We start from the raw sequence: 102,864 nt of genomic DNA, 5'->3' as shown, positions 1-102,864 counted from the left end.
TTAAAATATCGGAAGTTACTGTTTACAAAAATGTCATTTCTCAACGCATAACTTCCATTTGAATTGGATGTGCACATCTCAAATTTCGCCCACGTTTGCACAGAACTGTCAATTAAATTATTAAGGACCAACCAGTGACAGAATTTGAAAAGGAGTAGCTAATTTCCCTTAAATGCATTGAGGATCCTGCACTAGATTTGTGGTTTACTCTGAAATTTTCTTCGGGAAAGGCATTGAAAGCAAGGATCAAAGAAGAAGTTGTGTACACCAGCATGTACACAAATGAAAATTATTATCCTAGGTTATGATGTAAATAACAACCATTTCATATAAAATTATTATCCTACGTTATGACGTTAATAACAACCATTTCATATAAAATTATTATCCTACGCTATGATGTTAATAACAACCATTTCATATAAAATTATTATCCTACGTTATGATGTTAATAACAACCATTTCATATAAAATTATTATCCTACGTTATGATGTAAATAACAACAATTTCATATAAAATTATTATCCTACGTTATGATGTTAATAACAACCATTTCATATAAAATTATTATCCTACGTTATGATGTTAATAACAACAATTTCATATAAAATTATTATCCTACGTTATGATGTTAATAACAACCATTTCATATAAAATTATTATCCTACGTTATGACGTTAATAACAACCATTTCATATAAAATTATTACCCTACGTTATGATGTTAATAACAACCATTTCATATAAAATTATTACCCTACGTTATGATGTTAATAACAACCATTTCATATAAAATTATTATCCTACGTTATGATGTTAATAACAACAATTTCATATAAAATTATTATCCTACGTTATGATGTTAATAACAACCATTTCATATAAAATTATTATCCTACGTTATGACGTTAATAACAACCATTTCATATAAAATTATTACCCTACGTTATGATGTTAATAACAACCATTTCATATAAAATTATTACCCTACGTTATGATGTTAATAACAACCATTTCATATAAAACTTTTATCCTACGCTATGACGTTAATAAAAACCATTTCATATAAAATTATTATCCTACGTTATGACGTTAATAACAACCATTTCATATAAAATTATTACCCTACGTTATGATGTTAATAACAACCATTTCATATAAAATTATTATCCTAAGTTATTATGTTAATAACAACCATTTCATATAAAATTATTACCCTACGTTATGACGTTAATAACAACCATCTCATATAAAATTATTATCCTACGTTATGACGTTAATAACAACCTTTTTTATATAAAATTATTATGCTACGTTATGATGTTAATAACAACCATTTCATATAAAATTATTACCCTACGTTATGACGTTAATAACAACCATTTCATATAAAATTATTATCCTACGTTATGACGTTAATAACAACCATTTCATATAAAATTATTATCCTACGTTATGATGTTAATAACAACCATTTCATATAAAATTATTACCCTACGTTATGACGTTAATAACAACCATTTCATATAAAATTATTATCCTACGTTATGATGTTAATAACAACAATTTCATATAAAATTATTATCCTACGTTATGATGTTAATAACAACAATTTCATATAAAATTATTACCCTACGTTATGATGTTAATAACAACCATTTCATATAAAATTATTACCCTACGTTATGATGTTAATAACAACCATTTCATATAAAATTATTATCCTACGTTATGATGTTAATAACAACCATTTCATATAAAATTATTATCCTACGTTATGATGTTAATAACAACCATTTCATATAAAATTATTACCCTACGTTATGACGTTAATAACAACCATTTCATATAAAATTATTATCCTACGTTATGACGTTAATAACAACCATTTCATATAAAATTATTATCCTACGTTATGATGTTAATAACAACCATTTCATATAAAATTATTACCTACGTTATGACGTTAATAACAACCATTTCATATAAAATTATTATCCTACGTTATGATGTTAATAACAACCATTTCATATAAAATTATTATCCTACGTTATGATGTTAATAACAACCATTTCATATAAAATTATTATCCTACGTTATGATGTTAATAACAACCATTTCATATAAAATTATTATCCTACGTTATGATGTTAATAACAACCATTTCATATAAAATTATTATCCTACGTTATGATGTTAATAACAACCATTTCATATAAAATTATTATCCTACGTTATGATGTTAATAACAACCATTTCATATAAAATTATTATCCTACGTTATGATGTTAATAACAACCATTTCATATAAAATTATTATCCTACGTTATGACGTTAATAACAACCATTTCATATAAAATTATTATCCTACGTTATGATGTTAATAACAACCATTTCATATAAAATTATTATCCTACGTTATGATGTTAATAACAACCATTTCATATAAAATTATTATCCTACGTTATGACGTTAATAACAACCATTTCATATAAAATTATTATCCTACGTTATGACGTTAATAACAACCATTTCATATAAAATTATTATCCTACGTTATGACGTTAATAACAACCATTTCATATAAAATTATTATCCTACGTTATGACGTTAATAACAACCATTTCATATAAAATTATTATCCTACGTTATGATGTTAATAACAACCATTTCATATAAAATTATTATCCTACGTTATTATGTTAATAACAACCATTTCATATAAAATTATTATCCTACGTTATGACGTTAATAACAACCATTTCATATAAAATTATTATCCTACGTTATGATGTTAATAACAACCATTTCATATAAAATTATTATCCTACGTTATGATGTTAATAACAACCATTTCATATAAAATTATTATCCTACGTTATGATGTTAATAACAACCATTTCATATAAAATTATTACCCTACGTTATGATGTTAATAACAACCATTTCATATAAAATTATTATCCTACGTTATGACGTTAATAACAACCATTTCATATAAAATTATTATCCTACGTTATGACGTTAATAACAACCATTTCATATAAAATTATTATCCTACGTTATGATGTTAATAACAACCATTTCATATAAAATTATTATCCTACGTTATGATGTTAATAACAACCATTTCATATAAAATTATTATCCTACGTTATGATGTTAATAACAACCATTTCATATAAAATTATTACCCTACGTTATGACGTTAATAACAACCATTTCATATAAAATTATTATCCTACGTTATGACGTTAATAACAACCATTTCATATAAAATTATTATCCTACGTTATGATGTTAATAACAACCATTTCATATAAAATTATTACCTACGTTATGACGTTAATAACAACCATTTCATATAAAATTATTATCCTACGTTATGACGTTAATAACAACCATTTCATATAAAATTATTATCCTACGTTATGATGTTAATAACAACCATTTCATATAAAATTATTACCTACGTTATGACGTTAATAACAACCATTTCATATAAAATTATTATCCTACGTTATGATGTTAATAACAACCATTTCATATAAAATTATTATCCTACGTTATGATGTTAATAACAACCATTTCATATAAAATTATTATCCTACGTTATGATGTTAATAACAACCATTTCATATAAAATTATTATCCTACGTTATGATGTTAATAACAACCATTTCATATAAAATTATTATCCTACGTTATGATGTTAATAACAACCATTTCATATAAAATTATTATCCTACGTTATGACGTTAATAACAACCATTTCATATAAAATTATTATCCTACGTTATGACGTTAATAACAACCATTTCATATAAAATTATTATCCTACGTTATGACGTTAATAACAACCATTTCATATAAAATTATTATCCTACGTTATGATGTTAATAACAACCATTTCATATAAAATTATTATCCTACGTTATGATGTTAATAACAACCATTTCATATAAAATTATTATCCTACGTTATGATGTTAATAACAACCATTTCATATAAAATTATTACCCTACGTTATGACGTTAATAACAACCATTTCATATAAAATTATTATCCTACGTTATGACGTTAATAACAACCATTTCATATAAAATTATTATCCTACGTTATGATGTTAATAACAACCATTTCATATAAAATTATTACCCTACGTTATGACGTTAATAACAACCATTTCATATAAAATTATTATCCTACGTTATGATGTTAATAACAACCATTTCATATAAAATTATTATCCTACGTTATGATGTTAATAACAACCATTTCATATAAAATTATTATCCTACGTTATGATGTTAATAACAACCATTTCATATAAAATTATTATCCTACGTTATGATGTTAATAACAACCATTTCATATAAAATTATTATCCTACGTTATGATGTTAATAACAACCATTTCATATAAAATTATTATCCTACGTTATGACGTTAATAACAACCATTTCATATAAAATTATTATCCTACGTTATGACGTTAATAACAACCATTTCATATAAAATTATTATCCTACGTTATGACGTTAATAACAACCATTTCATATAAAATTATTACCCTACGTTATGATGTTAATAACAACCATTTCATATAAAATTATTATCCTACGTTATGATGTTAATAACAACCATTTCATATAAAATTATTATCCTACGTTATGATGTTAATAACAACCATTTCATATAAAATTATTACCCTACGTTATGACGTTAATAACAACCATTTCATATAAAATTATTATCCTACGTTATGACGTTAATAACAACCATTTCATATAAAATTATTATCCTACGTTATGATGTTAATAACAACCATTTCATATAAAATTATTATCCTACGTTATGACGTTAATAACAACCATTTCATATAAAATTATTATCCTACGTTATGACGTTAATAACAACCATTTCATATAAAATTATTATCCTACGTTATGACGTTAATAACAACCATTTCATATAAAATTATTATCCTACGTTATGATGTTAATAACAACCATTTCATATAAAATTATTATCCTACGTTATGACGTTAATAACAACCATTTCATATAAAATTATTATCCTACGTTATGACGTTAATAACAACCATTTCATATAAAATTATTATCCTACGTTATGATGTTAATAACAACCATTTCATATAAAATTATTATCCTACGTTATGATGTTAATAACAACCATTTCATATAAAATTATTATCCTACGTTATGATGTTAATAACAACCATTTCATATAAAATTATTATCCTACGTTATTATGTTAATAACAACCATTTCATATAAAATTATTATCCTACGTTATGATGTTAATAACAACCATTTCATATAAAATTATTATCCTACGTTATGACGTTAATAACAACCATTTCATATAAAATTATTATCCTACGTTATGACGTTAATAACAACAATTTCATATAAAATTATTACCCTACGTTATGATGTTAACAACAACCATTTCATATAAAATTATAATTATAAAATTATTATCCTACGTTATGACGTTAATAAAAACCATTTCATATAAAATTATTACCCTACGTTATGATGTTAATAACAACCATTTCATATAAAATTATTACCCTACGTTATGATGTTAATAACAACCATTTCATATAAAATTATTATCCTACGTTATGACGTTAATAACAACCATTTCATATAAAATTATTATCCTACGTTATGATGTTAATAACAACCATTTCATATAAAATTATTATCCTACGTTATGATGTTAATAACAACCATTTCATATAAAATTATTATCCTACGTTATGACGTTAATAACAACCATTTCATATAAAATTATTATCCTACGTTATGACGTTAATAACAACCATTTCATATAAAATTATTATCCTACGTTATGATGTTAATAACAACCATTTCATATAAAATTATTATCCTACGTTATGATGTTAATAACAACCATTTCATATAAAATTATTATCCTACGTTATGATGTTAATAACAACCATTTCATATAAAATTATTATCCTACGTTATGACGTTAATAACAACCATTTCATATAAAATTATTATCCTACGTTATGATGTTAATAACAACCATTTCATATAAAATTATTATCCTACGTTATGATGTTAATAACAACCATTTCATATAAAATTATTATCCTACGTTATGATGTTAATAACAACCATTTCATATAAAATTATTATCCTACGTTATGACGTTAATAACAACCATTTCATATAAAATTATTATCCTACGTTATGATGTTAATAACAACCATTTCATATAAAATTATTATCCTACGTTATGATGTTAATAACAACCATTTCATATAAAATTATTATCCTACGTTATGACGTTAATAACAACCATTTCATATAAAATTATTATCCTACGTTATGACGTTAATAACAACCATTTCATATAAAATTATTATCCTACGTTATGATGTTAATAACAACCATTTCATATAAAATTATTATCCTACGTTATGATGTTAATAACAACCATTTCATATAAAATTATTATCCTACGTTATGATGTTAATAACAACCATTTCATATAAAATTATTATCCTACGTTATGACGTTAATAACAACCATTTCATATAAAATTATTATCCTACGTTATGATGTTAATAACAACCATTTCATATAAAATTATTATCCTACGTTATGATGTTAATAACAACCATTTCATATAAAATTATTATCCTACGTTATGACGTTAATAACAACCATTTCATATAAAATTATTATCCTACGTTATGATGTTAATAACAACCATTTCATATAAAATTATTATCCTACGTTATGACGTTAATAACAACCATTTCATATAAAATTATTATCCTACGTTATGATGTTAATAACAACCATTTCATATAAAATTATTATCCTACGTTATGATGTTAATAACAACCATTTCATATAAAATTATTATCCTACGTTATGATGTTAATAACAACCATTTCATATAAAATTATTATCCTACGTTATGATGTTAATAACAACCATTTCATATAAAATTATTATCCTACGTTATGATGTTAATAACAACCATTTCATATAAAATTATTATCCTACGTTATGACGTTAATAACAACCATTTCATATAAAATTATTATCCTACGTTATGACGTTAATAACAACCATTTCATATAAAATTATTATCCTACGTTATGATGTTAATAACAACCATTTCATATAAAATTATTATCCTACGTTATGATGTTAATAACAACCATTTCATATAAAATTATTATCCTACGTTATGATGTTAATAACAACCATTTCATATAAAATTATTATCCTACGTTATGACGTTAATAACAACCATTTCATATAAAATTATTATCCTACGTTATGACGTTAATAACAACCATTTCATATAAAATTATTATCCTACGTTATGATGTTAATAACAACCATTTCATATAAAATTATTATCCCTACGTTATGACGTTAATAACAACCATTTCATATAAAATTATTATCCTACGTTATGACGTTAATAACAACCATTTCATATAAAATTATTATCCTACGTTATGATGTTAATAACAACCATTTCATATAAAATTATTATCCTACGTTATGATGTTAATAACAACCATTTCATATAAAATTATTATCCTACGTTATGACGTTAATAACAACCATTTCATATAAAATTATTATCCTACGTTATGACGTTAATAACAACCATTTCATATAAAATTATTATCCTACGTTATGATGTTAATAACAACCATTTCATATAAAATTATTATCTACGTTATGACGTTAATAACAACCATTTCATATAAAATTATTATCCTACGTTATGATGTTAATAACAACCATTTCATATAAAATTATTATCCTACGTTATGATGTTAATAACAACCATTTCATATAAAATTATTATCCTACGTTATGATGTTAATAACAACCATTTCATATAAAATTATTATCCTACGTTATGATGTTAATAACAACCATTTCATATAAAATTATTATCCTACGTTATGATGTTAATAACAACCATTTCATATAAAATTATTATCCTACGTTATGACGTTAATAACAACCATTTCATATAAAATTATTATCCTACGTTATGACGTTAATAACAACCATTTCATATAAAATTATTATCCTACGTTATGATGTTAATAACAACCATTTCATATAAAATTATTATCCTACGTTATGACGTTAATAACAACCATTTCATATAAAATTATTATCCTACGTTATGACGTTAATAACAACCATTTCATATAAAATTATTATCCTACGTTATGATGTTAATAACAACCATTTCATATAAAATTATTATCCTACGTTATGACGTTAATAACAACCATTTCATATAAAATTATTATCCTACGTTATGATGTTAATAACAACCATTTCATATAAAATTATTATCCTACGTTATGATGTTAATAACAACCATTTCATATAAAATTATTATCCTACGTTATGATGTTAATAACAACCATTTCATATAAAATTATTATCCTACGTTATGATGTTAATAACAACCATTTCATATAAAATTATTATCCTACGTTATGATGTTAATAACAACCATTTCATATAAAATTATTATCCTACGTTATGACGTTAATAACAACCATTTCATATAAAATTATTATCCTACGTTATGACGTTAATAACAACCATTTCATATAAAATTATTATCCTACGTTATGACGTTAATAACAACCATTTCATATAAAATTATTACCCTACGTTATGATGTTAACAACAACCATTTCATATAAAATTATTACCCTACGTTATGATGTTAATAACAACCATTTCATATAAAATTATTATCCTAAGTTATGATGTTAATAACAACCATTTCATATAAAATTATTACCCTACGTTATGACGTTAATAACAACCATTTCATATAAAATTATTATCCTACGTTATGACGTTAATAACAACCTTTTTTATATAAAATTATTATCCTACGTTATGATGTTAATAACAACCATTTCATATAAAATTATTATCCTACGTTATGACGTTAATAACAACCATTTCATATAAAATTATTATCCTACGTTATGACGTTAATAACAACCATTTCATATAAAATTATTATCCTACGTTATGATGTTAATAACAACCATTTCATATAAAATTATTATCCTACGTTATGACGTTAATAACAACCATTTCATATAAAATTATTATCCTACGTTATGATGTTAATAACAACAATTTCATATAAAATTATTATCCTACGTTATGATGTTAATAACAACCATTTCATATAAAATTATTATCCTACGTTATGATGTTAATAACAACCATTTCATATAAAATTATTATCCTACGTTATGATGTTAATAACAACCATTTCATATAAAATTATTATCCTACGTTATGATGTTAATAACAACCATTTCATATAAAATTATTATCCTACGTTATGATGTTAATAACAACCATTTCATATAAAATTATTATCCTACGTTATGACGTTAATAACAACCTTTTTTATATAAAATTATCATCCTACGTTATGACGTTAATAACAACCATTTCATATAAAATTATTATCCTACGTTATGATGTTAAGAACAACCATTTCATATAAAATTATTATCCTATGTTATGATGTTAATAACAACCATTTCATATAAAATTATTATCCTACGTTATGATGTTAATAACAACCATTTCATATAAAATTATTATCCTACGTTATGACGTTAAAAACAACCATTTCATATAAAATTATTATCCTACGTTATGATGTTAATAACAACAATTTCATATAAAATTATTATCCTACGTTATGATGTTAATAACAACCATTTCATATAAAATTATTATCCTACGTTATGATGTTAATAACAACCATTTCATATAAAATTATTATCCTACGTTATGATGTTAATAACAACCATTTCATATAAAATTATTATCCTATGTTATGATGTTAATAACAACCATTTCATATAAAATTATTATCCTACGTTATGACGTTAATAACAACCATTTCATATAAAATTATTATCCTACGTTATGACGTTAATAACAACCATTTCATATAAAATTATTATCCTACGTTATGACGTTAAGAACAACCATTTCATATAAAATTATTACCCTACGTTATGATGTTAACAACAACCATTTCATATAAAATTATTACCCTACGTTATGACGTTAATAACAACCATTTCATATAAAATTATTATCCTATGTTATGACGTTAATAACAACCATTTCATATAAAATTATTATCCTACGTTATGATGTTAATAACAACCATTTCATATAAAATTATTATCCTACGTTATGATGTTAATAACAACCATTTCATATAAAATTATTATCCTAAGTTATGATGTTAATAACAACCATTTCATATAAAATTATTATCCGTTAATAACAACCATTATTATGATTATAATAACATTATGATGTTAATAACAACCATTTCATATAAAATTATTATCCTACGTTATGATGTTAATAACAACCATTTCATATAAAATTATTATCCTACGTTATGATGTTAATAACAACCATTTCATATAAAATTATTATCCTACGTTATGACGTTAATAACAACCTTTTTATATAAAATTATTATCCTACGTTATGACGTTAATAACAACCATTTCATATAAAATTATTATCCTACGTTATGATGTTAATAACAACCATTTCATATAAAATTATTATCCTACGTTATGATGTTAATAACAACCATTTCATATAAAATTATTATCCTACGTTATGATGTTAATAACAACCATTTCATATAAAATTATTACCTACGTTATGACGTTAAAACAACCATTTCATATAAAATTATTATCCTACGTTATGATGTTAATAACAACCATTTCATATAAAATTATTATCCTACGTTATGATGTTAATAACAACCATTTCATATAAAATTATTATCCTACGTTATGATGTTAATAACAACCATTTCATATAAAATTATTATCCTACGTTATGATGTTAATAACAACCATTTCATATAAAATTATTACCCTACGTTATGACGTTAAAAACAACCATTTCATATAAAATTATTATCCTACGTTATGATGTTAATAACAACAATTTCATATAAAATTATTATCCTATGTTATGATGTTAATAACAACCATTTCATAAATAAATTATTATCCTACGTTATGATGTTAATAACAACCATTTCATATAAAATTATTATCCTACGTTATGATGTTAATAACAACCATTTCATATAAAATTATTATCCTATGTTATGATGTTAATAACAACCATTTCATATAAAATTATTATCCTACGTTATAACGTTAATAACAACCATTTCATATAAAATTATTATCCTACGTTATGACGTTAATAACAACCATTTCATATAAAATTATTATCCTACGTTATGACGTTAATAACAACCATTTCATATAAAATTATTATCCTACGTTATGATGTTAACAACAACCATTTCATATAAAATTATTATCCTACGTTATGATGTTAATAACAACCATTTCATATAAAATTATTATCCTAAGTTATTATGTTAATAACAACCATTTCATATAAAATTATTACCCTACGTTATGACGTTAATAACAACCATCTCATATAAAATTATTATCGTACGTTATGACGTTAATAACAACCTTTTTTATATAAAATTATTATCCTACGTTATGATGTTAATAACAATCATTTCATATAAAATTATTACCCTACGTTATGACGTTAATAACAACCATTTCATATAAAATTATTATCCTACGTTATGACGTTAATAACAACCATTTCATATAAAATTATTATCCTACGTTATGATGTTAATAACAACCATTTCATATAAAATTATTACCCTACGTTATGACGTTAATAACAACCATTTCATATAAAATTATTATCCTACGTTATGATGTTAATAACAACCATTTCATATAAAATTATTATCCTACGTTATGACGTTAATAACAACCATTTCATATAAAATTATTACCCTACGTTATGATGTTAATAACAACCATTTCATATAAAATTATTATCCTACGTTATGATGTTAATAACAACCATTTCATATAAAATTATTATCCTAAGTTATTATGTTAATAACAACCATTTCATATAAAATTATTACCCTACGGTTATGACGTTAATAACAACCATCTCATATAAAATTATTATCCTACGTTATGACGTTAATAACAACCTTTTTATATAAAATTATTATCCTACGTTATGATGTTAATAACAACCATTTCATATAAAATTATTACCCTACGTTATGACGTTAATAACAACCATTTCATATAAAATTATTATCCTACGTTATGACGTTAATAACAACCATTTCATATAAAATTATTATCCTACGTTATGATGTTAATAACAACCATTTCATATAAAATTATTACCCTACGTTATGACGTTAAAAACAACCATTTCATATAAAATTATTATCCTACGTTATGATGTTAATAACAACAATTTCATATAAAATTATTATCCTACGTTATGATGTTAATAACAACAATTTCATATAAAATTATTATCCTACGTTATGATGTTAATAACAACCATTTCATAAATAAATTATTATCCTACGTTATGATATTAATAACAACCATTTCATATAAAATTATTATCCTTATGATATGTGTTAATAACAACCATTTCATATAAAATTATTATCCTATGTTATGATGTTAATAACAACCATTTCATATAAAATTATTATCCTACGTTATAACGTTAATAACAACCATTTCATATAAAATTATTATCCACGTTATGACGTTAATAACAACCATTTCATATAAAATTATTATCCTACGTTATGACGTTAAGAACAACCATTTCATATAAAATTATTACCCTACGTTATGATGTTAACAACAACCATTTCATATAAAATTATTACCCTACGTTATGATGTTAATAACAACCATTTCATATAAAATTATTATCCTAAGTTATTATGTTAATAACAACCATTTCATATAAATTATTACCCTACGTTATGACGTTAATAACAACCATCTCATATAAAATTATTATCCTACGTTATGACGTTAATAACAACCTTTTTTATATAAAATTATTATCCTACGTTATGATGTTAATAACAACCATTTCATATAAAATTATTACCCTACGTTATGACGTTAATAACAACCATTTCATATAAAATTATTATCCTACGTTATGACGTTAATAACAACCATTTCATATAAAATTATTATCCTTCGTTATGACCTTAATAACAACCATTTCATATAAAATTATTATCCTACGTTATGACGTTAATAACAACCATTTCATATAAAATTATTATCCTACGTTATGATGTTAATAACAACAATTTCATATAAAATTATTATCCTACGTTATGATGTTAATAACAACCATTTCATATAAAATTATTATCCTACGTTATGATGTTAATAATAACAACCATTTCATATAAAATTATTATCCTACGTTATGATGTTAATAACAACCATTTCATATAAAATTATTATCCTACGTTATGATGTTAATAACAACCATTTCATATAAAATTATTATCCTACGTTATGACGTTAATAACAACCATTTCATATAAAATTATTATCCTACGTTATGATGTTAATAACAACAATTTCATATAAAATTATTATCCTACGTTATGACGTCAATAACAACCATTTCATATAAAATTATTATCCTACGTTATGACGTTAATAACAACCATTTCATATAAAATTATTATCCTATGTTATGACGTTAATAACAACAATTTCATATAAAATTATTACCCTACGTTATGATGTTAACAACAACCATTTCATATAAAATTATAATTATAGAATTATTATCCTACGTTATGACGTTAATAAAAACCATTTCATATAAAATTATTACCCTACGTTATGATGTTAATAACAACAATTTCATATAAAATTATTATCCTACGTTATGATGTTAATAACAACCATTTCATATAAAATTATTATCCTACGTTATGATGTTAATAACAACCATTTCATATAAAATTATTATCCTACGCTATGACGTTAATAAAAACCATTTCATATAAAATTATTATCCTACGTTATGACGTTAATAACAACCATTTCATATAAAATTATTACCCTACGTTATGATGTTAATAACAACCATTTGATATAAAATTATTACCCTACGTTATGATGTTAATAACAACCATTTCATATAAAATTATTATCCTAAGTTATTATGTTAATAACAACCATTTCATATAAAATTATTACCCTACGTTATGATGTTAACAACAACCATTTCATATAAAATTATTATCCTAAGTTATTATGTTAATAACAACCATTTCATATAAAATTATTATCCTACGTTATGACGTTAATAACAACCATTTCATATAAAATTATTATCCTACGTTATGACGTTAATAACAACCATTTCATATAAAATTATTATCCTACGTTATGATGTTAATAACAACCATTTCATATAAAATTATTATCCTACGTTATGATGTTAATAACAACCATTTCATATAAAATTATTATCCTACGTTATGATGTTAAAAACAAACATTTCATATAAAATTATTATCCTCATGATGTTAATAACAACCATTTCATATAAAATTATTATCCTACGTTATGACGTTAATAACAACATTTTTTATATAAAATTATCATCCTACGTTATGACGTTAATAACAACCATTTCATATAAAATTATTATCCTACGTTATGATGTTAAGAACAACCATTTCATATAAAATTATTATCCTAGGTTATGATGTTAATAACAACCATTTCATATAAAATTATTATCCTACGTTATGACGTTAATAACAACCATTTCATATAAAATTATTATCCTACGTTATGACGTTAATAACAACCATTTCATATAAAATTATTATCCTAAGTTATTATGTTAATAACAACCATTTCATATAAAATTATTACCCTACGTTATGACGTTAATAACAACCATTTCATATAAAATTATTATCCTACGTTATGATGTTAATAACAACAATTTCATATAAAATTATTATCCTACGTTATGACGTCAATAACAACCATTTCATATAAAATTATTATCCTATGTTATGATGTTAATAACAACCATTTCATATAAAATTATTATCCTACGTTATGACGTTAATAACAACCATTTCATATAAAATTATTATCCAACGTTATGATGTTAATAACAACAATTTCATATAAAATTATTATCCTACGTTATGACGTCAATAACAACCATTTCATATAAAATTATTATCTTACGTTATGACGTTAATAACAACCATTTCATATAAAATTATTATCCTAAGTTATTATGTTAATAACAACCATTTCATATAAAATTATTATCCTATGTTATGATGTTAATAACAACCATTTCATATAAAATTATTATCCTACGTTATGACGAGCGAACTTCTTAGCAACGTAAGATGTCCCTCGTGATGCTGAGGAAAATGACGATAGAGATAATCCGTTACCAGGCATTGGACGATAGAGTCGCCTAGCAGCTCCATTCGTTGATTGTCACCACTAAAACAGAACTCTGTCATCTTGAACTATTTCAAACTGGATAGTTAAAACATAATTAAAATATCGATAAATAAAAAATTTGAAAACCGAGAAATGCAACAGATAAAAAAGAAGAGTTTACGGCAGTTGCGAATTCTATTGTAATCTCATCATTACAAAGAAACCCGTCTATTGTAATTCTCCCTATAATGACTGATGATGATTTTGCTTTTGTACCTGCATTATTAACAAGTTACTGACGAGTTGCCAACGTGTTGCCCCAACCTATACGTGCTTTTGAATCTATTTTGCGCCTTTTTCATTTACTTTAGGTGTAATTCGTGTCTATTTTCGTTTCTTTTAATTCAAATAATGAACTAACTATGTAATAAAAACTAAATAAAAAATAACAACAAAAATGAAAAACCAAATAAGTAAAAATGGAAATAAACAAAGAGTAAAACCTACAGGTGTAAAACACCTGGTGTAAACTTAAAGGAACTACAGGTATAAACTGAAGAATGGAATGGATGGAACGGAATGGAACGGAAGGAACGGAAGGATGGAGAACCAAAACCCGTGAACTTCAGGAAACGGAAGGGAAAACCTAAGGTGTAAAACTGAAGGAAAACGAAGGAACCACGAGGAAACTTCAGGAACGGAGGTGTAAAACCTACAAAAACGTACAGGAAAACCCAAGGTGTAAAACCTAGTGTAAAACCGGCAAGAGTAAAATCTACAAGTGCAGTAAAAACAAGTATAAAATCTTACAGCGTTAAATTATTGAAGCCAACTTGAGCGTGAGTAAATGCCCTCGCCAGAAGACGAATGTGATTAAAACGTACTCCAATTGACTCTTCAAGACTGACAAGACCCTGTATCGAGAATAAGAAAAAATCATTACACATTCTAGGTAATCAAAGTGCAAAACAAATACTCTTCAAGGGGGATGGTGAAACTGGGAAACGCACAATGAACAAGATAAAAATGTTTCTCTATTGAAAGCAATGTCATTGACATTCCCCATGATGATGTCATTATCACTCCTATGATGATGTCATTGACACTCGTCATGATGATGTCACTATCACTCCCCATGATGATGTCATTGACACTACTCATGATTATGTCATTGTCACTCTCCATGATGATGTCATTAGCACTTCTCGCGATGACATCATTAGCAATCCCCAAGTAAGTGTGAAAGAAAAGTCGTGCCTAATATGTTTTTTCTGGACGACCAACAAACATTAGGCAAAATACCAATATGAATGCTTAGTGAAATCTCAACTCCTACGTTCGCTTTCAAACTTTCAGTGCGGTAGTAAAGGCAACCTTAACTTTACTTTTATTTTTCAACAAAAAAATCATCGTTCTTTTCTTTAGAAAGTTAACTTCATTCATTATTTACGCAGAAAAACATTTTCATTGTTGGAGTAAAAAACGAGCTGACTTTGATACACAGGTCTTGCGTGTTTCAACCACCAGGAAACACCGCTATCTCTTACCTTGAGAACTTCTGAAGATGGAATGATATGACGATCTCCTCCTGGTTCTTGTTCCTAAATTGATGATGAACGCATATAGAACTGCTCACGTGACAGGAACATTCACAAATTAGCAAATATACGAAACCTGAAGCGGATGCTTCGGTAGAGCACACCATAATTTACGAAGTTCCTGCAACATAAAAAGACGAATGAATCGCGTAAACTCAGCTTAAACAATCATCAAAAACGTGATTTCGAGTGAATTTCAAAGTTTCGGCCTTCACAAACTCACCGTTTCCTCAAAGACGAGTTCACAAAACACCTTTTGTACGCTTCCTATACCTGAATCTAAATAAACAGCGCCTGTAGAAAAGATCGAAAATAAGTTTAGTGAGCATTTCCTAACGATGACATTCAATTATTAAGAAGTAACTGTAACAGTACAGTGAAAGAAAAAAAAATGAAATACGAAGGAATAGTCAATAAAGGTTCCTATACAGTAGTTTGTAACAAACACGAAAGAGTAGTCCTGGGGCCGATAGCAGGAAGTCTGAATAGAGTTATTCATTGGATACTACATTTTCTGACTTTAAAAACGCCGAGTGAATATATTTTCCTTACGACAACGAGCTGTTGTAATCATAGAAGCGATATTTTATTTCGGTGTTTGCTCAGTTCAAATCGCATATTTTACCCTTTGACTTCAAAAAAATTTGCTATTCAGTGCGTAGCGCTAGGTCTTAAGGATTTAAGAATATTACAGATTCATTTCTTTACAAATCTTCAAAAATTCTTTGTACAGTGAGTTAGCATCATTGAACTAAAACACACGAAACGCTAACTGAAGCAAATTAATGAAGCCAAATCTTAAACACAGACTGGCGAGATTACACCCAGACACGCGTGTTTAGTGTTTCAAGATTATCTCGCGGAGTGAAAGTCGATTGAGTACACACGCGTGTCTGGGTATAATCTCGCATGACGAGGTGTAAGATTTGGCTTCAAAAAATTATTAGACTTTTCTATTACAGGTAGCGTTCCATGTATTATTTTTTTATAGTTCAGTGAGTTAGCACAGACTGAACACTACATTAAGGAGTACCTAACAAAGCTTCAAGACAATTCGCCATCGCATGATTCATATCATCTTTATGGCAAAGATCCGGTCTAGAACAAAGTCGGAATGTCAGTCCAATGCAAATGACAGAAACATAGGATAACACAGAAAAATTACCCGTGAGAAAATAACATGTAATTGTCCAACTGGAGTTTCTGAAACGACAAAAATGACATATCAGCACATTAAATTTCCGGACTCACATTAACCAAAGGAGGTCTGAGTCCTAGTATGAAGATGGTCCACATGAGCAGATGGTATAATGTCAGGTACTTTATGACATTGCACAGGGTGACTGTAATATTAACTGGAACGCTAACTGCGCCGCCATCTTTGAAGCAAATACTGATGATAGTATTTTAACAAATTAACAACGATATACATAAATACAGTAGCACAAATGACCATGATAAATTTTGCTTCAATTTTCTCTCACAAGATCATGTAATAAGCCTAAAAACGCAGATAAAAAGGCATCATAGCTGGCTTAAAAATGGCCTCTAGCCTCTTGTATTGGATTCTAAATTTTCTCTCACAAGATCATGTAATAAGGCTAAAAACGCAGATAAAAAGGCATCATAGCTGGCTTAAAAATGGCCTCTAGCCTCTTGTATTGGAGTTATAGCGTTCCAGTTGATATTATAGTTCAATGTATTGGAGTTAGCGCTCCAGTCACTATTATAGTTCAGTGTATTGGAGTTAGCGCTCCAGTTGATATTAAAGTAAATGGTTTGAACCCGGGAGTATCATTACATGTTTGTAAATATAGGTCGTCCAGGTTGGTATAGTCCTGAGAAGGACTGTTTTTGTTGTTGTTGACTGACGTTTCGACAACCTTAGCGGTAGTCATTTTCAGAGTCAAATGAGGAGTAAACGTCAGGTGAGCCGTATTTGTTATCTGGTTCTTACGTCATTGTATTGTGTGTACAGGAAATGTGTATTGTCATTGTGAATAATAGTTGATTCGTCTGTGACAGTCGTTAATCCGTGCTCGTATCAGTCGTCTGCTGGTGGATTTGACAATCTGAATAGCCTCTTGTGTGTTCAACAGGGACTTAATTCTAAGTCCTACCGGAACGAGACCAAAATCCTTGCAGCGGTGGTTGAACCAGAGTTGTTGGAGTATGCGTCTGACGTTGCATGCAAAACGTATGTAGTCTTTAGCAAGTTGTTCGCTCTGTCGTCCAAATGATCGTAATAAAGTAAATGGTTTGAACCCGGGAGTATCGTTACAATGTTGATATTATAGTTGATATTATAGTTCAATGTATTGGAGTTAGTGCTTCAGTTGATATTATAGTTCAATGTATGGGAATAAGCGCTCCAGTTAATATTATAGTTCAATGTATTGGCGTTGGTGTTCCAGTTGATATTTCTGTTCGATGATATTGCATCACGACGTTGGGAAAACAGCAGTCATCGCATTTGGGTCGTTATATTTAGTATAACCAATGAATATTAGCCATACTATACTCTATAGAACGCATGCGTAAACCCAAGAATTTGAAATCAGCGAAACGAAGAACGAACGATTTCTTTCAAACGATGTTTGTAACCTTCGATTCGTATAGAAACAAAAGGCTTGTTGCCTTCTATACGACATAGTATGAGCCAGCCAGTCCTCCGAAGTTGTTAGAAAGGTACCTTAGCAATGTGAGCCAAATGTTTATTTTGCACCAACGAAGATCTGTGGGCTACCAGTCCCCCCTCGGCCATGTCGGGAAACAAGAAATACAAATGAGAAGTGCAGATGAATTCCAATATGGCGTCTCCAAGAAATTCCAGACGCTCGTTGTGATGAATGCTGGACATAAGGGAGACAATAGCGTAAAAAAGTCGAGTATTAAACAACTACATGATAATTGAACCGAGTAGGTAGAATGGGAAAGACAGTTTGGTTTTCAAAACGAGTACAGTACCTCAAAGACACAACAAAAAGTTTGAAAGACTTACAATGAATGGCTACCGTCGAGATCTTCCAGTTTCGACATAGTGTTGATGAGCTGTACAATCCCTAAACACAATATCATGCTTTTTTAGTTGTAATTTCGATTGCATGTTTTGAAAAATCGTAGGTTACATAGCAAAAGAAGAAAGAAAGAGGAGGGCTGATGGGAGATGGTGAGAAAAGAAAGTCGACACCCTATCGCAGGTAGATTGCTTATTGATTTCCATACCTTTCTTCCTACGCTGTGACAAACGTTGCGTCTTATCAGCATACCTGGGTTCTTTAACCCCGCAGTTTGATAGGCTGTTGCGGGCATGATCAGCATTCGTACCGTAGTTCATGACGTATGATGGATGCGTAAGAGCGAGCTGAAAGATAAACGTGTAAAGGTACATATCTATCCGACTACAATAAATTGTACAATAAGTTCATTGACCAGACTTAATATCAACTTGAATGGCTATAGACTCAACAAAACCCACACATTATTTTAGGTGGTGTTCCCTTAAAAAAGCAAAAGAAAAAATTGCTTGAACTTATGCATTCTATAACATGGGGAACAGTTCTACGGACATTTGTTGAAAGAGAATCATATTTGTCACCATTCCCATACTCTGAGTAAATGTGCGCATGACACAAGAGCAGTAACTGACCTGTAAAAGAGATCTATCTTTAAATGTGTAAGCCAAGCGTTTATCCAAACTGAACAAGCTTAAATGAAAGCGGACATGATGAACCAGAACAGGAAGAACCATTGCATGCTGAAAACAGAAAGTCGACATACACAATTCACGATGACGGCCTTACGGAATTATGTTTATGACGGGGAAGGGGGGGGAGGGGTAAGGAAAAAAGTCTCTTGTTCTAAGGGCAGTTTAGGGAAGGGCAGCTTAAAAAACAATGATAAAGAAATCATAGAGATATTTTATCACAACTCATTAAGTAGAGCAACGAGTTATGTTGGAAAGAAACTGGGCCCTAAAAACCTTCATTATTACCGCTATTTGAGTGAAAACAATTAAGAAATAAAAATTTTTTACTGTGTTTGCACGAGCTTATGCAAACCGAGGAGACCTTTGGGAGAACTCGAGAGCAGATCAGTACAAGCCCGAGACCGAAGGTCGAGGGTTGCACATGCTCGAGAGTTCTCACAAACTTCTCTGAGGTTTGCATAAGCCATCTGGTGCAAACACGAAAAACATCCTTTATTTCTTTTATAGAATAACAATAATGCGAAACAAATAAAACGTTTTAACATTCTTCTAATGTGTATTCATGATTGATTTCAAACTCTCTTCGATTGATTGAATGATATGATTGGTTGTGCTCTGATCGTTTTGCACAGGCTAATGCAAACACAGCTCTAGACCAATCAGCGCACGCGTTTCATCGTGTTTATTTTATAATCTATGTTAAAACAAAGCCTGTTATATAAACTATGCACGCAAAAACTCGTATCCCACTGAGCGATTGCTGTAACCTACCGGTGGATAATGCAGGGTAGAAGAGGATTGTGGTGTTAAAATGTATCAGCATATACACCGTGGACTAACAAACCTGAGTGACATCCGAGTTTAATCCGGTTTTCATCATGTCACGTGCGCTAACACGAACACAACAACTTCGTCGAAGTGAACTGAAAAGGAAATTTCGCTGCGCAATGCATTATCTGCTACTGCAAGCTTGTAGGTCAGCGTAAAATGTGAAGCAACAGTATCATGTTTGAAAAAATATTAAGGCAGAAATTATATTATTTTGAGTTTCTTCTTTGAGGATTTCCGATAAAACTTACTCTTTCATTTTCATGTTGTCCAAAGTCAACTGGAAAGAAATGATAGTTTGTTGATCAGTAAAAGACAGCAAAAACATTTCAAGGATTTTCAATTTTGTTATTCACACAAGGAAAGGGTTGTACAGTTGTACTCGGGGATTCGTTCATATTTTAAATATGATAAAAACAACGACAGGCTTCGGGTTTATGATCTCAATATTCAGGAAATTCTTATGGTCGATACTCGAATGTGAGATATCTTAGAAAATGTTACATCACGTATCAAACTTCAAAAGAATGACAAAAAAAATACAACAACGCCTTTATGGTTTCTCTCCTGGTCCAAGACGAAACACTACGTACTCAGTAAGCTTTACCTTCAACTTGATTAGGCGTAATCGTTCATTCTTAGATACTCCACGGCTGAAAACAATACATTCGTACATATAAATTCGAACTACCATTTCATTAAACATTTGCTTCAATTAACAAAATTTCACGCCTCTAAATCGCAAACTTTTGCCATAGAATATTAACATAATTAACCTAGAGTAAGTCATCTCCGATGGTTTTGGAGCAAGCGTCAAACCCCCCCTCCTCCCCGAGGTATTTTCAACGTTGCAGGGGGAGGCAATGGCCTCTTTTTTGTAAGATTACATCATGCATCGGCAATCACAATGGCAAAAAGTGCTTTAACGAACTTACTTGTTTTGAACCACAGATCTCAACTTTAAATACTTATTTTTGATTCTTCGACATCTAAACACACGAGTAAAGAGACACAGTCAAAGAGCAAAAGCTTACTTTTCCCAATTTATCAAAGAGTAGGATCTTTATTAATGTATTTCACCGAACTGACGACGTAAGTAAAGCTGCCTTACTTTGGATGTCCAGAGAAACTGAGCTGAACTGGTCTTATGCCCTTGTGAACAATCATGGCTTCACCCTGAGAAATTAAAGACAAAAATTTTTTTAGGGAAATATGGCATCAAGCGTATCCTTATGACAAAATTTGCATTTGAATCAACTGCTGAAATAGACGAAAAAAAACTGGAGAAATCTTTATGAACATTATGCTAATATATGATTTCGCTTAACCGGTCAATGAAAAAATACGGCAAACATGTATGCATATTTCAGATACAAAAAATGTAAAGATATTTCTTTCACATTATGAAGAAATCGTCTATAATAAAAAACAAGTGCCCATATTGCTACGAAAAGCTGCCGTTTTTCTTATTGAGATTTTCGAACACAACAACATCCTTAACGCTTTTGGTGATGCCGAACACAACAACATCCTTAACGCTTTTTGGTGATGCCGAACACAACAACATCCTTAACGCTTTTTGGTGAGGCCGAACACAACAACATCCTTAATGCTTTTGGTGATGCCGAACACAACAACATCCTTAACGCTTTTTGGTGAGGCCGAACACAACAACATCCTTAACGCTTTTTGGTGAGGCCGAACACAACAACATCCTTAATGCTTTTGGTGAGGCCGAACACAACAACATCCTTAATGCTTTTTGGTGATGCCGAACACAACAACATCCTTAACGCTTTTGGTGATGCCGAACACAACAACATCCTTAACGCTTTTGGTGATGCCGAACACAACAACATCCTTAACGCTTTTCGGTGAGGCCGAACACAACAACATCCTTAACGCTTTTGGTGATGTCGAACACAACAACATCCTTAACGCTTTTTGGTGAGGCCGAATACAACAACTTCCTTAACGCTTTTTGGTGATGCAAATGTTAAAAATATACTGCCGTCAATGGTTCATGGTAAGGCTACCTTGTTGGTTCTTTCAATGTCATCCACCCTGATCGAGCTGGGTTTCTATGTATAGTAAAATGAACAATAAAATGAATAAACAAAGACATGGGACAATATCAAAAAAAAAGCAAAAAAAGAAATGGCTGTAAATGAACACATAATTTTTTTAAGTTTTAACATAGTTAACACAGGCAGAATCGAAGCGCCGAGTCCTTGCAAGTTTCATTCCTGCTACGTAAATATCATGGCATTATCATAAGCAAAGAAAAAATTACATAGCACGACGAAATTTGCGGGGTTGATTGCGTCACTGAACACAGATGTTGGTCAATCTTACCCAGCCAGGTTTCATGACAATGCTATTCACACAAGAATAAACGTATTCTTTCCACAATCCTTTCTCCAGACTCAATATTTCCTTAAGAATAACATAGTGAGCAATTAAACAAGAGTAAGTCATATTTCATGACTTTTCCCAAGTTTGACATTTGGTGCACGAGTTATCGGTTTCTGATCATACTTTGCATCATGGACAGATTTTCTGGGCGGTGCAGGAGGATGCCAACCCCCCCAAAAAAATATCAGATTCCACCCCTAAATAATTTGTTCGTCTCTGCCAGAACCATTTTAATCCTCGAATTTTTATAAAAACAAGTCAGTAGGACATTTGAACTTAGTTTATTCTGGGCATTTTTACTATTTTCTATATAACCTTTGGTGACTGCTCTACCCGACCGACCATAACATAGTCAGTCCCTAACTTTCTCTTACGTCACTTCCTTAACTGGTAAATCCCCAAAAATTTTAGCTATACTATCTTTGGTGACTGCTCTACCCGACCGACCATAACATAGTCACTTCCTAACTTTCTCTTACGTCACTTTCTTACCGCCTCACCCCCTAAAATTTTTAGCTATACTATCTTTGGTGACTGTTCTACCCGACCGACCATAACATAGTCACTTCCTAACTTTCTCTTACGTCACTTTCTTACCGCCTCACCCCCGAAAATTTTTACTTATACTATCTTTGGTGACTGCTCTACCCGACCTACCTAAACACAGTCACTCCCTTTCTTTCTCTTAGGTCACTTTCTTACCGCCTCACCCCTTAAAATTTTTAGCCCTCCCACCATAAAAGTATGAAAGTCCTTTCATGCTTTGCATTTAGCAAATAAATTCTTAATTTTACATCGATATCACAAGAAAATAAAGCATATTATGAAATAACCTCACCTCACTTATTAATGGCTTATGACTTTCCAAAAGATATTTCCAGACACTTGTCATTGACAAGAGTTCGTATTTCTCTCGTCCATCATCATTCTCTATAGAAAATACACCGTCAAGTTGCGGTCATGCAATGCATGATGGGTAAATCGATAATTTCAATAATTACTAATTATTTTGACATCACATTCGGTATGGCGATTACTATCATGGATTGACTGTCGTCACCTTCCTTTACTGGTAATATTATAAGCTAGTAAAATCAATACATGATCTTAATCTTGTAAACTAACAAAAACGAAATGTTGTGACTACGACGGTTGGCATAATTTGTGGAATGACAGGCCTTTCGTAAAAAAGATACGCTTTATCCGGTAGCTTATGAAGCCATTGGAATCTAGGTGTTTGGGCAACCAAAGTTTTTTAAGTGAGGGTGCCCTTATTGGAAAGACACTCACAAATTCAGCTTCTTCCTTGAATGTTTTTTTTCAGTTGTACTAACTTTTCAAATCGATGTAAAGAGCTTTCCCTCAGACATGATGCAGTCAGAAGAAAACTGTATAAAGATAACTAATATCAAGCACTTTCATAACTTCAATTGTGTGTGATCACATAGAGGGCACATTGAACACTCACAACATCTAAAAGCTTTCAACCCCCTTATTTCCAAGACCTGCAACGTACCACTTATTCTGCGCGTAAATCTTGGTAAGAAGTAGAATAGATCACAAAAATCGCTGTCGTGATCTAAACAGAACAAATGCATCATGCAGAAAATCATTGATCTAATGTTATAGAAAAAAATGCAGCAAAATACATGACAGACAACTCGACCAAATGAATGTATACTCGTTCTCAGTCCGTAGACAAATGAGTGTATACTCGTTCTCAGTCCTTAGACAAATGAATATATACTCGTTTTCAGTCCTTAGACAAATGAATATATACTCGTTCTCAGTCCTTAAACAAATGAATATAAACTCATTCTCAGTCCTTAGTCAAATGAATATATACTCGTTCTCAGTCCTTAAACAAATGAATATAAACTCATTCTCAGTCCTTAGTCAAATGAATATATACTCGCTCAGACAAATGAATATAAACTCGTTCTCAGTCCTTAGACAAATGAACATACACTCGTTCTCAGTCCTTAGACAAATAAATATATATACTCGTTCTCAGACAAATGAATATATGCTCGTTCTCAATCCTTAGACAAATGAATATACACTCGTTCTCAGACAAATGAATATATACTCGTTCCCAATCCTTAGACAAATGAATACACTCGTTCTCAGTTCTTCGACGAATGAATATATACTCGTTCTCAGTCCTAAGACACATGAGCCTATACTCGTTCTCAACCTTTAGACAAGGGAATAAACTTGTTGTCAACATTGGCATTGACAGCCATTAATTAAGTCCAGTTATGTAAATCTTTCTGGACTCATCGTGTAAACAAATGATGTATAAAGAAATGAACAATGATGTTCTAAAATTTATATAGCAGGACCTGCAAGTTTGCAAGTTTACGACACTGGTTCTCAGTCCTTAGACAAACGAGCAAACTCTGTTTTCGGGACTCGGAATAACTAGCCACCAGCCACAGTGTTGAAATTTCAACAAACTTCTCTGTAGGCAAGGCTGCAGCCAGGGCATGTATTTAGTCGTGCTATGCAAAGTTTCAAGTGTCATCTCACTGTAAAAACAATACATTTCTAAATAAATAATGATAATATTCTTCAATAGACAACTTGCATTATTACATCACTTAGTAGTCACGCATATTGAAAACATTGCAATATAGCCACCCAGCGAAAGAGAGTTTACTGCTGTTCTTAGTCACGTTTCTGAGTCAAGAAGTACGACTGAAGGCCGTAGTTCTTTTGAGAACTCTTGCCTGGGTCAGCAGGAAACTTCTAGTTCAAAGTCGCGGCAAATTTACGTTGGACGATTTGATATTCGATATTTAAATCGATTGCCAACTATTGTTCGAAAGCCACAAAACCTTCTCAAATTAAAACTCGTCCAACTGAAAAGAATTAGGACAACTTTTGTTGGAATTAGCAAACGCTTGAAACCAAGCAGATTATTTCTCAAGTAAACTCTTCATGCAATATTGCAATGTTGTCATTTGCGTGACTGCTAAGTGACGTAATAATGCAAGTTGTTATTGTCAAAGGGACTAAAACTTGCAGGCTGGCCTTGCTACTAATAACCTTTCATTTGTCCAATAGTCCAGTCGTATAACCCAGGACATCGTGAAAAGAAATCTTGAAAACAGGCGAAGATCACGAACATCGAAATTCTGTAAATGTATGATGAAGAACACAAAAATTAATGCATGACGTCACGAACACGCGAGCCATGCGAATCTGACGTCACGAACACGCGAGTCATGCGAAACTGACGTCACGAACACGCGAGTCATGCGAAACTGACGTCACGAACACGCGAGCCATACGAAACTGAGATTCTTAGTGGTAAAACCTTGAATAATACTCACGTTGGGAACTGGTTCTTCGATAAAGAGTATTTCATATTCAAAGTTGAATCTCGTAAAAAAGCATTTGGGAATTGCATCAAGAGAGGAGGGAGAGGAGGGAAACCTTCAAAGATATACGTGTTTCCATTACATTGAATTTTTGTTGGATTTTCAGTCTAAGAAAAGAAAAATATGTTAATACGTATATACGTGTTTCCACCATTGAATTTTCGTTGTATTTTCAGTCTAAGAAAAGAAAATGTATGTTAATACATGCTGCTATATGTATCGTTTCTAGGTTTATGTGTAAGCTGCTAAGGAACATACTTTTATTAATATCACAACAAGAAAACGCATGCGTCGATTTGTCTATATCCGAGTTTGCATTAACATGTGCAAATCGATCTGAGCTCAATCAATTATTAAGTCAATCAAAGAGAATTTGCCAATTAATCATCAATACGTGTTACGGAAGAATTAAAACATTTGTTTTGAATTTATCTGTTTCGCATTACGATTTTACTGATTTTATAAAAGAAATAAAAGATGTTTTTCGTGTTTGCACAGGCTTATGCAAACTTCGGAGACGTTTGTGAAAACTCTCGAGCCTGTAGAAACCTTCGGTCAGCGGTCCTGCTCTGCTCTCAAGTTCTTCCAAAGTCTCCTCGGTTCGCTTGAGGCTGTGCAAACACAGAGTAAAGATCTTCTCGTAGCTTATCAGCAAGATCGATGCTTACGAATCAAATACAAAATACATACCAGAACGTGATCAAAACTAATATTCTTTAAACAGTACTTAAAAGTACATCACCAAACGAAGTAATTTTATTTTCACTTGGAATTGGCTTTGAAAAGCCTCTTTGCGGTGAATTCAATAAATATTGTATTGCACTGTATGTCTGATGCCACGCAACTCACTTATACAAAGGATTCATAAATGTTTGTAGGATCTTACCATGAAATTGGAATGAGGGTAGACTGTGATCCAGTAGTGATGTAGATGTTTTAATTCGTCTTCTTCCATTGCTTTACATGGCTCCGGCAACTGAAGAATCACAAATGCTGGTAACGCATAAAAATAAAGGGAAAAGACAAAACCGAACACCTTTCATCGAGATAAATGTCGTGAACGATCCATTTCTTTTGATCTTGCACACTGCACAAACATTTCTTACCCTGGTTAACCTAGAAAACAGACGAGAAAATGTACGATTGGATGTTACCATATTTCACACCATGTTGATCTCAAAAGGACAAGGAAAGGTTATTCGGCAAGAGTAAATAGTTGCATGCAATGTCATGCTCATTATCCATCAACTTCTGAAAGATGACATGCAAGCCATGAAAACGGTAAACACATTTTTCTCAACTGCTAGCACAGAGAACGCACGCGCTCTGCAATCAGGATCAATTTTCACTCAGGTAAAATCCAAAGTCAATTTGAAATTTCTATAACATGAAAGCCACCCTAATGTCACCATATTCTGTAAGAAAGCCATCCTACAGTCACCATATGCTGTAAAAGCCACCCTACAGTCACCATATGCTGTAAGAAGAAAGCCACCCTACAGTAACCATGCTGTAAGAAGGAAGCCAGCCTGAAAGTTTTGGTCATGCTATGTAAATTTTCTAGCATTATCACAATTCGCTATAACAGACAATATTTTAATATATAACGAAGGATACAGCTAATATACAGACTATAACGCGCGCTGCTACTGATATTTATAAAACATTAAATTATTAACACTTGATTATTAAAGAATATTTCTACCACGCGCTGGGTTTTAAGACCATCAAAAGCCACTAGTTGTCGCAGAATTCACTGAGTTCGTCCAGAAAATTGATCTGCACTCTGATTCGGTTTGTTTTATGGAGTTTATTAGCAATGAACAATCTACACAATCTCTCCGACTATTACAAATTTGAGTCTATTTATATGTTTACATTTCGTGACTTACGTGCACTATTACAACATGAATTAATTAAGAGAGAAAATACTTAGGAAGTGTTAAGTATATACACCCTAATTTTAATTATAATTTTGGCACACATAAAACTCTGCATGAGAACTTATAAAATCTGGCATGCAATAAAAATATAAATGAAATATCCTAAATTATACAACACTTCCCCTTGACTCACTCAGGAGTCAAGCATCGCCCTAACCTTCCACCTGGCGTCCAAAGCCGCCTTTCTCTTAGTCTTCCTTACATCCGCTAACTATATCCTCCTTAACAACCCTTCAACCTTACTCTCGTCTTTAACCTCAACTGGATATAAATGCTGAATCGCTCTATTCAACACCTGGCGACGACCGTTTGTCATCACGCAAACCCTTGCACCACGAACGACCTTATCCTTGCCACAAATCAATTCCTGAATCACACCTGTCTTCCACTCCCCCCTTTTCTTACCCTGCTCAAACACAATGACCACATCCCCTGGCTTAATTATCGCCGACTGTTTGTCTGCCATCCCAACCTTATGAAATTCCCGAAGATTCGTGAGATACTCCCGTTTCCACCTGCTCCAAAAATGCTCCAGTATGGTACTTAAATGTTTGAATCGTGTCCTAGTGTTTGTTCTAGTCGAATCTTGTCCTAAATCATTAATTTTTGAGTCCTTGCTATCGGGTAATGTCACGATGCGCCTACCATAGACTAAATGTGCAGGAGTAAGTACTTCACTATTCACTTCCTCGTACTCATACGTTAAGGGTCTAGAATTCAAATTAGCTTCAACTTCAGCTAGAACAGTTGTCAGTTCGTCGAAAGTAAGTTTTGCATTGCCCAAAACTTTCCTTAAACAGACTTTCACTAGCCCTATCATCCTTTCGAAAAACCCTCCCCACCATGGGGCCCTCTCTAGGTTAAATCGCCACTCAATGTTCTTAGCGCTAAGGCAATTATCTACTTCTTCGCATTGAAATAAGTCGCGCAACGTCTTTTTTGCGGCTTTAAATGTTTTGGCGTTGTCAGAAACAATAAGTTTCGGTGTTCCAAACCTTGCAAAAAATCTTCTTAAACAGCGCAGAAATGTCGCTGCACTCAAATCGTGCACTAACTCTAAGTGAACCGCGCGTGTCACACAGCAGGTGAACAGCGCAATGTACACCTTGCTCATACTTGCCTTTGTTTTACGTACAAAGGTCCTGCAAAATCTACGCCTGAATTTTCAAATGGTGCGGCTCTCCTAACCCTAAACTCTGGTAACGCTGCTTGCTTTATTTGTGTACACGGCTTACTGTTCCATCGTTTACAAGCTACACATCCACCGCTCACTCTCTTAACTTCCTGTCTGCCCTTGGGTACCCAATACTTCGACCTCAGTTGCGCCAACGTGCTCCGAACTCCCCCATGCATAACAGATTCATGACACTGCCTAATCACTAGCTCTGTGAAATACTGTCTCCTAGGCAAAACAATCGGCTCTCTAGCTTCTGCCTCCAAATCTGATTCACCCAATCTTCCCGTACAATGCAGTATCCCGTTCATTTCTATCAGTCCGTACTGTCTTTCTAACTGCTTAAACTCGGGTTGCTCTCGTAACTCTAGCTGGGCTGACTTTATCCACTCGCATTCTCCATCATTCATTTCGCTCGCTTTTATTGGTCCGGTAAAAATTTCTAATCCTAGTCTTTTTTGTTTCAAATTATAGACGAATCTCTTCACCCACGCAGTAACTCTTAACAGCCGTGTAAGTGTGCTGTATTTACTTATGCTAATGACATTGCCAATTCCAAACAATGACCTTGCACTTATGATTAGGTTAACAACAAATGACCTTTTCTTCAACCTTGCTGTCTACTGTGGGAACTATCTCCTTCACCATAGGATAATGCCTTGGACTACCCCGCAACCAAGACGGTCCTGACCACCAAACCTCCGCGTTCTTTAACTCAGTCATCAAGACCCTCGCGACCCTAAATCTGCGGGTTTTCCTTACCTGGACAATGACTCCACTCTGTTTTGAACTAAGCCTTAATATTTCGTCAACTCTATGCTGAACAAATTGCTTCCAATTGCCTGAGTTGACTATCCAATACAAAACAGTCATACTATCAGTCCAATACTTAACGCCCTCAAAATTATACTCTGACTCTAACGCTTTCCTGACTGCAGACATTAAATGAGCCAATATTCTAGCTGCCATTAATTCTAACCGCGGAATACTAAGTTCTTTCATCGGGGCTACTCTTGTTTTGCTGGCAATCAACTTAACACGAACATCGTTACCGTTCAAAACTACTAGATACACAACCGCACAATAAGCTCGCTTTGACGCATCCCCAAATCCGCCGCTCGAGTACCTGCTATTGAAACACTCTTTACCTCCTTTAGATCTCTCAACCACTTCTCCCACTTCTTCACACTTTTAGGCAATGTATCGTCCCAATCCACGCCACTGTAACAAATATCTTGAAAGAGAATTTTAGCTTTAACAATCGTAGGACTCAAGAGCCCTAATGGATCGAAGATACAAGCTAACAGACTCAACACATTTCTCTTCGTCGGTTCCGTGTTTTCCGCTTTCGCACTCAAATTTTCGAAATCGAATATTATTACGTCCCCGACGCTATCCCATTCCAACCCTAATACTTTACCAAATTGACCCTGTACTTGAGCAAGCGTGGTTTTCGCATACGTTTGCTCATCAACGCAACTACTTTCCACGTCACGCACATCTTCTTCAATTTGCGATCTTAACGCACTATCATTAGTCCGCCATTTGCGTAACTTAAATCCGCCTTCATTCATGCGTTCGTTGGCCTTACGATATAGCTGATACGCTCGCTCTGTACTAGATTCACCGCTGGCAAGATCGTCCACGTAAAAGCTTTTTTAGCAGTTTTTCTGAAAATTCCCTATCGCACTGTAAATATTTGCTAATATGATGCCTTAACGTCGAATTAAGCAAAAATGGTGACGAATTCACCCCAAATACGACTCTACAAAAACGGTAAACTACAAGATTCAAATTGTTGCGCAGTACATCATCTACCCACAAAAACCTTAGGCTATCTCGATCCCTTTCGTGCACTTCAATGTTTAGGAAGGCCTTCTCTATGTCCGCTATTAGCGCTATTCTTTGCTCACGGAACCTAAGCAGAATATCAAACAAAAGTGGATTAAGTGAAGGTCCGATATGCAAACAATCATTCAAAGAGACACTTGACTTGAGTACTTTAGCGCTTGCGTCATAAACCACTCTAACCTTTGTCGTCTTGGCATCCTTTCGCACGACAGCTTGATGAGGCATGTAATGTATTTTGGCATGAGAATTAATCACACTATCTTTTCCTACCCTCTCTATGATGCCTAACTCTTCTTGGGCCTTAATGATAGTGTCATATTCCTTCAGTAATTCTGGGTTCTTACCTAGTCGTCTGATTTGTCCCTTCATTCTCTTAAGACTTAAGTCATAGTTAGTAGGTAAAGGATCGTGACCCTCCCTCCAGGGCAACCCCACTGAATAACGCGTACCGTCAAAACCAAGATCGTTTATGACCGATTCATGCACATCACTTACTTTGTCCTTAATTCCTAGGCTTTCTAAATCCCAAAAGTTTTCTACGTTGATACAAGTTTTATTAGCGGAGCAAAAATTTACCTGAGCAGTGGCGGGTTGATTCTTATCCGTGTTTCCAACCGGCCCTGAAACTACCCATCCAAGCACCGTCTCGATAGCCACAGGCTCCCCCTGCTTCCCTCGCATAATACGACCTTTCTGCAACGACCACAAGTAATCCGCACCCACGAGTACGTTTACCTCCAATTCCTCATTCACCTTACAAACATCAGACAACCACAACCCCTTCAAATGTTCAAAGTTATTTCGAACCACCTCCAAATGTTGATTACTAATTACTGATATTTCTGGTACAACATATGCCTCGATAGATACGACTTCACCACCCGACAACGAACTCAAATCCAATCGCACAACCCTTCTCAACTCGTTCTCTAAAGCCCTTTTCCCAAACGTTCCTATTCTCAGATTTTCTTCACGAACGACTTTACATCCCAACGCTTTAGCCGTCCTTTCAGTAACAAATGATCTCTGACTCCCAGAATCCAACAAAACCCTTACTCGTCCCGACTTACTACCAACCAGTTTTGCTTGTGCAGTTTGCAAGGCAACATTGCATCCTGCTTTTTCACAACTATTCTTAGGACTTACAAATAGAGTATTACTACTATTGGCATCTACATTCTCAACCTCCCTTTGTCCAACAGTTCCCTGGGGCTTACTTTCCTTTCCCGAATCACACAGAGCCTTGTGGTGATTCTTCTTACATATACTACATTTAATATTGTTGTCACAGTCACGAGCCTTGTGGCCCTTTTCCAAACAAATATAACAACGACCGTATTTCTTAATAATATTCTTACGTTCCTCAATTGACTTGATCTTCTCACATTCTTCATGCCGATGACATCCCAGGCAGAATGCGCAACGAACCGGTCCCGATTTTGTCAGGAGGGCGCTTGCTGTTTTCGTATCGTTCCGCCTGGCTCCATTTGACGACTTCTCAGGATCACCATGCCGTTCTCGTTGCTCTCTCTGAACTCGATGCTCTTCTCGCAGCTCAACTTCGCACTTTAACGCTCTTAACATATCGTCCATATCCCACTGATGGAAGTTTTCGCTTCTCGTGATCAACAATCGAATCGATTCCGGTATCAAGTTCAAAACTTAAGGTACCACGATTGATGAATACGTAGCGCTGTCCACTCCCAATGCATCCAAGCCTCGATGATGTGCTTCGACACTGTAAGAAAGATCAGAGTAGTAATTATAAATGCATAATAGAAGAAAAACATGTCAATCAAAATGTCAGTAAAATATACATATCGATGGCGAACAATCTTGTTTCTATTTCGTACAAAGATTTATATTCCGAATGATCATTAAATGGCGCCCAACGTGGGGCCGGTAAGTAAGTATACGACGGTATTCTAGAACAGCTTCATTCGAAAACCAAGAAATGTCGAAGAATAATATTGAACGACTTCGCGCCAAACGAGGCGGTTATCGTGGCGTTTGTACAAGGCTTGTAAAAGAAGCACTCGAGCTTCTGGATGCCACTGAAGTAGACATCGAACGATGTAATGTCATCGCTGAACAACTTGAGTGTAAGATGAAGATCTTAGACGAAATAAACGACGAAATCATTGGGATATGCGATGTAACGGATATTGAACACGAAATTGAAGAAGCAGCCGCCGTCTCGGATAGAATTCTAAGCACCAGACGTAAAATCGAAGGAGCAAGAAAACCGGAGATTTGTCAAGAAACTATAAAAGAAGGCAAAGTCCTACACCACAAGTCGAACAGATTCCTTTAGTGGTAGCAACAGCAAGCACGAGTAACACAACGATAAGCAACGATGAGAATAATACGTACGCGGATGCTGTTAATACGAACACGAATGCGGTGAACACGAATACGAATGCAGTTAACACGAATACGAATGCGGTTAATACGAACACGAATACGGTCTATACGAACACGAATGCTATTGATACGATTACGAATGAAGTGATAAATGCGAATTCTACGATTTTGAATGCCCCTGTCAGAACAACACCAGCGATAATGATGCCAAAGCTTCCCAAACTTCAATTGCCAAAATTCAGTGGAAAGATCACAGAATGGAACGCCTTTTGGGACTTATACAATGCTACGATTCACAGCAACGAGAGTATGTCTAAGGTAAACAAATTCAATTATCTATTCTCATTGCTTGAGGGTAGTGCAGCACGTTCGATAAGGGACTTACCTTAACATCCGCAAATTATGACGCAGCAATTGCGATTCTGCAAGATAGATTTGGTCGAACCCAACAGGTCATTGCCGCACATATGGATCAAATCCTACAAATATCTGCATGTTCTGAAAATCGTACTGGGCAATTGAGATATGTTTTCGATCAAATAAGTGTTCAAGTGTGAGGACTTGATTCGCTTGGGGTATCTGCAAACCAGTACGGCAGTCTGCTCATACCAATTATTATGTCCAAACTACCGAGTGAAATAAGATTGCAGGTAGCACGAAAAGCTACTGGTGATGTTTGGCAAATTGAAGAGTTACTCAAAACCATAAAGTTTGAAGTTGAGGCACGTGAAATGAGCGAGTCATCGCGTTCAATTGAGAAACCCCAGAACAAAGATAAGCCCAACAAGCCATCGACAGCTGGAACATTTGTAGTGACGAAAAATGATAAAGACGGTGCCCATAGCTTCAAGGTTAAATGCGTATACTGTCAAGGATCACATTATTCGGCATCTTGTGAAGAGGTAAAGGAAGGAAGCCCGAGTTAAAATTCTAAGGGACTCCAACCGTTGCTTTATTTGTCTAAAAAGGGACACCAAGCAAACAAGTGTATAGTCACAAGAAAATGTCGACATTGTTCCGGAGGCATCACCAATCTATTTGCAGCTATCCTGCTACCAACAGTCAGGGTGTCCAAAATGAAAAGCAATTGATAACACCTATCCACAGAAGGTATCAGAAGGTGTAAACTCTCCAACCACAACAGCTGTCACACGAACTGTCAAGGGAAGTGTTCTTTGCAGACAGCCAGAGCTCTCGTATCAAACGGATCAAAATCGGTTCCAGCACGAATTCTCTTTGACACTGGAAGCCAAAGGTCTTACATTCGAAGGTCACTTCAAGGCCGGTTAAGGTTAAATTCAATTGGTAAGGAGACACTTCAATTAAATACCTTTGGCCAAAGCAAGAGTAAACGAGAAAGCTGCGAAGTGTTCAAGGTGAGCAAGGTCCGAATTAGCGCTTTGCAAATCGCAAATTGCGAAGTGATTTCGATTTTGGCGAAATATTGCGAAGCAAATTTCGTAAAATTGCGAAGCTCATTTCGCATTTCTTGTTATTTAATGTAAATTTGCTTACTGAAAGCACTCTTTTTATATTGCTGTGATGGATGTGTTTTTATTATGCTTTGCGACCACTCCCTAAGTTTTAAAATACGTCAAAAGAAATATCAAATGATCAACTTTCTTGCACTATTTGCATAATTTCAAAGCGTTGCTATTACATCATGCCTCAGGAATGTGACTAACAGGAATTTATCCTAAAATAGTCGCAATTTTTTAAAAAACGTCGCTATCAATTGTAATATGAAACGTAACATTTTCAATATTATCTGAAAACGCGAAGTGACAAAGTCACAAACTAATACACACTGCATACGTTAACGATGGCGAAGCAAAGACTGTAGAAAATTTGGAGCGAGATTTAAACGTTAAATTGATCAAAAGTCTTAGTACAGATAAGAAAAAAGTAGAAGCGTTAAAATGTTCTGTCTGTGTGGAATTCTCCTCAACAATTTTTTCAATAGCTGGTTTTTCGCAAGCATGGATAGATGGGACAACATCTGTCAAATTAGATAGCTTGAAAAAACATGTCCAAGGTAAAGCACATCAACATGCAAAACGTCTTTTTGATCAGAAGTCCTTGGGCGAAACTTTTGGCGCACAAGTTGTTGAACGATCTCCAATTGGAAGAGGTTTGATGAAAATGGCAGAGATTGACATTAAAGTAACGATTACTCGTTTCAACACTGCCTACTATTTAGACACTTTAGAAAGATCCTATAGCGATAGTGAGGGCATCATTACGTTAAACGAAATGAACGGAATGATTCGCAGTTCCAAATTCCGAAACGAGCGTGCTATGGCAAACATCACTGATTCAATTGATGACAAACTCAAGCAGAAGCTGATGTCTGAATTGAAGAAAACACGCTATTTTTCTTTGTTGACCGACGGCAGCACTGACAAAGGCGTTTCTGAACAGGAAGTTTTGTATCTCCTTTTTATAAGCAGTGAAGGTAAATGCAATACACCGAACTGAATTATTTCGATTCTTGTCTTTAGATGCGTTATTTCTATTTTTTCAATGGACAGGTATCCCTCAAATAAGGTTTTTAGCAATTGAATCACCTACATCAACAAGTGCAGATGGCCTTAAGAAGATGATACAGGATTGCTTTTCCCGGTTTCACATGAACAATTTCCCAAGACAACTGGCAGCGCTAAACGTGGATGGAGCTTCGGTAAATTTGGGTAGCATAAACGGACTTGCAGCCAAACTTCGCAAAGACTCACCATGGCTGCTTACTATTCATTGCTTCAACCATCGCCTTGAACTGGCTGTTAAAGACGCATTTAAAGGAACAGGTATGGTGTCACAACAGTTAGACACTTCTTTTAAGATGTTGAATTTCAGAATAATGTGTTCATAATATATGCATTACTCATTTAATCAGAATTTGACGAAGTGGATGAGCTCCTGACTAAATTGTATTACTTGTACCAAAAGTCGGCAAAGCGCTATCGCGAATTGAAGGGATTCAGCGAGATTTTCGAAAAGAGCATAGCAAAGCCAGCCAAAGCCTTTGGAACGAGATGGATCACCCACAAGTTGAAAGCCATGGAGACCTTTGTTGCCAATTATGGCGCATACATGCTACACATTGAGTCATTGTCCCAAACAGATTCGGTGCCAGCAAAAAGAGAAGAATTGAAGGGTTTTTTGTCAAAATGGACGTATGCAAAGTATCCTATGCTGATGACAGTATACATTGACATTTTGACGCCTTTGAAGGTAATTAGTATAACGCTTCAATGTTCAGATTTGCTGTCTCATCACAACATATATAATCTGGTGCAAAATTAAGAGTTGTGACTTCTATTTTTAGGTTCTTAGCCTGGGATTCCAAAAGGAAGTTCACGACCCTGTTAAAGCGGTGAAGCGCATTAATGAATTTGAGTGGACTATGGTCAAACTAAAAGAATTGATCAATAAATGCGTTCAGGACGACTCCGAAAAACTTTTCCACGGTTTTTGAAGGAGTGCGAAGCCACAACGTCCGACGACGGTAAGTAATTGATGAATGAGTCCCTGACTTTACGTACGCTTGAAATGTTTTTTTACACAGTAGAACCTCACCAACTTTTGACAAAACGTCAAAAATTTAACAGGATTCAAGTGGAAGAACTTGAAGACGATGAAGATGAAGCAGGTACTTTTAAATGTTATAATTAGTGTTTCGTAAATGTAATACTTTATGTCGTAACATTGCCTTTTCTGTTTCTGAAGATGTTTCTTACCAAAAAATAAAGCTAAAAGGGTTTAATGCGTCCCGGAGGAAAGTAACGAAAACTTATGAAAAATGATTAATGCAGTGTCTAGGAGTGTGCAAGGAAGATTTGAAGAGTTCCAAGAAAGTGTGGTGTTTAAAAATCTGCCAGTCATATTGGACTTTGCAATGTGGCCCAAGGACGACGAAGCACTTAAGCGGTATGGCGACAAGGCAATTTTAGAACTGAAAGAGTTTTATCAGGCTTTACTTGTTCAGAATGGATGCAAAATTGACAAAGTCGTCTCAGAATGGAATCGTTTGAAGGTTTGAATAGTAAATGCATAGTTTTCCTTTCGTATTATACAGTTGGATAACTGAATATTTCTTCTGCTAGGCCACGTCAAAAGCTACATAGTTGGAGCAGAAAAAAGGAAAAATATGTAAATGTATGGCAAAGCATCTGGGAAAATGTTATATTGCAAAAGAGTGCAAAATGTACTGCATATAATTGAATTGTTGCTCATAACACCATTCACGAATGCCAAGGTGGAGCGTTTATTTAGCCGAATGAACAGAATTAAGATAACTCTGCGAAATCGTTTGAGTACACAACGACTCGACGCTCAGCTAAGAATTGGTAAGAAGGATGCCCGCTAGCTCAATTCAATGCGGAGGAAGCTCTCAATATTGGCTAGAGCAAAAGAGACGCCCAAATGGTGCAAAACCACAAAAGTATCCAGCAGAAAGGCAATCAAAGTCAGCGTCATCTACAAACGCTGTTGATATTGCAGCAGCTACGCTTTCCGATTTGGAAGAGAACGAATGCGAGGATTTTAGTTTATAGTTTTTAAAATTAATAAAAAATATTGACGTAATCATGTGCATTGTAAAAATTGCGAGAGGAAAGTAAATCGGGGGGGGGGTCGATCGGAACCGGGGGGGTCAGTAGGAACTTCTTCGAAGAAAGTTGCGAAGCAATTTTTTTGCGATAATTCGGACCTTGGTGAGCATTGCAAACAAGAGTGGAGGTGAGGTAGTAGAGATTAAAGCAATCGCATTTCCAACAATATGTGCACCACTTCCTACAAGGATAAATATAGACGATTATCCACATCTCCATGGTTTAGAACTTGCAGACTTTGATTCTTCCGATAACAATGGTAGCTGTGATTCAATCGACATCTTGATAGGAGCTGATCATTATTGGGACGTAGTCACAGGTGATGTCGTACGAGGAGAAAATGGTCCAACAGCGATGAGCAGCAAATTGGGATGGCTTTTGTCTGGATGGTCATCACAAAAATCAGACGAACATACTCTGAACAGCCTCATTTTAGCAGCCGACTGCCTTGATAATTCTACTGTCGTAACCGATAGGGATGAGCTAACAATATCATTGAAGCGTTTTGGGGAAACTGAGAACGTTGGCATTGACTCCTTTGACTCAGAGAACTCAACCGAGGAACAAGATTTTGTGCGAAATATTCAATTCACTGGAACACGCTACGAAGTTGGTCTGCCGTGGAAAAATGATCATGTGCAAATTGATGACGATTACGAACTCTGTCATAATAGATTGAGATCATTGCATCGAAAACTGCTAAAGGATCCACAAAATCTTGAAGAATACAATAATGGTATTACTGAACAATTGGCAGCAGGAATAGTCGAAAGGGTTCCGGCATCTGATAAGGATTGTGGTAAAATTCACTATCTTCCCCATCATTGTGTCATACGAAAGGATAAGGTTACTACGAAGCTACGCGTTGTATATGATGGATCTGCTACGACGAACTTGCGCAAATTTTCACTAAACGATTGCTTACTGACCGGGCCGAACCTCATTCCACAAATCTTTGATTTGCTCGTCAAATTTCGACAAAACAAGATTGGGCTAGTTGCTGACATTGAGAAGGCATTCTTAATGATTGGAATTGACAAGGAAGATAGAGACATGCTTCGTTTTTTGTGGCTAAGGGATGCTAGGGATCCTCATTCAGAAGTATTAAAGCTAAGGTTTTGTCGATTGGTTTTTGGTCTACGACCTTCGCCAGCAATTCTAGGAGCTACTATCAACCATCATTTGAAGACACACGAGAAGCAGGAGCCAGAAACTGTTGAACACTTGAAAAATTCTCTGTATGTCGATGATTTTGTGTCCGGTGCTGAAACCGATGAAACCGCTTTGCAAATATACAAAGGAACAAAGCAGTTGATGGCCAAGGGTGGATTCAACTTGCGAAAATGGAACTCGAATTCCAGTAACGTAGTGAAGTCTATCGAAGCGTTAGAAGGTAAAAAGAATTTGAGCTTGATTAGTGACAAATCAAGCGTTACTCAAGATGATCAGTCCTTTACAAAGTCGACAATTGCAAAGAGTCACTGCTCACGGAACCCACTCAAGTCAAAGTACTAGGAATGGTGTGGGATACGGTGGAGGACACATTTCTATTCAATTTGACTGAAATAATCGAGTACGCCAATTCTTTACCTGTCACAAAGCGATCGTTGTTGAAATGGTCATCTAAAATCTTCGATCCCCTTGGATTCTTGTCTCCTTTACGATAAGGCTCAAGATTCTGTTTCAAATCATGTGCTTGGATAGATTGGGATGGGACTGTGAACTGCATGGCAATCTACGTGAACAGTGGAACGTTTTATTGTCAGAGTTAAAGTTTCTAAATGATGTTCGTGTACCGAGGTGCTATTATCTACTCCAACCGAAATACCTTACTACACAAGTTCATGGATTCAGTGATGCATCTGAAAGTGCAATTGGTGCTGTTGTCTATGTAAGAACAGTCTATGAGAATGGTACCATCGACGTGAAATTAATCGCTTCAAAGACAAAGGTCGCACCAGTGAAAAAGCAAACGATTCCCCGTTTAGAGCTGGTGGCAGCGACTGTACTAGCGAAGTTAGTAGAGTCTTTGTTAAAGGCACTCAAGTGGAGTCTGGAAGTTTTTTATTGGGTTGATTCGATGACAGCACTCCACTGGATACGAAACGATCGAGCATGGAAACCATTCGTGCAGCATCGAGTGAACAAGATTCGAAGTATTTCGTTGACGGAATCTTGGAACTTTGTCCTGGATCACTTAATCCTGCAGATTTACCCTCACGAGGTATTTCTGGGCAACTACTTTCGAATTCTTCCTTATGGTTCAATGGACCCAAATTCTTGGCAAGGGCGAAGAAGAGTGGCCAAAACGTCCAGTTGGCAACCTCTCACAAAGTGACGAAGTTCTGAGGGAAATTGTGAAAGAGCATCCGAATGTCGTAAGATCACTAGTTTCGAATGAAATCGAACAACGAGCCATGCCAGATCTTAACAAAGCAATCGACATTACTCGTTATAGCTCCATGAAGAAACTTCTTCGAACAACTGCTTATGTAATGAGATTCATCAACATATTAAAGAAGATGCCACGGTGCGAGCGAACAACAAACAAACTCACAACCTCAGAAGAACTAAGCTCAGACGAAATAAGGAAGCGCAGCTGCTGTGGATAAGGTCTATTCAACAACTATCCTTTGAAAAGGAAATACTATTCCTTTGTCAAAGAATATGAATTCTTCAATACCCATTTACGTTAAACAATTTGGGCTATTTCTCGACGGTGATCACGTGCTGCGGTGCCGTGGGAGACTGAAGAATTCATTGCTGAATCTGGAGAGCAAAAATCCTGTATTGCTTCCAAAGGAATCAAGATTTGTGGAGTTATTAATATGCGAGGTTCACCACAATGTGAAGCACAGCGGGATTCGTGATACACTAACAACCATTAGAGAGCATTTTTGGATAATCCGTGGTCGAGAAGCAGTAAAGAAAATAGTCAGGAAATGTGTCGTTTGTCGTAAAGCCGAAGGTCTTCCTTATGGGGGAACGCCTCCTCCAGATCTTCCTGTTAGCAGAGTGTCGGATGATCCCCCTTTCACAAACGTAGGTTTGGACTTTGCCGGACCTTTGTTCGTACGAGAGTTGTGAAAGGAATAATTTGTCGGATAATCCAACAAAGGTGTATATTCTATTGTTTACGTGTGCGTCTACTAGAGCCATTCATCTGGAGCTCACTCCTTCCTTAAGCGTTCCAGCCTTTCTCCGCGCGTTCCGCAGATACGCTAGTCGACGAGCACTGCCAGCTCTTCTTATATCCGATAATGCTAAGACTTTCCGAGCTGCATGCTTAGAAATTCGCAAGTTATGTCGTTCTGAGGAAGTGTTACGCTATCTTGCAAACCATCAGATTACATGGCAATTTATCGTCGAAAAGGCCCCTTGGTGGGGAGGCTTCTGGGAACGTTTGATTCGAAGCGTGAAACGTCCGTTGCGAAAGGTAGTTGGTAGAACCAATCTAACCTACGACGAGTTGCATACTATTGTGGTTGAAATCGAGGGCGTAATAAATGCACGACCCCTAACCTACGTGTACGACGATGAAGAAGCTGTATCTCTTCCGCTAAGCCCGTCGCACTTGGTGTATGGAAGACGAATAACGACCATGCCAAACAGTGAGCACTTTGAAATTCAGAGCACTTATCAATCTTTGACGAGAAAGGCGAAACATCACAAAAATTTACTGCAACGTTTTACTCTTCAATGGAGAAACGAGTATCTTTTAGCCTTACGAGAGCAATACACTTCAAAATCAAGAGGTAATCAAAATCCCGAAATAGCAGTTGGAGATATCGTCATTATTCGCAACGATCAAACAAAACGTATCTTTGGAAGGTGGCGAAGGTTGAACAATTGTTACAAGGTGGCGATGGAATTACACGAGCTGCACAAGTCAGAGTCCTTCGTGGAGACTCTAGTCATTCACACTTGTTGCGGCGTTCTATCAGGCAACTTATTCCAATTGAGGTTCATCAGGAAGAAGACATTAACGAAAGAGTAGAAAACGATAAGAAAGGCGAAAAGGAACAAGTCCTTCGTCCAACTGATCGACCACAACGCAGCGCGGGAATAACAGGACAATTGCGAAGATTGCAGAATACAAACAAGTTCTAAATAACTGTACATTCTTAGCAAAAATAGTTTTGTTTTTTGTTTTGTTTGTTGACAACATTTTATTATGTCAACCCTGGGAGTGTAAGAAAGATCAGAGTAGTAATTATAAATGCATAATAGAAGAAAACATGTCAATCAAAATGTCAGTAAAATATACATATCGATGGCGAACAATCTTGTTTCTATTTCGTACAAAGATTTATATTCCGAATGATCATTAAAGACACTATCACACAAGTGACGAAGAGACGTAATATCTCTCGGATCTTTCACTCTATCTAAGTTCAAAAGTTTTGCATGTGCGCTCGTTGGACCGATTCTGGCTTCCCATAGCGTTCCTTCAACGCGTCTATTGCAGCGTTGTAGTTCGCCGAAGTCAAAGAATATCCCGCGATACATGACTTCGCTGGTTCGCCTAAGAGTCCCCGAAGATAATTGAATTTGTCAACGTCGGACAAACTTCCATTTCCGTGAATGGCGCTTTCGAAGGAATCCCAAAACTCCTGCCATTCGCAAACATTTCCATTGAACCGTTTAACGTGCAGCTTTGGCAATTTTGCGCAAACTGTTCTATTGGTCACCGACGCTCCTCCGTCAGACCTTAACGAACTGTTCATTCTATTTTCCGAAGCGCAATTGCCGTCAATCTTTTGGCGAAGCTTCCTCGCCATCGACTTTGCTTCAGAACTTATTCTTCCAGCTTCCTCGACTTCGCTGACAATGTCAAGTTCTGACGCTTCTTCGTCCCCAGCAATCGTTAAGGATGTCTTCATCCAGTTTTGAAGCATAGCGACTGTCTCCAAGATTTTGTCGCGTTGCTGTTCCGCGTCATTCTTTCGTTCATCGAATGCGTCGACTAAGCTTCTGCTGCCGACGCCACAACTTTCGTCAGGTAACCACGATGACCTGCTCGTACTTTTCTTTCTGCTAACTCCTCCATACTATCCGGCTCGAAGGACCACTTGTCGCAGAATTCACTGAGTTCGTCCAGAAAATTGATCTGCACTCTGATTCGGTTTGTTTTATGGAGTTTATTAGCAATGAACAATCTACACAATCTCTCCGACTATTACAAATTTGAGTCTATTTATATGTCTACATTTCGTGACTTACGTGCACTATTACAACATGAATTAATTAAGAGAGAAAATACTTAGGAAGTGTTAAGTATACACCCTAATTTTTAATTATAATTTTGCACACATAAAACTCTGCATGGGAACTTATAAAATCTGGCATGCAATAAAAAATATAAATGAAATATCCTAAATTATACAACAACTTCTTTGTACACAGTCCTGAACGTCTTTTCACAACTCTGTGTCCAAGTTTAATCTGTCTGGGTTGCTACAAAAAATAATGATTATATAACAAGCACTAAAGAGCAGCTGGCTCAAATATGTTAAAAATCTCAAAAAACTTTATCCAAAAACTCAAAAAGTCAAAAACATAGAAATAAACTTACAACTAAGCCAAAATGCCCTCAAAATAAGCATTCTGTTTATACTTTGTGGAAATATGTTTGAATGGATTTGAGATACATGACCTTTATCAAATAATTCATCAAGACCTGGCACATCATTATAGTTTAATCCAGCTTTCTCTAAGCAATTTTGCAAACCGTGTTTAATTGTTTGACTGTTCCTCGACAAGTTCAGTGGAATCTTCTACACACATTTTGTGTGAGCAGATTGATTTCTTTTGTTTTCAGAAGAAATTGAGCATTTTTGTTCCATTGCTTGAACAGAGTTATCATGTTTATTTTCCTGTTAAATTCATCAATTAAGAGTTCAAGGCCATCCTCATCAGGACAAAATTGTTGAGTGCTACTGCTGATTCAACGCAACATAGATCACGTGAGTTTAAGTCAACATTGGCGTGCTTTCTTCTAAGATGACTTTTGTAAGAGTTAACCTAAACAACAATCCGTGAGCGCACTGAATAAGTAAATATTTTTAACAAATAACAAACAAATCAGTGTCGTATCAAGAATCAAAAGTTTACCTTAGGGAAGGTTGAATTACATCCGGCACTTCGCAGAAATATGCAATCTGGCATCGTGTTCATGAACAGCGACCAAATGATGCAACATTCCAGCGACAGACGTTGAAAAACGTTGCACATACCTGACAACACAATCGTGGCATAATTAATTGAATTTTACGAATATTCTTGCGTCACTAGTCAAGTGACAACTCCGTTATCGTTTGTTAGAGCAATGAATGAGTAAAATCAGATCAATATTAAGTGTCATTAAGTGCATTTCTTGTCCAATTAGATGCGAACTTGCGGCGATTGGTCGATTTGGCCACTTGACATCCCATTACGCAAAGCGGCACGTGTCTGACTGCCTGTTGCCGATGTATGTAGTCGCGTGGCGTGTTTCTAAACTTCTTGTGCTTTGTTGAAGTGCATTTTAAGCGTTTAAACTCTTCTATTGTGGGCAAAATGGAAATCAACAAACAATCATCTGTCGCTGACATTATTCTTTTTTTGTAAAAGAACAAATTGGATGAAATTGTCGAAGATTTTGAAGGTATTGTCTCATCCTGAAATGTCTTGTGCATAAATCTAGTGTAGAAAATAATTCAAAATTACATTTATAGATGACTTGCCTTGTTTACGTTTTACTAGCAGGCAGATTTGGTCGAGCGCTTTTAGAGAATACCAACAGCAATAACGTAATTTCATTGACGTTTTTCTTCTCATATTTTTAAAGCTAATCAAGTCGGCGACGAGGATTTTTTCAATTTAGAACCACATGATATTTATCAGATGATTCCTCGAATACTACTTCGCAAGAAATTTACGTGTATTTGGAATGACGTTACTCAAAAGGTAAATTGAAGCCTTACAGGTTTTCTACATAAAATGGTTCAAAATACTTGGTTTGTTATTGGTTTGTTGATTATATTTTTTACTTCCATGTGCTTTGATTGTGTCGTTATAAAATCACCAGAAGTAAAATTTCAGGCTTCATCTATTAACAGGGGGTCATCAGCTTCAACAACACACTCTTGTGTCACTTCGAACAACATCAGAACCATCAACAAGGATGTGAATCCAGACATTCCGAGTAATTCAGCTGATCATCAAGAAAATCATGATGAGGTATCAAGCAACCCAGCTTGACTTGTTTGTGTTGTAATTGTGTGGATCCAGATGAACCATTGCTCCTATTTTGCCTGAATCCTCTATTAACAGGGCTTGTCAGAATCAGCTTCAACAGTGCACTCGTACATCTATTCAAGCCACATAAGAACCATCAACTTGGATGTAAATGAAGACATTGTTCTTAGTACTTCAGCTGATCATCAAAATGATGAGATATGAAGGCTGAAGCCATTATTTGTATACAATATTTGTTCTAATGCTAGTTCATAAATATACAATGTTTCATGTTTGGCTCAGTTACATAGGAAATTTTCCTGAACTCAATCATTTTGTTATATAAAATCTTTTGTTATATAAAGAAATTAACATTCTCTTTCCATGAATGGATGTAATTCCACTTTTCATTTTTGTTTCTCATTGTGGAATTACATAAATTCCACAGTAAATACAGTGTTGGAGTTTTGAAAATTTTGTTGCGTTATTTCTTTACTTCTTTATGTTGTATGTTAAGGTTGAATTTTACTATTTTTTAAGAACATTGGACCAGAGAGACATCTCAAGGACCAGCCTAGTTCCAAGGAGTCCCTTGACAGCTAATGTGAACAATTCCAATTGGTTGTCCAAGTTTTGTTTGCCAACAAGAGTAAGTAGCATTAAAACTTAGTTTTTTACACACTACAAGTTTAAAATATGTTAATAAAGATTGCCATATCATATTAAACCATGCTGTTTGAGTGTAGTGGGAACCAGCAGTGGAGGAGGCATTAAAAAGGCAGGAACTAAATCCAAATGAAAAAAATGCATTAAACAGGCAATTAACTTCTTCAATTTTGGCACATACTGAATCGCCAACTGTTCATGAAAGAAAACACATTGCTCTTATGTTAATTCAAAAGTATCCATTCTTAAAGGGATCATTTGGTTCTGGTCATGTAGGTTAAAAAAATCAATTATATTGCTGCATAATTCAGTTTCATAAAGTACTGTCATTGTTTTGTTTTTCCAGCAACTATGGGCAAACAAAATAGCAGACCGAGTCCTTAATCTGCGAAGAAGAGCATCCCAAGCTCAAAAGCGAAAGCGGCTTGAAGAAGGGGTCCTAATTCCAAAGGGAAAACCTGGTAGGAAAAGTAAGAAATCAGCTTGCAATTCTCTCCCATCTCTTCCAGAAGGTGAAACAGAAGCAGCTATTGTAATTCAACAAAAGCAGTTGGTTGAAATGTTTAATATTGGCTCGCAAGACTTGAGCAAGATCAATGTGTTGATGAACAATACCTTTGCTCATCGGCGTAGAGACATTTTGGTGAACAATACAAAGGTTTGGAAGCTTCTGCATGACTACCCTTTTTTCAAACACACCAAGGGAGTTGAAGTAAGGTTTCATTTCTTTTTCTGATTTTTTGAGTTTGTTTGAAGTATCAGGCATGTTAGCCTGATGAGAGGGTAATATTCATATGTGCATGGTATACTTTACTAGATTCTAGTACTACAAACAATTTTAATTCAACAGATTATATGTAGCATATGAATTTATGAATATGAGTTTTTTGCCAATTATTAATCTGCCGCTGTCCATTAGTATGTATGCTGTAGCAAAACTGTCAGTTGTATCACAATTACTTAGAGAAAGATAATTAGTTTTTTGGTTTAATTTTTTCCAGCTGAAAGCAGAGTTAGGACATATTTTGGAGAAGAGTGATGTTGTGCAAGACATGAAGGAACAATGGAATTTACACAAATATAAAATGCTGTCTGCTATTAAAAATACAAAGCAAAAGAATGAGCTGGAGGATTGTCCAGTTGAAGATGAGGAAGGTTGGTGTAAAAATCAATAAGTTAAAATCCCTATTTATACTGAAGTGTTAATGCTTTAGAGAGTGATAATGGTAATATATTCATTCTATACTATGTTGATTATTTTAGAGGTCAAGAACCGGTGTATAATGGCATGTTTGCCTTTTGTGCTAGATGACCAACGCACCCATCGAGATATGAACAAAAAGCTATTTTGGGACATTGTTGATGTAAGAGTTGGTATTGTCACAAATAATATTTTCTGCATAAATGTGTGAAAAAATTGATGAATAATTTTATCTCTGTTGAAGGGTTAAAGATTGCGGGAAGTTCAAGAGATCATTAACAAAAGCTCGTCTCCTAGACTCCTATCAACAGGAACATTAAGAAACATTCATTCAATAATGTTGGTGGCTGAGGGGATGATTGTGGCAAAGTTGAAAACAGAAAATATTGTCAACGCATTTATTATTTTACTTAGTTCTTTTTATACTTTTAATGCTGAGTATCCTAAAGGTGTTAATGGACATGGCAAAAATGTATTTATTCTTTTAGAACATTTGTGACTATCAAATGTTCTATTTGTGATTATCAAATGTTCTATTTGTGATAATCACATGGTTGTGATTATCACAAACCAAAATATTGCCTTCGTCGTCCACAGCAACACCTTCTGGGCCGTCAAACTGAGAATCCCTGGTACCTGAACATTTTTGCTATTAGTAAATTTTACAAGCGTGTAAAGCGTGAATAGTACAATAATTTTCGTAGAATATTGCAAGAAGCTTAAAAATTTACTAGTTCAAAATTCAAAATCAGACTGGCTATTAGGCTTAAACAAAACAAACGCAAAGGAGTGTGTTATTTGCCAGTTTTCATTATTCAGAATCACCTACAATATTTTGTATCTCCGTACCTTCCTCGCCAAAGGACGTCTGAAACTCAAAGTCCTTGTTAAAAACTTGAATTCTATCGTTGACACAATCCGACACAAAACAAACACCTTTGTTATTAAAAACTAGGTGATGCGGATAAAGGAATTCTCCTTTTCCACTGCCTTGAGCTCCGAAGATGTGCAGTAACTGGCCATGAAGCGAAAAAAATTGAATGCGATGATCATTCTGCTCCGTAACGCCTATCATTTCTATCGCATTTGAATATGCTACCCGCATGGACAGGATAGTTGTCCTAAATATACCAGTAAATACTTTGTTAAAATACGCAAAAATATAAAATTATTTCACAAATGATTTTGCAACAAACTTTGACTTATAACACCTTTATCACTTCCATCAACTTATGAATAACTTATTACTAACAATTACAACTAATAATATTACAATTACAACTAATAATAAGTTACAAGTTAATAATCTTATAAGTTAATAATCTTACATCAGCTTGAGAATATCACGGCGACTTTTCTCAAAAGAAGCTGTTACAACATGAATATCTCGCAAGTTGGTCTGAAAACAAATTTTCTTATCCACAGTTGTTAAAGTGACATCCAAATTGTTCTAGTCAACAAAATTACAAAATTTAACGTTATATGATGGAAAAAATTGATACGAAGTAAAATAAACGAAATATTTTTGTGCACCTTCACAATAAGAGTGTTGGTATTAGCCAATTTCGCATCAGCCAAGAAATAGATCTCTGGTTTTTTAACATGTAACTTTACTTCAAGCGATGAGCTATTATTAACGACATTTGGTGTCCCTGTTGACGGGATAGCAAGCTCTGTCGATAGGATTTTTGCCTCGGCAATAGCTTTACTCTCTACGTCTTTATGAGCATTTTCATCAAACGAGTCAGTAAACACACGTGAAAGAAGCAATAAAAATTCGACGTTCACAATAAGCGAAATGCTGTTCACAAGAATGTTGACTAGAAAAAAAAATCCTAATCAATATTGCACAGCATAATGATTTGAAAAATTCAAAGCCGTACCTTCCTTTTCTAATTCTTTCGTCTGTGTAAACTTTACATCGATCATATTTAATTCATTAGACTGCTCGTCCTTTTCATCATATCGTTTTTCTATCATCCTACGTACGTACAAAGAAAGAAATAGAAATATAAAATCAAGTATGAATCGTACATACACTACGAATCTTTTGTAATCTAACGTTGTGACTCCTTTCTCATGAGTGGGTCTTTTATCCTTCAATGTTATCATCCTTATAACAACTGACGTTTCCATTGCTCCATTAGCAAGCAACGAGCCAATCGCATTCAGATAATCTAATGACGAAGAACCAATAATATCGCTCTTTGCATGATCCAATGTTGAAACGTTGCCTAAGACCTAATAAAAGAAAGAAATAATATGTAATAACTTAGAGGGAATTTCTATAGAGTTGCAGTTGAACAGTTACGATTGGTACGATAGTAAAACTATATTCCAGAGTTTATATAACAAACCAGAGGCTGAATATTTTGATAATATCTTGTTGTAATTTTTTCAATGTTGAACTGAAATTTCACAGAAACCCATGTTTTGTAATCTTCATTCAAAACTGCAACTACATCTATATGTATACAAAAAAATACACAACGACTGATATGAAAAATAAATTACGAAAATTTTCTAATGTTGATGACGTCACCTGAATCATTAAAAACTGACAAAGATGATACGAAACTTGAATCCGTGTCGTCTACAAAATCTAAAATGACAAATAAAATTTTTAAAAGTTTCGAAAGATTGTAACCACGTATCTACAATAATCCTAAAGTTATCCCAAACCACAACTATCCCAAGCTATACTTAGTTGTACTTATGTAACCCTTTTCTCGCTCCTCAACATACCAATCAGATCAGATCCTTCCGTCAAGTTTTGTGATGTAATATCCAGTACAGTCTTTACATCATCTGTTCCGATATCAATCTAAAATCATTTTGAAACTGCCAAAATCCAATAAACCCAAACACTTATTCAAACATTTAAAATCAACTTACTTTAAAAGCATGAAGTTTGGCTGTGACGTCAATATCCGGGATATCGTTACACCATGGAGAAAGACTACGGAGAAGTATCACAACCATAGATATAGGTTGAACGATTGTTCTTTGAGCGGATACTGTTCCATTTTCAGATATAATGGCACTACAAAACAACATAAACTAACTTAAACAACTTACAAGCGCTGTACGGCTTGTAAATAATTTAGAACATACACAGAGAGTTGAAGAGAAGTAAATGAAACATTCATTTTATCAACGACAACGATGTCCTTATTCATATCTCCTTTAACGATCTCGAAATTATTATGTACTTCCAGATTACCAAAATTAACAACGAGTGCGCGATCTGAACAACTGCTTACTGGGATGATTACAAATGGAGCTTGGATAGAGATGTCCAGTTTAATTCGTGGAGAATTCTTGTTATATTCTTGTGACTAAATTTATACAAATAAAACAAGACTAAATGACAATACAATTTTAGAGTACTATCCGAATGTTTTTCAAGCATATTTTTGCCGATTGTGTTGCAGTTTGAGCTGCAGCACTGCCAGCATTTTGAATTGCTTCCTGTGCTTGATTGAAGTTACTTAATTAAGAAATTCTGGAAAACGATTTATCAAAGAATTATGCACAAGAAGATGACACTAAAAGAGTGATAGATTTCTACAATTAGACAGCAAAATGTAAAGCTTCATATGTGAAATGACAGGAGACAAAATAAAGTGAAAATTTTCTTATTTGAAGGGTGCAGTATACACAGACAGTTTTAAAACAGTCAGAATGCATCAAATGACTAAGTACTAGTAAAAATGGGACAATCAATTACAAGAAAATTTAGAGAAAACCTGTTGCCATGGACTACGCAACGCAACAACTGCAGAATGAGAACGACAATACTCTACATTTTTAACAACAAACCTCCCATCAGTATTTCAAATGCTTTCCAAAATGTCAAAACCGGATCACCTCCGTGCTTCTGCAAACCTTGCAAACACACGTTTTGTAGGTGCCTGTAAAATCTTGCTCGACAATAATAGTTGATACCGCCCTGTTGCCAAGTAAAATATTGCACTTGCTTGAGTCAAAATATAATTTATATTTCTGCAACTCGTGTTAGAATTATCTATAAGATGAAACATACCAGTATTAGAGTATCTGTAGATGCCATAGTTATTCGTACGAATTAATAGTACAAGCTAGATTTTTGTGTTATCGTTTTCTGCCATTTGCTGACATCTCTTTATCACTCTGAATTGTTGACTCTCGGCCCAGGCTACTTCTATGTGCGCGTGGTCAAAGAAACTTCATTAGAGCAAGAAGCATTGAAACGGCGAGAAAAGTTAAAAGCATCGAGGGAGAAGAGTGCTGCTGCTGCTGAGGTATACTATTGTCTTAATTGTTTATTTCAACCGTCAGGTTCATCGTATCATTTGTTTGTCAAAGCCAGTTACTGCACTCTCAAAATGAAAATCATCAATGTATCTACTCAGCCTATATTCTCAGTATTCTGAAAAGTATGCCTTTTTTTGACGAGATCTTCAGTTTTGTATAATGGCATTATAGTAAACTGCTTTATACTGCGCGGATACACACAATGCAATCAATAGTACTGATCCATCAGTAATCATGAAATTCAATATAAAATTATAAATGTTGGTTTGGTTACACAATAAAAACAAAACATGTGTTTCTTGCGTGTAATGGTGTTTTGTTTTAAAATCTCCATTCTATTTTGTGCACAGCAATTAAGAATGCTTTGCACATTGTTCCATTATCAGTCAAAATTTTGCATGACTTGTATTTTCCATACAAACACTAGAAACAGAATGTGTTTGATCTTTAGGAAGGTCGGGTTTAAAAGAGAGGAGTCAGTGACAGTTCAACAGAAAGCGAGTAATGCATTCATTGTGTTTGTATGTTTTGATTGTCAATCTAGGCATGATATTGAAAGAAAAGTAATGCCTGACATTTAAATTTTTTGGCTAGCCAACTAGAATTTGCCTTAATTTGGCGACAAATTAAGTAAGAGGCATCTCTATGAAGCTTGTACTTCTGACCTGAGAATGAAAAAAATGTGCATTTACGTAATGAACATGACAAGTTCATTAAATGGGCATAATCAGTTGTGCCTCTACGCAGTTTTGGAAAAAACATAATTTGATTTTCTTTCATTTCGTTTCAAATAATATTTTCCTTTACATTTTCATATTCTATACAATTTTAATTTTTTTCATTACGAAGGTTAATGCTGTACAACTTATGTACGAGTTCCAGCTCCAGTTTCGCTTAAAACAAAGTTTTAGCTCAGATAAAAAGTCACAATCTCCGAAAATTTATGAAATTTCTTAGTAACAATAATGTTCTTTTTCAGAAAAAATAAATCGCTCAGAAAAACACAAAAAAACACAATGTTATGTAACTGTGCAAGTTTTAACTTTTTTGTGGAACTTAACGCATTTCTTTTTTCGTGGACATTTATTTGATGAGGCATTTACTAAAACTGCTCACATAATCACTGCTGGATTTTCTGTCCAGACCTCAACAACTTAGATCTTAACTTCGGCTCTAAAGCTCAGACTCAAGTGAACAGCATATATGAAGGTTGAAGACAAACACAATAATAAAAATATTTTCTTGAGTGAAACTGCCTTGAAGCAGCTACTACATAATCGAATAGCTAGCTAACAACAAAACCTAAGTTGCTAACCTTTATAAGACTTAACTAACTCGGCAAGTGCACCAACACAGCATAGCATTAGGATGAATAAGAACAATGTAACTTTGAACATCCCTGCACTGGATGCCACGAGTAGAATAAACACACTCTAAACAGGGTATGCAAAGATTGTGATGATTTTTGTATATGATGATGTCCAAAAAAACACAACAATGATAGAATAACAAAGGACAACAGACCATACCTATAAAAATTTTAATATGAAATACCAGAATGAAATTGAATATAAGTAGACAAATACTTTAACAGGAACAATATGGTGTATGTACTAGTGCATGCTCAAGCAGAAAAAATGATCAACTATAATTTTAGCACAAGACAAAATGAAATATCCATTTTTCACTTTTTGATGAATTTTGTGTGGTTGCTTTTGCCTACGACTCGCTCTTCTTATTTTTTAAGATTGTTTTTACGATATTCACTTTATGCATGAATATATAAATTCAGATGAGCATGGAAAAAGTTTTTAAACTTTATTCAGTCACACAAAGAATTGGAAAATCAAAAATGTATATGAATAGCGTAATATAGCTTTACTTTTTCACCCGAATTTGCTTCATTTCCAAATTCAAAAAAAAACACACACACACAAGGCCAAACAATATGCTGGTACAATTTCAAAAGAAAATCCCATGGTTCTAATGTCAAAATTGACAAAATCATTTTATAGTTTTAGAATCTTTTCATCGAGAGCGCAATGTTATCTGTACTAAAACGCAACTTAAATTTAATAAGGGACCAGGCATAAACATTAAACATATAAGACACATCGTAAAATCTTCCATTTGTACACAGTAAAATCTTCCATTTGTATACAGTAAGCAACGTTATGCTTATAATCACGATAATCACAGCACTAAAACATATATATATCCACGTCCCCACTTTTGCTTTTCATTTGAGACTGAGTAATGATCTATCACAAATTAAATATAACTATAAGAATTCAAAAAATTTTATTGGTCGAGAGCTATGATCTATAAGAGGACATACGCAAGGAATTGACGTCAAAGAAATGACTTGTATTTAAATGACGAACGAACGGCGAAATTGCTGGAATATTTACCTGAATTTATCGTAGAATGGGCAAATGAAGACATTAAAAATACCGAGTTGAAGCAATCGACGTATTTGAGCAAAAAGAAAAGAAAAAACCTCGTTTGAAAACGATGATTTGTAAAACTGCTGAAAACTGTCGATAACAAAATCTTAACAAAATTGATTAGCCAATGTTTGTTCATCTGTTAGCTAATCGTATTTAATCACGTGACTAATCTACTTAATACCAGTCAATACCATTTCTTCAATCCTATTAGATCATGTACGCGTGATATTTGCAAACTCAAGACTTTTCATTTTTCCAAGTGTTGGGGAACAAAGAAAACAAATTTTTGGACAGCTTAATTTGGTAATTTTTTCGTTTTTATTAGATAAAACGGCGGCTCATGAACACTTTTTTAGTTCTGATTACAAATGACGTTATACCTGTGTATCTACTACTGTATTGACAACGGCTAATGTTATCCATTTGTTAATTTAAAACTTTTTTATTGTGCAAATTGGTAACGTTACAACACGATACCAAAGTCCTTTTAAGAACTAATAAGAGGTAAAATAACAGTTAAATATGTGGGAGCCTACAGAAGTTGTCTGAGCCTTTGCAGTATACTTGGATGTTCTAACTTCTTTTATGAGAAGAACTCTTGTAAACAAAAAGATAAGATTCGAAAGCATAAAATCCCACTTTCGGTCCATGCTTCCCGATACCCTCTTAAGCGTAAGGCACTAGAACACCGCATGTTAACGTTTTGGTAACCATTAATCAGTCAAAGATAATTTGCAGATCGATCTTAAATACATTTTAGAGGAAAAATTAAAACATTTTTATTAAATTTGTCTGTTTTGCATTATTGTTATTTTATAAAAGAAATAAAAGATTTTTTTCTCGGAGACATTTGTAAGAACTCTCGAGCAGTTGCAACCCTCAACCTTCGTTCAAGGGCTTGCACTGATCTGCTCTCGAGTTCTCTCTAAAATCGATTTGCATAAGCCTGTGCAAACACAGTAAACATCTTTTATTTACCACAGACTGGTATTCCAAAAAATTTAAATAAATATTATTTTTACCTATTTATATAGTCGTGTAATAAAGCGTTAAATTGTTAGGAAAAAATCGTGAGGGAGCAGTATTTTTAAGAACTGTGTTCCACAATACATTGATTATTTTCACCTAGGGGCAAGGACATTGCTGATTGCTCTCAAAATCTAGTAGTATGAGTAAGTTTAAAGCATGTATGATTTTAACACATGCTACTGTGGTTTAACACACCCTGAAATAAAAATATATTTCATTCTGTAAAAATTGAAAGATTGTAGAACGAAAAGTAATTATCATACGCATTGTTCTTATAATTTCGTAGAAAAATCTAGTTAACAGTAAGATATCGACGAAATTAACTTCACGGCCATTTCAGACTTTTCATTTTGATCCTTTGGTTACCAAGGTCTGTGAGGTTGTTTAGCTGAAATTAAAAAAATTTATTTTTGCCCAAAGTCGAGTAACTTTTTGTATATGCTGATGACAACCACATTTCTTCATTTTTTCGCTGTTATCCAGTCAGAAATTGAAACTTAACGCTTGTCTTGGTGCGTAAATTGATTACATACATGCATGGTATGTAACTATACTAACTGACGCGTAATACCGTCACTATTTGTTTGTTATCATGATATAATATAGTAAAATTCATCACTGTAAACTTCAGAACAATGTCGTCATTTATTTCCTTAAAAATCTATTGTTTTCACAGTAAGTAAACATCATGTGGCAATTAGGCGGCCAAATTTGCCAGATGGCTGCCCGGCTATGCCCCAGATAATATGACCTTTGACCTGAAACCCTTGACCAAAAAGACATACGTTTAATGACCTTTGACCTGTCAGTCCAGAGAGGTTTAGACATATACTTATTTATTATAAAAACGGCCTTTAATAGGCTCTTCTTTCAAAATCTCCTGTCCAAATTTCCCAGTTTCAATAGAAACATTCAATAGCTTACTTTAACTGTTTATACTTACCGAAATGAAACCCATGTCACAACAACTCCAGTAATTGCAAGAATAGCCAAAAAGCTGATGACTATTATTAAGATTGCTTTTTGTCCAAACTCTAAAATAATGTGTATAAAAATCACTCCATTAACAGTTTAGCACTTAACTTTCAGGTAAATGAGTCATTAAATCAATATCATAAAGTTAACTTAAGGCCTTCGACTTAAAATTTAATTCAGACAAATTTCATTGGATGTTCGGTTCATGACAGTTCGTCGATAGATCTTTTGACGGTTGTTTATTTCAAAAAAGGCAACCTCACAACTTCAACTGTCATTTTATCCTCGTTTTTGCAAACTAGCGGTTTGGATAAAATTACCATAAAAAGGACTATTAAAGCAGACATAATTTATTTTAATATAATATATCAACATATCATCGTTTAAGTGAACAGATGGATTAATTTGATTTGTTGTAACCATAACTTTAGAATGATTTCTATTTAGAGAAGGTATAGTCATCGAGATTTTGTTGTAACTGGAAGCTGGGAAACAGACAAAGAAAAGATGGACATAAATAGCAATCCTACTATACAATTAGAAAGCTAAAGGTACTGTGTAGAGATGGGGGGGTGGGTAAACAAATTCTTAAACATTTTCGATTAAACAGAGGATGTAGACGTACCTAGTGATGCATATTTCTTATTGAGATTCTTGATTTAATTATCGCTTGTTTTATGATTAAAGCAAGTATTCAGGAAATTATCTCAAGTTTTGTTAGTATTTTCTCACTCCTTACATAAGAAAGGACAATTAATAAATGCATACATAATTTTTCTCATAATATAATATACTAGCATACCATCGTTTAATTGAACAGTTCGTTGTATTGGAGCAACGACAGCAGTGGAAATTGTATTTATAGGTTTTGTTTTTTCCGTTGTGATGTTGATATAATCGAAATCTAGTATAAGAAAAAGTCATTTAAGAGAGGCTTATAAATGTGTGGCAAAGCCCATATACAACCCACACCCACTTCAATATTCCTCAGGGTGTGTTTTAAGTTGTCGCCCGAGGCCCCGCGTTTTGAAGGGCCCCGATATAGCGAAGTCCTTTTTTTCATTTCTACACCGCCTTATAATGTCGCTAAAGGAAGACAGACATCCCAGCACAAAAAATTACATTGTAATTATTACATTATATTTATTGTATTTAGTACATTATACACATTACGGGGAAAGGTTGAGTGCTTTCGTCAGGTGTTAAATTGGCGTTTTGTTTTCAATGCCTGGTGATCGAGGTGGCCTCAATATTTGGTTCGGAGGGACCCCATGCAAGTTTGATCCACCGCTGGCCCTCCTGTTATGAAAACTTAAAGCAACTACCGGGGGAGGATGGGTAAAAATCCATTTTCAAACAGACGTACATGTGACAAAGTATCCTCACCAAAAAATTGATTTAAAATTGCTTAAATTAAAATTTACTAGGAATGTTTCGATTCCTAATGTTTTGCAAGCATTTTCTCAGGGCCTAGTTGAATTTCGAAATAAAGAAAATGCGAAATTCTTTGTATTTCGCTGTTAACAAAATGTCCTACCTTTTGTAAATGAGGACAACGTTGGTGATGGTGACGATGCGCACCTGCTTTTAGAGGACGCTAAAATTCCATCAAGATATTGATGTTAGAAGTTAAATATACAATACAATAATTCACAACAAATACATAATTATTTTGTATCCATATGATAAACATAGTTACAACTGCATTGAGCACAGTATGTTAGCTTGGGATAGAAACAAGGTAGCTACGTTTACATAAGTTCATCAGCAGAAGTGAATTCTTATGGTTTTTTATTTATACTACCTCTACCATGCATTACAAGCTACCTATCTAAATAAATATAACTACTGATTGTTTAATGTGCCATTACAATAAGACATCGTATTGACATAATTCTTGAAATGAGCAAGAACAGAATAGGATTAATAGTATTTAGCTAAAATAGCAAACTTTGTAATCGAGTTTCCCTGAGGTAAAAGTTTGTCTTCATACAACGAGAATGAAATGTAAAACAGTCATTTGCATGCACCCATAATTATAACCCCAAATGATAAATAATATGCACGAATAAACTGTTGATTAGTTGACAACCATATATGTGTATAGATGTGTATATGTGTGTATAGGCGTAGGAAGCGGAGGGGCTATGGGAGCTTTAGCCCCCTATATTAGCCACCGCTCTCCTGTTATAAAAATTTAAAGCAACTACCGGGTAAGGATGGGTAAAAATTCATTTTTAAACAGACGTACATGTGACAAAGTATCTTCGCCCAAAAAATGATTTAAAATTGCTTAGATTAAAATTTACCAGGAATGTTTCGATTCCTAAAGTTTTGCAAGCATTTTCTCAGGGCCTACTTGAATTTCGAAATAAAGAAAATGCAAAATTCTTTGTATTTCGCTGTTAACAAAATGTCCTACCTTTTGTAAATGAGGACATCGTTGGTGATGGTGACAACATACACTTGCTCTTAGCGGACGCTAAAATTCCATCAAGATATTGATGTTAGAATTTAAATATACAACACAATAATTCACAACAAATACATAATTATTTTGTTTCCATATGATAAAAATAGCTACAACTGCATTGAGCACAGTATGTTAGCTTAGAATAGAAATAAAGTAACTGCGTGTACATAAGTTCATCAGCAGGAATGAATTCTTATGGTTTTATATTTATCTTACCTCTACCATGGTCTACAAGCTCCCTATCTAAGCAAATATAACTACCAATTTCTTATTGTACCATTTACCCATCTAAACAAATATAACTACCGATTGTTTAGTGTGCCATTACAATAAGACATCGTATTGACACAGCTCTTGAAATGAGCAAGAACAGAATAGGTACAATAATATTTAGCTAAAATAGCAAACTTTTTAATCGAGTTTCTCTTAGGTAAAAGTTTGTCTTCATACAACGAGAATGAAATGTAAAACAGTCATTTGCATGCACACATAATTATAACCCCATATGATAAATAATACGCACGAAATAAACTGTTTCTTAAGGCTGCTTTCCACTGTTGCGTTTTTTTTCCGTGCGTACATCCATAGATAAAAACGCACGGATTTTTAATCTCCAGTGCTGCGTTTTGCGTTGTGCATAAATTTAATGCGTGCTGCAATTCAAAATGGCGTCGAAAGAGGAGCGAAAATTAGCAATTCTACTTTTGCTTCGCCAAAGACGAAAACGAAGGAATAAATACAAAAAAAGGTTTTGGATTAAAGATATTTTAAAACGGCGAAAAGAACTGGGGGAATACCATCGGCTCATTCAAGAAATGCGGTTAAATGATCCTGAATCATTTTATCAATACTTTCGGATGACCCCTTCGCGGTTTGATTTACTTCTTGGTCTGGTTGGGCCATACTTGAAAAAGAATTCCTTATACCGCGAGCCTGTGAGTCCTGAAGAACGCCTCGCTGTTACTCTTCGCTTTTTAGCAACAGGCGATTCTCAACAAAGCATAGCATTCAGTTTTCGACTTGGCCATGCTACTGTGACCAAAATCGTAGAGGAGTCTTCCGAAGCTTTGTGGTCTGCGTTGCAACCGTTTCTCAAGCCTCCAACGACAACAAGCGAATGGAAAAATATCGCAACAGATTTTTGGCAGTTGTGGAACTTCCCAATGTGTTGCGGAGCCATTGATGGCAAACATGTAGTCATGCAATGTCCCCCTCGTGCTGGTTCGTCATTTTTTTAACTATAAAGGTAAATAAGAGTTCTTAGATAACGATATACATTGTAAATTTACTGCTTACATGTTGGACAAGTCAAGTGAAACTGCATGTTTGTGAATATTGTGATTAAGCGAGTATGATTTTTTAACAATTTTTTATTTCCATGTAGGAACACATAGCATTGTTCTGTTGGCAGTTTGTGATGCTAGGTACTTGTTTACTCTAGTGGAAATTGGCAGCTCAGGCAGAAATAGTGATGGAGTGGTGAGTCTAAATTTGGAAGAGCCATTGAAGATGGCAGTTTAAAGTTACCATTTGCAGATCCCCTTCCAAATAAACCAACAGAAGTTTGCCCATATTTATTCACTGCTGATGATGCATTCCCCCTTAAACCATGGATGATGAAACCCTACCCAGGAAAATTTCTTGATAAAAAGCTCAAAATATTCAATTACCGTCTGTCACGAGCAAGGAGAGTTGTTGAGAATGCATTTGGAATCACTGCAGCTAGGTGGAGAGTGCTAAGAAGACCTATAATGGCTTCAGCTAAAAAGGTGGCAAGTATAACTAAAGCAGTCTGTGCACTTCACAATTACCTGATGTTAGAAGAATTCGGTATTCCTAATTCATCAAAAAGGTATTGCCCAGCTGGATTTGTTGACACAGAAGACAGGTATAATTGCTATTTTCTCCGGTTAAAATAACTTAAATCTTGAGCTTATAAAATGATGTTTTTTCTCTTAGTATATTTTATCTTATAGTTACTATAGTATATGCAAGTTTTGAATGCCTGTATCTAATTTTAAGTCAGTTGGTTATGGTCTTATCATCTTAAGCATCTACCACTAGTCACTATATGAAATGTGCATGATAATACAACTAAATGAAATTGCCACAGTATTCGATAACCTAAAATGTTATAACTAAAGAAATTTTTATAGGTATGGACAGAACCTGCCAGGAGGATGGCGATCTTTGACAGAAGGAGACACGGGTCTGCAACAAATTTCACGACAAGGAAGCAATAACTATTCACGAAATGCCAAATCTGTGCAAAATTTACTGACAAATTATTTCTGCTCACCAGAAGGGGAAGTACCTTGGCAATATGCGTATGTGCAAAATAATGGTAGACAAGAAAAATAAACCTGTTTCTGTAAAACAATTTTACATTTATAATATCATCTTATTAATAAGTTGTATTTATTTAATTAGCAAATGTATGTTTCAACTGAACAAAGAATAATCTGTTTCTTACAAACATCAACGACTTTTCTAAGTAACTTGAAAGTTAGTTCAATAACTTAAGTTTTCCACTTCATTTTACTTTACATCCTTCTCATGCTAACTGTTTGTTGACATTGAAGAGATTGCTTCACTTAAAACAATTTGAATTTTACTCATTGCCTTACTTTTTGCTTCTTTATCCAACAAATGTAGCTGAGCAGCAACACTTTTACCAAATGCATCTTCTATAGTTACCATAGCTGATTGATTTTGCAAGGATTTCTCACCACCAGATATATATTCCATGATTTTTACATCCAAGGCCCGATCAAGTTGCTTTTGTGACATTGCTGCATAAGACCTTTTCTTACTTGGTTGTTTTGAAGCAACATTTTGAACGTTTTCAATAATCTCAAACGAAGGAAAGATTCTTGAGAAAATGCCTCAATACCAACCGTTAAATCATCAGTAGAAGGTTCAGATGTGATGGTAAGTGGATCTTGGCATGGACTTGAAAGAACAACTGGTTGGAAATTGCTGTCCGAATTCTTTGTTCGAATATTAACATAAGGTTTCAGAAATGACATTGCCAAAAGGTATGGATAATGTGGAATTTCATCCACACCTGCTCCACTTTTTCCCATTTCCACTTAACACACGGACATATGAATCGCGTAGGTTTTCCAAATTCTGTCTCTGTAGTCGTTTACTGGGTCAAAAAATATTTAAGAATACACTTCGTTTATTACAACACAACACAACATATGCATTTATATTACCTGAATACGTTGATTGACAAGCTGCATTCACAGCATCAGTCACTATTTGCCACGCATTTTCCTTAATATTTTTGTTCTTATAGTTAGTGTCTTTTGTATTCCAAAGCGCTGGGTATTTTTCAATTTCTTCAATAAGTTTCTCCTCAACTTTTGTATATTTTCCCATCTTTTTTCAACTTGTAAATCAATTGGCAAAAGCATGCTTCATTGTAAAGCACGTGATCTGTAAATTCATTTTCATTGGATAATTGCTCGCGTTTTTCAATTTTGCTGCGTAAAAGTTAAGTTGTGCTCAACTTGTGCGTTTACGCGCTTGGGGGATACGTACGGAAACGTAAGGGTACGCGCGTTGAAAAACGCAACAGTGGAAAGCAGCCTTTAGTTGATAACCATTATCTGTGTATAGATGTGTATATGTGTGTATAGGCGTAGGAAGCGGAGGGGCTAAGGGAGCTTTAGCTCCCTAAAATATATATAGGGGCTTAGCCCCCCGAAAAAGTGTAGGTTAACATTGATAAAATATAATGCACCTCCTTCCCTATATTCTTTCCATAACTTGAATCATGGACAAACATACAGCGGAGCGCATTTATGGCTCATCATGTCAATGCAGTTGCAGTTGAAATTCAAAAAGATGTCTAATTGTCGGTATACAACCTATCTTTTTCGTTAAAACTTTGTCGCCAAGAATAATGAAAAAATCACCCAAGGCCTTGCCCATTGGGGTTGACTTGTGGCTAAAGTGGCTTTCAAAAATCATACCTTCTAATTAACCGTTGCGTGAGACAAGGGGTTCTTTCAGAACTGTAGTGTTTGATGCCTTTTTAGAAAGAAGTGTCGTACCCAAAAAGCAATGATTTGAATTGATAGACCTTGATGAGAATGAACTAGAGCTCTGATTTGACCAAAAAAATTTATAGCTGTTATGAAAAGTTAAAGAACTTGTTTTAGATCCTATACTGCATGCAAATTGTTATGAAATTTACCAATCAGACAAAATTTAGGAACTCCCAGAATTAAGTAGAAATTGCCCAAAAGAATAACTATATATCAATGCTGTCAGAGAACCGCTAACAAGAACAAATCATGCACAATTTAAACATTATGAACACGTCCATAATGCTTGAATTAGCATGTTTTTCAACAACATGAACACCTCCGTCTTTGTCGATGTTTTACGGCAAAGCTCATGAACCTCTTTACACAGATTTAAGAGTACTGCTGACATCGGCCCATTTTTAACTCTTCAGAGAGTGAAAATTTGCAAGCTGCATCAAATCACATTCTTAGTAACAGATTTAAATTGGAGGGAGTTGGGGCTGGCTAAATTGTTGAAGAGTATTTCGACCCTTTTTATAACCAGAACGTTTTGTGATACTCATTGCAAGCTACGTATTCTAGAACAATATTAGTAAGATTAAAATAATCTGTCTGAGTTTTGTGCCTAGGTATAATGTACGTTTTTATTCTTGAAGAGTCAATCATCGGATAAGGCCAGTGGCTTTCTGAAAGTGGTGTAAAGAAGTTACTGCTTGGCCAGATTTATGCTAAAGACTGATTATCTATTTGGACAAATTTGAGCAAGCAAAACATAGTTCGTCTTCAAGTTCGTCTGTGTGTATATACGGGCAAACTGACAGATCGTCCATCAAGATGCGTAGGAATTATTTGAATAGTTTGTTTACTTAGACGAATTTACATGGGTATTTTGACTTGACGCATCATCCTTCTGTGAATATAAATGTGGAATGAGGACAAACTACGGAAAAAATAATACTTCGTAGTTCATAACTCGCTCCAAAATCTTCCAAAGGCAGAATTGGACTTTGTGTGGTTTATTAATAGAAAGTTCGTCTTGTGTTTATACTTAGACGTATGATCTGTTAGACGGATCATTAGTCCACGGATGGGATTATTTGCCGTTTAATCACGTAAGGCTTTAGGTGATTATTCTGACATTATTTGCGACAAAATATGCCAAATAAGATAGAAAGTATATACAATATTTATAAATTGCGACAGAAACTGCAATAAAATGTTACAAGAAATTAAGATGCGTTTTATTATGTCAATGTTAACCTAAATTTTGGGGGGGCTATAGGCCTCTCAGTTACACCACCACCCCACCACCCCACCATCTTGTTTTATACGCCTTTAGAATCATCTTGCGTTAACACAAAGCAGTTATGCATCTGCCGATTCGTTTTTGGGACAGTATGCTATCCGATTTGTATGCACAGTCGACACACAATTTTCAATTTTGCTTATAACTCTTCCGATAAAACTATTCTACATCACAGATAAACATTTCAAGCTTTTACATTCAAAGCCAGTGACAAAAGATGCCTGACTTTTAACATGTGACAACTAATAAAATTTTTTTATAAGTTCCTATTTCCGTTCTTTCATAAGTTTACAGTCTCGAATTACAATTACCTATTATTTTCTTATGTAAGTTGCGACACTTGCTTGTTGCATTAATTATAGTATGAGTTGTAATGAAATACAACTAAACAATAAAGATCACCTCTTAACTTGCTACAAGTGCTGCGTTTGTACAGAGTTCAAGAATATTTGAAGACGAAAGAGGCCATCTTATACGTCAGCAATCCTTTGTTGCGTTTGTACAGAGTTCAAGAATATTTGAAGACGAAAGAGGCCATCTTATACGTCAGCAATCCTTTGTTGTTCATGATTATAATGCAAACAAAAGAACAATTATGGTGATGTCAAATTTTATTTCCATAATTTCAATGTTGGGTATATAACCCAACTAAATGATACTACTCAATACTCTTTTTTTGGTGCTATAATCTGCATGTATTTTTTCTTCAGCACCTATTGCTTGATGGCTACAGTTGGATATTGTGCTGCTCATGTGATGCAAATAGAAAGCAATTTGTTGAAGCCCTACCTAATAATATACAATTAGATCCTCAAAAAGGTATGTAAAATAGATGTTACTGAAATGAAATTATTAAAACAGGCCAAACAACATTTTTGTACTTGTCAGATATACCATATCCCAGTTGCTTACACATATTAGCAATGGAAAAATATCTGGTTGTGTATGATAGAAAGTTTGGTATTGAAGCCAATGATTTTATTGAAAAAAGTAAATGTTGTGTGTTACTCTTTCAGGATATAAGGTGTCTGAACAGCTTCACCAAATTTTGACTTACACTTACATACTATTTGTTTGAAGACCCTTGTCAAAGATGGGAGAACTTGTTACATATTAATCTGACATTGCATGAAGTGAATGTCTCAAATTTGTATTTGGCTTATTTTTTCAATGTAAAGTTCTTCATGTTGTATGGGAGGAAATGTCTTCATCCTTAAATATCAGTTTATTGTACATTTCAAACTTTTGTGAAGTCATCCTTCTGTGTTTTTACAAGACCCTTGTTCGACATTGTTCTTATTACATGTGGATGTTAACCAGCACAGCTTTACAAACAAAAATATTGTTAAAACTTGTGAATGATTATTTACACAATATATTTATCTCATCCAATTTCTTTTATGAATGCAGAATCCACATCCATGATGCAGTCTGTTTTCAGTGATCATTCCTACCATGAGATGCAACCTGAAGAAGTATATTTTGTTATGTGAAAATAACTTTTTTGTACAAATACACGTATAGTTTCTCAACCTTCTAATACCCCACAATTTGTTACCATACATCCTGTGCCTAAGTTCAGGAGCTTCTATAAAGCTATTAGGGTGATAGCCAACAGGGCAAATTGAATTTATTTATGACTATTGAGGTATACACATTCATACTCACATACATACATAGCCACATACTTACAGTACATACATTAAGTAGTATAAACTAAATGTATGATAAAAATAGTAAAGTTATATTCACCATTTGCTTTACGTGCCTGATATATATATTAAGCACTTTCTAAGGATTTTGTGAAGTCATAATTAATCATAATTATTAATCTGCATACACATACACACACATACATACACACACATAATACAACCTTAAGATAAATGATTTTACATATTTTAGGATTTGTTTAGTGCAGTGTGCAGGGAGGTTCAGTGGATTGCTGTAAAACCAGTGAATAGTCCATGGGGGGTTTGTACTTTTGTGTATTCAAAAATAACGCCGCCCCAGCCCAAGTTAAAATGTTGCAGCTGTTCGTCATATCATTGCATTCATGTGACAACCCTTGTAAAAGCCATGCAAATCGTTGACGAGGATGAAATGGATTCTCCATTGGCACTTTTTAAGTTTTCCTTTGGAATTACACCAGAGATGCGAGACAATTTTGAATTGGCTACACTTAGCAAAGAAAAGCAAACAAGTAGACAACGCGTACGACACCCCTTGCTCACCTCCTCCACCTTTCTATCCGATCGACACTGTTGGGGCAGAATGTGTGGACCCTGCGTCCGTTTTCCCCCATCTCATACACACTCAGGATTTCCCAAATGGTGAATCGTCTTCAGGTATTAAATTTTCGACAAGACCGTCGAATAATTCTGCCCCGAATAGTATAGTCAAACGAAAATGCCCCGAACCTTGTAGCAATAGCAATGAAAACAAAAACACAGTTAAAGCTCTTCGGAACAACATTCAACCGATCGCCAAACGTCCGAGAATGAATCTTAAACGACAACAACAAGCGAACAAAGAAAACAAAGTGGAAAGCGCACAGAAAAGACCTGACTTATCTATTCGGCTTAATGTAAAGGACAAGAGCACAGATGACCCGGAATGCAAGCGAAATGTTCACAACGTCCTCGAACGCAAGCGAAGAAACGATTTGAAGTACAGTTTTCAACTTCTACGCGACAGCATGCCTGAACTTAAAGGTTTAGAACGAACCCCCAAAGTGGCAATACTAAGAAAAGCAACGGACTGTATATCAAAGCTAACTTCCGAACAGGAACGATTACTTGAAGACAAGACGATGCTCGAGAAACGAAAGCAGTCACTACATGAAATGTTACAACGACTAAAGCAATTATCGTAGTTAAAACACGAACACGAAGGTATAAACCCCGAACAGTTGCTGTCTATACGTCAAAGTTTTATAATATGACAGTTGTCTGGAATTAATACCAACATTTCCGTTTATATTGGTCTGGTTTTTCTGCTTTTTGCGTTCGTAAAACACAAAATATTATATTTACAGTCAGAATATAGGGATGCACTGCACAAAATGAGTGAAATACGTCGATTTTTTGGATGTATTTTGATGTTGGTCCAACGACAGTGAGCGAGATCCTAACAGATTTGCATACTTGTTAAAAAAGCGCGCGAAAGATGTCATAATCCGAAACACGTGTTTGCTAAAGAGAAAAACTCGGACAAACATGGCGGAGTAATTTTATAACAATGGTTACGACGAAGAGGTGCGTTTGGGGAACCTGCAAAAGCGATTCGCGGTATCCTGATCGTTTAAAACGAGACGCAAGTAGAAGTAAAGTATTTTTTTTTACATTTTCTTGGGGAGGAATACCATAGCGACAAGCGAGAGCGCTGGATTCGTGGATTCGACTGGTGCAGCTTAAAAAAGAAATTTCAGGGCTTCCATTTACTACATGTTTCGAAGTTCATGTATGAGAACAATATTTCTTCGTGTATTCATATTTTTTAGGAGTTTGCAACATCAAAAGTTCGAAGCAAGGCAATCGATCAACAGGGCTCACTCACTCAGTACTATGCTTAGTACTTTTTTAAATATCTATCGGAGAAGTCTGGCTGGGAGAATGGTACTTGACTAATTCTAGGCTAACTTTGTCAATCCAAGAACACGTGCAGTACTGGTTTTTATAAATCGGGGTATTATTTTTTGGGTACACTTGCAAAATGTATCAATTCAGGAAGAAATTCAGACGCCCAAATGACTTCTTTTACAATAACGTGGAGAGGAAAGGAAACACACAAAAAGATGATGCGGTAGGAATTTTTAAAGTGTTCTTTTTATTGTTTCTGGTTGCACAAGTTCATATTAATTTATATTTATTACAACAGTTATATTAACAAAAGTATGTGTACAAATTTATTTATGCCCACAATGTTGTGTAAGGAAAAACGATTATTCTGAGCACATTTTCCAATTTCAAGTCTGGATTCTCTACATCCTTTAATCACAATGTCATATATGTTAATAGAAAAGCAGTGTGTCATATGAATCTCAATTTTTTGAACAAGAAAATGAATTTGGGGATTTAGTAAGTTTACATATATTGTAAAACTATGTAGATATAAAAGTACGCTATGTTTATGGTTTTTTTTTCATTTATATGTAGAATGAACAAAGTGGAGATATTGCTGAAAATTATGACAAGCACCAAGAGTTAACCACCAAAACACAGGTTTTTAATGTACATATTGATATTGTTTCTCATGAAAAGTCATTGGAAATGGTTATATGTAGGACTACTTTCACTAGAAAAAACTAAAAAATTTTGAAGTAATTTAAAGAAGTCATGCATTATTTCAACACTTATTAAAAGTCTGTACACATTTTAAATTAAATAATGGTCTTTATTTGTAGGATTCTGAAGATATTTTTATCAAGCAATCTATCTCTATTATTACAGAGGAATCTAAACAACCATGTCAACATAGTCAAGTAGTTCTCACTTATACAGTTATACTTTATACTGTTTACCACTAGTCATGTTTTTAATGTGTTATAAATTGACAATATGCTTGTTGATTGCTTATGCATGAGACACTGTGTAGCAAAACTTTATTAACATCTGGTAGAAATGTGCTCAACAAACATAAAAATATATTACAATAGATATTTTTGAAACAGTGAACATTAATAATTACTGTATACTTGCTCTTTCAGAGTCATTTGTCACCCACTGGCCACTATACTGGGCTATTGTTACAGTTTGACTTTGCATCAAATGTATCACGTCAGCATGATTATAATGCAAACAAAAGATCAATTATGGTGATGTCAAATTTTATTTCCATAATTTCAATGTTGGGTATATACCCAACTAAATGATATTACTCAATACTCTTTTTTTGGTGCTATAACCTGCATGTATTTTTTTCTTCAGCATAATTCATTTGTATTTGTTCATCGATATCCCCACCTATTGCTTGATGGCTACGGTTGGATATTGTGCTGCTCATGTGATGCAAATAGAAAGCAATTTGTTGAAGCCCTACCTAATAATATACAATTAGATCCTCAAAAAGGTATGTAAAATAGATGTTACTGAAATGAAATTATTAAAACAGGCCAAACAACATTTTTGTACTTGTCAGATATACCATATCCCAGTTGCATACACGTATTAGCAATGGAAAAATATCTGGTTGTGTATGATAGAAAGTTTGGTATTGAAGCCAAAGATTTTATTGAAAAAAGTAAGTGTTGTGTGTTACTCTTTCAGGATATAAGGTGTCTGAACAGCTTCACCAAATTTTGACTTACACTTACATACTATTTGTTTGAAGACCCTTGTCAAAGATGGGAGAACTTGTTACATATTAATCTGACATTGCATGAAGTGAATGTCTCAAATTTGTATTTGGCTTATTTTTTCAATGTAAAGTTCTTCATGTTGTATGGGAGGAAATGTCTTCATCCTTAAATATCAGTTTATTGTACATTCAAACCCTTGTGAAGTCATCCTTCTGTGTTTTTACAAGACCCTTGTTCGACATTGTTCTTATTACATTTGGACGTTAACCAGCACAGCTTTACAAGCAAAAATATTGTTAAAACTTGTGAATGATTATTTACACAACATATTTATCTCATCCAATTTCTTTTATGAATGCAGAATCCACATCCATGATGCAGTCTATTTTCAGTGATCATTCCTACCATGAGATGCAACCTGAAGAAGTATATTTTGTTATGTGAAAATAACTTTTTTGTACAAATACACGTATAGTTTCTCAACCTTCTAATACCCTTCTAAAGATTCTGAAGATCTTTAAGCTTGGTGGCAAGCGGCAATGTTATCTTGGCATCAGTGTTATCAAGTAGCTGGACAAGGCTTTGTTCGAAACTTAGAATCATAGTAATCATAGTAAACAGTTATTAACTGAAAAACCTTCTACTCCACAATCTGGCTGCTGATTATAAACAATTAGTAACTGAAAAACCTTTTTTGTCCACCATCTGCCTGCTGATTATAAACAATTAGTGACTGAAAAACATTTTTTGGCCACCATCTGCCTGCTGATTATAAGCAATTAGTAACTGAAAAACCTTTTTTGTCCACCATCTGCCTGCTGATTATAAACAGTTATTAACTGAAAAACCTTCTACTCCACAATCTGCCTGCTGATTATAAACAATTAGTAACTGAAAACCTTTTTGTCCACCATCTGCCTGCTGATTATAAATTATTAACTGAAAAACCTTCTACTCCACAATCTGGCTGCTGATTATAAACAATTATTAACTAAAAACCTTTTTTGTCCACCATCTGCCTGCTGATTATAAACAATTATTAACTGAAAAACCTTCTACTCCACAATCTGGCTGCTGATGATAAACAATTATTAACTGAAAAACCTTTTTTGTCCACCATCTGCCTGCTGATTATAAACAATTAATTGAAAAACCTTTTTTGTCTACCATCTGGCTGCAGATTATAAATTATTATCAACTGAATACCTCCCTTGCTTACCATCTACCTGCTGATTATAAACAATTATTAACTGAAAAACCTTTTTTTTCCACCATCTGGCTGCAGATTATATATATTTATCAACTGAAAACCTCCCCTGCTTACCATCTGCCTGCTGATTATAAACAATTAGTAACTGAAAAACTTTTTGTCCACCATCTGCCTGCTGATTATAAACAATTATTAACTGAAAAACCTTCTACTCCACAATCTGGCTGCTGATTATAAACCATTATTAACTGAAAACCTTTTTTGTCCACCATCTGCCTGCTGATTATAAACAATTAATAACTGAAAAACCTTCTACTCCACAATCTGGCTGCTGATTATAAACAATTATTAACTGAAAACTTTTTGTCCACCATCTGCCTGCTGATTATAAACAACTATTAACTGAAAACCTTCTACTCCACAATCTGGCTGCTGATTATAAACAATTATTAACTGAAAACCTTTTTGTCCACCATCTGCCTGCTGATTATAAACAATTATTAACTGAAAACCTTCTACTCCACAATCTGGCTGCTGATTATAAACAATTATTAACTGAAAACCTTTTTGTCCACCATCTGCCTGCTGATTATAAACAATTATTAACTGAAAACCTTCTACTCCACAATCTGGCTGCTGATTATAAACAATTATTAACTGAAAACCTTTTTTGTCCACCATCTGGCTGCTGATTATAAGCAATTAGTAACTGAAAAACCTTTTTTGTCCACCATCTGGCTGCAGATTATAAATATTTATCAACTGAAAACCTCCCTGCTTACCATCTGCCTGCTGATTATAAACAATTAGTAACTGAAAACCTTTTTGTCCACCATCTGCCTGCTGATTATAAACAATTATTAACTGAAAACCTTCTACTCCACAATCTGGCTGCTGATTATAAACCATTATTAACTGAAAACCTTTTTTGTCCACAATCTGCCTGCTGATTATAAACAATTATTAACTGAAAACCTTCTACTCCACAATCTGGCTGCTGATTATAAACAATTATTAACTGAAAACCTTTTTGTCCACCATCTGCCTGCTGATTATAAACAATTATTAACTGAAAACCTTCTACTCCACAATCTGGCTGCTGATTATAAACAATTATTAACTGAAAACCTTTTTGTCCACCATCTGCCTGCTGATTATAAACAATTATTAACTGAAAACCTTTTTGTCCCCATCTGGCTGCAGATTATAAATATTTATCAACTGAAAACCTCCCTGCTTACCATCTGCCTGCTGATTATAAACAATTAGTAACTGAAAAACCTTTTTTGTCCACCAACTGCCTGCTGATTATAAACAATTAGTAACTGAAAACCTTTTTGTCCACCATCTGCCTGCTGATTATAAACAATTATTAACTGAAAACCTTCTACTCTACCATCTGGCTGCTGATTATAAACAATTAGTAACTGAAAACCTTTTTGTCCACCATCTGCCTGCTGATTATAAACAATTATTAACTGAAAACCTTCTACTCTACCATCTGGCTGCTGATTATAAACAATTAGTAACTGAAAACCCTTTTTTGTCCACCAACTGCCTGCTGATTATAAACAATTAGTTACTGAAAAACCTTTTTTGTCCACCATCTGCCTGCTGATTATAAATAATTAGTAACTGAAAAACCTTTTTTGTCCACCAACTGCCTGCTGATTATAAACAATTAGTAACTGAAAAACCTTTTTTGTCCACCATCTGCCTGCTGATTATAAACAGTTATTAACTGAAAAACCTTCTACTCCACCATCTGGCTGCTGATTATAAACAATTAGTAACTGAAAAACTTTTTGTCCACCATCTGCCTGCTGATTATAAACAATTATTAACTGAAAACCTTCTACTCCACAATCTGGCTGCTGATTATAAACAATTATTAACTGAAAACCTTTTTTGTCCACCATCTGCCTGCTGATTATAAACAATTATTAACTGAAAAACCTTCTACTCCACAATCTGGCTGCTGATTATAAACAATTATTAACTGAAAACCTTTTTTGTCCACCATCTGCCTGCTGATTATAAACAATTATTAACTGAAAAACCTTTTTTGTCCCCCATCTGGCTGCAGATTATAAATATTTATCAACTGAAAACCTCCCCTGCTTACCATCTGCCTGCTGATTATAAACAATTAGTAACTGAAAAACCTTTTTTGTCCACCAACTGCCTGCTGATTATAAACAATTAGTAACTGAAAAACCTTTTTTGTCCACCATCTGCCTGCTGATTATAAACAATTATTAACTGAAAAACCTTCTACTCTACCATCTGGCTGCTGATTATAAACAATTAGTAACTGAAAAACCTTTTTTGTCCACCAACTGCCTGCTGATTATAAACAATTAGTTACTGAAAAACCTTTTTTGTCCACCATCTGCCTGCTGATTATAAATAATTAGTAACTGAAAAACCTTTTTTGTCCACCAACTGCCTGCTGATTATAAACAATTAGTAACTGAAAAACCTTTTTTGTCCACCATCTGCCTGCTGATTATAAACAATTATTAACTGAAAAACCTTCTACTCTACCATCTGGCTGCTGATTATAAACAATTAGTAACTGAAAAACCTTTTTTGTCCACCAACTGCCTGCTGATTATAAACAATTAGTAACTGAAAAACCTTTTTTGTCCACCATCTGCCTGCTGATTATAAATAATTAGTAACTGAAAAACCTTTTTTGTCCACCAACTGCCTGCTGATTATAAACAATTAGTAACTGAAAAACCTTTTTTGTCCACCATCTGCCTGCTGATTATAAACAGTTATTAACTGAAAAACCTTCTACTCCACCATCTGGCTGCTGATTATAAACAATTAGTAACTGAAAAACCTTTTTTGTCCACGATCTGCCTGCTGATTATAAACAGTTATTAACTGAAAAACCTTCTACTCCACAATCTGGCTGCTGATTATACAAAAGATGGTTCCTGATTGATTTGTTCTTTTTGACGACGTATTTGACGACGTCAGTAAATCAAATTTATTTGGTGCCTACCTTTTATTGTATCATACGCTGTGATGAAACGATGAAACAGATGAATGATAAACATACGTGGTACGTTGGTCGTTCGACTCGTTACATAATACCTAAGGTAAAGTGGCATTTTTTTGTGATTACACATGACACATCCTCACGTTGTAAAAGGAGAGTTACAAGCTCCAACTTAAGGTAAGCTACAGCTGTACACATGTATCATCTCTTATGTTATGTTTCATAATTATTTGCAATTGCAAACTATCAAAAATAGAGTGTGATACGGAAAAAATAAAACTGGCATCTCGCGAATATTTTATGGCTTCGCAGCGCAAAGTCGAAAATCCGCCGCGCAAAATTGAAAATCCGCCGCGCAAAATTTCAAAAAAAATTGATCTAGCTTGCGCAGTTTGCATACTTTCCAGTCTGGTCAATGAATAGATAGAAACCAGATCAATTGAAATTAACAAGTAAATTTTTTTATTTGAAGTGCGTTAATAGTTGTAGACTTATGAATAATGATATCAAAATTGAATAGAAACCAAACATATTCAAACAAGATTTTGTGTAAACTATCAACTGATAAACATTTAAATGGCAGATCAACCCGTGCTGACAAGACGTTTGATGTAACAGTTGGTCATATTGAAGACATTATCATGGGTATTGTAAATGTAATTGTGAAATTATGTTGTGTTTGTCGGTTTTTTTGGTGCCCAACAAGATTATTATTTGCAGAGGATACATTTCAAGCGCTACAGAATGAATTCATGGAAGAACATTATCACCACTTTGAGGACGTAGAGGAGAATAAGCTTGTGTATACAGATATATTTACTAAATATGTAAGATTGGATGTTTGAATAAAACAGCAAACAAGTGGTGCTTTTCAATGCAATATCTATAGCACTCAACTTGATCATTATAGACTAACTTGATTGAAAAGCATTTGGAAGAATGTCTACAAAAGAGAATGCCAGACTTTTCTATGGATCAATTTATGTCATCTATTCAGTAAGGCAAAGTATTTTTACAAACAAAAATTTTTCAATGTAATAATCCTAGTTTGTTATAGACAACGAAAGGATCAAATTGGAGGTGATATATTTGATATGTTGCTAAGTTTCACTGGTTTCCTCACTTTCAAACAAATGTTCTTAGATTATAAGGTGGTGAGTAATAGAACCTAAAGCCTTAAGAAGTGTGATGAAAAATCAATGCTTATGTCGAGTTTAATGTTTCACAGGACAAAGAAGGAAAAAGCGTTGACTTAGGTGGACTTGTTATCACATCTTTGTCAAATGAACATTTATAAAGAACGGTTCTCGCTAAGAAATAATCATGTAATGGATGATGAAAATGTTGAACTGACAGACACACATATTTAACTCGTTTAGCAATGTGAAATGACTACAAATATTATTGTAAATGCTTCTGTAAATAATGGTTAACGAAAATTTCATTAATATATTTTATCTCATATGTCTTTAATTTATATGTTAAACTGTTAGCCATTAATAATTAGAAAACATTCTTTTTTCCAAAACCTAGTGCATCAATTCAGGTTAGGCATGGTTTATGAGATCAGTTGGACTCTAAATGTGATATCTCCATAGACTGTATTATATTAGTGAATTATTTTTGATAGAAATTAGCTTAGGAGGAGGAAAAATCGTGTTGGCAAGTTTTTTTATTATACCTCCAATATGCCCCGTTTCCCTATTAATATTTAAAATAACAATAATGCTACCTGCAACCAGCTGCTTGCTAATTTTGTTTTTCTAAAACATCTAAATAAAAACGCACTGAACTCAAACGAGAATTTAACCACGTGGGCTAAACAATTGCTGAATAAATTACGCGAACAATAAGTTGGACAAGAAGCGATCCAAGTCGAAAGAAAAACGCGAGAAAAGGGCGTATCATGGCTTTTGCAGTCACAATATTTAGCAGTTTCTTATGCCTCTTGTCTTTGCTAAACATTTTCGTCTATGTACGATGTTCTTATAAAACCATTGGCCCGTGTTTTTATGATAACAGAAATGTTAGCAAACTGATAAAATTGGACGGTGTTAAGGTAAGCTTTCTTAATCTGCGCGGAGCAAATAATCAAATGGTTTGTACCTTTTAATGAATGACAAGCGTCTCTACTCAGTTCGGTTATCAAAGACATCTCAATCTAGATGACGAAAGCAAAATGTACCACGTGACGATTATCGCGATGAAGCCTACAATATTTGCTAAGTTTGTGCAACTCATATATGAGGCGCCGTTCGTTGCGAAAATCAAAAATGTTATTCTCATGTATTGAATTGTTCTCATGATACATTGAATTCGTTATCCACATGATTCATAGACTGAAATCCTTTCATTCCATATTAAAAAGCCATAGACTTTTGATTTTGCTAAATTTTCACTTTGTTTTTGTAAAAATCTCACTTTGTTTTTGTATAAATTTCACTTTGTGTGTCTCTATATCATACGATGACTTTTAACTATAAACATTCAAAGGCTGGCTACGTCACTGTCTCCACATCGTACGATGACTTTTAACTATAAACACTCAAAGGCTGGCTACGTCACTGTTTCTACATCGTACTATTACTTTTAACTATAAACATTCAAAGGCTGGCTACGTCACTGTCTTTACATCGTACGATGACTTTTAACTATAAACATTCAAAGGCTGGCTACGTCACTGTTTCTACATCGTACTATGACTTTTAACTATAAACATTCAAAGGCTGGCTACGTCACTGTCTTTACATCGTACGATGACTTTTAACTATAAACATTCAAAGGCTGGCTACGTCACCTTCTTTACATCGTACGATGACTTTTAACTATTAACATTCAAAGGCTGGCCACGTCACTGTCTTTACATCGTACTATGACTTTTAACTATAAACATTCAAAGGCTGGCTACGTCACTGTCTTTACATCGTACGATGACTTTTAACTATAAACATTCAAAGGCTGGCTACGTCAATCTCTTTACATCGTACTATGACTTTTAACTATAAAAATTCAAAGGCTGGCTACGTCACTGTTTCTACATCGTACTATGACTTTTAACTATAAACATTCAAAGGCTTGCTACGTCACTGTCTTTACATCGTACGATGACTTTTAACTATAAACATTCAAAGGCTGGCTACGTCACTGTCTTTACATCGTACGATGACTTTTAACTATAAACATTCAAAGGCTGGCTACGTCACTGTCTTTACATCGTACTATGACTTTTAACTATAAACATTCAAAGCTGGCTACGTCACTGTCTTTACATCGTACGATGACTTTTAACTATAAACATTCAAAGGCTGGCTACGTCACTGTCTTTACATCGTACGATGACTTTTAACTATAAACATTCAAAGGCTGGCTACGTCACTGTCTTTACATCGTACGATGACTTTTAACTATAAACATTCAAAGGCTGGCTACGTCACTGTCTTTACATCGTATTATGACTTTTAACTATAAACATTCAAAGGCTGGCTACGTCACTGTCTTTACATCGTACGATGACTTTTAACTATAAACATTCAAAGGCTGGCTACGTCACTGTCTTTACATCGTACGATGACTTTTAACTATAAACATTCAAAGGCTGGCTACGTCACTGTCTTTACATCGTACGATGACTTTTAACTATAAACATTCAAAGGCTGGCTACGTCACTCTCTTTACATCGTACTATGACTTTTAACTATAAACATTCAAAGGCTGGCTACGTCACCTTCTTTACATCGTACGATGACTTTTAACTATAAACATTCATACCTTTTAATGAATGACAAGCGTCTCTACTCAGGTCGGTTATCAAAGACTTCTCAATCTAGATGACGAAAGCAAAATGTACCACGTGACGACTATCGCGATGAAGCCTACAATATTTGGTAAGTTTGTGCAACTCATATATGAGGCGCCGTTCGTTGCAAAAATCAAAAATATTATTCTCATGTATTGAATTGCTCTCATCATACATTGAATTCGTTATCCACATGATTCATAGACTGAAATCCTTTCATTCCATATTAAAAAGCCATAGACTTTTGATTTTGCTAAATTTTCACTTTGTTTTTGTAAAAATCTGACTTTGTTTTTGTATAAATTTCACTTTGTGTGTCTCTATATCATACGATGACTTTTAACTATAAACATTCAAAGGCTGGCTACGTCACTGTCTCTACATCGTACAATGACTTTTCACTATAAACATTCAAAGGCTGGCTACGTCACTGTCTTTACATCGTACGATGACTTTTAACTATAAACATTCAAAGGCTGGCTACGTCACTGTCTTTACATCGTACGATGACTTTTAACTATAAACATTCAAAGGCTGGCTACGTCACTGTTTCTACATCGTACTATGACTTTTAACTATAAACATTCAAAGGCTGGCTACGTCACTGTCTTTACATCGTACGATGACTTTTAACTATAAACATTCAAAGGCTGGCTACGTCACTGTCTTTACATCGTACGATGACTTTTAACTATAAACATTCAAAGGCTGGCTACGTCACTGTCTTTACATCGTACTATGACTTTTAACTATAAACATTCAAAGGCTGGCTACGTCACTGTCTTTACATCGTACGATGACTTTTAACTATAAACATTCAAAGGCTGGCTACGTCACTGTCTTTACATCGTACGATGACTTTTAACTATAAACATTCAAAGGCTGGCTACGTCACTGTCTTTACATCGTATTATGACTTTTAACTATAAACATTCAAAGGCTGGCTACGTCACTGTCTTTACATCGTACGATGACTTTTAACTATAAACATTCAAAGGCTGGCTACGTCACTGTCTTTACATCGTACGATGACTTTTAACTATAAACATTCAAAGGCTGGCTACGTCACTGTCTTTACATCGTACGATGACTTTTAACTATAAACATTCAAAGGCTGGCTACGACACTCTCTTTACATCGTACTATGACTTTTAACTATAAACATTCAAAGGCTGGCTACGTCACCTTCTTTACATCGTACGATGACTTTTAACTATAAACATTCATACCTTTTAATGAATGACAAGCGTCTCTACTCAGGTCGGTTATCAAAGACTTCTCAATCTAGATGACGAAAGCAAAATGTACCACGTGACGACTATCGCGATGAAGCCTACAATATTTGGTAAGTTTGTGCAACTCATATATGAGGCGCCGTTCGTTGCAAAAATCAAAAATGTTATTCTCATGTATTGAATTGCTCTCATCATACATTGAATTCGTTATCCACATGATTCATAGACTGAAATCCTTTCATTCCATATTAAAAAGCCATAGACTTTTGATTTTGCTAAATTTTCACTTTGTTTTTGTAAAAATCTCACTTTGTTTTTGTATAAATTTCACTTTGTGTGTCTCTATATCATACGATGACTTTTAACTATAAACATTCAAAGGCTGGCTACGTCACTGTCTCTACATCGTACGATGACTTTTAACTATAAACATTCAAAGGCTGGCTACGTCACTGTTTCTACATCGTACTATGACTTTTAACTATAAACATTCAAAGGCTGGCTACGTCACTGTCTTTACATCGTACGATGACTTTTAACTATAAACATTCAAAGGCTGGCTACGTCACTGTTTCTACATCGTACTATGACTTTTAACTATAAACATTCAAAGGCTGGCTACGTCACTGTCTTTACATCGTACGATGACTTTTAACTATAAACATTCAAAGGCTGGCTACGTCACTGTCTTTACATCGTACGATGACTTTTAACTATAAACATTCAAAGGCTGGCTACGTCACTGTTTCTACATCGTACTATGACTTTTAACTATAAACATTCAAAGGCTGGCTACGTCACTGTCTTTACATCGTACGATGACTTTTAACTATAAACATTCAAAGGCTGGCTACGTCACTGTCTTTACATCGTACGATGACTTTTAACTATAAACATTCAAAGGCTGGCTACGTCACTGTCTTTACATCGTACTATGACTTTTAACTATAAACATTCAAAGGCTGGCTACGTCACTGTCTTTACATCGTACGATGACTTTTAACTATAAACATTCAAAGGCTGGCTACGTCACTGTCTTTACATCGTACGATGACTTTTAACTATAAACATTCAAAGGCTGGCTACGTCACTGTTTCTACATCGTACTATGACTTTTAACTATAAACATTCAAAGGCTGGCTACGTCACTGTCTTTACATCGTACGATGACTTTTAACTATAAACATTCAAAGGCTGGCTACGTCACTGTCTTTACATCGTACGATGACTTTTAACTATAAACATTCAAAGGCTGGCTACGTCACTGTCTTTACATCGTACTATGACTTTTAACTATAAACATTCAAAGCTGGCTACGTCACTGTCTTTACATCGTACGATGACTTTTAACTATAAACATTCAAAGGCTGGCTACGTCACTGTCTTTACATCGTACGATGACTTTTAACTATAAACATTCAAAGGCTGGCTACGTCACTGTTTCTACATCGTACTATGACTTTTAACTATAAACATTCAAAGGCTGGCTACGTCACTGTCTTTACATCGTACGATGACTTTTAACTATAAACATTCAAAGGCTGGCTACGTCACTGTCTTTACATCGTACGATGACTTTTAACTATAAACATTCAAAGGCTGGCTACGTCACTGTCTTTACATCGTACTATGACTTTTAACTATAAACATTCAAAGGCTGGCTACGTCACTGTCTTTACATCGTACGATGACTTTTAACTATAAACATTCAAAGGCTGGCTACGTCACTGTCTTTACATCGTACTATGACTTTTAACTATAAACATTCAAAGGCTGGCTACGTCACTGTCTTTACATCGTACGATGACTTTTAACTATAAACATTCAAAGGCTGGCTACGTCACTGTCTTTACATCGTACGATGACTTTTAACTATAAACATTCAAAGGCTGGCTACGTCACTGTCTTTACATCGTACGATGACTTTTAACTATAAACATTCAAAGGCTGGCTACGTCACTGTCTTTACATCGTACGATGACTTTTAACTATAAACATTCAAAGGCTGGCTACGTCACTGTCTTTACATCGTACGATGACTTTTAACTATAAACATTCAAAGGCTGGCTACGTCACTGTCTTTACATCGTACGATGACTTTTAACTATAAACATTCAAAGGCTGGCTACGTCACTGTCTTTACATCGTACGATGACTTTTAACTATAAACATTCAAAGGCTGGCTACGTCACTGTCTTTACATCGTACGATGACTTTTAACTATAAACATTCAAAGGCTGGCTACGTCACTGTCTTTACATCGTACTATGACTTTTAACTATAAACATTCAAAGGCTGGCTACGTCACTGTCTTTACATCGTACGATGACTTTTAACTATAAACATTCAAAGGCTGGCTACGTCACTGTCTTTACATCGTACGATGACTTTTAACTATAAACATTCAAAGGCTGGCTACGTCACTGTCTTTACATCGTACTATGACTTTTAACTATAAACATTCAAAGGCTGGCTACGTCACTGTCTTTACATCGTACGATGACTTTTAACTATAAACATTCAAAGGCTGGCTACGTCACTGTCTTTACATCGTACGATGACTTTTAACTATAAACATTCAAAGGCTGGCTACGTCACTGTCTTTACATCGTACGATGACTTTTAACTATAAACATTCAAAGGCTGGCTACGTCACTGTCTTTACATCGTACGATGACTTTTAACTATAAACATTCAAAGGCTGGCTACGTCACTGTCTTTACATCGTACTATGACTTTTAACTATAAACATTCAAAGGCTGGCTACGTCACTGTCTTTACATCGTACGATGACTTTTAACTATAAACATTCAAAGGCTGGCTACGTCACTGTCTTTACATCGTACTATGACTTTTAACTATAAACATTCAAAGGCTGGCTACGTCACTGTCTTTACATCGTACGATGACTTTTAACTATAAACATTCAAAGGCTGGCTACGTCACTGTCTTTACATCGTACGATGACTTTTAACTATAAACATTCAAAGGCTGGCTACGTCACTGTCTTTACATCGTACTATGACTTTTAACTATAAACATTCAAAGGCTGGCTACGTCACTGTCTTTACATCGTACGATGACTTTTAACTATAAACATTCAAAGGCTGGCTACGTCACTGTCTTTACATCGTACGATGACTTTTAACTATAAACATTCAAAGGCTGGCTACGTCACTGTCTTTACATCGTACGATGACTTTTAACTATAAACATTCAAAGGCTGGCTACGTCACTCTCTTTACATCGTACTATGACTTTTAACTATAAACATTCAAAGGCTGGCTACGTCACCTTCTTTACATCGTACGATGACTTTTAACTATAAACATTCATACCTTTTAATGAATGACAACGTCTCTACTCAGGTCGGTTATCAAAGACTTCTCAATCTAGATGACGAAAGCAAAATGTACCACGTGACGACTATCGCGATGAAGCCTACAATATTTGGTAAGTTTGTGCAACTCATATATGAGGCGCCGTTCGTTGCAAAAATCAAAAATGTTATTCTCATGTATTGAATTGCTCTCATCATACATTGAATTCGTTATCCACATGATTCATAGACTGAAATCCTTTCATTCCATATTAAAAGCCATAGACTTTTGATTTTGCTAAATTTTCACTTTGTTTTAAAAATCTCACTTTGTTTTGTATAAATTTCACTTTGTGTGTCTCTATATCATACGATGACTTTTAACTATAAACATTCAAAGGCTGGCTACGTCACTGTCTCTACATCGTACGATGACTTTTAACTATAAACATTCAAAGGCTGGCTACGTCACTGTCTTTACATCGTACGATGACTTTTAACTATAAACATTCAAAGGCTGGCTACGTCACTGTCTTTACATCGTACGATGACTTTTAACTATAAACATTCAAAGGCTGGCTACGTCACTGTTTCTACATCGTACTATGACTTTTAACTATAAACATTCAAAGGCTGGCTACGTCACTGTCTTTACATCGTACGATGACTTTTAACTATAAACATTCAAAGGCTGGCTACGTCACTGTCTTTACATCGTACGATGACTTTTAACTATAAACATTCAAAGGCTGGCTACGTCACTGTCTTTACATCGTACTATGACTTTTAACTATAAACATTCAAAGGCTGGCTACGTCACTGTCTTTACATCGTACGATGACTTTTAACTATAAACATTCAAAGGCTGGCTACGTCACTGTCTTTACATCGTACTATGACTTTTAACTATAAACATTCAAAGGCTGGCTACGTCACTGTTTTACATCGTACTATGACTTTTAACTATAAACATTCAAAGGCTGGCTACGTCACTGTCTTTACATCGTACGATGACTTTTAACTATAAACATTCAAAGGCTGGCTACGTCACTGTCTTTACATCGTACGATGACTTTTAACTATAAACATTCAAAGGCTGGCTACGTCACTGTCTTTACATCGTACGATGACTTTTAACTATAAACATTCAAAGGCTGGCTACGTCACTGTCTTTACATCGTACGATGACTTTTAACTATAAACATTCAAAGGCTGGCTACGTCACTGTCTTTACATCGTACGATGACTTTTAACTATAAACATTCAAAGGCTGGCTACGTCACTGTCTTTACATCGTACGATGACTTTTAACTATAAACATTCAAAGGCTGGCTACGTCACTGTCTTTACATCGTACGATGACTTTTAACTATAAACATTCAAAGGCTGGCTACGTCACTGTCTTTACATCGTACGATGACTTTTAACTATAAACATTCAAAGGCTGGCTACGTCACTGTCTTTACATCGTACGATGACTTTTAACTATAAACATTCAAAGGCTGGCTACGTCACTGTTTCTACATCGTACTATGACTTTTAACTATAAACATTCAAAGGCTGGCTACGTCACTGTCTTTACATCGTACGATGACTTTTAACTATAAACATTCAAAGGCTGGCTACGTCACTGTCTTTACATCGTACGATGACTTTTAACTATAAACATTCAAAGGCTGGCTACGTCACTTTACATCGTACTATGACTTTTAACTATAAACATTCAAAGGCTGGCTACGTCACTGTCTTTACATCGTACGATGACTTTTAACTATAAACATTCAAAGGCTGGCTACGTCACTGTCTTTACATCGTACGATGACTTTTAACTATAAACATTCAAAGGCTGGCTACGTCACTGTCTTTACATCGTACGATGACTTTTAACTATAAACATTCAAAGGCTGGCTACGTCACTGTCTTTACATCGTACGATGACTTTTAACTATAAACATTCAAAGGCTGGCTACGTCACTGTCTTTACATCGTACGATGACTTTTAACTATAAACATTCAAAGGCTGGCTACGTCACTGTCTTTACATCGTACGATGACTTTTAACTATAAACATTCAAAGGCTGGCTACGTCACTGTCTTTACATCGTACGATGACTTTTAACTATAAACATTCAAAGGCTGGCTACGTCACTGTCTTTACATCGTACTATGACTTTTAACTATAAACATTCAAAGGCTGGCTACGTCACTGTCTTTACATCGTACGATGACTTTTAACTATAAACATTCAAAGGCTGGCTACGTCACTGTCTTTACATCGTACGATGACTTTTAACTATAAACATTCAAAGGCTGGCTACGTCACTGTCTTTACATCGTACGATGACTTTTAACTATAAACATTCAAAGGCTGGCTACGTCACTGTCTTTACATCGTACGATGACTTTTAACTATAAACATTCAAAGGCTGGCTACGTCACTGTCTTTACATCGTACGATGACTTTTAACTATAAACATTCAAAGGCTGGCTACGTCACTGTCTTTACATCGTACGATGACTTTTAACTATAAACATTCAAAGGCTGGCTACGTCACTGTCTTTACATCGTACGATGACTTTTAACTATAAACATTCAAAGGCTGGCTACGTCACTGTCTTTACATCGTACGATGACTTTTAACTATAAACATTCAAAGGCTGGCTACGTCACTGTCTTTACATCGTACGATGACTTTTAACTATAAACATTCAAAGGCTGGCTACGTCACTGTCTTTACATCGTACTATGACTTTTAACTATAAACATTCAAAGGCTGGCTACGTCACTGTCTTTACATCGTACTATGACTTTTAACTATAAACATTCAAAGGCTGGCTACGTCACTGTCTTTACATCGTACGATGACTTTTAACTATAAACATTCAAAGGCTGGCTACGTCACTGTCTTTACATCGTACTATGACTTTTAACTATAAACATTCAAAGGCTGGCTACGTCACTGTCTTTACATCGTACGATGACTTTTAACTATAAACATTCAAAGGCTGGCTACGTCACTGTCTTTACATCGTACGATGACTTTTAACTATAAACATTCAAAGGCTGGCTACGTCACTGTCTTTACATCGTACGATGACTTTTAACTATAAACATTCAAAGGCTGGCTACGACTCTCTTTACATCGTACTATGACTTTTAACTATAAACATTCAAAGGCTGGCTACGTCACATTCTTTACATCGTACGATGACTTTTAACTATAAACATTCATACCTTTTAATGAATGACAAGCGTCTCTACTCAGGTCGGTTATCAAAGACTTCTCAATCTACATGACGAAAGCAAAATGTACCACGTGACGACTATTGCGATGAAGCCTACAATATTTGGTAAGTGCAACTCATATATGAGGCGCCGTTCGTTGCAAAATCAAAATGTTATTCTCATGTATTGAATTGCTCTCATCATACATTGAATTCGTTAACCACATGATTCATAGACTGAAATCCTTTCATTCCATATTAAAAAGCCATAGACTTTTGATTTTCCTAAATTTTCACTTTGTTTTTGTAAAAATCTCACTTTGTTTTTGTATAAATTTCTCTTTGTGTGTCTCTATATCATACGATGACTTTTAACTATAAACATTCAAAGGCTGGCTACGTCACTGTCTCTACATCGTACGATGACTTTTAACTATAAACATTCAAAGGCTGGCTACGTCACTGTTTCTACATCGTACTATTACTTTTAACTATAAACATTCAAAGGCTGGCTACGTCACTGTCTTTACATCGTACGATGACTTTTAACTATAAACATTTAAAGGCTGGCTACGTCACTGTTTTACATCGTACTATGACTTTTAACTATAAACATTCAAAGGCTGGCTACGTCACTGTCTTTACATCGTACGATGACTTTTAACTATAAACATTCAAAGGCTGGCTACGTCACTGTCTTTACATCGTACGATGACTTTTAACTATAAACATTCAAAGGCTGGCTACGTCACTGTTTTACATCGTACTATGACTTTTAACTATAAACATTCAAAGGCTTGCTACGTCACTGTCTTTACATCGTACGATGACTTTTAACTATAAACATTCAAAGGCTGGCTACGTCACTGTCTTTACATCGTACGATGACTTTTAACTATAAACATTCAAAGGCTGGCTACGTCACTGTCTTTACATCGTACTATGACTTTTAACTATAAACATTCAAAGGCTGGCTACGTCACTGTCTTTACATCGTACGATGACTTTTAACTATAAACATTCAAAGGCTGGCTACGTCACTGTCTTTACATCGTACGATGACTTTTAACTATAAACATTCAAAGGCTGGCTACGTCACTGTTTCTACATCGTACTATGACTTTTAACTATAAACATTCAAAGGCTGGCTACGTCACTGTCTTTACATCGTACGATGACTTTTAACTATAAACATTCAAAGGCTGGCTACGTCACTGTCTTTACATCGTACGATGACTTTTAACTATAAACATTCAAAGGCTGGCCACGTCACTGTCTTTACATCGTACTATGACTTTTAACTATAAACATTCAAAGGTCACTGTCTTTACATCGTACGATGACTTTTAACTATAAACATTCAAAGGCTGGCTACGTCACTGTCTTTACATCGTACGATGACTTTTAACTATAAACATTCAAAGGCTGGCTACGTCACTGTCTTTACATCGTACGATGACTTTTAACTATAAACATTCAAAGGCTGGCTACGTCACTGTTTCTACATCGTACGATGACTTTTAACTATAAACATTCAAAGGCTGGCTACGTCACTGTCTTTACATCGTACGATGACTTTTAACTATAAACATTCAAAGGCTGGCTACGTCACTGTCTTTACATCGTACGATGACTTTTAACTATAAACATTCAAAGGCTGGCTACGTCACTGTCTTTACATCGTACGATGACTTTTAACTATAAACATTCAAAGGCTGGCTACGTCACTGTCTTTACATCGTACGATGACTTTTAACTATAAACATTCAAAGGCTGGCTACGTCACTGTCTTTACATCGTACTATGACTTTTAACTATAAACATTCAAAGGCTGGCTACGTCACTGTCTTTACATCGTACTATGACTTTTAACTATAAACATTCAAAGGCTGGCTACGTCACTGTCTTTACATCGTACGATGACTTTTAACTATAAACATTCAAAGGCTGGCTACGTCACTGTCTTTACATCGTACGATGACTTTTAACTATAAACATTCAAAGGCTGGCTACGTCACTGTCTCTACATCGTACTATGACTTTTAACTATAAACATTCAAAGGCTGGCTACGTCACTGTCTTTACATCGTACGATGACTTTTAACTATAAACATTCAAAGGCTGGCTACGTCACTGTCTTTACATCGTACGATGACTTTTAACTATAAACATTCAAAGGCTGGCTACGTCACTGTCTTTACATCGTACGATGACTTTTAACTATAAACATTCAAAGGCTGGCTACGTCACTGTCTTTACATCGTACGATGACTTTTAACTATAAACATTCAAAGGCTGGCTACGTCACTGTCTTTACATCGTACTATGACTTTTAACTATAAACATTCAAAGGCTGGCTACGTCACTGTCTTTACATCGTACGATGACTTTTAACTATAAACATTCAAAGGCTGGCTACGTCACTGTCTTTACATCGTACTATGACTTTTAACTATAAACATTCAAAGGCTGGCTACGTCACTGTTTTACATCGTACGATGACTTTTAACTATAAACATTCAAAGGCTGGCTACGTCACTGTCTTTACATCGTACGATGACTTTTAACTATAAACATTCAAAGGCTGGCTACGTCACTGTCTTTACATCGTACGATGACTTTTAACTATAAACATTCAAAGGCTGGCTACGTCACTGTCTTTACATCGTACGATGACTTTTAACTATAAACATTCAAAAGCTGGCTACGTCACTGTCTTTACATCGTACTATGACTTTTAACTATAAACATTCAAAGGCTGGCTACGTCACTGTCTTTACATCGTACTGACTTTTAACTATAAACATTCAAAGGCTGGCTACGTCACTGTCTTTACATCGTACGATGACTTTTAACTATAAACATTCAAAGGCTGGCTACGTCACTGTCTTTACATCGTACGATGACTTTTAACTATAAACATTCAAAGGCTGGCTACGACACTCTCTTTACATCGTACTATGACTTTTAACTATAAACATTCAAAGGCTGGCTACGTCACCTTCTTTACATCGTACGATGACTTTTAACTATAAACATTCATACCTTTTAATGAATGACAAGCGTCTCTACTCAGGTCGGTTATCAAAGACTTCTCAATCTAGATGACGAAAGCAAAATGTACCACGTGACGACTATTGCGATGAAGCCTACAATATTTGGTAAGTTTGTGCAACTCATATATGAGGCGCCGTTCGTTGCAAAAATCAAAAATGTTATTCTCATGTATTGAATTGCTCTCATCATACATTGAATTCGTTATCCACATGATTCATAGACTGAAATCCTTTCATTCCATATTAAAAAGCCATAGACTTTTGATTTTGCTAAATTTTCACTTTGTTTTTGTAAAAATCTCACTTTGTTTTTGTATAAATTTCACTTTGTGTGTCTCTATATCGTACGATGACTTTTAACTATAAACATTCAAAGGCTGGCTACGTCACTGTCTCTACATCGTACGATGACTTTTAACTATAAACACTCAAAGGCTGGCTACGTCACTGTTTCTACATCGTACTATTACTTTTAACTATAAACATTCAAAGGCTGGCTACGTCACTGTCTTTACATCGTACGATGACTTTTAACTATAAACATTCAAAGGCTGGCTACCAGAGGCGGATTTACACTTAGTCAACTAAGTCGGGCGACTAACGTATTAACGTGGCACTTTCAAAAAATTCCGTGGGTATTCCTTAAATTATAACACTTGAGTGCTTTAAAATTTCCGCAGGATTTGGGTCCATATACCGATTTTGATTGGTTTAAATTGATCAATTTGCGAGCATTCATTGGTTAGCGTATCGTGCAGGATCTGCAGGATCTATGTTCATTCTGCGATTCTGATTTGCCCAGACGAACCAGCTATATAGCTGTAATTGGTGGAGATTTCTTGCAGGATCTATACTAATTTAAAGCTTGTGATTGGTCAACATTGTTAGTTTTTTGCAGGATATATCTATTTTTGGTATATGATGTTGCCGAATCTTCGGATTTGATTGGTTGCTGTAGCGAACTTAGTCGGAATATATTTGTCTGCTTCATTGCGCTTGAATATTTATCGATCGTCATGGCTAACTCTAGCAGTATTTTAGATCGGGTTCTCTCCGACTTAAAAGAAAGTGATGATGTTGCTTTGCTTAAGACCTTTGAGGAATTATGTGGTATATATAATTCTTCTCGTTTCTTAATGCCTGAAGAGCACTTTCCTTTAATTGGACGATCTTTGTATCGTGATGTAAATGCTGAGACAGTCTATTTGCCTCATCATGTTAAGGCCGACAATACGAAGCGATCGGTTGCTCTAAGGTAAAATTAGTTAAATTAAGATAAGTAGAAATGAATATAAGCCTAATTGCGTAGTTGTTATGACACGTTAAGCCGGTAGAGCAGCCGCCATTAAGGAGAAGAGGGCTCGAAGGAAGCAACGCTCTGCCCCTCTTGTCTCGTACCCCTGCAGGGTTTGCGGACGTTCGTGTGCATCACAAATTGGCCTCCATTCACACATGAGGTCCCACTCTCGCAGATAGACCTGCATGCCTACTCATCTGTCGCCCCGACAGGAGAGTCCATACATACGCTCTCTCCTCAGTTACTAATAGAATCATTTCTTTGATGCATCCTGATTGTGGAGAAGTTTCTTTTAAGTTGTTATTCAACCAAATTATTTCACCTCGTCTTCCTTTACCAACACCACCTACTCAATATAACTATTTATACCTCTTGTTTTGTTCTACAACTCTATTGACTTCTAGTAAAGTCTTTAAGCCAAATCACTTTGCACCTCTTATTTTCAAACCTATCAGTAAAACTAAAAGAAAGGCTTCTGCTTTGTTAGAAAAAGCTAACAAGAAAATTCCTCATGTTCAGGCAAAGTTGAAAGGAGTCTTCTACTGTTAACATTTCTAATTTTTTTCAACCAGTTTCAACCCCAACAAGTAATAAGGCTAAACAATTGATTTTGCCCAAATTATTTAGTACTACACAAACACAATCAACACAAAAGGTGCCTGCCATCACTAGTCTTGGTTTAATACATAACCCAAAACAAGAACTTTTGCAATCATTTTCATTAGATTTTTCACAGCAATATCCAAATGATGTGAGATATTTTAGAGAAAAAGCTAGAAATATGAATGATTCTCAAAAGCTCCAGCTCATTCACAATGTTTTTAAACCGAATAGATCCTACCCATTTCCTAAATCAGCTGATGGTCGATCTTTTCTTTATTCGTGGCTGGAAGATTATTCTTGGTTGTGTTACTCCCCTTCTTTGGATGGTGCTTTTTGTCTGCCTTGTGTTTTGTTTGGTGATCAGTTTCCGAATAAAAATACAAAAATTAAAAAACTCTTTAGTGAACCAATGACATATTGGCCTGATGCTAAAGCTTGCTTCAAACGCCATATTGGTTTGAGTTCTAAGGCTCTCACCAGAGCAGGTTTGCACGAAAGCACATGTAATAAATATTTGTCATTAGTTGGTCAGGCATCAGGAGAAGGACTGCAGATTGAGGTTGTTGATTAATGAGCACAAACAGCAAGTCATCAGGCAAAATAGGGAAAAACTTGTATCAATAATTGATACTATTAAACTTTGTGGTAGACTTGGGTTAGCTTTAAGAGGGCACCGTGATGATTCTTCATATCATCCGGAGGTTGGTTCTTACTCAAAAGGTGGTGTTGGTAACTATGTTGAATTGTTAAATTTTCGTGTTCGGGCTGGTGACACAGTTTTAGCTGATCATTTGAAAAACTGTCCAAAGAATGCTTCTTATATTTCAAAGACTACTCAAAATGATCTAATTGCTGCTTGTGGACAGGTTATCACTGAAAAAATAACTAGTGAAATAAAAATAAATAAATTTTTTAGTATAATTGCTGATGAAGCAGCAGATTCTGCAAACAAAGAGCAGCTTTCTCTTGTGATTTGTTTTGTAGATAGCAATAGGAATGTTAGAGAAGATTTTGTGAGGTTTTTGCACTGCAAATGGGGTTTATCAGGGAAAGTCTTGAGAAATTAATTCACAGTGCATTAACAGAACTAAAATTAAGCATTGACGATTGCAGAGGTCAGGGATATGATGGAGCTGGGGCTGTTGCAGGGCATATCAATGGTCTTTCTGCACGCATTCTTCGTTTGAATTCTAAAGCAATCTACACCCACTGTTACAGCCATAGGTTAAATCTTGCAATATGTAATTCATGTTCTGTCCCTTTTGTCAGAAATGTTTTTAGTCAAATTAAAGAACTTTCTTACTTTTTCAATCTCTCTCATGGACGGCAAATGTTACTTTCAAAAGCAGTTGAAGACTATTGCCCACATTCAGGTAAATCAAAGTTAAAGGATGTTTGTCGAACTCGATGGATTGAGCGAATAGATGGTCTAGATATATTTCAAGAATTATTCCTTCCAATTTTTCATACTTTAACTGAAATGAGCCATAATGCTGGTCATGTGTGTAATCCAGAAACATCTTCTAAAGCTTCTTCTTTCCTAGCATTGATTTCCACCTTCAGATTTATTGTTAGCCTTGTCATTAGTAGAAATATTTTAGATTTAACACTTCCTGTTACTCAGTTATTACAAGCTAAAACCTGTGATGTTATGGATGGAATGCATTTAATTGAGTCATTAAAAAACTTGGGAATTTTATTGAGGAATGATGTTGATTTATATCATGGTAAATGGTATAGTGAAGCAGTTTCTTTAGCTAAAACGTAGATGTCGATGAAAAATGCCCAGAACAGCTGGCAGACAAGTTCACAATGAGAATCACCCATCTTCTAGCGCTTCAGATTATTACAAAAGGCTCTCACTATTCCTTTTCTAGACCACTTAAACTCTGATCTTCAGGCAAGATTTGATTTTAGTCAAATCAACGTTTATAACGGCTTTAGCGTTGTTCCATCAAAAATGATTTCGCTAATTAACAGTCTTCCACCAAACAAAAGAATTGGAAAGAGAATTTTCGTTTGTTTTCAGATTTTTACAAAGATGATCTTCCTAATCCCTTAGGATTAGATGCTGAATTGGAATTATGGGAAAAGTTTTGGACAACATATGAGGGATCATTACCGGACAGTGCAGCTTCCACACTTAAAGCTTTAGGGTTTGAAGGTTTTGAGAATATTAAGGCATGTCTACGGTTACTAGCCACTCTTCCAGTTACTTCTTGTGAGTGCGAACGCTCTATTTCAGCACTTCGCATGCTTAAAACTTACAACAGAAGTACGATGGTTGAAGAACGCTTAAATGGACTTGCACTAATGCGAATACATCAGGAAATAGAGCCTACTGTTGATGAGGTGATCAATAAATTTGCGTATGGAAACCGGCGATTAGAACTGAAATTGTAAAAATTTGACTCTTTAGGCTTGGTCATTATAGTTTTGACGAGAAGGAAAGAAAGAGCTTCTAATTTTTTGTATAGTCATGATATCTCATAAATCTTAGTGACAAACGTGTCACTTAGCCTTAATTTTGTATATTAAATAATTTCACTATGGGTAATCCTCTGAGCCTGCGTGAATCCATTTTGAAATTATTTGTATGATGTGTTGCATCATTTTAATATGTCTATTCAAGTTTGAATTGGGAATATTGGATGTAGTATTTCATCTCTTTCTCGTAGCACTTTTTAAAAGAGCATTGAAAACGTCAATTTATGTTTGTCATACACAGCACAATTGCTTTTGTATCTCTGTGAAAATGGTACAAATATACAACATCTTCTGTCACTAGACTTTTAAAATGACCACCACTAAGGTTGTCGAAACGTCAGTCAACATCAACACCAACAGTCCTTCTAAGGACTATACTAACCCGGGCGATCTACATCTTAAAATATATATGATGCGCGTTTTGATGAAGTTACCTAACATACAAGAAATATTCACCTTTTGTAAGGTCTTAATTAATGCATATGCGTTTTGATCTGGGAATAACAACAACTTTGTCTAATTGTGATACTTGTGAAGGAACAATTGACCTTATGAAAGACCAAATATTTAACTTCATCATTAACAGGGTTACTGACATTTGGAGTCATGCTCTCAAAGGAATTAATAAGTTAACTGTGTCACCAGTCAATAGCATATCTTTTCCTAAACAATACCTTTTTATAAAAGAAATCAGTTTGAGCTTGGAGTATCGTCAAAATTTATGGAAATTGAATGTTTAGGTCAGCGTTTCGACGTTTTCTTTAGCGGTGGTTTGTGTTACTTTTCTGTTTAGCTCGGCAAAATAACCATTAGATTCAGATTATGTGTGTGCATATTCTTGGGGCGAGGTTAAAGGATTAGAATGACAGGGATGATGTAGAAAACTGAGCAATTTTACATCTTTGAAATGTCCCACGTTGTCGCTTTTTCTAATCAAACTCCTGTTGCTTTGTTGCAAAGGTGTGAAAGGCGAGTATCTGGCGCCTTAAAACCAGATGCTCTCTTTTTGTTTAAGATTTCTCATTACGTTGAGGCTGTCCATGTCGGAATTGCATTTTCACGTGGTGAGGGTGCCATTTCCTAGGCATGCTGATGAGCTCTGATATAGGGTGAAACAGTCCTTATAATTCATCATATTAACAATGTTGCGTTAGCAGAATTTTTAGCTAATGCGACCACGCCCATTGATTAAAATTTTGTTCGACCACGCCCTTCCGACTAAGGAATTAAAAATCCTGGATCCGCCCCTGCATATTACCAGTTAGAAATTATATTATGTAATATCCGAGTACTTTTACCATCTTATATATATCATATAGTTACTATTACAATTTTTTCAATAATATTTTTATAAAATACTTTAATTAAATCCAATTGTGTAATATGCTTTTAAAATTCTTTTTCATCGTGATAATAAAAGTAATCTTCCAATTTTTCTATAAATATGTCAATGCTATCTTTTTCTCTGATTAATATCCCTTCATCGCATAATTTGAAATTAAATTTTCTTCCATCTTCAATTTCTTTGTTAAAAATAATCATACCATCACCATCAATGAATTTAGATATATATTCTGATTTCATAATAATTTGACTTAAATCTTTTTCTTCATCAAAATCTTCCATGCGCTCAAATATAAAAGTAATACTTTGATTTGAAGATTTCGACATTATCAATTAGACAACAAAACATTTAAATGAAAAAATAAATCTTTTATTGAAGATTTTTACATTAAAAGAGTGATAAAAAGGGTAAGAAACTCAAATTTTTTTAAAAAAGAAAAAAAAATATGAGGAAAAAATTGAGAAATTAGAATTTTTTTTAAAAAATAAGAAATATGTTTTTTTACAATAAAAGATAAGAAAGGTTAAATTTTTTTATTTATTTACTAAAAAAGTGTAATATATAAATCCTTAATATCAATGTAGGGAAGATAACCACATTGGTATTGAATAAAGAAAGATGGAAAAAAATGATGTGAATAACCCTTCCAAAAATTATGGTGGATTTGGAAGTATTTCATATGGAAAACCGTCAACATTTCGTGAATTTAATAAATTTAATTCACACCATATTTCTTCTCTAAAAAGATGTAAGCAATCAATATGTACAAAATGTATCTATTGTGAAATTGAATCTTCTGTAGAATCAAAAGTTTTTTCTGAATTTAACAAAATAATACCACTAATAAATGGAGAAATAAAAAAAATTGAAGAAAAACTTACAGAGAAAATTGATGAATTTATAAATCATCTAAGAATGGAAATTGAGTTTAATATAAAAGAAATGTATGAAAAAGTAGAAAAAGATATAAAGTAAGAAAAAAAGACAAAAAAAGATTATTTATTAATTCAAAATAAAATTATTTGTGTAAAAATGTTTGTACTTATAAAAAAAGAAAAATAAAAAAACCCATAAAAGGAAGCATTACAATGATTGGTTACTAGTAATCATTGTGAGGCTTGCTTTCATGGTATTATTTACATGATGCCGAAGAAACTTATATATACATCAAGACGTGAAGATGAATATATTGCGATTTGCAATCGATTGAAACGTATTTTGACTTTACGTCATTATACCCCATATGTTCAAGGAAAGTGATAAATGCGTCAAGACAAAATACAAGAGAAAATACTAAACCACATAATGTGTGTCATACCATCTTCTACAAATTCTTTTACATGCGTTTGTGTACAAATAGAAGATTGGGTTAATTGGTTTTGGGAGGAAAAAGTTGGTGAAAAGGCTGAGTCATATTTACGATTCTTTCTTGCGGATCATGCGATAAAGCGAGATAATTTGTATCATCAGTAAATTGGACTTTGGGAAAATTTAAAATGTGTAACATACAAAGTGGATCGAGTTTTTATCAATGTCTTTGTTTACGAAAAGAAGATTGGTTTAATTGGTTTTGGGATGAATAATTTGGTAAAAAGGTTGATTCCATTTATCGTTTCTTTAATGTGGATAAAGTATTGAAGCGTGACAATTTGTATTATCAATAAATTGGACTTTGGACTTTCCATAATATCATTTTAAAAAATTGGACTTTAGACTTTCATCAATGTAATTATTTTATATTGTATTTGAAATATATATATCTTTTTTTATGAAATCTTCTTGTTTATATATTATATATTACTCTTATCCATTATTCTAAAAAATATATGTATATTATCACAGGCTCACCCTTCTCTATTTTTATGTTTACTACCGCTGACTGCCTCAAAAACGATCCCCCCGGTTTTTTTTATTATAAGATGTATTATGACTATTTTTAGACATAATACATTTTATAATAAAAAAACTTGAGCCTGCGATGATATATATAAATATTAGTTACTTCTGGAAACACTTGAATCTGGTAACATTACGTGATCGTTAATTTTACTGGTTTTATCTGTTTTTTGCTGAGGACATTAAATTCTTCTTGCGTTCATAGAGTTGACATGTAAAGAAGAAGAACGACAGAGGTTATTGAGACAAGGATGAGTACATGTATACGACGTTGGTTATTCCAGATCTTTCACGGTCTGTTGTTAATTTAACCTGCGTGGTAGAGGCATATTTCTTGTATGGGTCTCTTTAATTTCGAAGAAAAGCTTTATCCCGCATACGTCACATCCGTTCGAGCTGTTTTATTCAGCTATTCTGCATTATTCGAGCTCGCAAGAACGGCTTCCAACTTTGTTCTGATATCATGTTTTATAAAATTTTTATCGTTTTGGCAGGAAGAACTTTACAACAAAAACTGCAGGCAAAATATGCAAAAGATACACTACGAAGATGTAAATGACTCATTTTGCTATGGCATTTCTTTTGAGATATTTACCAATTAAAATTACAAAATGAATAAATTTTGAATTAAGCGGCATAATTTATGCGATAGCTCAAACAAATGTAACGTATGCAGGGGCAAGATTTCCTTCAATATTGCTCATGGACCCGCACGAGGTGTATGGATGTAGATTGATCTATTACAGAGTTGGGCAACATACGGTACGCGGGCCGGGTCCGACTCCTGAAGGGATTTTGAGTGGCCCGCCGATTGTATCCGTCTATATCTGTGATTAAGATATTAAATATTATTCATGTAATAATCCGGCCCACCAATAACTTCATTTTCCTAAACCTGGCCTGCCGACTGGAGAAGTTGCCCACCCCTGATCTATGATGTAGTCTGTTGCTTACCATGCTTCAGTCGAACAAATAGAATACTTCACAAAAATTTAGCCAATGATTGGGAAAACATTCAGCATGGTAAAAATCCCCAGAAAATATGAAAGTTAACCTGATGAGAGTGAGTTTTCATTTTCGACAATTTCCAAACGTAAAATTGTTGATTCGTTCTACGTACTTCTGTCAAAAAAAAATGTCGTTTTTTTTAGAAACGGATAAGACGTCTAGGTATGTTTACGCCACAGTATAAGAAATATACAGTAGGTCCACTTCTTGTGCAACTGCTGCTGTATATTTATTTAGATTACTGCCGGCCGTTAGCCATTTCGTCATTTTTATCGGACAAAAAAGTAATTGACTGGCTGCCGTAATAGTATGCATGGCACGAAAATATTCAATTGAGAGGCTGTGCTGTATTCTGTGCTTACTCCCTGAGAGCAGTGTGGGCAATATACTTGCAAATTTCTTACTAGATTTGGTCTGATGAGCTTTTAAACTCTTCCACCTGTTTTACGTAGTTGCAGAATTCAGAACAGGGGGTAGTGTTTAAGCTCGTACGGCCGATCTGGTAAAAAATTGTATCGCTGGTCAAACTGCCCGTGTTTGTTCTAAATATATCATTTAAAAGCGAGAAAATATGACTTTAACTATAGTGGTGGCCTAAAAGACGTCCTTTACCTTGACGTTTACGTCTTAACCGTTTTTAAGTGTAAAAACGGCCAGAAGAATAAACTGTTTAAAATTAACGTCTTGTTTATGGAACAGTTTTATAATGATTTTATCATCCTCATGTCTTAACACGTCTACAGTGAGAAAGAATCGAAGTCTCTGACGATATCTGAACGTAGACTGAAAATTAGCGAACAAGAAAGGATTGCTTGTGAAATGGAAACTATTGAGGTGGGAATTTTCATTTCTACTGTGTTCGTTTTACGATTGCTAAAAATGAGTGATGGCGTTTTTAGAAAAGGCGCCTGGAACGCGTTCAAGAAATCGAAAACCTTTTTCCAGCGCAAACAGGGTAAGGTTATTGATTATTCGGACCTCAAAATTTCTACAGCCATTTGTTGAAAGAGAAAGAGCAGAGAAGCTTGACAAGTTGATGGTGGAACAGCAAATTTGTCAAGCTAAGGAGGAAGAAGCATTACTAATTGCAATGAATAAGAAACAACGAGAAGACATGTTGAAAGCATTATCGCAGGTATTGTCCATCACAAGGGTTTATCCAATGTTATTTCAAGAGAACCCTTTGAGAACTCTGGTATATTCAGTGCTTTATGTTTTGGTAGTGTTTTCGAAGAATTTGAAACGCATCAATAAATATTTGTTGCTGATTTTGAGATATTGAAGAAACGATATTTCTCTGTAGGATGACAGCAAAGCAAAAGAGAAGCTTCTTATTGAGCAAATAAACAAAGAAAGGAAGATGAATCATGCTTTGACCAGTATAGCCAAAGGTGATCTGTGCATGCACGTTGTGTATTTTTCATTTGATGTTTATATTGCAGTTTTCTTTTGTTTGCAGAGGAGCAACTGGCAAATGAAAGAGTGTCGGCCATCTTGCAAATGAATGATAGGTTAGTTTTGACAATTGTGCTAGTCATGTTTTATGCGTAGCATGTATAGTGAAGACATGAATTTGGCATGACTCGAATCTCAGATCACTCCTGATAATGGCACTAGACTGGAGTATATAAGAACTGAAGTTTCAACATCAGATCACTCCTGATGAAAACAATAGACTGAAGTATATAAGAACTCATGTTTCAACATCATAGCACTCCTGATGAAGACACTAGACTGGAGTATATATGAACTCATGTTTTAACATCAGATCACTCCTGATGAAGACACTAGACTGGAGTATATAAGAACTCAAGTTTCAACATTAGATCACAGAAGTGATCTAATGAGTATACATTTAAACAAAGCAGTATACATTTGGGCACATTTTGTCATTATGTACAATCAATGCTCTAGGTACTAAAACATAAATTCCCTCTTTGTTTTACAAATCAATCTTTCAAATGATCAACAATAAATTTCAAATGATCAACGATAAATTTGAAATGTTCAACGATAAATTTCAAATGTTCAACGATAAATTTCAAATGATCAACGATAATTTCAAATGATTAACGATAAATTTGAAATGTTCAACGATAAATTTCAAATGTTCAACGATAAATTTCAAATGATCAACGATAATTTCAAATGATCAACGATAAATTTGAAATGATCAACGATAAATTTCAAATGTTCAACGATAAATTTCAAATGATCAACGATAATTTCAAATGATTAACGATAAATTTGAAATGATCAACGATAAATTTCAAATGATCAACGATAAATTTGAAATGTTCAACGATAAATTTCAAATGTTCAACGATAAATTTCAAATGATCAAAGATAAATTTGAAATGATCAACGATAAATTTCAAATGATCAACGATAAATTTTAAATGATCAACCATAAATTTTAAATTATCAACGATAAATTTCAAATGATCAGAGATAAATTTTAAATGATCAACGATAAATTTGAAATGTTCAACGATAAATTTCAAATGTTCAACGATATGATCATATAATCACCAACAGCCAGTAATATATAACCAAAGACCACAGCGAGTACATAACAAGGAAAGACGACACATTCAGTTAAATGCCAGTATGTGTCCACAGGAGGCATTCGAAATGACAACACACATAGGTTGAGCATAGCATCGAAATATCTATACAAATGAGAAAAAAACCCAGTCATATAAGAAGATGGTTGCATTATTATCAAAATTAAAACCAAAAAGCTTTTTCAATGAATCAAGAACAAACGATGTTTTTTCTATTGAAAGCAGTTAATCTGATCTCACACAACATGCATGGTTTTCTTCTCATGAATGTTTCACTTTTACGATTTTCTTTTCTATTAAAATCCTTTCACATTGTCATGGGTGTACATATGATATTAACGAAATCATGTGACGCTGAAAAACACCATGTTTTTGTAGGTTACATCAAAGTTATGACATTTCAAATAACAATTTCACTTCCACTTTTGAAAAAGGAAATTATTGCGCCATCCGATATGTTAACAAAAAGTCGATGAAAACAGGTATTAAAAAATTAAAAAATGCAACGACTTTCGAGAATATCTTTCCCAAATCGAGGATTTTTAATTAAAGGATATTCTAGAGCATTAAAGTTTCCTATAAACCCTAAAGATATTAAAGACATTAAAGATATTAAAGTTAATTTCCTCAAGATGACCCAAAAATAAAACTTGTTGTTCTGACACTTACATACAAAATCCAGGCTGGCTTTATCAGTGGTGCAGTGAGACATGAGTGGTTAACAAGATTGGGAGAGTATGTACATACAAAGGGGGTATCTTATTCAAAGTGCTACAAGTTTGAATGATGCATACCTAAGGTAAAAGTTGTGTTCAGGAGCTTCTTTCCATCTTGGTACTGTGAAATAGAAGTTTTAATTGTTTTTGCAAAAAGTAAACACAAATAAATAAAAATAGAACTACTAAGCAGGCTATAGGTAAGTACGCCAGGGTTAGGAGTGATCTAAAGCTTAATACCGAGTTCTTATACAATTCAAGCTTATGTTATGAAAAAATCAGGACTAAATCAAAATACGCCTTACTTCTCGAGTAACATAAACGTTTTACATTGAAATTCCACTATCAGAGTCAATAGACGAATCCATTTTAACTCACCATGCCATCTGCTACAATCTGTGTAAGTCCGGGGTGTGAAGGTCCGGGGCTATAGCTAGCTGATGGGTGTCCAGTCATGTAAGATTTAAGCTTTTGATATTTGCTGATGGCCTGCAGGAAACTATCATTTAAATCAGTCAAATCATCGTGTTTTTTTTGGATCACTTGAATTTTATCAGCAATAAGTGGGGCCATCTTTCTACATGTTTCTACAAATAATAACGCAAATAGTGAGTAACTTTAAGAAAGTATAACAGATTAAAAATGCATCGAAAAAGAATTGATGACACACGCGAAGTCTCATTCCATAAATTTCTTAGCTGTTCAAAATCAAACTTTTTAAAATCCAACAACTGTATGAAACAATAGAGTCTGAAAGTGTTTATTTCTGGAGTAGAAAATTGAGTGTAATGAATGTAAATAAACGGCTATTATGACTTCAAAACCAACCTTCCAATTCTATTAATGTTTCTTCGTCATCGTCCTCTTCTTCAACATTAGCGTTCTTCAACATCACTAAGCATTGTTCTAATTTTTCCTAAGGAAAAAAAATAAACTCGTTTTAACAAACAGTTCAACCGATTAAAACCATTAATCCTGTTGTAAAAATTTAAATTGCATGGAGTATACAAAGTTTGCGAATTTCACGAGACACTTCGTACCAAACACAAGAAAAATTGCTAATTAAGACTCAAACAAGGTTTACATGCAAATTTCAAAAAATGTAAATGTTGATTGACCATTTTACTTACTTCATTAATTGCAACTGGTTGGGTAATCGATGCAGATGCTATATAAATATCGACAATCGTAAAAAGACTCATCAAAATGTTTTGAAAAAAATATATATTAATAAGTTATTGATCGGAGTTTTGTTAAATATACAGACAGATAACCTACCTTCAAATCTTTTGATTGAATCTTGTTCAGAAAAGCTAACTTTTCGCTTATTTTTCAATACAAACACCATGAGCTTTGTTATAAAAGAAGAATAACGCTTCAAAAAGTATGTACCTTGCTTTGGATCCGGTGTCATGTTAGTTGTGACGAAATTCGTTGGGAACAATCCAGATCTTCCATTGACTTCGCCTTTCCACCAGTTGGCATCACTACAAAATAAAACAGTAAAATAATCTTATGGCATTCATTCATTAAGTTTGAACAGCTTTTTGAAAGGTGAGTTCTCACAAATAACATGTATGGTACATCTTTTTTAAACAAAAACTTGAGATATGGTCTTTACAGTCTGAAACTGCAGAATCTATGATGATCTCTACAGACTGAAGCTAAACTATCTATGATGTCTTTACAGTCTGAAGCTGCACAATCTATGATGATCTTTACTGTCTGAAGCTAAACTATTTATGATGGTCTTTACAGTCTGAAGCTGCACAATCTATGATGATCT

The 102,864-nt window shown here is 34.2% G+C and overlaps 13 protein-coding genes and 2 long non-coding RNA genes across 19 annotated transcripts in view; 9 read left to right on the top strand and 6 right to left on the bottom strand.

Moving 5' to 3' along the window:
* Nucleotides 1-15,398: 15,398 nt before the first annotated feature.
* On the bottom strand, nucleotides 15,399-24,087 carry LOC124455228 (ribonuclease 3-like). The gene is made up of 18 exons (XM_047005920.1): nucleotides 23,965-24,087; nucleotides 23,646-23,690; nucleotides 22,721-22,785; nucleotides 22,545-22,598; nucleotides 22,217-22,262; nucleotides 21,861-21,889; nucleotides 21,626-21,704; nucleotides 20,722-20,829; nucleotides 20,298-20,436; nucleotides 20,074-20,134; nucleotides 19,765-19,924; nucleotides 18,238-18,275; nucleotides 18,106-18,170; nucleotides 17,296-17,366; nucleotides 17,149-17,193; nucleotides 17,022-17,075; nucleotides 16,285-16,388; nucleotides 15,399-15,534 (listed from the first exon to the last, which is right to left on the bottom strand). The coding sequence occupies exons 1-18, from the start codon at nucleotides 24,085-24,087 to the stop codon at nucleotides 15,399-15,401; spliced, it is 1,422 nt and encodes a 473-aa protein (XP_046861876.1).
* A 5,477-nt stretch (nucleotides 24,088-29,564) lies between these two features.
* Nucleotides 29,565-30,467, bottom strand: LOC124455227. Its single transcript, XM_047005918.1, has one exon. The coding sequence runs from the start codon at nucleotides 30,465-30,467 to the stop codon at nucleotides 29,565-29,567; it is 903 nt and encodes a 300-aa protein (XP_046861874.1).
* A 645-nt stretch (nucleotides 30,468-31,112) lies between these two features.
* On the bottom strand, nucleotides 31,113-33,971 carry LOC124455226. Its single transcript, XM_047005917.1, has 3 exons — nucleotides 32,356-33,971; nucleotides 31,676-32,156; nucleotides 31,113-31,559 (listed from the first exon to the last, which is right to left on the bottom strand). Exons 1-3 carry the CDS (start codon nucleotides 33,969-33,971, stop codon nucleotides 31,113-31,115), a joined length of 2,544 nt encoding a protein of 847 aa, XP_046861873.1.
* A 2,632-nt stretch (nucleotides 33,972-36,603) lies between these two features.
* On the top strand, nucleotides 36,604-38,534 carry LOC124455150 (zinc finger protein 862-like). Its single transcript, XM_047005871.1, has 5 exons — nucleotides 36,604-37,197; nucleotides 37,274-37,546; nucleotides 37,636-37,973; nucleotides 38,068-38,391; nucleotides 38,469-38,534. Exons 1-4 carry the CDS (start codon nucleotides 36,879-36,881, stop codon nucleotides 38,215-38,217), a joined length of 1,080 nt encoding a protein of 359 aa, XP_046861827.1. The 5' UTR covers nucleotides 36,604-36,878; the 3' UTR covers nucleotides 38,218-38,391; nucleotides 38,469-38,534.
* Nucleotides 38,535-43,746: 5,212 nt separating this feature from the next.
* Nucleotides 43,747-44,250, bottom strand: LOC124455225. The gene has a single exon (XM_047005916.1). The coding sequence runs from the start codon at nucleotides 44,248-44,250 to the stop codon at nucleotides 43,747-43,749; it is 504 nt and encodes a 167-aa protein (XP_046861872.1).
* A 1,559-nt stretch (nucleotides 44,251-45,809) lies between these two features.
* Nucleotides 45,810-49,151, top strand: LOC124455172. 3 transcript variants are annotated; one of them, XM_047005881.1, is made up of 9 exons: nucleotides 45,810-46,300; nucleotides 46,453-46,573; nucleotides 46,667-46,789; nucleotides 47,111-47,219; nucleotides 47,317-47,508; nucleotides 47,583-47,894; nucleotides 48,238-48,391; nucleotides 48,500-48,600; nucleotides 48,682-49,151. In XM_047005881.1, exons 3-9 carry the CDS (start codon nucleotides 46,743-46,745, stop codon nucleotides 48,685-48,687), a joined length of 921 nt encoding a protein of 306 aa, XP_046861837.1. In that variant the 5' UTR covers nucleotides 45,810-46,300; nucleotides 46,453-46,573; nucleotides 46,667-46,742; the 3' UTR covers nucleotides 48,688-49,151. The 3 variants fall into 3 exon arrangements, with proteins under 3 accessions (XP_046861837.1, XP_046861835.1, XP_046861836.1); XM_047005879.1 differs by lacking the exon at nucleotides 48,682-49,151 and having other exon boundaries at nucleotides 45,810-45,998; nucleotides 46,182-46,300; nucleotides 48,500-48,673; XM_047005880.1 differs by lacking the exon at nucleotides 48,682-49,151 and having other exon boundaries at nucleotides 46,714-46,789; nucleotides 48,500-48,673.
* Nucleotides 49,152-49,761: 610 nt separating this feature from the next.
* On the bottom strand, nucleotides 49,762-51,419 carry LOC124455224 (vacuolar protein sorting-associated protein 13-like). The gene is made up of 8 exons (XM_047005915.1): nucleotides 51,333-51,419; nucleotides 51,183-51,261; nucleotides 50,980-51,039; nucleotides 50,795-50,901; nucleotides 50,500-50,678; nucleotides 50,321-50,418; nucleotides 49,971-50,257; nucleotides 49,762-49,887 (listed from the first exon to the last, which is right to left on the bottom strand). Exons 1-8 carry the CDS (start codon nucleotides 51,417-51,419, stop codon nucleotides 49,762-49,764), a joined length of 1,023 nt encoding a protein of 340 aa, XP_046861871.1.
* An 8,791-nt stretch (nucleotides 51,420-60,210) lies between these two features.
* On the top strand, nucleotides 60,211-61,123 carry LOC124455173 (protein ANTAGONIST OF LIKE HETEROCHROMATIN PROTEIN 1-like). The gene is made up of 2 exons (XM_047005882.1): nucleotides 60,211-60,906; nucleotides 61,045-61,123. Exon 1 carries the CDS (start codon nucleotides 60,326-60,328, stop codon nucleotides 60,896-60,898), a length of 573 nt encoding a protein of 190 aa, XP_046861838.1. The 5' UTR covers nucleotides 60,211-60,325; the 3' UTR covers nucleotides 60,899-60,906; nucleotides 61,045-61,123.
* Nucleotides 61,124-61,149: 26 nt separating this feature from the next.
* LOC124455174 lies at nucleotides 61,150-62,040 on the top strand. Its single transcript, XM_047005883.1, has 2 exons — nucleotides 61,150-61,548; nucleotides 61,817-62,040. The coding sequence occupies exons 1-2, from the start codon at nucleotides 61,274-61,276 to the stop codon at nucleotides 62,019-62,021; spliced, it is 480 nt and encodes a 159-aa protein (XP_046861839.1). The 5' UTR covers nucleotides 61,150-61,273; the 3' UTR covers nucleotides 62,022-62,040.
* A 3,679-nt stretch (nucleotides 62,041-65,719) lies between these two features.
* LOC124455223 (myc proto-oncogene protein-like) lies at nucleotides 65,720-67,881 on the top strand. The gene is made up of 5 exons (XM_047005914.1): nucleotides 65,720-65,825; nucleotides 65,895-65,996; nucleotides 66,417-66,481; nucleotides 66,912-67,162; nucleotides 67,203-67,881. The coding sequence occupies exons 2-5, from the start codon at nucleotides 65,930-65,932 to the stop codon at nucleotides 67,879-67,881; spliced, it is 1,062 nt and encodes a 353-aa protein (XP_046861870.1). The 5' UTR covers nucleotides 65,720-65,825; nucleotides 65,895-65,929.
* A 343-nt stretch (nucleotides 67,882-68,224) lies between these two features.
* On the top strand, nucleotides 68,225-69,084 carry LOC124455161. Its single transcript, XR_006951734.1, has 3 exons — nucleotides 68,225-68,623; nucleotides 68,735-68,810; nucleotides 69,026-69,084. It is a non-coding gene; the product is annotated as an uncharacterized LOC124455161 (long non-coding RNA).
* An 85-nt stretch (nucleotides 69,085-69,169) lies between these two features.
* On the top strand, nucleotides 69,170-69,777 carry LOC124455160. Its single transcript, XR_006951733.1, has 3 exons — nucleotides 69,170-69,229; nucleotides 69,412-69,489; nucleotides 69,715-69,777. It is a non-coding gene; the product is annotated as an uncharacterized LOC124455160 (long non-coding RNA).
* A 21-nt stretch (nucleotides 69,778-69,798) lies between these two features.
* Nucleotides 69,799-70,795, top strand: LOC124455159. Its single transcript, XM_047005874.1, has 4 exons — nucleotides 69,799-69,822; nucleotides 69,935-70,076; nucleotides 70,146-70,247; nucleotides 70,667-70,795. The coding sequence occupies exons 1-4, from the start codon at nucleotides 69,820-69,822 to the stop codon at nucleotides 70,747-70,749; spliced, it is 330 nt and encodes a 109-aa protein (XP_046861830.1). The 5' UTR covers nucleotides 69,799-69,819; the 3' UTR covers nucleotides 70,750-70,795.
* Nucleotides 70,796-74,926: 4,131 nt separating this feature from the next.
* Nucleotides 74,927-75,825, top strand: LOC124455222 (ADP-ribosylation factor-like protein 2-binding protein). Its single transcript, XM_047005913.1, has 5 exons — nucleotides 74,927-75,173; nucleotides 75,249-75,355; nucleotides 75,439-75,524; nucleotides 75,586-75,682; nucleotides 75,757-75,825. Exons 1-5 carry the CDS (start codon nucleotides 75,029-75,031, stop codon nucleotides 75,823-75,825), a joined length of 504 nt encoding a protein of 167 aa, XP_046861869.1. The 5' UTR covers nucleotides 74,927-75,028.
* A 24,426-nt stretch (nucleotides 75,826-100,251) lies between these two features.
* The window catches only part of LOC124455207 (signal transducing adapter molecule 1-like), an 8,784-nt gene continuing 6,171 nt past the window's right edge, over nucleotides 100,252-102,864 (bottom strand). For all 3 annotated transcript variants that reach the window (XM_047005899.1, XM_047005901.1, XM_047005900.1), the window contains 6 exons: nucleotides 102,471-102,565; nucleotides 102,209-102,246; nucleotides 101,907-101,994; nucleotides 101,457-101,665; nucleotides 101,157-101,199; nucleotides 100,252-100,467 (listed from right to left, as the gene is read on the bottom strand). In XM_047005899.1, the coding sequence (XP_046861855.1) occupies nucleotides 100,394-100,467; nucleotides 101,157-101,199; nucleotides 101,457-101,665; nucleotides 101,907-101,994; nucleotides 102,209-102,246; nucleotides 102,471-102,565 (547 nt within the window). In that variant the 3' untranslated portion in view covers nucleotides 100,252-100,393. The remainder of the gene's footprint in view (nucleotides 100,468-101,156; nucleotides 101,200-101,456; nucleotides 101,666-101,906; nucleotides 101,995-102,208; nucleotides 102,247-102,470; nucleotides 102,566-102,864) is intronic.

This window comes from Xenia sp. Carnegie-2017, unplaced genomic scaffold (genome assembly GCF_021976095.1).
Source record: "Xenia sp. Carnegie-2017 unplaced genomic scaffold, XeniaSp_v1 HiC_scaffold_30, whole genome shotgun sequence".
Lineage (NCBI taxonomy): Eukaryota > Metazoa > Cnidaria > Anthozoa > Malacalcyonacea > Xeniidae > Xenia > Xenia sp. Carnegie-2017.
Note: the sequence above shows the minus strand (reverse complement) of the source record. Positions and strands in the feature narration are given on the sequence as shown.

Coding starts and splice junctions, on each gene's coding strand:
- LOC124455226 (XM_047005917.1), bottom strand. CDS start 33,971: ATGGACGATATGTTAAGAGCGTTAAAGTGCGAAGTTGAGCTGCGAGAA. Junction 32,157..32,355: donor AGGGATCGAGATAGCCTAAG/GTTTTTGTGGGT, acceptor CGATCTTGCCAG/CGGTGAATCTAGTACAGAGC. Junction 31,560..31,675: donor GGTTGAGAGATCTAAAGGAG/GTAAAGAGTGTT, acceptor GTTCGTGTTAAG/TTGATTGCCAGCAAAACAAG.
- LOC124455150 (XM_047005871.1), top strand. CDS start 36,879: ATGAAAATGGCAGAGATTGACATTAAAGTAACGATTACTCGTTTCAAC. Junction 37,198..37,273: donor CCTTTTTATAAGCAGTGAAG/GTAAATGCAATA, acceptor TTCAATGGACAG/GTATCCCTCAAATAAGGTTT. Junction 37,547..37,635: donor AGACGCATTTAAAGGAACAG/GTATGGTGTCAC, acceptor TCATTTAATCAG/AATTTGACGAAGTGGATGAG.
- LOC124455173 (XM_047005882.1), top strand. CDS start 60,326: ATGGCGTCGAAAGAGGAGCGAAAATTAGCAATTCTACTTTTGCTTCGC.
- LOC124455228 (XM_047005920.1), bottom strand. CDS start 24,087: ATGACTTACTCTTGTTTAATTGCTCACTATGTTATTCTTAAGGAAATA. Junction 20,830..21,625: donor TAAACTCGGATGTCACTCAG/GTTTGTTAGTCC, acceptor TTCTGTTTTCAG/CATGCAATGGTTCTTCCTGT. Junction 17,367..18,105: donor TTGTCTTGAAGCTTTGTTAG/GTACTCCTTAAT, acceptor TCTTTTCTACAG/GCGCTGTTTATTTAGATTCA.
- LOC124455227 (XM_047005918.1), bottom strand. CDS start 30,467: ATGAGCAAGGTGTACATTGCGCTGTTCACCTGCTGTGTGACACGCGCG.
- LOC124455224 (XM_047005915.1), bottom strand. CDS start 51,419: ATGGTTGTGATACTTCTCCGTAGTCTTTCTCCATGGTGTAACGATATC. Junction 51,040..51,182: donor GGAAGGATCTGATCTGATTG/GTATGTTGAGGA, acceptor TTGTCATTTTAG/ATTTTGTAGACGACACGGAT. Junction 50,419..50,499: donor CATGAGAAAGGAGTCACAAC/GTTAGATTACAA, acceptor GTACGTACGTAG/GATGATAGAAAAACGATATG.
- LOC124455225 (XM_047005916.1), bottom strand. CDS start 44,250: ATGCTTCAAAACTGGATGAAGACATCCTTAACGATTGCTGGGGACGAA.
- LOC124455172 (XM_047005879.1), top strand. CDS start 46,743: ATGAAGACATTGTTCTTAGTACTTCAGCTGATCATCAAAATGATGAG. Junction 46,790..47,110: donor CTGATCATCAAAATGATGAG/ATATGAAGGCTG, acceptor CTATTTTTTAAG/AACATTGGACCAGAGAGACA. Junction 48,392..48,499: donor TCCAGTTGAAGATGAGGAAG/GTTGGTGTAAAA, acceptor TGATTATTTTAG/AGGTCAAGAACCGGTGTATA.
- LOC124455222 (XM_047005913.1), top strand. CDS start 75,029: ATGATATCAAAATTGAATAGAAACCAAACATATTCAAACAAGATTTTG. Junction 75,356..75,438: donor CAGATATATTTACTAAATAT/GTAAGATTGGAT, acceptor TGATCATTATAG/ACTAACTTGATTGAAAAGCA. Junction 75,683..75,756: donor TGTTCTTAGATTATAAGGTG/GTGAGTAATAGA, acceptor AATGTTTCACAG/GACAAAGAAGGAAAAAGCGT.
- LOC124455174 (XM_047005883.1), top strand. CDS start 61,274: ATGATGAAACCCTACCCAGGAAAATTTCTTGATAAAAAGCTCAAAATA. Junction 61,549..61,816: donor TTTGTTGACACAGAAGACAG/GTATAATTGCTA, acceptor AAATTTTTATAG/GTATGGACAGAACCTGCCAG.
- LOC124455159 (XM_047005874.1), top strand. Junction 70,077..70,145: donor ACAATTAGATCCTCAAAAAG/GTATGTAAAATA, acceptor TGTACTTGTCAG/ATATACCATATCCCAGTTGC. Junction 70,248..70,666: donor CAAAGATTTTATTGAAAAAA/GTAAGTGTTGTG, acceptor TTATGAATGCAG/AATCCACATCCATGATGCAG.
- LOC124455223 (XM_047005914.1), top strand. CDS start 65,930: ATGGAAAAATATCTGGTTGTGTATGATAGAAAGTTTGGTATTGAAGCC. Junction 65,997..66,416: donor CAATGATTTTATTGAAAAAA/GTAAATGTTGTG, acceptor TTATGAATGCAG/AATCCACATCCATGATGCAG. Junction 66,482..66,911: donor ATGAGATGCAACCTGAAGAA/GTATATTTTGTT, acceptor TACATATTTTAG/GATTTGTTTAGTGCAGTGTG.